General features: G+C 44.4%; 3 protein-coding genes across 8 annotated transcripts; all 3 read left to right on the top strand.

Annotated features, from left to right (window-relative positions):
* The first annotated feature begins 490 nt into the window (after positions 1-490).
* On the top strand, positions 491-52,948 carry hivep1 (HIVEP zinc finger 1). 6 transcript variants are annotated; one of them, XM_034599278.1, is made up of 9 exons: positions 491-568; positions 2,832-2,966; positions 39,461-39,514; positions 42,171-47,974; positions 48,080-48,207; positions 48,326-48,501; positions 49,370-49,471; positions 50,074-50,600; positions 51,222-52,948. In XM_034599278.1, exons 2-9 carry the CDS (start codon positions 2,927-2,929, stop codon positions 52,338-52,340), a joined length of 7,950 nt encoding a protein of 2,649 aa, XP_034455169.1. In that variant the 5' UTR covers positions 491-568; positions 2,832-2,926; the 3' UTR covers positions 52,341-52,948. The 6 variants fall into 6 exon arrangements, with proteins under 6 accessions (XP_034455169.1, XP_034455168.1, XP_034455167.1 ...); XM_034599277.1 differs by having other exon boundaries at positions 534-602; positions 51,222-52,351; XM_034599276.1 differs by lacking the exon at positions 491-568 and adding an exon at positions 696-983.
* A 2,998-nt stretch (positions 52,949-55,946) lies between these two features.
* On the top strand, positions 55,947-58,624 carry edn1 (endothelin 1). The gene is made up of 5 exons (XM_034599281.1): positions 55,947-56,119; positions 56,412-56,565; positions 56,846-56,998; positions 57,116-57,187; positions 57,783-58,624. The coding sequence occupies exons 1-5, from the start codon at positions 56,059-56,061 to the stop codon at positions 57,919-57,921; spliced, it is 579 nt and encodes a 192-aa protein (XP_034455172.1). The 5' UTR covers positions 55,947-56,058; the 3' UTR covers positions 57,922-58,624.
* A 41,681-nt stretch (positions 58,625-100,305) lies between these two features.
* Positions 100,306-102,101, top strand: si:dkeyp-92c9.2 (uncharacterized protein LOC571482 homolog). Its single transcript, XM_034599905.1, has one exon. The coding sequence runs from the start codon at positions 100,346-100,348 to the stop codon at positions 101,336-101,338; it is 993 nt and encodes a 330-aa protein (XP_034455796.1). The 5' UTR covers positions 100,306-100,345; the 3' UTR covers positions 101,339-102,101.
* The last annotated feature ends 11,189 nt before the right edge of the window (positions 102,102-113,290 follow it).

Raw genomic sequence — 113,290 nt, 5'->3', positions numbered from 1 at the left:
AGGTCTCTGCGTGGGATACACGGTTACGCGTAGGCGACGGCGTAGCTTCGACGCAGAAGCACGACTTGGCCTTTAGAAGCGCCCTCACCCCCCCCCCACTCGCTCATGGTCCCACATCGATTAATCCTGGATTTCTACAGACTTTATACTAGGAGGCCAGGAGGATAAAGTTCGTAGAAACTTCTGAATCGGACTTTCACGTGAACACATGCACATCCTCCGGAGAAAATCCGGAGAAACTGCGGAGTTCGGTTTCATGTGTGACAGCAGCTCCTGGAACATGTGTTTCTTTTTTTTTGCAAAGGAGGACGAGGAGGTGTGGCCCGATGGAGAGGAGCGCGATGATTGGCTCGGGGTGAGGGGGCGGGGACTGCAGCGGGCTCTGTCGGCCGTCGGGAGCCCCCTGCAGCCGGGAGAGGACGCCCCGTGGCAGGGAGGCGGAGACGGGACCCCCGCTGACGTCAGTGGGCCTGTCTATTTCCTGCAATAGAAAGTGAGCGACAAGGTGAAGGGAGGAAATAACGCAGCACTCCCCCCCCCCACACCCCCCCTCCTCCTCCACGAAAAGGTGCGTTACGTTCACCGACACTAAACCTGCACCTGTGAGTATCCCAACATCCACTTTGTGTGCGTCTGTTCCTCGTCCTCCCCCCGCGGTGTGTGTCTGCGTGAGTGTGAGTGTGTGTGTGGAGCCGGGCGGGTCGGTGTCAGTGTGGCGGTGCGGGGGTCGCGGCGGCTGCAGCCCCCCCCTCCCCTCCCTCCTCCCCCGTGAGTCGCACACGCGGGCGCGAGGCTCGTCCCGGGTGTCGGGTGAACTTTGCGGGGTTGCTTCCCGCGGTGCGTCGGCCGCAGGTGAGGGCGCGCGGAGTTTGGCGCAGTGTTGTTGTTTTTTTTTTTGCGCGGACGAGCCGAGCAGCGAACTTGGAGCCGCAACGTCTCTTTATCCCCCCCCCCACCCCCACCGCTTCATCCCAGCTCCCTGGGTGAGTCTCCGCTCTTTACATGGCTGTTTCATGGACGTGCATGTGACATGTGTGTGTGTGCGTGCTGCGGCCGCTTGGAGCTGGGATTTGTTGGACGAGTCGGTGGGGGGGGGGGGGAGCAGAGTCCCGGTCGGGCGCTGTTGCAGAAACGGTGAGGGGTTTTCCCTGGCCCCTCCCTCACTTGCAGGGCGTTCACGTGTTGCAACAGCCATACAAAAAACACACACACACACACACGCTATTCCCATGCATTGTTTTTCGCTGACTTCACTGCATGCGCCCAAATCCCATATGATCCAATTTAATCACAGTTGCATGTTGGGAAAATTTGGCGTTAATCTCATGCACCATTAAGAAAAAAGCCCTGCACGGTGTTTTCTCTACATAACGCCTGTGGCCGGTCTTCAGGTGTAAACGGAAATCATTAGTCACCTGCCATGTGCAGAGCAGCACATGCTACTGCGCAGAATCACCGCGCTCCTCCTGTCAGTATCGGGGTGTTCCCTCAAGTAGCTCTGCAAACACACGCGCACACACACGCACACGCACGGACAAGCAGACAGGCTGGGAGACGCACTGACTGCCTGAGCAGACTGATGTGCGCCTCCTCCGCGCCAGTCCTCCCTGCACTGACATACAAAAAACACAAACCTGTGCACCTCTCACAGGAGCAGCCAGGTGAGCATCATCTCTGCATGTATCTGTCGGCGTGCGTGTGCGCGTGCGTGTGTGTTTTTCCTCATGCGACCGTGCACAGCAGCGCCCCTGTGTGCAGAATATCCACCGTGAGATGATGTCATGGCTCCAGCGCCACATGCACCAACTGTATATGGAGAAAAACCGTCATCCACTTGTAGTAAGTGTTATGTAATATTGGTGGAGGGGAAACAAAGGCTGGTTTCCTGAAGATCTGCTGCTCGCTGCAACGTGCACACGCTCCAGTGCGGGGTCAGGAGTGTTCGTGGGGACGTGGAGGAGATGATGCCAGAAAACAGCTTAGAGAATATGATTAAAATGAGATATTTATTCCTGATGGCAGTGCAGAGGTGAGCTGTTCCCCCTGTGGATTGCCCTCTGAAGCCGCTGCAGCTCTGTGGGCTTGACATCTCGCTGGCGTTTGACCTCAACAGCCACGATTTAGCCTCATGTTGCTCCCAACAAACCGGCGTTTGCACGAAACTGCATGAAAATCCTTTATTCTCCAACAACAGGGGCGCCAAGAGAGATCCACAGAAACAATCCCCCGCATGTAGAGGTGTGTTCAGACATGGCCGCCTTTTGTGATGTCTCGACTTTGTGCAGTGATCCAACTTCATCGGGGGAGATTCCTCTGATAGTGACAAGTGTGGTCGCCCAGCAGCCCCCCCCCTCCCCGCAACGTTCATCACAGGACCTCATTGTTTGCATCATTCGTCATCGCCGCTGACATTCGTCACTGAGAAAAAGAGCGGGCTCTCTGTATCCGACACGTCAATCAGACGTTTCCCCATAAACAACAGCGGATCCCCCTCCGTGTGTGTGTTTGACATCAGAGTGGCAGATATCAGCTGCTGCAGAGGTTATGTAGAAAGAGTGGGGAGAACATGTTTCCACCTCCTCCCACAGACGGGAGCCCCAGTCCGCACTGCACATTATTGCACCGCAGCTCCGAGAGGAGAGGGCCTGAAATGAAAAGTCCGGCCCAGGCACCTGTTTGAGGAATAAACTCAATCAGCGGCTCTGTCCTGGACTCCAGCTGCCGAGCGAGAGCATATAGTGCCTTATTGATCTGTGGAGAGTTCATGCTCAGCTGCTTCTCACCACATATACACGTGTGTGTGTGTGTGTGTGTGTGTTTTCTTTCTGTAGATGTTCCCAGACTGTGGCTCAGGAGTCGGCTCATCTCCAGGTCCAGCGTTCGACGCCACTTTCTCCAGGATGCACCTGTGAACCGAGGCGGAAAGATGCCGCGCACCAAGCAGAACAACCCGAAGAATTTAAAAGGTGAGTTTTGGAGTTACACTTCCTGTCAGCTGGCGGGCTAACCTCTCTTGGCCTGAGATTTGTTATGTGGTTTAAAATGGTTTCATTTCCTTCGTACATGCCCAGAAATATCATCACAGAAAGATCCTGTTTATTGTTGCTTATGTTTCTGTCATGTTCAGATGTGCTGGTGAAGTTTCTCTGTGATTCCTGGTTCGTACTGATTCAGGTGCTTCAGTTTTTTGAGGTTGTGAGATAAGTTTGTTGTGTTGTCGTCATCATAACGTCCCGTAGCAGCCTGTTTTATCGGCTCTGCGTGAGTTCAAACGTAGCTTTGGTTTGAGCTTTCTGACTTTGGGGCCTTTCTGCGCGGCGTTGGCATTTTCTCCTCGTTTCTGGCTTCTTCCCAACGCTGAGGGAATTGGAGGTTAAATTGTGAGCGTTGATGGACGTCTGTCTCCCTGTGACGGACCGCTGACCTGTTCAGGTTCAACCACGCCTCTCGCCCCAAGGTCAGCTGTGATTGGCTCCAGCTCCCCCCACGACCCTCACGACCCACCGTTGTCTTGAGAGTTCAAGAGGAGCGATGTAACAGCTTCATATTTCAGCTGGTTGACATATTGGCCTAAATTTAAAGGCCAACATGATTTATGTAGAAGTGTTTCGCCACCACACAGGAAATAAATTCACCACAACTGAATATGACTTCATAGCATCTCCTGACGTCTGTTCAGCTGCTGCTACCGCTGTCTCAGATGATGACCTTTGTCTGTTTGGTTGTGTGTAGCTGTGAGTTTGTCTGTTGTTTGTGTTGTGTATCTATTTGGTTGTGCGTGTGTTTGTGTTTTGGTTTGTCTATCTGTTTTTGATCTTGTTATTTTGTCTATTTGATGTTGTTGCGTGTGTTTTGTGTGTTTGGCTAATTGTTTGTGCCGTTTAAAGTGTTTTACATACAATATAGTTAAAATAGAAACACTATAAAATGTAATTTATATATAAGAACAGATTTTAAGTGAGAGTAGTAGAAAAATTATGTTAAAATGACATTTAAGAGAAAAGGAAATAAATAAGACAAATATAAAAGTGCTGGAAAGGGTAAGATCTAGTTAGAGGCTGAAGTAAAGAGAAATGGTTTCAGTTTTCTTTTAAAGACATTTACAGAACTAGCTTCTCTGATATCAAGCTGCAGTGTAGTTTACAAAAGCTGCATCTCCGAGTTGTGTGTATTTTTGTGTTGTGTGTATTCGCAGTGTGTTTTCTTAATTTGAGCTCTCGGGGCCACCGTAGTTGGAAGTCTGGAAGATGCAGGAAAGGGTGAAACGTGACCGTCTGTGCTGTCGGTGTATTTGAGTTAAATCATAAGTTGTGTAGCCGTTCAGTTGATTTTATGTTTGAACTTTTGGCTCAAAGTTGCGTTCGGCTGGTGCAACTGACTCCGACTCCATCACAGTGGAGTCTCTGCTTCGTACTAATGTTTGTATTAATGATGTAAATACACAAACAACTTTATTGACTTTAAAACTTAAGCTGCTTTTATCACAGACAACATGTTTCATCTAATCTCAGCATCTTTCTGGCTTGAGATCTGTGAGATTTGTTATTTTTTACTGTGTAAACACATTAACACACTGCAGAGGCTGTGGCCGCCTGGTTTGCCACTGATCTCCCTCGGTTGTGTTTTCATACCGCGGCTGTCGTCTCATATCTGATGAAGCAGAGGTGTCAAATATGTGTATTTGGTTTATAAATCTGTCACAAAAAAAAACGAGCTGATCTGAGATGAACCGAATCTGAAAACGGTCTCCCTGCTGCAGCTGATACGACAGCATCGCACACACGTATTCAACATGGCAGCACTCGCAGCATATTGAAGTTGCAACATCTTGAACGCACACAAAGCACCGATTGGCTTGCAAAAGACCTCGTGTTATGCTGAGAAGCGACAGACTTGCGTGTCAACAGACGTTTGCGGTTCACAGATCTTTGAATATGCAGCGTTGCATGCTTGGTGTGAAAATGTGCATCGCTGCCATTCCCCCAGCAGTCGATCGGCCGGGCAGATTTCCTCGTGTCTGCGAGCAGCCTGTTTGTTTATCTTATTAACACTTCCTGTGCGCGTCTTTTCTTTTTTATTGAGCTTACTTGGCCAAACAACATAAATAATTAAGTTTTAGAACAGTACATTACATCCCCCAGCAGAGAAGCGGCTGCCAAATGAGACTTGATTCTATTTTTAATGGTGACTGTTCCCTTGTTTCTCGCCGAGCAGACAACGGCGCTGCAGCTGCTGCAGTGTTTGGGGGATTTTTTTAAAAGTTGAGAGCAAAAGATGCAGATTTGAAAAGAGCATTATTGGGGATAATCTGACCGGAATGGATCCTGAGTTCAGAGGAGAAACGTTCAAATGGTGGCGTCTCTGTTGTCTGTTTTCTGCATCGTTTATTCTGTAACGTACGTTTTCATATCAGCAAATGTCAACATCCGAGCTGATATTTCTGTCAATGGCTCATATCGGGCGTTCCATCGAGCAGCAGATGAATTGGCCGGGCTCTGCTTGCCAGCGTGTTGTGGGGAGAACCCAGCTCACTTCCTCCTCTGCTGATAACGCGCTGTGACGTTGGTTTAATGACTTGTTGTGCCTTTTGACCCAGTTCATCACCTCTCCTCCCGGGTCTGCACTCAAGGCGTTTCCCTCATCACACAGGAAATTCTAATTGCACGGCAAGATATCACATGCTAGCACTCCGCTGTGGAGAATGCCTTTTTCTAAGGGAACTCAGAGAGCCCGCCTCCCGCCGCCATAAAGCCGTCACATGGTGATGACGAGCTCTAACAACACTCCGCTTCGGGCTAAATGAGTCACAGTATTTTCTTCGCTCAATAACAGAGCAGTAATTAATCTCAGCTCAGATACAAAGGTGCTGATTTAATGCAGAGTTATGAGAAGTTGCTCCTCGGGTCTTTTCTGCCTCCGAGGTTTGGCAGAACTTTGACTCTGTTACAAAAGAAATCGTCACCGCACTAATATTTCCCCTCCGGTCGTCTGAAATGTGACTTGACACACTTTGTCCCGACCGTGGGACACAAAGAGCGACTTGTTGCACAGACACCAGCTCGACTTGGCTGCGCTGCCGACATGTATCAGGTGAATTTAAGGCGGCACGCTGTTGTTGCTGGTCACTTTGTCAGAGGGGAAGTCGAGCGAGTTGGAGGAAACGAGTACAAACGTACAGTCGGTGAAACTGCAGCCGAAGCGTCAGACTAAACTTTATATGAGCCGCGATAAGATATCATCAGTTTTTACAAGGGGCTACTCAACCACAACTATTTCCACTGCCACAGACTATTTATCTGTGTCTATTTGTTGTTTTATTTGTGTGCCCGATTACACAAATGCCACTAAACCGATTTCCACCAAACTTGGGCTGGGGTCTTATCGTTGGAAGAACCTGTTAAGTTTTGGTGCAGATGTGGATTAACTTTGTTTCATGACAAATAAATCATTAAGATTAAGACCACTTGCTTTTCTTTCAATCCTGTGTAAGATTTGTTCGGCCTCGGCGGAGATACGCACGCTACCATTCCCCTTCTCGTTTTTATGATTATCTACAGATTATATTAGAATTATTTCTTTTGTCTAAGAAAGATTTAAAAGATCAAACAACCTTGACATCAAACATAATTCATTACATAACCTCCAATTCTCATTATGTGTGAAACAAACGTAATATTGATTATCCTGCCAAAACTTTGTAAGTCACAATATGGATTATTGTCACTCACCATTTAAGAAGTGGTTCTGGAAACATCAGTTTTAGATTATACAAGTGTACCTAATAAACTGGTCACTGCATGTGTATCCATAGAACTGAATGAAAAGCAACCGGATCAAAACAAGCAGCAGAAAGGAAGGAAGTGTGAGCTTGTGAGTCTGTTCCTGTATTTCAATCTGAATCATAATAAACCAACACACGCAGTAAACACAACTGGGGAACTGTTCCCTGAAAACTTTTTATTTTCGGTTTCTCTCCTGAGACATAAGAAAACTCTGCTCTCCGAATCATCGTCTGCCCTCGAGTAAAACACTTTAACTCTGGTTTTAAGTCCACAAACATTTATGCATTTTTAATTACACTTTCTAACCCGGCTTCGTCGGTCTATAGAGCTGAACTGTGTGTGTGTGTGTGTGTGTGTGTGTGTGTGTGTGTGTGTGTGTGTGTGTGTGTGTGTGTGTGTGTGTGTGTGTGTGTGTGTGTGTGTGTGTGTGTGTGTGTGTGTGTGTGTGTGTGTGTGTGTGTGTGTGTGTGTCTGAGTCTGAGTCTGTGTGTGTGCGCACCGTGAGGAATGATCCTCTGACGCAGTTTGTGGGCAACAATGCAGGAAGTTAGGAACTCCTGGTCCCCTCCTCTGAGACGTTGTTTACTTTTGTCAAACAGCTGGTCTCTAAGCAGCTCTGCAGGCATACACAGAGGTTTCCTACAAAAACACACACACAAACACACACACACACACACACACACAGACACACAGACACACAGACACACGCTGCATTGCACACCGCGTGCCCCTCATTACCTCACCCCCTCCACCTCCCAGAATTCATTTTCAAGTTAAAGTAAAAGTGATTATCAGTTAATGAAAAGTGAGGGAAAGTTCTCAGCTGTGTGTGGCTGGACGTCAGACTCTGGTCTCACAGACGTCACTCACCCGGAGCAGAAGCCACAGTCTGGGGTGGTGATGCCTCTGCAGCCACCTCCCCTCCAGGCTGAGGGGGGGGGGGGGGGGGTGTATCTCTGTTACATCCTCCTGCTCCCTGTGGCCCGTCCTTCTTTTTACATTATTATGAGCAGTGGGTTTTCCTGGTGGTTTCCTGCCGTAAACTGTCTGTACGCTAACGATCTGCTGGATCAGATCCAAACTTTCTCTTTTACAACCAACAGCAGATCTTAAAAAGTGTGACGAGCGACAACTGAGTGTTTCTGTCCTATTGTTGCTCCGATCTAACGTCATGATGCTGCACCGATCTGATTTATTAAGGGTTTTATTGGCTGTAAGTAATATAATACATCATATAAACATAAGGATCACAATGCAACAGGTGCAACAGCCTCTCACAAATTAATAACAGTCATATTAAATGAGTTGCAGCCACAAACCCACGGAGCGTTCCTCTGACTCTGTTTTTATACCAGGGGAAATTTACATTCAAGCAGAAACAAGGTCTGTGGTTCTTTAATCTTAAAAAGGTTTCACCTCTTGTACCATAACAGCTGCTACTTCATCAGCTGTAAGTTTTCAAACTGTGTTTACAGAACGCGGTTAAAATATCGAAAGTAAATTGCAAAAAAAAAAAAAAAATCTGGAAATCGTCTGCAGGACAAAAAGTTGGACGACGATCGTCCTTTTTTAAATAAAGTGATTTACTCAGTTTCCCTCAGAAGTGTAGGAAATGTATTTTTTTTTAAAGTGTGAAGTCGGTCTGTGAGCATTCGTTTCCTTTGACACGGAAAAAGGCAGAAAAAAATAACTTCCTGACAATCCCAGCTTTCCAGGCCACCGACACGGATCTGTTTCCACCCTGAGTTACACAAAGGTAAGAGGTATTTATTTTATTTCATTTCGGCTCTAGACATTTACAGCTAGAAGATCTAAATGGAGGATGAGAATATAAAGATGGCTTCATATCCTCTAGTATTAATACGCAGAACACATGAGGTTAAAGAATAGAACATTTATTTAAACTGTTTTCACTGCTCATGATTTGCATCCTGCACATTATGTGATTTGTTTGGACATTTAAATAAATACTGCAAGTTTGAATAGAGGCATAAAGAGTTACTTCGGTTTACATGAATCATATAAGTCATATTTCCGAACAGCAGGTGACCCAGAGAGCAGTGGAGACCACGAGGACTGACCTCGGTGTGGACGCTGACGTTACGTGGTTGGTCCTGGGTGGTCTGTTTGTGTGACCGGCGAAGACCAGCAGCCACAAGTGTCCTTTTTCATCCGTCGCCATGGAGGCCGGACGAGATTCACCATCGCGGTCTGTTTCTTAGCTGTAAAGACCAGGAGGTGCGTTTTCTTCACGAGGTCTCAAGGCCCCAGGATAATTTCCCCTCATGCACTTTTATTTTAAGAAAGTTTTGTTGAAGGTTTAATGTTAAAAACAGCACAGTTAAAATTAATGTATCCATCTCTGCTCTAAATGTATAATATATAACAATTCTTCAATAAAAACAACTGAACAGACATTTCATTTTAATCGCCTTTTAATTTGGGTCATATCTGCTTTACCCGTCTCCGCTTTAACTTTCAGGGGAAACAATTTATGACGAAGGAAAAACCCACTGCTGGACAGTTTTTCCTTCCACTGTTTGTGTTGGTCACTCATAATAGTCCAGTTATTCATTGACGCTTTGCTGCGTGAAACATGAAACTTTGACACATGACCTCCTCCGTGAATATAATTGGCGCCTCAGGCCGCTTTTCATTGGCAAAGGTGCTGAAGACAACAACTCCCATGATCCCGCGCTGCTTCGTGACATCATCAAACAAGGTCTTTTTATCAATGTTTTGATTGAAACACCCCTAGTGGCCGAAAGCTGGAACATATTATAGGTCTTATGTATTATTATATAAGACTTATTGCTGTGCAGATTCTTCTGTTGTACGATGGGTGGGCCAGTTAGTCGCAATGGAAAAATGTGACCCCCGGAGTTAAAACCCCCCCCGATTTAGAAACAAGTGCAGTTTATTAAACTTTCTGACAAATTGCACTCGGCTGCCCTCACTCCCTCTCTTCATGCATCAGTGTCTATCGTGGGTTTTTCTTTCCCCCCCTCGGCGTCATGCAGTCGATACCTTCGCTGGCTACGTGGTGTTTGTCCTTCGCTTTTTTTTTTTTTATCTCTCCTCGCTCCACAAAGTGCCCCTGAAAATGCCCAGACTTGTTAGCAACACCAGTGTTTATAGAACTGACTCTGCATTCCTCTTGTCTTATAAAAGGCTCCGTGCACCGAAGCACAACAGGTCTGGTGCCCCGGCTGCAGCAGAGAACACGCTGCGTGATAAATGGGGAACAACTGCAGTGAAAGGGGGGGTTCGGTTTAACAAGGTGGAAAATGTTTACCCCATAAAGACGATGCCGGGAGACGGAGTTTCCCGTCCCGCCAACGTTCCTCACTGTGCTGACACTGGTATTTAATAAGTTTGTGGATCTTATTACATCAACCTGACGGCTGATTAACGTTCAGCAGTTTAATTTGGACGGACGTTTCATTTATTATGATTTAAACCGGTGCAAAATTGAACGGTTTGAAAAGGATTCGGATTTCACGTTGTGTTTCTTCGCCTCAGTAATTTGCAACAACCACACTGACGGCAGTTTCCTGTTAATGATCAACCGTGCGTTGGGCCACAGTTCCGACTGGGGTTAAATATGCAGGGTCAGAATCAACAGCGGCAGCACGGACCTGGAAATGTCCGCACGCTGGACACACGGGTTGTTTGTTTGTTTGCACAAGTCAGACTGGTTCGGCCTCGGTTTGAACTTTTCATCGAGAACGTTGTTGATGCCTCCTCTCGCTGCTCTCTGACCTTGTGGTCACATGCACAACGTCTGGGGTCTCCCGTACCAAACCACTGCTGCAGCAACAGTTTCGGTTGCAGGGAAATAAATGTAAACGATGAGGCCTGTGCACCAGCTTGTTTTCTTAAAGTCAAACTAAAATTACAATTTATTCTTGTCAAGAAACTCTTAGAAATTCTTTTGAATGTACTTAGTTACTTTCTACCACTACTCTTAACTGTAGGTAACTTCCACTTTACAAATTAAACACTCGTACTAAGCTTGTTAGGTTAGTTGAGATAACATCATCAGCCACCACAGCAGCTGCGATTAGAATTTGAATCTTTTTTGTTCTGTGAACATCCACAAAACTTACCAAGAATTTCTTCTGAAGTAATTTTCAGAATCTGTGGGTGTAATTTATTCCGTCTAAAAATGTCTCTGACATATTTGAGCTGAACTTTGACCTCTCGACTGAGTTTGTTAGAAACATGTTCAACTCCTTTTCTGAACATGTGAAGCGAGTTAATGACATACTGCTGAAAACAGATCAGCTCCTACACTTAGTTTAAAAAGTCGTTGGGAATTTGAATGAAATGTTAAGTTGCGGTTTCACTTTTGGATGTTTTTGCCATTTTAACAACGCAGCAGAGATTTCCAGAATGCTGGATGTCATAAACAAACAGGTGTCATAAAAATACAGTAAGAAATCCTGTGAGAGCTTTTAAGTGTTAAATGTCTCATATAAACACAATGACGCACTAAAACCCGGCTGTTTACACTATTGTCAAAAATCATTTTATCCTCTTTTTAAATACGGAATAAATAATGAATAATGTACAAAAAGTGAGAATAATTAAAAGTCATTTGATTTTAATCGTTCTGTGTGATGATGATGAGCAGAAAAACATCTTGCTTATGTAAATGTGTGCGAGCTGCAGAGAAAGAGTTAAACGTCCTGGCCTCGCTGAATGGATTTTTACATGTTGTGTCATGCTCAGGCAGCCAAACCAGTGTTTCCGTACAGTCCCTTCAAATTACAGTGTGTACGAATGCAGCTAGATTCACACAAAGGGAACTTCTCTCCCAGAGGCAGGAATAAACCGGGGTTTTAGCAACGGTAACTACAACAGACAGGCTGAAACTGGTTGAGGGATGTCTGTTTAGCTCGCTGCTAACCTCAGAGAAGCTTTCACTTTGACACACAGGCCGAGCTGGGACAGGGAGGGACCCGCCTGCCAGGAATTTTTATGGCCATATTTTGTGTGAATGAAATTGAATACGGTGAGAATCACTTTGCCATCCTGAAAATGTGGGTTAATGTCTATTCCTTCTGTTTTAATGGAGGAATAAAAAACACACACACTCGCTGTGGGCTTGTTTTAATGGATCGGCTCGTAGTTCAGAAGCTGCAAAATACATTTCTGATGATGGAAAATGAGATTATCAGAGAGCAGGGGAACTCGCAGCCTCTTTCCATTCTGCCTGAACTCTTGATTGTGAGGTGCATCCCATAAATGGCAGCGTTTAAATCTCTGTGGGCTGGAAAGTGCGAGGGCGGGCGCTCCGTGACAGATCGGCCCTGAGGCGGACAACGCCATGGTAACGGAGGGGAAACCTCCGCAACACCTGGGAACACCTGGTTCTGAGGAAACCTATTTGTCAGCTGGACGTTTTGAGAGGATTTCAGATGGATGTGATTGAAGGCCGAGGAAGTTGTCGAGGTTTTGAATTTAACCTTCAGTCAAAAAATGTTGTACGAATCTTTTTTTACGTGTGGAAACCTCCACAGATAATTGGTTCGCAGCTATTTTAATAATCCATAAATAGTTGTAAAGCCATTTTCAAGCCAAATACTTGATGGTTTCTTGTCAATCATAGACTGTAAATAAAGATGGACGACGTGTATATCCTGTAAACCTGTGCTGCCCTGGTGGTGTTATTATTTGGAGTCTGGGCCCAAACACGCGCTCAACCAATCGCGAGTCTGTCTCAGCTGTTAATCATAAAGTTCCCCCCCGTTTTTGATGCGTCTAATAACTAATTAAAACAAAACTCACCAGAAAAATGAAGATCGCGTGACAAGAAGTACCTGAAATAACAGAAACCATCTTTGAGAAAAATTTGCTCAACATTTACTTAGATCTTTTTTTAGTTTGGGCCATGTCCCATCCGTTAACATGGAGGAGGCAGGGTTTATGACATGTACTGCAGTCAGCCACCAGGAGGCGATCAAAGGGGAGTAGGTCGGACAAACCATAACATCTGTGCTGTAGCGATTGACTTGATTAAAATAGTTTCACATTCGTATTCCTGCTCTGAACCAAACCTCCCAGCTTGTTGTGCAACTTCCCACAAAAAGCTTTAATATCAGGTCTTTGTTTTTCCGGATGAAACTCGCTGCTCGGACTTTAATTCACTTTTCTGTTGAAGTCCCACTTTAACGTTTCTCTCTCCCCCCTCACCCACAATCATTTGCATTGAGCAGACTCTCAGTTTGAATGTCTGTCAAGCTCCTGTCTGTTCATGAGACGTTGGTGACTAATACCACGGCTCACACCGCCCGCTCGCTTCTGCAGAAAAGGTCTCACGAGTTTGTGTGTGTGTGTGTGTGTGTGTGTTTCCAGTGTGTGCATCTGCGTTTGTGTGTTTCTGAGTCGTGCACCTATCGCCTGCGAAGGAATTGATGACCAAGTGTTCTACGAATGATCAAGAAATCACTCATCAGGAGTCGGCCGAGTCTTTTCTTCCCTGTCGCAGCTCAGACGTCCTCGTCTGAAGCAGATGTGTGTCACCGTCAGCCCTGAGCCATTTACGCACAACCTCCTGGAGACAGATGACCTCCCTGTTTACAGCATAGTGTGTGAGTGTGTGAGTGTGTGAGTGTGTGAGTGTGTGTGTGTGTGTGTGTGTGTGTGTGTGTGTGTGTCCTGTGTTTCATCTGGGGTCAGTAACAAGCACTGCTGCCCAATCAGTCAAATTATTAGGCTTAAACTTTTCAAACTGAAGCGTTAATGAAGGGCTCAGGCAGGCAGAGGTAAATTGGAGCTAACGAACGTGGACCTTCACACACACACACACACACACACACACACACACACACACACACACACACACACACACCTTTTCCCCCCACAGGTGCGCGTCTGCGGCCTACAGAGCCACTTCCTGGAAACTTTGTTGAGCAGCATTGATGTTGGCAACTCACAAAGGTGAGCTATGGCGTCGGAGTGGGAATGATGAAGGGGGGAGAAAGAACAGGGCGGGGAGGGGGCCTGCTAGCGTCAGCACAGGGTCCCAGAATAGTGGAAGAAACTCTCCCTGCGGTGGAGGAACGTTGTTCGATGCCGGGGCTGGATGTCACATTGTTTCGGCGATGTGCTCATGACACATCGAGGGGGCGGCGAGCGCCTATGTACACTGAGCACATACAGTAGAGTGTCATCGGCAGAGAAATGCCCCAACAAAACCTGCCTCTGTCAGACGGGGGGGGGGCTGCTCGGTCCCAGGGGGTCGTTCCTTTTTTAATGATCGAATGGAAAATGTGACAGGACTTAGTTCTGCAGGAGTTAGAGGTTAAAAAAAAAAAAAAAAATTAATAATATCACTTTGGAAAAACTGCTCAAATTAAATAAAAAATTTAAAAAGCTGACGTCGGGCGGCCGGAAACACTTAAAAGGTGCTTTTCTGTGTGTGTGTGTGTGGGCGCTTTTCTGTGTGTGTGAAAGTGTGTGTGTGTGTGTGTGTGTCTGTGTGTGTGTGTGTGTGTCTATGCAGAGCTGGCATTGCTTAATGGTTTGCACAAGCAAAGCCCAATGTCGAGGTTGCCAGGGAAACAGAGCAGCATGAGTCTCGGTCTGCAGGTGCTGCGCCTTGTGTCCTACTGCTGGAACCTCCTACGAATGTGGAGAGCGGGGTAACAAGACGACGGAGGGCAGAGAGGCATTCTGGGAAATAAAATGAGCTGTTTAACGCAGAGTAACGAGGAGGGAAAGTGAGGATTGTTATTGTGGTGGAGTCGGACTGAAGTGAGACGGAGTCAAGCGGGGCTCAGGTCAGACGTTCTCCTTGTTAAATTCATCTAATGACAATTTAAAGGACACGCTTCCGACCGTTGAAGTCTCTCAGAATAATAGTCAGGTTTTTGCAAGTGGACGCTGGAGCAGCTGTAACGATTCACACAGGCCCTGGAATGATTTCCTCTAAATGTGATTTCACTGTGAAGTGATGGGAGAGAAAAATTCCAAAAGTTTTTCTCTGCGGCTTCGACAGTGTGTGTTGTTTTTTTCCTCTGTGTGTGTGTGTGTGTGTGTTTATGTTGAGCTGCAGTGCAAGAAGAAGATTAACAAAGAAATACTTAAACTTTTTTTACTTTCATTTTAAACTAATCTGGAAACCCGTTATCAGCTTAATATGTTTATGAACAAATTTGCTCGGCTATTAGTGTTAATGGGAGCAGTTTGCTGCAGCGGTGTAACATTTCAGTGAATTACTTCAGCTGATGTGCAAACATCTGGAACCTTAATGGATTTTCGTCAGCGATTACACACGATCGGTTTTCAGACATGAACGTGGGAGAAATGTCCAGTGAACTGGGTTCGGACCATTCAGGTGAGGGGGGGGGGTGCCTGGGCAGAGCGGCAGGATGTGATGTCATAATTCTGCTGTGGAAATGTCACGTTTCTTTTCGATCTTCTACGAGTATGGCTCTTATTCATCCTGAGATATTTGTAAATTATTTTTGTTATTTCGAGTTCTGCGTCCGTTGAGTCCTAGAAACGTCATCAACACCTCAACTCGCTCACAATTTCAGGAGAAAACCTGAGAGCAGCTTTAAAGAAAACTCAAGATCACAAGTTGTCAAACTTCAGGAGGTCGACGGGTCGTCTGCTGCTGAGCTCACCAGATGTTGAGGTGGCAGGTGGGCAGATGGGTGATGGGTGCGTTCCTTAAGGTCAGGCTGTGGGCTGCATTTATCAACACTGACACTCGCTGTTTCTCTGCTGCGTGGGACTTCTGTCATCGTCGCCGCCTGCACGCCGGCCAATGAGAGCACAGATGTGGAGTCACATGCATCAGGCGGGCGAATGACTGACGATCAGGCCTCGTGGGAACAGGGAGCTTCTGCACATTTAAAGAAACCCCCGTCAGAACAGACGAGGCGTCACTTTGCTTTTCTTAAAAATCCCTCTGCTCCATTAGATTTTATCTCCAAGCTCCACCCCCTGGACGCTGAGCGATCTGTGCAAAGTGAAGAAGCTCGGGGGGGGGCATTTTAATGGGGGTCGTGCATTTAGCAGCACAACAAGCAATTTGAGATGAGTAGACAAACCTGCAGCAAGTTGTAGATAAGTCGTCTGTTTGTTGCATGTTGATTGAAAACAAGACGTGTTAGTGAGACTTTTTCCACCTCTTTATTTCTTTAAACTTTGGTCAGAGTTAAGTGTTTTACGTGTTTATGCTACGCTAACCACATCCTGACTCCAGCTCCATACGTAAAGGTGGGATGAGCGGTTTTAATCCGATACAGCTAATATCTCCTCACGGTCCACTGGCTGTGTGTGCTGGAAACAAAAAGCCTGGTTTAAAAACACATCAGAACATAAAGCTAATGGACTGTGAGGAGATATTTAAATAAGCTTGTGTTGCTGATACCAGAATTTTTGTTGTGTTTTCTCAGATACTTCAATTAAGAAAAGTGTCTCCAGATGCTGAAAACCCAATATTTGTTAATCTTTCTCAAGAATTATCACATTTTACTTTAGAAAAACTGTCGTAACTGCACCCAAAATAAAACAAGTTAATGTTGTTTTGCTGTTTTGAAACATTAGAAACTGAAAATGAGTTTACAAGATCCTGAACCGCAGTTACCACAGTTGTGTTTTTCGATCTTTTGTTTTGACTCATTTTGGCAGAAAAGGGGAAATATAACACCCTCAGTACTTTCCCATCCTTGGTGTGGAAAACCAATTCTTGTGTCAGCAGCTGTTGTAGTGATGTGTGGATCTTGAAATCATTTGCACAGATAGAATCAAGACACTTGGAGGTTTCAAACAAGGCGTGCTCTGTTAAAAATGATCAAATTAAGATGTAACAAGTTAATGAATCGGAGCAGATGTTCTGTGGCCAGTTTTTCTCTCGGCTGTGAATCAGCCTCATGTCTGGACTTCTGCTTGGTTTTCCTGGTCTGTGACTTATACATAAATTCATCTGAAGGTTCCCTCAGCGTCTGGGAACATGCAAGCTTCCCGTCAGCAGAAAGCCGGATGCTGAATAATGGAGCTGAGAGCAATATAACTCCAGACTGTGGGTGTTTTACAGGAATCACTGGACCTTTCGCATGTCAGCAAACAAGTTCCCGCTGTAGGGCCTCTTTAAAAAGAAAACAAAAAAACAGGGGCCCCACCTCATACTGCGGAGCCCTGCCTGTTCATTCATAAACTCCGCTCTTTGTTTTGATTATTTCCTCAGTGCTTGTGCAGGCCGGTTGCCATCAGCGGGAAATATGTTGTTTCATCTGTGCGGTTTGTGTTGGTAAGATATTGACTGAGCGAGGAGGAGGAGGAGGAAGAAGAGGAGGAGGAGGAGGAGGAGGAGGAGGAGTGTGAGGGTGAGGTGGGGGAGACGGGTGGTGGTGGGTGGTTCGGTCCTCGGCCGCCTGGACCCGGTGGATTCCGGCGGGTCGATGGTTGAAGATTGAAAGCCCCCAAACAGTGAGTGAGTCATGAGGAGGGGTTGAGCAGGGTCAGCGAGGTCAGGTCAATATTTCCAAGACGTACACACGGGCTGGTGCACGACGCCGGATGTACACACGTGTTCAGAGCGGGGTCAGCAGGTCGCCGGGCGTCCTCGGCTGCGTGCCGGAGTGGAGGCGGCAGTGACAGGTGGCAGTCAGGTGTGAGGAGGTCATCTAGTGCATCTGCAGGACGGACAAAGGCTTGAAATGCACTGAAAAACCTAATTTAAAAAGTGTTGAAGTCGATCTACAAGATCTTCCCTCTAACCTGCATCCGACTGTGCTCAGTGTTTGGGCTGATTTGTGAATATTGTGATGAATCTAAACCCGGTTGTGTGAAGGAGGATGGAGCTGCAGCAGGATTGAGTTGCGAGTGTGAATGTGTTCACACAGGTTCCCACAGCTCAGACTCTTTTTCCCCTTTTCCACTGGTGACCTGCTAACATCTGGCTTTCCTCTGCAGTGGGAATAGATTCAATGACTCTGTATAGACACAGGTTTTCATCAGCTCCGATCGGCAATGACGGGAACTTTTTTCCTTATTAGCAAATCATCAGTTTACAGTCAGGCAGCAGCTTCTCATTGTTAAAACCATCACTTTCACCGGTTTGAATGAAAATCAGTGGCCGGTGTTGAAAACGTATTTATTCTGTGGTTGATTTTGTGCAAAACTGCATCAAATGATTATTTTCATTATCCTCTAATCAGCTGATTAAAGAAATTAAGAATGCGACGTCTTCGAATGTCTTGTTCCGTTTGACCAAAATCTAAATAGCCCCAAAATTTACTTTAGAATGATAAACGACGACAGAAAAGTTCATATTTCTCTCACTAGTGTGGCTGTCATCAGAGAATATTTGGCAATTTCTCATTATTTGTGCTTGGAAAAACAATTTAAAACAATTTATCAACATCAATCTTCTTGACTCGTTGTTTCTTTTCTGCTGACAAGTGATGAAAATAATGTGATATAATGGGAAATAATAATTACAAGCCATATTTTCCCTGCTGGTTAAACATCATACTTTAACAAACTCTCGTATTGAGCTCGGTGAACCCTGCAGAAACTCTGAAGCTGGGAAACTCGTGCTCCGCCCCCCCCCCCCCGCCCCCCTCGGCCGGGTCAAGCGGTCACACCGAGCCTCCATCAAGCGATTGCGTCAAGCTGACCATCAGGTCAATAGAAATAGCTTCTTTTTCCTTTTTGTTTCCGAATGGAAAGCTGGTCGGCCGTGCAGCAGCAGTCGCTCAGTGTTTCTACAGGAAAATAAAAAAAGGGGGCAACGCCACAGCCGAGGACGGGGATGGCACGGAGCCAGAGAGAAAGGTGTGGAGGAGTGAAGGAAGGATTTCGGGTTAAGGGAGCGATGGGGACAAATGTAAAAGGGTTAATGGGGAGGCTGTGGAAATATGTGGAGGAGGGAGGAGATGGAGGGGGGGTGCCTGCCTGTTGGCAAAGCTTCATCCTCTTGTGTAACGCGGGCCATCTCTTCCTTTAGCCGCTGTTGCCATGGGGAGGGATGTGGGGGGGGTTGGGGTGGGGGGGGGGTTCGGAGCTTATGATGTCTCACGGGTGGAAGAGACTCTTGGGAATTCTTGAGCAGCGACAATCCCCAACTTCCTTCCTCTGACAGATCACCGCTCGCTGGAGGAAGAAGGAATGAAATAAATAAAACAAGAGATATTTTTAAATCTGGCGTTCTGGATGGTTTCATGGTTTCTGGCTGATTTTATATCAAAATAAAGACGCTGTTGTGATGTGTGTGTGTGTGTTTGTGAGAGACAGTCGGTAGATGTTTGTGGGAACCTGCAGGGTTTGTGTGTGTGTGTGTGACTCAGGCGCTGGTTCAGGTGTGTGTCTTGTAAAATGAGAATCCAGGCGCTGTTCTGCAGAACCGTGATTTCATTTTCCATGTGAATGTCATGACTAACGCTGAGTCTCAGCCGAGCGCAGGTGTTACAGTCACTGTGTGTGTGTGTGTGTGTGTGTGTGTGTGTGTGTGTGTGTGTGTGTGTGTGTGTGTGTGTGTGTGTGTGTGTGTGTGTGTGTGTGTGTTATGATCATTGTAAAGACAGTACACACTGTGTTGTAGATTGTAAATTTAACTTGGTAAAAGTGTCATTATTGCTCATTAGATTAAACCCAGTGACCGAAGAGTCTGAGGAAAAACCTGTTTAGAGTTTCTGAATAAATACAAAATCAAACATTAAAATCTCTTGTTGCGTGAATCCAAACAAAGAGGCAGAGACAGGTTTCTTTTTTGCCGTGAGACAGGATGTTTTTTGACATTTTCACCAATTTCACTGGGAATTATTTATGGATCTTGATGAAAAAAATCAGTTCTCTGGGTTTTCCGGCTTCCTCCCAAAGTTTTGCAGATTGGGGTTAAGGCCCTGCGATGCACTGGTGACCTTTCGTGTCAATTGATAGTGGATGATTGGACTTTGGTTTGAACGTGGGAAACCGTTAAATCTAAAAAGTTGAATTGGGCAAAGAAAGAATTGCGCGGATCCAATAACCTTTTTTAAATTTCCTTTAATATTTGCGAGTTTTGACCAATTTCCTGGAGAGTAATTCATGGATGTTGACAAAAATAATCAGGTATATTTATAGGACTGATATCTGTGTGCATTTTAAAGCCACTTGATTGAATTACCCCGACACTGTAGTTCGTCAATGGACTAATAAATTGTTAACATTAACAACTTCACATCTGAGAAGCTGGAATCACAGAATATTTCACTTTCCTGCTTATCTAATTGATTTAAATGATTAAAGGTTCAGGGTGTAGAATGAAGTGACACCTAGTGGTGAAGTTGCAAGTTGCAGCTGAACACCGCTCACCTCACCCTCACCTTCCAAACATGAAGGAGAAGCTGTGGTAGACTTCAGTTGTCATAAAAACTCAAAAGATATTTAGTTTGTCCAGTTTGGGCTACTGTAAAAAACATGGCTGCCTCCGTAGAGAGGAGCCGCTTCCGATGTAAATATAAAGTATTAGGATAAAGAAAACAACAATTCATACAATTTAAATGAAACACACTAGTGAAAACATAACTAGGATTATTTTATATTCAATTTCTGCCAATAGATCCCTTTCACCTACATCTTACACTGAACCTTTAAATCAAATAACAAAACTGTTGCTCAAGTTTACTCTGAAATGAATCAACTTCTTCTTACTCGATTACTTGAAACCAGACTTTAGCAACTTTACGACTCATCCGTGGATCCTTTTAACGACGTGAATATCTCATCATATATATTTTTATCCGTATCTTGCCTATGAGAAAGCAGCAGAGGTGGAGCTGCGTTCAGGTGCAGGTTAACCCTGCCTACGTCACACATTCCTCTCTTCCTCCGCCTGACTCCGCAGATTGCTCGTCTCTCGGTGGCTCCTCCTATTAGCACCTTCATTAGTCTCACAGTGTGCGTCGCCTGCACAGATAGGATCAATGCACAGAACAGAGTATTTATAGCCTCTGCGGGGGCGTGGGAGGTTCAACGCCACAAGTAGGTTAGCGGCTAATCTGATGTTGACAGTGTGTATCTGAGGGAGTTATTCGTACAGAGGAATTAGGAGCCCGAGCCTCCATCCTGCTTTGTTTTGCTTTTTTTTTTACACAGAGCGAGAGAACACTGCTACTCAGCTGTGGGAAGTCAGAGCTCAGGCAAGGGGAGCGGGGAGGGTTTTCCCTGATTGAGGAAGGGAGGAGAAAAGAAGAGAGGAGGGGAAAGAAGGCACACGAAGGCAGGGTGGAGAAAGAAGCGTGGTCGCCGCACTGACAGTGGAGGAAACCAGAGAGAAGTGAAAGCACAGACGGCAGCCAGACGCTCGGCTTTCCGCTCTGCAGGGGCATTTCACTTTCCTCCTTCTTTGTGTGTGTGTGTGTGAGAGAGAGTGAGGGAGACGGAGAGAGGCGGAGGAATGTCAGCGGTTATTGGTTGGGAAAGTGTCTGTCTGGGTCGGGAATCTCAGGTGTTCCCCCACGAGCGCGTCTGAATCCAGGAGGGAAAACCAGCAGCAGCAGCAGCAGCAGCAGGCGGCTGCTCTCGGCCAAAGTGTCGACTTTGTTTGCCTCACTCCTCCTCTGCTAACAGGTATTGTTCAGCGCTGCCAGAGCCTCGTCCCTCTGCCGATCACTTTGTGTTTGATTCCCTCGCTGCAGGCTTTCTGTGTCTCATTGTCTGTTTTGCCTTGTTTTCTCTTTTATCTTACGTTACGTTACATCGTGGTCACTAATCTGTATTTAGCTGAAGTTTGTAATCGTTCCCCCGGCCGCCTCCCTCCTCGTCTCTATTGTTGCTGCTTGGATCCAGCTGTGGAGGCAGAAATTCTTTAAAATGTTTTGGGTTGCAGCTAAAGATTCATTTCTTTATTAGCTGGTGTTTAGGTCAGATCACAATCAGAATAGGTTCATATTTATTTGGCACTTTTTTATTCAAATCTGTATATCAATAAGGAATAAAAGAATTAGGATACAAAAGACACATGACTTAAGAAAACAAAAGCTGACAATCTTCACATTTGACATCTTCGTATTTTTTTTTTAAATCACTTTTTTAACATTAACACTTTAGGATAAAGATGACACTCAAGATAAATATTTAAAAAGACGGAACAAAAGCAGATCTGTTTGTTTGAGAAACGCTCAACCATGAAATGTTTGGCATTTTTTCTACAAGAGTGACCTTATTGATTCATCGATTATGAAAGTAGCTTCACATTTGATTTGTCGGTTATTTATAATTTTCCTAATATTTGTATCCGATTTTTGGGACATTTTCAAATCACGAAAAAAAAAGAGGTCAAATGTCATAACATTGCTAAAGATTTTTGCGTCGTATAAATATACAAATACTTTTTACTCCACAACAGTTGATACATTTCCCTCTGCCTCTCCTTCCTGTTTCTCCTCTGAGTATCAACAATGTTGGTCGAGGGGTTAACGTGCATTAACAGCGCTCATGCATGCGCTCCCTCCTCTTCCTCCTCGTCCAGGTCGCTGCAGCAGCAGCAGCAGCAGCTGACGCACGACATGAGCGGGAGGACAGGATAAGCCTGTGCACTGCAGCCGGAGATGAGCTGGAGGTGTTATGCAACAGTTCGGTTCAGAGATAGAGCAGAGCTGAACTTAGACACTTCTGACTTCTTCCACACATCATGAGCTCACCAGGCTCACTTAGCTGCGCTCCCTCTCCCCCGCTGGGCTGCAGCTTCATGTAAGAATAGATTAACCTGTTACAGCGACGGCGTCACAGGCGAGTGCTGGTGCACGCTCTCCTGACCGTCTATTTATTCACATCATCCTTTTTGCTTTGTGTCTTTTCTGCTCTAATTTCATTACGCGTCATCTTCTTTAGCTCTCCTGGAAACATTGGCTAATCCTCCAGCGTGACACGACTTCCTGTTTGCCACATTTAAACACTGAGGAGGTTTTCACTCACCTGTTTGAAGGAGCATTCTCAGCTTTCACTCTAAAAAAAAAAAAAGAAAGCTGTCCACAAGAATGTTTCTGCTTGGCTGAGGTGGAACAGTTTATGCACCAATAAAATCAAAATGATACGGAGAGAGTCAGCAAATAAATCATGATGCTCATGAAGCATGTGACATGAACACTGATGCTTCAGCGCCATTGAAGAGATGATAGTTAGAAGATAGAATCCATCCGTCCACAAACAGCACAGCCTCCTTGGTGGAGGTAACACTGGCGACAAATTTAAAACAACAACGATCGCTGTGGTGCGATGAGGAAACTGTAAATTTACACATACAACATAATAAACAGGATAGAGACATAAATGCCATTTTTTCCATCACATCATCCAGATCCTCTTCTTTTGTCTGACGCTCTTTCATTCGCATAATTTCTTCTGCGATGGTTTAATGGCGACTCACTGGAGAATTAGCGCCACAAACTTCAAATTTGTCGTGAACTGGTACGAGAGCTGCTACAATGAGGAAATCTATCGGTTTTTAAATCAACAGAATCTTAAATCTGCAACGACCTTTAAAGAAAACGTTTTGTAGGTTCCAGCTTCTCAATTGTGGTTTTACTTTTGTTTGTTTTACATGAAAATAAATTGAACCTTTTTGGGTTTTGGACGCTTTAACAGGCAAAACAATCGGTTTTGAAGATGTTATCTTTGGCTCTGGAACGTCGCGTTGGATGTTTTCTGTTGTTTTCTTGGCCAAACAATGAAGCGATGGAGAAGATAACTGTTAGCTGCAGCCCTAATTGGCACTGACACAAGAGTTGTGGTTTCATAAGACTCAGACGTGATGCTGGTTACCATGTCCTCGCTCTGTTTTTAAACTCTGATGTGATAGAAACGGAGGAGAGAGGAGTGGGCAGCCGAGGGCTGGAGGCAGGGAGGGAAGGAAGGAGAAAACAGGGGGAGGAAAAAGAGGGTGATGGTGATGGGAAGAGGCAGAAAATAGGGAGGAGAACAGGACGACAAGGTGGGGAAATTGAGGATTGAGAAAACATCAGGGGGAGGGGGAGGAAGGAGGAGGAGGAGGAGGAGGAAGATAAAAAGACAGCGAGGGAACGCCATGTCTCTCGTGCTCGCTGTCGTTATGTAACGTTACCTCCTGCCTACTGCTGATGGCAGAGGAAAGCACAGAGTTCAGAGCAGCGAATGTGCTCGGAGGTGGGTGGCGGCAGCAACAACAACACCACAGAGGAAGAAGCGGCGGCAGTGACCGTCGCATCACAGGCCAAAAAAAAAGAAGACGCTTTTAGATCCATGTTATTCCCAGAATTCATCCTGGTGCAGTGTGGAACATGCAGTGTCACCAAGAATCAGCTGCCTGGAGTCAATGTACATACAATATGATGTCATAGATACATTTGTTAATCAGGAATTTAATCAAATAATCAGATACTGAAAATAATCATTAGTTGCAGCACTAATATGTCTTTAATTTATAACCTTTAAATGCCTCGCGCACAGTTTGCTGACCACCATACTGTCGATAACAAACAGCTGATATGAAAATTTCACGGACTTATTGGTGTCTGCGTTTATGTTTGACGTTATGCACCGATATGAAATACTTGATTGTTTGGAGTAAGAGCAGAAAAGATGAGCATTTATGTTTATTTTCTCAATTCCTGTTCCATGTATTCGTGTTTTCTTTGTATTTATAGTGATTTATAATTAAGCTCATGGTGAAACTGAAAAAATTCGAAGCCTCAATTTCATTTTTTTGTCACGAGGGTTTGATAACATCTCCTATGAATCTTATTTTTACACCGGCCGATGTTTCTGTATCGTCATGGGCATGACCACCAAAAAAAATCCATATCCGTCAGGCTTTGCTTTATAAAACTTTCACTGAAACTGACAATAATTGACTGTTTGTGCTGGTTTCTCATGTCAAATCCCTCAGGTTACTTTCTGCCAACGCTTCACTGGTTGACGCACGCGGGGGTTGTCTGTCGTGGCCACCGTTGAGACATGTCCCTCTGTGTTTACATGCAGGACCAGCCATGTATGTGCGAGAGTGTGTACATGTGCTAAATGAGCTATAAAAGCAGATGGTTGTCTGGCGGCATCCACACTCACACACACAGAGAGAGAGAGCGAGAGAGAGAGAAAGCAGAGAGCGGCTGAGAGCAGCTGCAGGAAAGCCCTGTGGGAGTCCACAGAGCCGGCCACCGGTCTCTCCGGGCGAGCCGGCGGCACACAGTACCGACACGCCGCATGACAGACTCACACTGCTATGTGTGTGAAACGCTCCCTTTGAAAACACTCTGATCCACGTCGGATTACATCAGCGAGCAGCAAAACTCAACCTGTGGAGGCTTCACTTGTGCTGAGTTTATTGGGGCTCCGTGTTTTACGGTTGCAGTGACGTGTTTGAACAAAATGGCTGAAAACGCTGGTGATGTTTATGTATTTTATTTTCCCTGAGGTCTGCTGTCAGTCGCACGGAGCTGCAAAGTGCTGTGACGCCTTTTTCTCCGGATTCTTCTGTTGACAAGCTTTCAGTGTCTCTGAGTCTTCATCCAGTTCTTTTTCTTTTTCATTTCAACAAACAAACCACTGGTAGTACGACAAATCCCATCACTTTCACTGTGGTAGAAACTTGTTGCTCTGTTGAAAACAGTAGTTCTGCTTTTGAGGGTCAGTTTTACTTCTCCACCTTTGTAATGTCCACGTGCAGGTTTAGTGAAAAAGGGAAAATGCTGAAGTGGTTAGAATTTGGAGGTCAAAGGTCACAGGTCTCTATAACTAAGGGCTGGACGATAAGGCCCAAAATGTTATTGACATAAAAATGTTAATATCAGTCGATGCTGATAATTATTATAAATGTCACATTATTGTTTTGAATGTTCGAAAACGGATTTTTGCTCCTGAGTGAAGGTTGTGGTTTTTAAATCTCATTTCTTGACAGAGTTTCTTGTTTTATCACCCAGCCCTTGTATAACCTCACAAAACATAGTTTTTCCTCAAGAATACAAACGGTAATTAGGACAAAATACACCTATTATTATTATTATTATTAGTAGTAGTAGTAGTCTTTACTATATATATATGACTGTCAAGCTACATAAACAACTTGATTGGTTGACGGAGGCAAATGATCACAGTGCGTTTTATTTCCCGATTAGTGACGATCATTAAAAGCCACAAATGTCAGTGAACTACTTCACTAACAAAGTTTATTATAATTATTATAAATCTACTGGTTGATTCCTTGATGAACTGAGAAGTTGTTTTGTCCAAAAATATGAGAAGAAACAAAAAAACGAAGCCAGTCTGACTTAAAATGTTCAGAGTCACAGATATTTAGTTTATAGAGAAAATCCAAACATTTAAAAAGTGGAACAAGCCAATTTCTGCAATTTTATTTCACTAAATCAGCGTCATGATTTAAAGATCGACGGTGCTGTGACTTCATTGTAGAAATAAGAGTTTGTTTAACTTTAATCCCAACGTGTTTCATGTCTCCATATACAAACCTTCACTTCCACTCAGCGATCACAAAAGGCCCCATTAACATCTCAGCTCCTCCCCTCAGGGTGAGAGGTGGGAGGCAGCTGATGACTGAGAGACGAACCTTGTTTTGCAATCAACATGGCAGGAGGGAGGGAGGGGGGGAGAGCGAAAAGGAGGGAGGGAGGGAGAGAAAAGGAGGGAGGGAGGGAGGGAGGGAGAGAATAGGTGCGAGCCAGCCAAGAATCAGAAGCTGAGCCTGAGTAGGATCTGACTGCTGTTTTGTAACATGATCAATGACCTGGCGTTCCTTCAGATCCCTGTTTCCTGTATAGGCTCACAGCCTTTTGTTACACTCGCTGTTCTCCACCTCATAAGCTCCAGATCTAATTAAGGCTCCTCTCTTTTCCTAGAAGGCTGTAATAGTCTCTCCTGCTGCAGCGAGGACGGTGCAGTGATTAGATTCAGAGATTCCAAAGCAAAGCATCTGTCGACCGGATGAAACTTATTGGTCGCTGTTGTGTGAGGTTGGCTCTGATTGGACTGGGGGATGCGTCACACCTGTGTCTCTGATGGCAGGAGGTCGAGTTCTGGGGAAGTTTGGTAGATTTTGCCCAGAATTCCCCTGAACTGTTTTGTAGGGATGGAAGAAAAGACAGCTGCTGGATATGGAGTTTTAAAGCCCAACGACGATACAGATATTAGGTAGTAAAAAAATTCTGATGCGATATATTGGCAGATATGTACATTTAAATAATTAAGCAATGATTACTACGGTGTCGTTATAAAACCCTAAAATGTAATTGAGGCTCAATATTTCTGAATTTAACCATAAACTTGTTTTTATGAATAGAATAAAAACACAAATACAAACAAATATAAAAAACATGAATTAAGAAAATAAACAAATCTACATCTTGTCTGCATTGTTTATTCTGTAAAATACAAGTTTTCTCATTGGTCAACTGGCTGTAGAACTTAAACCCAAGTAAAAGTTCAAATACTAATGTAAACAAACGTCATTACAAGTAAACATCCTGCAGTCAAAATCCTACCGAAGTAAAAGTACAGAAGTATGAGATTCATGTAGTTTAAGTATTGAAATAAAAGTACTTGTTCCTGAATCTGATAAATCTATTAGGATACTATGAGGGTCACAGGATGAATCTGATTAGCTGTGAAATGATAATGAGAGGACAGAAAGCAGTTGTTGTTCTTTTTTGTGAAATATTAGACTAAATGAACTAATTCAAATTAAACCATGTGAGAGGTTTAGAGGGGAAACGTCTACTAACATCTGAAAATGTGACAAAACATCACAGAGATCACAAACCAAAGTGTGTTGTGTTTTATTAGCTTGTGTTTTACTTCGTAGAAGTCTCTGAAATTGAAAAGTTATTACTTACAGCTAAATGTGGTGGAGTAAAAAGTACAATATTGGAGAAGGAGGTATTAAATATCACGAAGTCAAAACCCTAAAGGACTGAAGAGCCTCAGACTTGTATTTGAGTGAATGTACTTTCCATCAGTCTCTGGTTTAAATCTTCACTTTGACAGTTTGCGTCTGATACAAGTTGAGAAGAATCTGCTCACTCCAGCCTGGACGTCCGTCTGACTCTGAATGTGGACTTTGTCTGGGTCTGAATGGATTTTTTTTTTCTGATCACGACTGTCTGCGTTAACGAGATGAAGCCGAGAGGAGGAGAAGGTCACGACGGGGGGAGATTTCTGACGAGAGAGAAGAAGAAAGACGAGCGTAACTCTGCATCTGAGTTTTGTTATTCATCAGGCCTCGCTGTGTGGTTTTGGATCACTTTCAGTTTGGTATTCAGAGTATGGCGGGGTCAGTGTGGGCGGTGGGTTGTCTGCACACTTTAAAGCTGCAGAAACAGTTAAACGCACGACTGTACTGTCTGAGGATGTGTGTGTGATTCTGATTATGTGTTGTTTGCTGACATCTTTAACCTCATGGACACCCCGGTGCACAGGAGGCCGAGTATTAGAGGTTACTAGCTGGATTACTTCATTCAGCCCCCGCTGCATTATCACCAGCTCAGCTGTCATTAACTCAGATGTTCCCACAGGGATGACGCTGCGTGTCCTCCGCTGCACTCCTCACTCTCCTCAAACAGACACACCGACGTGGGACGGTGTTTGCGGAGTGATCCCTGTTCGGGCCCTAGTGAAGATCGGAGTCGCAGCGCTGCGCCCTCCGAGTGACTCAGTGCTTATTTTTTTGTTTTCAACTCGCCAACACCAACTTTAGCGCCGTAGCTCTGGTCGGTGTAATTACAGAGCACCATGTTGGTGTTGGAGGTTTTCTGCCTGTGAAGTATTTATCTTGTGCGCCGCGGCCATGACGCTGCAGAAAGTGCCTGGTCACGGTGTTTGTTGCCCCAGGCCTGTGTAAATATTGATGCTGATTTTCAGAACCTCTTTTTTGTGGTTAAACTGTCAGAATTTCCCATAATGACTGAAATAAGAATAAGAGAGGGGAGCTTCCTCTTTTCTTCAGGGCAGAGCGCGGCGAGGTTAAACCAACAGGTGAACGTCACTCAGGAAGACTTAGTCGCACCCAGTTGTTGTTGTGATTGTGACACAGCAGAGTGTTTGTCAGAGTGTCGGCCCTGAGCGAAGGTGAATCCCGTCCTTTTTAAATATCGACCTCTTTTAGAAATCTCTCTCTCTGAGCCCTTCCTCTGACCCTGCAGCTTTATCTCGGCCTGTCAGTGTCAACACCGGCCTGTCACTCTGTTTACCAGGCTCCTGTTTAAGAGCTTCAACTCTCAGCCTCGACTTAATATTGACTCAAAAAATAAAAAACACTCTCTCACAAGAATCCTGCGTTTTTCCCAGCCACTTCCAGACTCTTGGTTTTACGCCCACACGCAGACTTGAGTGTCTCTTTTTTTTTTTTTGGAGTTAAAATGAAAAACAATATCGCTGCCGGGTGTCTCCGTTTTCCATGGATTCCCTCAGTTAAGACAAAGAACAGAAGTGGTTTGCTTTTTTTTTTTAAACAAAGCATGGGAAACGACTTCTATCCAGTAGTGGAAAAATCTGAAGCAAAATAAAATTTTGATGTATGTAGATTGTGAGTTTTTCAATGAGGGAGAAGGAGTAGAATAAAGTAGATTTGTTGATAGCAGACACAAAGTAGAAGGGAACAAACCTCCACCGAGGCCCAGCAGTCTCCTTAAATCCACTCATACTCATAAATATCAGTCCCCTAAACATGCCTGAGTTTAAGATAATCAAGATTGATCAATTATTCTCTGAGAAATTAGTAAAAAATATCCAAAAACGACTTCCTTGGCACATGTACCTCTCTACCTCTAAGTTGCAATAAAATCTGTCGTGTAGGTTTTGCGTAATCCTGCCGACAAACAGGAATGAAAACACAACCTCAGAGGGGGCGGAGGTGATTATTCACATCTCAAAATATGTCTGGAGGGGATCTTTAAATGTTGAACGTTGCCTAAGATTTAAATCAGGGGACTATTGATCAGGGAATAACTGAACAAGATTATGAAAATGATCAGAGATTCTGTTGTTCGTCTTTAAAACAGGTCTGAAGGGGGGGGGGGGGGGTGGGGGAGGCAGGGAGACGACGTCGTATCAAGTAACAAAAAAACCAAACTGAAACCACCCACAACAAGGAACTGAAAAACAAAAAAAAAAATGAAGTCATCCTCTGAGCCTTCGTCACCCGGTGAGCGAGCTGTTGGGCAACCAGTAGCTGGCAGGGCACGTTAAATCCCTCCCCCCCCAAACACAAACACAGGGAGGGAGGGAGGGAGGGAGGCCGGGAGAAGGATCCCCTCGAGGGCGCCAAAACCGGTTTACGTGACGTCACCCGGCCCTGCTCTGCTCAGTTTGCCCCCCCCCCCCCCCTCTCTCTCCTCCCTCCTCCCTCCCCTCTCTCTCTCTTCCTGGGCCTTACAGGAATTCCCCTCCTCGTCACATTATTCTGAGGAAACCGCTGGCTACGCCCCGCGCCGCACCGCTGCACGGCCACAGCTGATAGGGTGGAAACACAGACTTGTGACTGCTTGTGTGTTGATGCAGTGTGTACATGTTGTTCTTTCCTTGTCAAGTGGCTTCTTTTGGTTCCTGGTCACACACAAACAAGGAGTCGCTGAGTGTTTGAGACCCGGGTAAGAAGTCAGCATTTTGTCCTTTAGGTGCACGGCAGCAAGCACACAGAGATCCGCTGTGTTATTCTGTTTAAAGTGACTGTTTGTCCTGTGCTGAACCGACTTTAAGGTCAGAGACGTGTGTGTGTGTGTGTGTGTGTGTGTGTGTGTGTGTGTGTGTGTGTGTGTGTGTGTGTGTGTGTGTGTGTGTGTGTGTGTGTGTGTGTGTGTGTGTGTGTGTGTGTGTGTGTGTGTGTGTGTGTGTGTGTGTGTGTGTTCAGCTGCAGTTGTGTGTGTTCCTGTGTCTTGACTGTTGAAGTTTTGAGCGACACTAAAAAGTCCACAGCGACATCTCCCTCGCCCGTCAGACTGATTGAGACGTGAGCGGCACAGACAGGAAGCAGTCTGTGCGCTGTCACTCAACCGTGGCGCCACGGTAACCAACAAGTGGGCAGTGGGAGCGTGGAGCCCCGAGGACCTACGCTGTGATTGGACAGTTGTTTTTCTGTTTTTCGGGCTGTTGGGACAGTTCAACAGGAGCTGCAATGGTTTTTAGTTTGGATTTTTCTATCTCCTATAATTTACTAAAATTAGAGGAAGATGTACGTGAAAGAGCAGAATTTATTCCTCGGGCTGAAACTGTGACTCTCAGGTTGTGAACCACTGACATCTCTCGATCACATGTTTTCTCTTTACATCCGTCTGCGTGTTGATCTGTGGTGTGACTCTGACTTTCCCTATTTGAGCATATAACTAGACAGTTAATAATAATAATAATAATTTGTTTTAATGACAGTATTTAGTAGGAATACCAGCTATCGATGGGACATGAATATACTTATATTTTGTATTTTCTTAACTATTTTCTTATGTTTATTAATAATGATATCTGCTATGATACGTATATATTCTCTATTGCTGATGCAATCCTGTGATTTGTTCACAGTGGGTATTTAAGATGGCGACTGTTTCTCTATAGCTGCTTTCAGACATGCACTGTTTTTCTAACACACGACAAATGCAAAAAGCTAAAACAATACAAATATCTCAGATATGGAGGTTTCTGTTCTGTTGTGAACGTGTCTGAGCCGAGACTTTGCTGCTGCGTTGTGTGAAAGGAAAAACTCCAGAGAAAGTGTGGACCCAGTGGTGTGGCCATCCTCCGGCGTTCGAAACATCACTGGCAAGATAAATCCTTTTAACGGGAGCTTTAGATGTTTGTATTTTGTATTTTTCAAACCTTTTGTTTTACGGGAAGTAACAAATCTATTCTTGTTGTTCTGGGTTTGAACCCTCATGGTTGAATGCACTTATTGTAAGTCGCTTTGGATAAAAGCGTCAGCTAAATGAAATGTAATGTAATGTAATGTAACCACTGAGGGAAACCACGAGTAGATTAACTGAAATCAGTCAACACGTCCTAAAAATAGGCTTCACAGGGTTTGAAACCTTCCACGATTGGCGACTGCGTGGGAAGTAGATCGATATCTGTCGTGTCTTCTGCGTCTCTCATGTTGTGTTTGCACGTCTCATTCGTCCTCGTTTGGCTGCAGGCAGATTTTTTTTACCTCCGGGTTAAACCTGGTCTGAAAAAGATGGAAGACGTAAAATCACAGTCACGTCCATCTCTGCATGCATCAAGCCCCCTAACACACACACACACACACACACACACACACACACACACACACACACACACACACACACACACACACACACACACACAAACACCTTTCTACCCACCCAGTAGATTTCTCGCTATATCAATTTTTCACAAGGGTGCCCACGCAGTCCCAATAATCAGTGGCCTCCAGTCTGCAGCTTCTTCCACCTACAGTTTCCTGCGGGGGCAGCGGTACTGTACAGATACAGCGCCAAACCACTGTCTTTGTCTGTGTGTGTGTGTGTGTGTGTGTGTGTGTGTGTGTGTGTTTGTTTGTGTGTGTGTGTGTGTGTGTGTGTGCAGCAGGGAGAGTGTGAGATCAATATTTCATTTGTTGACTGGGTGTTTGCAGCTTCGTCACGAGTTATTGTGAGGATGGAGGAATATCTTCTCCTCTAAGTATTGTTGAGATCCAGAAAGGTAAATCCTCATTTCCACATTGTTCATTGTGTATGTGTGTGTGTGTGTGTCTCTTTCCCTTTATAGCCATACATTATTAAAAGGTGGCTGCCCGGGGCTCTAGTTAAAGCTCCATATATTCCTTTAATTCGTACCTGGCCTGACGCTGTAGTTTCCATTCAGCTGTTTCATGCCGCATATAAACAACCTGTGTCTGTCTGTGTCTGTGTCTCTCTCTCTCTCTCTCTCTCTCTCTCTCTCTCTCTCTCTCTCTCTGAGGCTCGAGCGCTGCCTCCCTCCATCGTGGGATGTTTAACAGTCATCAGCTGATCTCCCGGCTGTGGAGGGAGCAGGACTCACCTCACCGCTTTGTTTTAAAAAATGCCAAAACACTTCCTGCTCCACCCGTCGCTCCTTATACGAGTATGTGACACCTGAGCTTCTGGAAGTTCAGGGGTTTTCTCAGCACACTTTACTTCTTCTATTAGTTTTTCTTCTTCTTGTATAAAGGTGCATTAATTGATTATAATTTTTAATATTTCTGTCTATTGATTAATTAACTAAGCACTGTTATGAACACCTGAGGCCACTATCGAGACGTGATACCTGTCTGTGTCTCCATCTTCCTCTCGATCGCTTTCCTCTCGAGGAGGATTTGACGAGGAGGAGGGAAACTCTCCAGCTCTCAGTGCGGCTAACGTGAGGAAGGATTTACGGCTTTACGCTCCGAGCCTGCTGATGATGATTGACTGCAGGGTAATGGGGGATTCCTCTGCTCTGCATCATCATCCTCGTTCCGATCACTGAGGGAGAAATCCGAGCACTTCCTGCAGCTCTCTCTCTCTCTCTCTCTCTCTCTCTCGCTGAGTCTTTCAGGCTGGCTCATCTCCCTCCAGACTCTCGGTCCGGGCGTGTCCACCAACATACAAAATGTGTCAGATGCTGACAGAAGCCCTTATGGCCACTTACTGCGAGGGTCGGCTGCTGACGGCAGCAGAAACCCTGCGTCTCCTCCGCTCGGCCGAAGGAAGAAAGCGGAGATAAGATCGCCAGACTTCCCGTAAAAGGTGTCAGGGAATTCTGCAGCTCAGGCTTCTCCCAGCTGCTGTTATGACTGTGAGAGGAGGACGCGTCCGTGTTTAATAACAGCTTCGTTCTCACATGAAGGCTGAGCGACGTGGCTTCTCTGTCAACGCAGAGACATGCGAGTGACTCTGCATCTGTTTTATAACACTGTTATTTCATGAAAGAACAAAGTGGGTGTTTATCAGAGTTCACACAGCTCAGGCTCGGGCTCCAAACCTCCGTCTTAACCACATCTGGTGCAGCTGGCAACTTCTCAGCCTGTGTTTATCTGAGTAAACTCATTCAAAACACGGCTAAGAAAAGACGCAGAGACCAAAACTGCCACTACTGGTTATTTTGTATTAATCTGACAAATATATAATCGAGTTATTGGTCCATAAAATATTTGTTATCACATTTTCTGGTACGATTGTTGTTTTTGTAATTTTTGCTCTAGAACTGATCAAATTAGCCAAGATTTTCTCTCTTCTTGCATCTTTATGAATTATGTATCTGTTGTTTAATGTTTATTAATTGATTTATTGGTTTAGAGATTATGAAAAGTTCCCAAAGCCTGATATCATTTCTAAAGTCTTAGAAATCACCTAAACAATCAACAAATGATCAAATGACTGTAGTCATTGATTCATTTTCTGTTAATCGACTGACGGATTAATCCTCAAATCATTTCATCTGTGTTTAGTTGTTTGCTTTTGTCTTGTTAGTGACATCAGCTAATGTGATGGTGCGTTTGATGTGTGTGTGCCTGCACACAGCCGGGTGGGTACAGCGGGCTGGTGGAGGTGCTCGAGTTACATAATCCCCATCACCCCCCCGCTCAGTGGAGGAGAAGAAGGAGGCAGCTGCCGACTCCCATCTCGTCATCTTCAGCCTGCTGAGGCATCTCTCGCCTTCTTCTCCATCTTCTCCTCTCTCCCTTTTTCATTTCCTCCTACTCTCCTCCATCTCCTCACCCGCAAGTTCTCCTTCTCCTCTCTTTTCCTATATTTCCCCTTTTCCTTTCTCCTCTTCTTTTCTTCCTCCTCCTTCTTTTGTTAACATCTCTTCTCTTCTCTTTTCTTCCTTTCCTTCAACATTGCTTCCCTCCTCTTGTCCTCTTGTGCCTCCCCTCTCCTTACACTCTTCCTCTCCTCCTCCTTTTCTATCGTTCTCTTCCTCTTCTCCTATTTTCCCCTCTCCTTCCACCCATTGTCCTCTCCTCTCTCTCTTTGCTTTAACATTCCTTACTTCCTCTTCCTCCCCTTCTCGTCCTCCTTTCTCCTTTTCTTCTTTTTTCTTTGCCTCCTTTCCTCCCCTCCTCCTCTGTTTTCTTCCTCCCTTCTCCTTCGACTTGTTCTCTCCTATTTTCTTCCCACACCTCTCCCCTTCCTCTCCTCTCTTCCTCTTCTTTATCACTCATCTCTTGTGTTAACTCTGACACACAAACGATGTGTTGTGATGGAGTGACTGTATCTGTTCGCTGATCTGCTGCAGCTCTCGTCTCAGCTGCTGCAGCTGGTGGACGCCCATCTGCCCACACAGTGTGGTCCGCTGGCATTGTTCAGGCGTGTTGCTGGCACGCCGGCGTGGTGCGGCGCATACTGATGACACCTCGTCGCTCGCAGCTTTTCCCCGTGAAATGCACATCTTTCATGGAAAAAGCTGAAGCCGCCGGGGCCGTCTGAAAACATGTGAACGCTGTGCATATGGCTGCCACGAGGAGCTGCCACACTGGCCACCATTTGGCGTGGTGAGGCCCAGCAGGGCAGCCTGTCGAGCAAAACATGAACGTGTCACAAGCTGGTGGCGCGGGGAGGCGGGGGTGCGGAGCCGCGTAGCCTGGTGGTTATTTGTTGGCCAACAGGCAGAGGGGGCGTTCAGGGGAAGGGGGGGGAATCCAGTAGCAGGGGGGGTGCAGTTGTGGGATGAAGCTGCCACTTTGCTGTGATGTAATATTGTTATTTATTGAACAGGCCGAGCTCCACTTCCACACAGCAGTTGAGTTTATTACATCTGTTTTCCAGAGGCGAGTCGGTGCCGCAGCTCATCAGTGTGTGTTTGGATCTGCAGCTATTTCCTGATTATTATCCGTCAAGCACTTTAATGAAGCGCCCCCCCCCCCCCCCCCCCCCCCCCCGGCTGCAGCTGATTGGTTTTAAGCTCACGTCAGGTGGGTGCTGGGATCCAAAAGCACGTTTCCTGCACCCTGACGTCACTTTGGCCCCGAGGGGGGGCACAAGTAATCACATTTCCCACTCAACCAAGATGGAACAGAGAGAGGAGGGGGGGGGGGGGTGCTGGGCGGGCACACTCTGGCCCCCCCCAGCCTGATAGCTCGCGTATCTTTAGGGATCACGAGTCGGGACACCTTGAGACTGAGGACGAGGTCACCCTCTCGTGTTTGAAGGACTGTTATGAAGCGATGGTGTGTTGGGGGGGCGGTCGAGTCAATAATTGTGCTTTGAGTAAGATGTAATAGAAGAAGCACATGTTTAAGTAACATTAGCAAAGTGTATTGATTCACATTTCACTAAATTATTAAAGCCAGTCGGACGCTGCCCATGCTTTTCACTGAAAGGAGACGTGTTGTGGTCAAACTCAGGTGCCACAGAATTTGTGCTTCTTTTACCTTCACAAAAAAACCTTAACAACACTGAAAAAGCATCAAATGTCTCCTTTTAATCAAGTCGCCCTAATGTGCTTTTCCGAGTCTTGGTCGGTTTGGTATCGGCGGTGAGGATCCCTCCCTCTGTGACTCGTCTGCAGTTTGAACAGTGCAATAATCTTCGTTGGGAGTTCGAACGTCCTACACATGACGAGTTTTCTCTGTAAACACAACCGGAGCCTCATGACTTCATCTGTTTTCTCTTTCCCCCCGCCCTCCATGTTCGTGGTCGTGTTCCACAACGCGCTCTGGTTTTCATCACCGGCAACTTGCAGCGTTTGTGTACATTCCTCTTTATTGTTTTCCCGCGGGTTACAGGACGGTTGCACAGATTGATGAACGTCTCGAGCATGTGGCCGTCCCCTTCGACCACCGCGGCCACCCCAGCATCCATACTGAGGGAAATATGAGCGAGCCTGTAATCACTCCCTGCTGCTTTTTTAACTCCGGCACCGGGGATGGAATATATATATATATATTTTGGTCTTTTTTTTTAGGGTAACGCCGCCTTGTCCCTTTCCCCTCATTGGAGCTGATGTTTCCTGTTCTTTCTCCACGCTCCAGAGCTCAGCTTCATGGGTGTCATTCAGCACGAGGGGGTCCTGTTTGCGGTTTGTTATGCAAGAGGGGCAATCTGAGCTGTAATAGCTTACACTCTCCTCTCCAACCATACGCAACCACTAATACGATTTTTGTTGGGCAGTAATCACTCACGGCTCGGTTTGCCAGCGCGGTCTAATACAAGACATATGTGTCAAGCTGTGCAAACAGTGAAGCACATGTTCAGGGAAAGTCTGCCTCCAAATCGTCTCACCGCGCAAAAATAAGCGTTTATTACCTCAAATTGGTTTTGTTACAGAGACTGGAGGTTGAGCCGCGGTAATCGTGACTCTGAGGGGAAGCTTCGGGATCCTCTCTCCCTTTTGGAGGAACACCGTGCCAGTGCTTTTTGCCAGGAAGACACAGCCGACGTGATTCCCCCTGTCGGATGGCGAGGGAGCTCACGTGGTCGTTTGCATGCACGACAACACACACACACACACACACACATCTCTCTCTGTTCCCTCTCCTGTCAAAGACCTGCACATAAACAAACACCTGCCCGCTCCACATGTGCCCGGGTTGCTGTGTTTCTGCTGGCAGGGTGCCTTTGTTTTGCTCCACGGCAGCGCAGGGGTGTGGACACGTTATGTAATCTGTGGCGTGTGGCTGGGATATATAGAGAGAGAGGGGGGGGGGGGAGGGAGAGGGAGAAGGGTGTGACAATAACACGCACTCAGATGATGATGACATAAACTAGTGACCTCCTCTGCGCCCCCCCTCCCCCCTCGTGTCAGCCCCCTCCCCGAGTATTCCCGGCATCGCTCTCTAATTTTGGGAACCGCAGAGGAACATCCTCTTTCACCCTCGATTAACATTTCTGCAATCTAGGACAGAATTGTTACCGCTGCTCCTTGAGGACTCCGATGTCATGTGCAGGGCACGAAAGCCACAACGTGTTTTTCCATCTTGTTTCCATGGTCATAAGAAGGAGGAAGAAACATGCGGCTGCCAGACGTATTCCTCATTTTTCTCTGTGGGTGAGCGAGCTGCGAGCGCACTCGTACGTTCATGTGAAGAAAAGCTCAGTGTGGTTTTTTTACCCATTTACACAAAAAGTAGTTTCTTTTAAATTATAGATAATCAATTAGCCAATTTAACTTTATTTGTGTTGCACCCTTCATACAGGTTTGTGCAGTGCAAAGAGCGTGAGAAGTGAATGATGAGAATAAGACAAAATAAATAGAAATGCAGACAATGAAATAGATTTTAAAAGCTGTGGTAACAATGAAAGTAATAGAAGAATCAATACAAGAAGAAGAAAGAAACTTAATTTACTGTGAATTATAGGTAAAAGTCATATATTTGTGGTACATTTCTAGTAATTTGTGAATTTATGGTTGTTGCACAAACTTGAGACTTTAATTAAAAGGATTTGAGGTGAACTAATCGTGCATAGGGTGAAATTTAGACTAAATAAATGAGTAATAAATATTCACCAAGGTGTAAATGTTTCTTTTATTGAAATTCACCTGGAAGTCACCGATAAACTCAACACAAATTACTGAACTAACCAAAGTAACAAACTCAGAACTTAGACCTGTTTAAATTTAGAACCAGTACAGTACAATGAGTGCATACCTCCGCCCCGGCTAACGCCCCATCCCGCCATGCTTAAGAAGGTATAAACAATTTCCTGGATCCGCCCGTTTATCTGGATCCGCTCCAAAATTGAACCGGGTCTTTCTTGGGTCATGCCACAAAATTTTATGTAAATCGGTTCAGTAGTTTTTCAGACAAACAAATATAAGCTCCTTGATGGAGGCAATAACCAAAATGTCTCGTGTTGAGCCAGAAAAAGCTTCACATAAATGGGAAGAATTAAAATAAAAACTGCTGCTGGTGCCTCAGTTGGATGAGAGTTTACATTTTAAAATCTTCACCCGCATTTTTGTATTATCACTTTTCATAAACCTGCCGTTTTGCATTTCCTCCGATCGACTCTGATTTATTCCTTTTAAAAACAAGACAGAAGTAATGGAGATGTAATTACACCTCAACGATGCTTCCTCCCACAAAACTGCGCTCGTCTTACCTCCTCTCTCTCTCTCTCTCTCTCTCTCTCTCTCCCTCCATCCCTCTGTGTGTCACCCATTCACAGCACATTGAGCCCGCGTATATAATTAATATTGATTACAGTGACACGCAGTCAGCCCTGTGCCACCTCCCACACGTCCATATGGTTGGTACAGAAACAGGTTCCTCACCTGCTGGATTGTGGGTAATGACTGTGACGTACAGAAGGTCGCAGAGGAGCGACTCTCTCTCCCCTCAGGGGGGTAAACAGCATTTGAATATGTAAATGGGTCTGTGGGTTAGATCTCGCTGTGATACAATGAGAATAAATCCCCTATATCGACTTGTTTGCAAACTTAACCTACACATTATACATACTCGTGCTGGTGACGCTTGTATGGTTGTGTTATGGTGCACACGCACACGCACACGCACACACACACACACACACACACACACAGTCCTCATCCCTCATGATTACACTAGTTTCCACACTGGAACAGTTCACTTCTCTGGGCTGTGGAAGAATATCTGTTTCTCATTTGGAGGAGCTTCATGCTGCTGCAGCTGTGTGGGAAGCATCCCCAGTATCATTAGTTACGTTGTGCACTGCCTTCGCTGCAGAGACGGAGTGTGTCCGTGTGTATGTGTGTGTGTGTGTGTCTGTGTGTGTGTCTGTGCAGCGCCGCTCACAATGTTTTCTGTTCTTGTCTTTCAGATAAAATCGAGGAGGCACAGAAAGAGCTGAAAGAGCCCAAAGGCTCACAGAAAGGTAAGAAATCAGCTTCATCAAGATTTAATGGAAGGAGTTTAGATTCATTTTTCAAGAAGAGATATGGAAGGTTTTATCTTTCACTTTCATTTATCTTTCTTACAAATTTCGAAATTTTGTAAAAACTATTTTGGTCATTGCTCATTTATCACCTGGGTTTTTTTTTTTAAATGAATAACTGATTCAACGTAAAACAGATTTAATTCAGGGGTCTTGAATGTAAAGGGATTTATTTTTTAGTGTCTCAACAAACATTTATTATATAGTGTCTTTCTGTACAGCTGCGATTTTAGGTTTATCATAAATTCACTTCATTTAATTACTATAAAATATAACATTTCCAGATTTGTCAGTTAAAATTATTGTGATATATGCGTATTCTGCGTTTTACACAGTGAAAATAGTTTTAATGCATTTCTGGTATCTGGTAATTTCTCTGGCGCTTTTCTTTCCAATAACAAAGTAAAAAATGGGCTGTGTCAAATTATTCCAAGAAGGTGTCCCTGAAATATTCTTTTATCTTGTAGTTTCTTCAGTTGAGAAAAAATTCTGAAACTCTATTTTAAGTTATGTTGTATTTACATATAAGTGAAGCTTATAGTAATATTTATTTCACCAACAGTTCCTGTGCAGCATTTGGGTTTTTGCAGCAAATATTCCCATAACTTTCTTCAGTAAAATCATTATATAGGATTTATTTTGCATCTACAGTTCTGATTGCACATTTACAACAGCCATGGTTTTAAAATAGTGTTTTTAATATCAATTTGTGACGCATGAAAAATCTGAGACACATTTTAAGTTTAATTTGGTGCTTGTTTACAACCAGTGAAACTGTGTTGTGCAGTATCACTATAGTAATAAACCTTATTACACATAGGACGGGAATTTTCTTTTGTTAAGTTGGTTGTGTAACTTTATTTAAATAGAGAAGCCAGTTTGGTTGAACTGGGATTGCTTCACTGTGTCTGTTCAAACTGTGCCTGAGAATAAATCATCTGAACTCATCTCGTCACTTAGACATTGTCCTTTTAAATACCATCCAGCTCCAACCATTGTAAATGAGACTGGGTGGAGACACTAAATGGAAACACAGTACAATTAAAAATATCTCAAAGTACTTTTAAAGGTCTTCATGTCCCCGCCTGCCAGTCAAGGCTAATCTCCGTGACAACCACCTTTTAAAAAGAAGTTAATTCTGTCAGGAGGAGTTTCACTGGATCACAGAGGAAAGGATCTTTAGTTTTTAATTCATATATTAAGTAATATATAAAGAATCATAAATACAGATGGAAAATATGGAATTTAAAATGTGTGATTATCATCTTATTATATCTGGAAATAGCCGAAGCAGACTTTTCTAAAAATAAAGAAAGAGATTGAGAAATGTTGTTTGTTTATGAAGCAGTTATTAAGATGGAAGACTTGTGAAGTCATGGAATCTTTTTTTGCACATTTGTCCGAGCGGAGGGTTGGAAGAACAAATCCTTTTCCCATGTCTTTCAACGTCTCATTACAGCGGCTTATTTTCGACAAATCAGAGGGTTTGTTTACAGAACACGTTGTGTTGGTTGTGTGCGGCTCTGCAGGATCACCGGCTGCATGTTGGCGTGGTGAAAGGATTAACCTATGTAAAGACGAGATGAGGTCAGAGCTGTGAAGGAACCCTGACCTCATCTTGGGAAATACCTTCACAAGCCAGGAAACTGTGACAGGTCACTGCCAGCATTATGCAACATGTCCTTTTAAAACCACTGGCCTGAGTCATTATGGAACACCATGGTATGGGTGTAGCCCTTTTAAAAGCAGAACTGCATTATTACTGGAATGCAGTGTTGAAGACATGCACATTCAGCTTCTCATAACTGTGAGATGCATTTGTTTCACACATCCGCTGATCAGCAGAGCCTCCATAGATCAACATATCTGAGAAGAAAGAACTCGTTCACTTATGTAAGTAATGAAGCGTGGGCCGCAGCCATATTAGTCACAGGAAATAAACAAACTGTAAAAAAAAAAAAGTGTCTAAATCAGGGGTGAAGAAATGTTTTCCTGTTCAAAGTGTTAAAATTGATTTGAAACAACCTTTGCAATGGGTGTGTCTGATGTCAGATGGTAGTGATGGTGATGCCACTCGCAGCTGATTATAGCTGAAACAACTTGCTCAAACAAATCTCGACCATACATGTCTTGCAAAGACAGTAAATCCTATTATGTTCTAAACTGTTGATGCAAATTAGGAAAGAAAATATACTATAACACTATTAATGTTTGAATGACAGTTATATAACCGACAAGTCCAAAATACTCTCGTATCATGATAAGATAATGGTGGGTTCTCTCTTATCCACCATCTTATAAATTTGGAAATATGCACCAAACTAAAACCGAATGCCTGAAACTGCTGATTCTTAAATCAAATAAAACATAACAGGATTATCTGAACTCTAAACTAAATTTGTATTTAATTAGTGAAGCAAGTATAATACGCCAATGGGGAAAATGCGACTGTACAGCAGAGGAAATAGAGTTTATTTTCTCATCTGGGACGTATGTGGTCATTCAGCAAATATGGTCGAGCGCTGGGAACATTTTGTAAAAATGATGGTGTCATTCTGCAATTCTGCTTTTCTCATAGTTGTGTCTTCGTCCACAGGAATATCTGAGAGCAGTCGCAGAAATGCAGATAACATCAAAGGCCTGAAGAGGAAAAAGGTTGTTGCAGAGAATCAGCTCAAGAAAATCCCGAAATCTCCAGTGAAGAAGCCTCTGCAGTCGAAAACACCTGAAACTGTGCTTCACGGAGCTTCATCGAAGGAAACTACACCTTCTTGCTCCTCCTCCTCAAACAGTCCTTCCCACAATCCTTCGACATCCCCCGGTGGTGTAAGAGAGCCACATGATGCCTCACCAGTTGCAGCACCCCCTGGGGAGGGGTCTTCTTCAGCTGATGCTGAAAGGCTGAAGGAGGAAGAAACATCTCAGAGGCCGCCATCGCTTGAGACCACTGATGTTGAGGAAGACTCTTTGATTGCTGCCGAGGTGTCGCAGGCCAAAGACGTCAAGAGCGAGGATCCCAGCTTCGAGGGAGACCCTTACCACAGCAGTGCTCCACTTGATGTTCTACTTAAGGCCATGGAGCCCGACTTCAGTTCGCTGGCTGAGAGGAAAAATGCCTTGCAGGTCACAGCCATTGGAAAACCAGCTTCCAGCCTTCATGCTCAATGCAGCGGTGAATTAAATACAATGCCAGCTGTCAATGTTGGTCTCCAGACCCAAACCTCTCATATGCAGACTTATTATATTGACAAACAAGGCAACGTTATTGGCATTGCGGCACCGCTGCAGAGGAATGTGCAGACATCCACACAGGGTACACCAATGCAGTCGTCTCCACTGGTTTCACCACAATTTATGCATGTATCTTCGAATCCTGAAAAGCCTGCCTTGCACATGAGCTTCAATTCTGGACCATCCACCATAACTCATGCACCTGTTCCCTCGGGTTCCAACGCTTTGCCACAAAGCCAACCACCTGTTGTGCACACATGCCAGTCCATCTCTGCAAGTGTGCCCAGCACCATTCAGGTCCCAGTTACACCCGGCAGCAACCATGTTCAGATGGCCACTGTAATGAACTATGGTGCTGAGCAGGTTTCCAAGGACCAAAAGCCTAAAAAGCCAGGGAAATACGTGTGTGAATACTGCAGCCGAGCATGTGCAAAACCCAGTGTGCTGCTCAAACACATCAGGTCCCACACAGGAGAAAGACCATATCCCTGTGTTACTTGTGGTTTCTCATTCAAAACCAAGAGCAACCTGTACAAGCACAAGAAATCACATGCTCATGCTATTAAACTGGGTCTCATTGCTCGCTCTGAATCTGGAGGTGGATCATTATCTCAAGAATCTGACAAAGCCCTTGGGACGCATTCAGATGCGGAGGAGAGCGGTGACAGTGATGAGGAAGGTAGCACTGCGGACTTGGACCCTGACTCATCACAGGGCTTTGTGGCAGCTTTGTCTGAAAATAGTTTACAGAATGCAGGTACAATCCAAGCAAGCCAAGGGGAAGTGGATTCACCAGCTATGTTCGACTCTGTCAAACCAGCACATTGCCAGAGGGCTCATGAGCCCAAAGTTACTGCTGCACTTCCAAAAGTTGTCGTATATCCAGTAAATGTCTCCCCTCTGAGGGCAGACAGCCCAAGAGTTACAGGTGCAGCACCTGAGCAAGCTGCTGCACAACGGCAACGAGACTTCCAGACTGCCAATCTGAGATCCAGCATCACCGTCCTGTCGTCTCTGAAAGAGGTGGACGGTGCGAATCCCTCACTAGATACTGTGAGTGAAGATGAAGACCAGCATTGCAAGTCTCCACTGTTAGGTGGACACGCTCAGCTTCAGAGGCAGCAAGCAACAGACTTTTCTCAACAGCAACAAGCCAAGTGTCTACTAAGCCCCCGCAGTCTGGGAAGTACAGATTCTGGGTACTTCTCACGCTCGGAAAGTGCTGACCAGGCCATGAGTCCACCGAGTCCTTTTGTAAAGATAACTCCACCAGTAGATATTGACATTGCCAAGAACACTCTTCCAAATATCCCCCCTGTGGTTGCCACAGTGATGCATGTAGCAGCTGAGCAAAAGCCACGGGCCACAGTTGGACAGATGCGTCCACCCTTAGAAGCCAAAGCACTTTCTCTGGAGGAACGAATTTCAAAGTTAATATCTGACAATGAGGCAGTTGTCGACAACAAACAGCTGGACAGTGTAAAGCCAAGGAGGACGTCCCTCTCAAGGAGAGGTAGTATAGACTCCCCCAAATCATACATATTTAAAGACTCTTTTCAGTTTGATCTTAAACCGATGGGAAGAAGGTCAAGTTCCAGTTCAGACATCCCCAAGTCCCCATTCACCCCCACAGATAAATCTAAGCCAGTATTTCTTCTCTCTGTACCTTCTCAATACCCACCAATGGATTGTTTGCCAATTACGAGGAGCAACTCTATGCCCACGACACCTGGACACTCAGCTCTTCCTCTTAATGTTGCTCCCCTTCCTCACCCTTTACGAATTTGTCAGTCATTTGATGAAAAACATAGTTCGTTCAATGATGACGTATTTTCCTCAGCCCCGTCAACCCCAAATCCAGCAATACATTCTCGTACATTAGTCAGACAAGCCGCTGTGGAAGACTTTTCCACAAGTGAAGGACATGGCATCCCTACTGTTCGCTCCATGGATGAGGGCTATCACGGTCCAAGCAGTTCCACTGAAGTGATGCAAAGGAGCAGATCTTTCGAGCATAATCAGGACAGAAACAGAAAGCCTCTACAGAACAAAGGCACAATGTACGAGTGTGAAACCTGTCGTAACCGCTACCGAAAGTTAGAGAATTTTGAAACTCACAAGAAATTCTATTGTTCTGAGCTTCATGGCCCAAAAAACAAGCCACATGCTGTCAAAGAAACGGATCAAGATGTATTTCACGTTAACGTACAGCAGCCCTTAGTCCCCAGATCAACTGGTGTTCCAGGAATACTCGATCAACAGACATCTATTAGAAAAAGAAGGAAAATGAAAAGTGTTGGAGATGAGGATGATCAATCTCCAACCGAGACCATTCCCCCTTGTTCTGTTACCTTTGAGCCACCAACAGCTCCGGCTAGTCGGACGTTTCCTCAGCATGCTGTAATAGACGTACAGCCCAAAATGAATCAGCCAAAGCTACCTCAGATTCAGCTCGTAGCAAGAGGTATAAATACTCCAGATTCCAGACTGTCACCAATACGAGAGACCCAGATCAGCACTTCCACTAAAGGAGATCTGCAAAGGCAAGGCAGCGGTACGTCAGTCATCAGACACACCAACTCTCTCAGCAGACCCAATTCGTTTGAGACAGAATCTATTGACAGGGCCTCTCCTGTTGATATTATGGAGAAGGATCCCCCGAACAAACCCAAACCAGACGCAATAGCAAATGTCTCAGCTGATGGCTACCATGAAGAAACATCCAAACCCAAGAGTATTGACTATGGAAAACAAATGAAGGAGCAATGCACTGATTGCACAGGAGCACCAGTTGGTGAAAACTCGACTCCTGTTCATCAGTCGCGTTTGGTTCGTCAAAATAACATTCAAGTTCCTGAGATTTTCGTCACAGAGGAGCCTGACAGAGAGCATGAGACACAAATATCTGAACCAGCAGATAAACCTGCAGAACAGTTCAACTGGCCTCAGAGAAGCGAGAGTTTATCAAAGTTACCAGCAGAGAAACTGCCGCCGAAAAAGAAAAGAATTCGTCTTGCTCAAATGGAACAATCCTCAGGTGAATCCAGTTTTGAGTCCAGCCTCTCGCGAAGCCTCAGCAGGGACAGTAGTCTCTCTCGTTGTTCCAGCATCTCAGCGTCTTTCGACAGAGATGAGACATCTAGGTCAGAGAGTCCATCTAGAGGGGAGTGTGTTGGCAAAGTTCCTGAGCCTAAAGGTTTGCCAACAGCCTTCAATACTCTCGGTGTGCCTGGAATGATGAGGCGTGCTGCATCTGAACAGATCACTTGTACTCAACCCTCTGTAGAGATTTCATGTGACTATCGCAGCAAGTCTTTTGACTGTGGCAATGTATCTCCAAGCCGATCTCTGTCACCCGTTGGCCACCCAAGGGGTGGAAATATCTCCCACGTTGCCCAGGTGCCACTTATTGAAAGGAGGCGGGGGCCATTAGTTCGCCAGATGTCTTTAAAGATAAGCCCAGAGAGTCAGCAACCTGTTCGCAAAGCAGTTATACCTCTAGATAAACCTCCAATGACAAATGTTAGCTCCTTAACTCAGAATAGATCCCAGCAGATTCACATTGCCAATAGGCGCCCTATGGCTCAGCCTTTTATCCTTCATAGTGGTGAACAACCATTGCAAAAGAATGAACATATGGTGCAAAGCATTAATTTGGGAAGCCCAACTCAACAGGCTCAAGTCCATGGCCTTCCACACCCTTGGCATCAAACATCAAGGGTTCCAATATGCCAAAAGATACAACCGCCTCTGAGCCAGATCATAATTTCTCACGAGAATGTCAAAAACAAACCATCAGATTCTGAAGAAAGGAAATCTTTTGTGCCCAAATACCAACTGCAGTGTGCCGCTCTGAGAGCAAGCCAAACATTTTCATTCCCCAGCACACAGGGCACTCAGATAGCCATGCCACTTTTAACGATACCAATTGCCAATCCGATTTTGAGTATTTCAAAATCACCTGATGTGATCCAAAATGTATATGTTGCTCAACCCAGTCAACAGGCCTCTGAGATTAAGGCGCAAACTGTAGTTTTGTCAGGTAAACAGCACAGAAACCCGTTTGATCAGACCCAAGCAGGTGCGATACCACTGCCGCAGATCCTGATCACCCATGAGCAGATGCACCCTGCTCCCTCTCTGTCCAGTAAAAATAGCCTCTCATCCACTCACAGTGTCGACAGTGATACTCATGCTGTACCAACTGCGAAGAAGGACAGGATTCAAACGGAAACCGTGAACACTCACAACCACATCGGAGAGCGAGCTCCTTCTCTTGGGTCTTTACATTGCACACAGAAATTAGCGTCAGTAACTCTGTGCCCTCAGCAGGAACCCACTGCTTCAAGTAAACGAATGCTGTCGCCCGCCAACAGCTTGGACATCTACATGGAAAAGCACCAGAAACGGGCTAAGGATGAGCACGGCGTGGCCTGTCTCACTGATGGCAGGTCCGTCAATTATCTTAATTCCAAGATGTCTGAGGTAACGCGGCAGCGGAAGTTTACACTTGTGAGGCAGGTTTGCACGACGGAACCAGTGGACAGTCCCATTGAAACTGAGGCTCCACCGCTGCCCCAGATTAAAACAGACGGGGTGAAGGACTCGGAGGCGACTGATGACGTCAAGCCTATGTCACCTGACAGTACCGGGCTGGACAAAGACACAAGCACAGTTATTCATGAGGCAGTCGCTGCCGTGAATGCTACACCTGGTAGCCAGGTCATCTGCACTCCAGCTAATGAAACTCTGAGGCCCCAAGAGAAAGCTGAGGATCAGAGGTGGACGCCTGCTAAGTCACCTATTAAACCTTCCAGTTTCCATGGGAGTCAGGTGAAACTGACCACATCTGTGTCTGTGGTCAACACGAAAGACAGTCACCGCCTGTCTTTCCCAAGCCTGAAGACTGCCACCACATTCACATGGTGTTTCCTGATGAAGAGGAAACCTCTCCATGTTCAGCAGACTGACCTGAAGACTTCAGCATATGCAGCCTGGACTGTCAGCCCCAACAACCCTAACCCACTCGGGCTGCCCACCAAGGTGGTCATGTCTCTGTTTGACTCCAAGCAGACTTCCAAGAAAATACACTACACCTCGGCCATAAGAACCAATGGAAAATCTGATTCCCTGTCTTACTCTGCCAAGCTGAAAGAAGTCATGCCCAGGGTAAGAACCACATTTCTCAACGTTTAAAAAGTCTAATTTATATAGCTTTATTTATATTCGAGTTTGGATCAGATCAATGAATGCATCACGTTCTTCTTGCTGCAGCTGCCACTCACCCAGAGGTCCGTGTCACCCAGAGGTAAAGTGCTACCAGAAAGTCAAACCAGCAACGACTCGGACAAAGACTTGGTGCCTAAAACGGAGCCAAGACGGGTCAAAATATTTGACGGCGGGTATGTTTCACAGCAATGGAGACATTTTCTATTACACTACCATTAGAAAGCTTTATGTGGTTTATATATTCTCTGTTCTATCTTAAATGTCCCTCTTGGCTCAATTGCAACCCCGCAGATTCAAGTCTAATGAAGAGTATGTTTACGTACGTGGGCGCGGACGTGGTAAATACATCTGTGAGGAATGTGGGATCCGCTGTAAAAAGCCCAGCATGCTGCGCAAACACATCCGCACCCACTCTGATGTCCGGCCGTACCACTGTGTCCACTGCAACTTCTCCTTCAAGACAAAAGGTTAGAACACAGAACATGATCCGTGTTCACACACAACACAAAGTGCTTCACATAAAGGCCGTTAAAACATTTATCATATGACCATACAAGAAGAAAATTTAATTGAAAGTGAATATAAAATGCAGGTAAAGACAAAAGCAAAACAAAAAAAACTGTATATTAAATAAATAAAACAAAATAAAGACAGCAGGATAAGACACAAATGAAACCGCTTAAACACATCAGGAGAAGTGTGATAATAAAAAATGTGTCTTAAAGGTTTATTTTGAAAATGACAATATATTTAGAGCCAGTACGACTTTCGGGGAAATTGTTTCAGCGCTTTGGGACGTAATTAATAAAGATGTATTTTAGTTCTGACATCAGGAAAAGAAGGAACTTATTATTTTAACATTCTGCATTTCATGTGGTTTTAAATTTCTAGATGTATTAATACACACATACTTTACACCATGATGCAAATAGCACCAGAAGTTTTTAGAAAACTATATTTGCAAACACCAATCAGACAAAACAATTTGCGTTCACTTTAATGCACATTTTGAGACTGTATCATTTAGATGAACTTGATCTGCTGCAGTTCACTTAGTCCTTTTAGAAGTTATGAAATGAAATACGTTGTTTAACCATCTCTTCAACCAAGACAGGATGATTCACCGTTCTTTATCGAACTTGCCTGCCCACGCGACACTGCAGAACAGCACTTGGTGTCAGAGCAGCCCACGTTCATTTAAAAATGTCTTCATCAGTTACTCACCCCTTTTACGTACAGTTTGCCCAGCGACCGCATTCTCTTACATAATAAACCTCCCGTGCTATTGTTCGAGCTCTACCCCCCCGCAAGACCTCACTGCCTCTGTTTCTGCAGGAAATCTGACCAAGCACATGAAATCCAAGGCCCACAGCAAGAAGTGCATGGAGATGGGGGTGCCTGCGGGTCTCATTGACGATCTGGATGCAGAGGATTCAGGTACGTTTGCCCACAGGGAAATATAGAAGGATCGCTCATCATGGTTTTAATTACAGTGAATCACTCCATGTTTAAAAGTGACTTAACACATCTTATTTACGGCTTATGTGCTTTGGTTTCAAACAACAAGAGTTTCCCTTGTTTCAAAAAGTTTTCCTGTTAACGACACGATATACGTACAAAACACAGGATTGTTCCCACTTGTGCTCTGTTGCTATGTCGATCAATAGCTTTGCCACGGTCTAATTAAAAAATTCTAAATGCAGCTTCTTCCTCTGTTAACTCAAAGCACATGTGGGCAGCATTCAGAGCATTTAGAAAGAGGAAATTGCTGCGTCTAATTTTAGAAGAAAAAAAAAAAGATCGAGAGAGAGGGAGAAGCTGCCTGAAAGCGTTCTCTGGTCCCAGTCTCTAAGAGCATATTTGTTTTTCCTCCTCTGTCTGTGATGGAGCTCCGGGGTGTGTGTGTCGGTCCAGGGTGTGAAACGCTGTTACTGCAGCAGCACAAAACACTGAGCTGTGTTCTTAGTGCTGGATTTCCTCACTGTATGAAACCAAAATAGATGATAACGAAGGAATCTGACTTGTTTTCTCATGTGCAGGAGACCGCAGTCAGGTGAGCAGTGCCGACCGCCAAGACTCAGACGGCGATGACTCCGACGGCCCCGACGATGAGGAGAACGACGAGGAGGAAGAGGAGGACAGCCAGGCGGAGTCGGGCCTGTCCACCAACCCGTCTGTCTCCGCCAGTCCGCAGCACATCCCTTCCAAGGAGGCGGAAGTCCCCCCTAGCGCCCTCCTCGCCCAGATGTCCATCAGCTCAGTGTCCTTCCCTCTGTCCCTGCCTCCAGCTCCTGAATCCCACACATCAGACTCAGAGTCCGTCCCCATGATGAGCCCTGTGTCCCTCAGCAAGCAGATCTCCATCACTGGGTCCTGCTGCAGCTCGCTGCCCCTCCCCAACTCCCCTCCGCCTGTTGCCACTACGTCAGAGTCCTACACCTCAGACACAGAGTCAGTGCATATGATGAGCCCAGTGTCACCATGCAGACAGATGTCCATCGACTACCCTGACTTTGACGTGCCCCCTAGTCCCCCAGTGCCAGGAAAGTGCTCCATGCTAGGCCAGGTGAGAGCCATGTATTCTCATTGTGTGTCGCTCCCCCCCCCCTCTCTGCCTGCCTCCCTTCCTTCCTACACATTCCCTTTGAATCCTGCATGCGAGGCACTTGCACAAAGCTCCTGTCAATGCTCCGCAACAAGGTGATTAGTCTCATTAGGTTCTGATTAGTGGATCGATACAAATATCATTATATCTTAGGGCTGCCACTTTTTATTCAAAAATTAAACATTCACTTCGACGGTGGGGGGGGAAACGTTTGTATTGGAAATGTAATCAGCTTACGATCAGCTTGATGTATCGGTGAAGTGCGCCAGTAATGTTACGTTGTTTTGAAATGGAGGACGCTGGCAAGCAAAGCCGTCCTGAGCAGAACAATCACAACACAGAAGCATCTGAGGAGCAGCGAGTGGACGTGTTTTGTGTTCTGCAGCGTAGACGGTAGATTAACGGACAAAGTTAAGGCTGTTTGAGGCACAAAAGACGAGCAGCGACATCAACCTCCTCTGACTGCGCGTGTGAATACTAAGTGTCGGCCCTATTATACTTTAATCTCTTTACATCTTGTAGGATCGTGCCACAGTTGAGTCTAGAAATAAGATTGAATTGTCTGTTTTTCTCTTTTTAAAGGACGCCCCCGCTCCCCCTCCTGCTGTGGTGACCAGTTACCCGGGCATACCAGTGGACCGGGGAACCCAGACTTCCTCCTACGCGTCTCACGGCCCCGCGCTCTTTCCGCCGCAGGGTCTTTGCCAAACACTAGGAAGAGAGACCCAGACCCACCTGTTCAGTCACCTGCCCCTGCACTCCCAGCAGCCGTCTCGCTCCACGTACAGCATGGTCCCGGTCGGGGGGATCCAGCTGGTGCCCGCAAGCCTGGCAGCTTACTCCGCCTTTGTACCGCTCCAGGCGGGCCCCGTCCAGCTCACCTTCCCAGCAGTGAGCGTCATTCACAGGAACACGAGTCCGTTACCAGCTCTCCACACTCCACCCCATCCGGAGGGCTTGCAGACCCAGCCGCTCGTGGTCCAGGAGCCAATCAGCAGCGTCGTCCCCTGCTTCCCCCTCAGGCAGGTCACTGGCCTGCAGGCTCAAACGATACAACCGTTGGGTCTGGAGACACTTAACCTCATGGGGCTGACCAACACAGGCCTGACATCCACCCAGCTGCTGCCCCAGCAAGGGCTCACCCTCAACGCCACCCTCGGGCTGCAGGTTTTAGCTGCCAACCCCACCTCCCAAAGCAGCACCGGCCCCCAGACACATGTCCCAGGTCTGCAGATAGTGAACATCTCCCTGCCTGCCATCATTCCTTCTCTCAGCCCGCTCTCTTCTCTCAGTCCTCTCCCCGGTCCCTCCGAGAGGCAGGGCAGCCCCGAAGCTCCGGGAGCACAGCCATCTCAAAGTGAACATGGGCTTGGTTCTTCGCGGTGCTGCATGACCGCTTCACCACCCGCCCCCGTGAAGGTCAGCAGCTCCCCGGGACTGACCGCAGGCAGCAGGGCGAGCCCCGGAGGCATCAGCAGAGCAGAGCTGGTACAGACAGTCGAGAGGAAGGACAGGGAGAAATCTCCACAGCAGCCTCTGCCGCCTGCTCCTGTGAGCCGGGCAGACGCTGCTAAGGAGTCACCGGTTGAGGGCGCTAGCAATCCTGCACCTCCTCGACCGCCACCGCCAGTGTCCAGCTGGCAGAAGGTAATCGATGAGGTGTCCAGTGATGACGAAGACAGACTGGTCATCGCCACCTGAAAAAAAAACCCAAGTGGAAAAAGCTCTTCTTGTTCTCTTTTTGTAATTCTCGTCACTTTGTAAGACTGAAAACACTTTTCAGGGGTTTGTCTCTTGACAAATCACCTTTCAAAGCACAGATGCTGACATTCATATTGTATGTGCAATCACATGATAATTATTATGATGACCAATCGTTTTATTTTTACTGTTTTTTTGTCAGCTCCACACATTTTCTTTTTTTTGTACATGTTGTATAGACAATTGTGCCTTTATGGAGTTTCTTGTTTAGGAACCTGTACATAATTCCTCATAAATTCAGTAGTTGCTTGTGTTTATTTCAAAAATATAGAAGTAAAAAAAGGCATAACGATGGAGAATATCAATTTTATTTTGGAGGATGTCACTCGTAAATATATGGAATTATAAATGTTGTACTGGTATATGTACATTTCTATGGATTATGGGGCAATGTTTCTGTGTACAGATGTTGTGTTCAACTATTTATTATAATCCATCTAGTGCCCATTATGATTCATAAGTCCATAGGTATGTGCATTATAGTAGCTTTACATTTCTGTATCAATATTCTTAACTGTATCAGTAAAAATTTGTTTACAAACAATAAAGTGGTGTCACTGTATTTTGAAAGTTTCACATTAGAAACATCACTTATGATTTAAGGTGGATTTTGATTTTAAGGTACAACAGTCGCCTTAAACTCATGTTTTGTTTGGAAGTCGTTCTAAAACCTTTGAAGATACATATGAACTGTTGATTCTCTCCTGAATCCACAGGATCTCAGCAACTTATAAGTATATTTACAGGTTTCCAGCTCAATTTGTTATGATACAGAGGCTGAATAAAATCCCAACGTTCTATGAAACCTTACCCCCGACAAGGCCCCTGATGAAACCACATTGAAATTCACTAGATCTGGATTTTTTTTCATCAAGATCCATGAATTATTCTTTGAGAAACCATCCAGAGTGTTGAAACAGACTCTTGTCTTGATAAAGAAAGTGAAACAAAATCCCTGGATCTGCCCCCTGATTGGGATCTGCTCCATGAGTTCATGGTTTCTGTCTTGGCCCGTGTCCCATCTTTCCACCAAGTTCTGCAGAAATCTGTTCAGTCATTTTTTGCGTAATCCTTCTGAGGAACTAACCAACCATGAAACGGAAACTTAAAGTAAATTTGAGCTGTAAACTGTGTTTGGAGATTTCAGCTGTGGATGGAGCCATTGACTCAACTGGTAGGAATTCACCCCCTTTACATAACTTTACATTTCTGCTTCCATTTTCTTTGGACCTCAGCAGGAGGAAGAATTGTGATATCACAGGTTTCTTTGACACGATGAGAAAAATAATGCCGTGTGTTCATTCAGGGTTCCGGTCGAACGCTTCAGTCCCTGTCAACAGCTCACTTAGTGCTTCACCGCAAAAAATAATTTCCCTTCAATCCTCAGGAGACGACCTTGCGACGCTCTCATCGTCACAACGACGCCACTTCATTACAAAAACAAAATCCCCACTTGCCACCAAACGAGTGGAACTTGATTAAAAAAGGATTTGATTTGTTTTTATTTTGCACCCACAAGAAGAGAGTGAGTAAAGAGCTCTCAGAGGACCACCCCATTCAGAAGGTGACTCATCCATCTCTTCTTCCTCCTCCTCCTCCTCCTCCTCCTCCACCTCCCTCAGGGCTGCCAGAAGGAGAGTCTATAGCAAAGCAAACAGAGACACCTAGAGGCCAACCCTTGCAAGTGCAGAGAAGACAAACACAAATGCAGCAACAAATCTTGCACGACTTCCCAGCACCAGCTCCACACAGATTTTAAACAAAACACAAAAGCTAGAGAGTCTGTTGCTCCTCCACTAGTTTTCTATCCTGTCCTGAGTTAAAACATAAAATCCTCCTGCTCACTGTGGCACAATCTGTTCTCCTGCCCAGTGGAAACTCTGCAAACCACTGCCTCTGATTGGGGGCCTCAGAGCTGCAGCACGTCAGGATGCTTTCCCCTAAGACTTTTCCACTTTGCACACACACGCGCACACCAACACGCACGCGCACACCAACACGCACGTGCACACCAACGCGCACACACCAGGTCCATTTTCCACTGCGGCCCACTGCGGCACACTGACTCCGGGTATGTGATTTAGGGAAATGAAGCAGGGCTCTGTTTCCACAGTTTATTACAAGTGATGCTGGAGGGAAACTATTAGATTAACATCCACTTTGGAGGCTGCTTGTGTTTCCAGGAATCGTCCATCGATGAAGAAGAGGCAGCAGCTGTGCAGCACCACCTTCTATTCATCAGGGGGGCGATGTGAGAAGAAGCACAGTCAGGTTTGTACTCATTGAGGTGAAAACTGGTCTAATTAAGAATTTAAAGTTGTAAAGGTTGTAGTAGTTCTACATATTTGATGTGTCAGTCAACTTTGTTCTCATAAAGAGGATTGAAAAGCTGCTTCTCTCACATCCCAAACACGCAAGTACACAAGTACAAACTCATAGATATCAGTTCCCTAAATTTGAATGATCTGAATGTAGAAATGTTCATGTACACATTGAATTATGATTCTCAGCTCTTAATCTTAAAAATACTAAATGAATGGCCGACACTAACTTGTGATGTTATGGTTCAATAGCAGTTCCAGTTTGATTTGAACATTTATTATGGAAAAAAGGAAAACTGTCTTTACTTTAAGTATTTAACATTTATAAACAGTATACAGACATTTAATAAAGTAAATAGTCTATAGGTGAATGTAAAAGCACATATTAGGATAAATTAACTTAAGAAGATATATTTTAGAAGGAAGGATGAGTTATAGTCGTTGACAAATAAATTAACAAAAAATTTTGTTAAGTATCTTTAGTCTCATTACATTCTGGTTGGTGGTTTATAAATATGATTTTTGCTGTATTTGAATAAAGAAATCTAACCACAAGACCACAACTTTTCTAATAAAATACTTTAAGGTTATGTGTCTCTTTTCTTAAGTTTATTTTTTGCCTTGTCGTGAATATTTATTTATCTAGTATTTTATCCTTTGTCTGGTGTATCTGCAGGTTTTCATGTTGTACTTTGCAGAAGAAGTTGCCAACCTACATGGAAGTTATCATTATTAACGTATCATTATCATATATATCTTTTATATTAAAATAAACTAAATTATACAAATACATACTTCACAGTTGTAACACTACAATTTCTTTGTTTTACTTTTTAAACTTTGACTCTTGTCTACTTTAGTATTTTAAGTGAAGTAAAAACATATATTTTTCATATTTGCTGAATTTTCATATCTGACAACCGCAAAGTGAGAAATCGTGAGACTCTGCTGCCACCTGCTGTTCACTGAGTGAATCAGCACCTCCTGCAGACAGTCCGGCACAAATGTGGCACAGGACGCGTTTAATCCTGCTCATCCTTCAACCTCCAGCCACTCAGGCATCTCACAGGTCCTCGACGTGGCTGCTTATCAGCGGCCAAACAAACGGCGGAGTCTGGGTCCGAGCCAGAGGACAGGAGTGATTGTGCAGGAGGAGAAGGAGGAGGAGGAGGAGGAGGGGGAGGAGGAGGAGGAGGGGAGCGCTTGGTATAAAGTCAAAGTTGGCTCCACATGTGGGGCCACACTGACGGAGACACCGCAGCTCTGAGGACGGTCCCTGGATGATTATTTTTCCACCTCTGCAGGATTATTTTGTTTATCATCACTAACTGAAGAAGATGGATACATACGTTTTGATTTCCGTGTTATCAGTGATGTGCTCGTGGAGTCTGTGCACAGGTACGTGTTTGCGCATTCTTTTATCAAACAGCAATAAAAAACAATTCCAAGAATTCCATCCGAGCATCAAAGAAACAAACTTGATTAAAGTTTAAAAACCTTAAAGCAACGATTGAACTACTTGTCAAATCTTTACGCGTCTTAAACGTGAATCCAAAGTCTCTGTGCGTAATTTCCAAGCCGAATCCTGCTGCACTTTAGATCTGCACCTTCCTCACACATTGGACCAGCAGCCGATAGTTCTGCAGTGTTTCGATAACAGTGATTGACCAGTGACTGATTTCGTCCACAGTTCTGTCGTCTCCCGTCGGAGAGAAACCCGCAGACTCCCGCAGCGTCTCCCGGGGGAGACATGTGCGCACGAAGCGCTGCTCCTGCGACACTTTCCTGGACAAGGAGTGCGTGTACTTCTGCCACCTGGACATCATCTGGGTCAACACACCTGAGTAAGTCCTTCTGCACTGAGTCAGTTAGTGTGCGGCTCAATAGAAGCTTTTCTTTTTAACGTTGAAACGCGTTTAAAGTGGGAAAAAGATACGAAAAAGATCATATACATGTGTTTTTTAGTAAATGGAGGTTAAAAGTAAACGTGTGCGGGTGTAGTTGAAAGTTTGATTCATTTTACTAGAAGTCCAAAGAGTAAAACAAAACTTATCGCGTTCATTCGTAAGCGCATTTTTTTATGATTGTTTATTTCTGATATTAATCGTGACCTTTTCTCTCCAGGCGCGTGGTCTCTTACGGACTGGGCAACGCTCCGAGGACGAGGCGCGCGCTGCCGGACTCCAGGGCAGCCAGGAGCGCGCCTCGCTGCCGGTGCGTGCGTGAGAACGACAGCACGTGCAGCAGCTTCTGTCGCCAGGACAACGAGCATCTCAGGTAATAGAAACTTTTCTTCATCACAACGACAGAGTGAAAGTTTTGTCTCCACCTTGGTGTGAGACTTTCTTCTCCTCCATCGTGTCTCTGACCTCTGACCTCATCCTGTGTTTTCAGATCTCAGACGTCGCAGGACACCTTGATCCCCACGGAACACAAGCCGGCAGCTGACAGGAGCAGGATTAAGAGGTAAAACAACTTCTCAGGAGGAGGAGGAGGAGGAGGAGGAGGAGACATAAACCTCAAAGTCTATTTGCTAAATAAATGGACATGATAATTACAAGCTTCGGCAACACAGAGGTGTCTCCAGCAGCAGCCTGTGACACCGCTCATCATTTCATCTGAGTGTAAAACAACCGGCACGTGTTTCAGAGGCAGAGGCATTTTGAGATTAAGCCTCAAGCGAAGGAATCCCCTGTAAATTGCGATGACTGAGCACCACAGTGAAATCCACAAAACCTACAAGATCCCCCCCCCCCCCCCACCCCCCACCCCCCCCCCCCCCACACACTTATCTGTGAGTTATGTGGGGCAATGGAGCTGGTCTCTGCCACAGCTGCTCTCGTGTACCATCATGTTTCTAACTCCAACCTCTGAGCGTGTGCGGCGCCACAAGTCTGCACTTCCTGACACATCATTAATTGGAAACATGGAGTCCAATCTGCTCCAGCCACTCACAGAGACACACGGCGTCTTTAGGAGCGTGGAGGTCACAGAGTGACAGCAGGTCTTTCACATGATGGATTGTTTCAGATGTCTGATTGTCTTCTGTCTTCGTCCGCAGGTGGAGAAAGAGCAACAAGAAACAGGTGTCGGCCGGCGTGCTCAGGGTCGCCTTGAGAACCCGCCTGCTGCTGGAGGAGTGGAGGGTGAGGCGGCGCCACAGGGCGAGGGCGTGGGAGGGCGAGAGCACGGCCCCCTAAAGACGACACATCACCTCCACACCTTGTAACTCAGAGGGGGGGAAAGGCTTTCGTAACCACGGGCCCTATCTCCTCAGCCGTCTGCAAGCAGGGGCCCCTCGGCAGGGCACCGGAGAGCCGACGCGAGGCCGGGCGAACTATCTCCAGGTCGACCTCAGGGCTCCGGGGTCAGAGGGCGTCTGCGGCAGAGCAGAGGGCGTCCTACACACTCGGCCTCATCCGACAGAGGGGCGAGGTCAGAGACAACACGGGGAGAGGACGGACGCGAGCTGGACACAGTCTGTGGAGTCCAGGACACTCGGTCAAATATCATTTCAAAAACACTTGACTTCACTGGAGGGATTCAACACAAATCCCCCCCCCCCACCCGGTCCCAGCCAGTTCTACTTCTTCTATTTCAAAATGACAAACATTCAAGACGTTTTCTCACCGACTGAAGATATTTAACCGCGTTTTTTATGTAACAGTGTCGAGGACACGTCACCGCGGCCACAGCGGCTGCCGGGAGTTTCTCTAACCGATGTGATCACCGACGTCTTTGTCGTAACTTATGATGTGAAATGATGTTTACGTGTGTTGCTATTTATTTATTCTTTGTGCACGTTGTCGTTTGATGGCCACGTCGGTGCATCGCGTTTGGTTTATTTCTATGAAATGTGTCATCGTCAAGTTGCCATATTGTGGCTGAATGTTAATAAAATATTTTTACACAATATTTTAAAGCAACTTCCTTCATTATTATCCATCATCCATCCATGTTTTTTTTTGTTTAAGCAAGTTTATGCATCACTACTAACGACTCCCGCTATTTCCATAAAACTCCATAAAGGGAGATGAAACATGACCCGGAGAAGAAGCCATGAACTTTTGTGGCAGATTTTTATTTAATTTCTCAAAAGAATAAATAATGGATCTTGATTTTATAAAATCTGGCTTGTTTAGAGGACTGATATCTGATTCTGTGCAATTTGGTGCAGATCCAGATAAGAATCCAGATCTAGTGAATTTAAATATGGTTTCTTAAGGGGATTGTTGGGCCTTGACAGAGGTTCGTGTTCAATTTATTGCAGCACTTATCCTGCACCGGAAACAAACCATTCATACTCACATTCACAGCCACAGACTATTCAGTGTCTCCAGTTAATCAGAATGTCTTTGAACAAGCACAGACACAGAGAAATAATGCAAACTCGTACCAGGATTCTGGATTCTTCCTCCTGTGAGTCGAAAAATGCAGAAGCACCTCAACCTGATTATGTGCGATGTATTCGACCTGTGAAGCTGAAATAAGTTTAATAACTTCTTCGATTTGACGACACAAGTTATTGAAGTGATGGAACTTCACAAAGCGTTGAACTGCAGCGGGTTCATCACTTTTTTTCGGTCCCCTGGAAACATTTCCGTTCGCAATTTGCAGCGCGTCGAGCTCTCTCGGTACAAAACACTAAAAAAGAGCTCGAGCTTGTTGAAAAAACAGACAAAAAGTAAAAGTGAAAGAACAACAACATGAGACGCAGATGGGGATAAAGACAGAGACAGACTCCGATGTGATAACCACAAAGTGTTGATGTGTAAGACACCGAGGCCCAGAGCCGTAAAACCCTGCTCGCGCTGCACTTTCATCTCGGTGCCAGTGTGTACACTGCAATTTCTACATCAGCTGAGGGGAGATTTAGAGTTTTCCCTCAGCAGCTTGGATTTCAAAGACGCGATCCAGCGAGCGCGTCGTCTGTTTTCCAGCCCTGTAATGATCTGCTTTGTTTCCAAACACTTCACAATTATCCTGCCAGGCCGAGATGTTCGAGTGACTCAGCAAAATCCAAGAGATCATGAGTCACGGGTGTGTTATTGTGTTATCTACCTGACCCGGCCGCCGCGCTCACCTCCAACAGTTAAGAGCAGATAAAGGCTGTTGCACCGAACCGCTGCTGTTCCCCCGCTGGAGCCGATGTTTGTATCCACACATGAACACAAACCTCCCGGCACATCAGTGGTTTATCGAATTTCTATCTAATAAATCAACCGCATTTCATTTCAGTGAATCACTCGTCAGGCTAATACCTCAGCTTTCAGAAGGAGAAACCCCGTAACGTGAAAATCACAACATAGCACGAACGGAGAGACCTGCACATTCGAGATCATCACATCGGTTTTAAAATGGAAAATGGATTTCACTAGACTGCAAAAAGCAAACACCCAGATTCTTTAATGCATCCCCTTTGTTTTTTCACTTTATATAAGCACATATAAGTTGTGTGTGTGTGTGCTCAGTTCAAACACTGGTGTGTGGAACACTTGCTCCCATCACTCATCACTGAGCTGCTGGAACTGCCTTTGCAGAACAAGCCAATGCAAATTGGTTTTAAAGTCTTATCTCTCCTGCCCATTTAGCAAACAAATCTGTGCCCGGGGCTCATTGTGAGAAACGCTGCTGCGTCCTCCTCCTGCGTGCCGAGGCCGAACACAATAATACTGATGTCATACATTTCACAGACGGACCCTGGTTCTGTTTGCAAAACAATTTAGGGACTCGTCCGCCGAGGGAGACGCTCAGGACGGCAGATACAGGAGGAAGACAATGGAGAGAGTGTTTTTCTTGGGGATTTAATATTTCATAAGGCTCCACACAGCGTGGTATTTGTAAATAAATGTGTTACGTAACAAGTGTAACTGAACAATAACAGTGAGTCTTTCCCACGTAAAAGAGATTTTTCCTTTTTCCTTTTACGTATATGTTGTTTTAGGTTAATGAGAGGAGGTGGAACACGTATTCAGATTCTTTACACAAGTTAAAGCGGTAATGCCACAGGGTAAAACTACATAACAAGGAAAAGTGCTGCGTTCTTTGAGTTAATTGGACTGAATCAAATCATTTAAATAGACTTTTGCTTGTTTTAATGCTTTATTTTATTGTTTTTAACCTGGTGTAAAGTTTTGGAGTGGATCTGGATAAATGGTTGGTCGCAGGATTTCTTTTCTTTCTTTAACATTTAACAGATGCGACTCTTTCCTGTGGTGGATGTCGGTTCAAGTATTATATGTTGAAATACTGTTACTCCTCATGTACTTCTAAGCAGCATTTTTAATGTCGTAGTTAATTGAAATTGAGCTAATTGGAACATGTTTAAATATTGTTGGGGAATCTATTTGGAACTGAAAATGTCTAGAAATGTAGTTGAGTGAAAAGCAGAATATCTCTAGAATAAAGTGGGATTACATGTAAATGCTTCAGTAAAGTAACAGTACAGTAAACATATTTAGTTACTTTCCAAACTATTTCTTCCACATTTCTTCTGAGAACCATCGCTGCAGCTCTTTGTCTGTTACGTCTCCAGACTCCTGAGCCTCTTATCTGATTCTCTTTCTCCAAACGCCCGCCGCATGTTTGCTTCTCTGACTTGGCACTTTGACCCTTATCTCTAAATCAGTAAATGGCCGAGTCAGCCGTGGCTTCATTAAACTTTCACTTGTGCCGAGGCATCAATGCCAGAAACGAGATGCCTCCACGGACCCACACACTGAAAAGGTTAACACAATGCAGACGGGCCCGCGACCCAAAACAATGGCATTTACCGTTTGAGCAGTGGAACTCCCCGCAGACATTAACTTTTGGCATAGTCATTAGTCTATTGAATAGAGCAAAGTCTAACATAATGGCCCATTACACAGCAAGGAATCTCCTCGACTCGACAGGAATTCTCGAGCTCAGGAGCCGAACAATAGGACTCTGTACATGGAACGTCTGGGAGGGGCGGACTGGCCTCGGCTTCTGACGTCTGACCAACGCCCTGCTCTACCTCCACACGCCTTGTTTTCCAGCGTACGCTCCCAGCTCTGCCAGAGCAACTCACGAAACCTAGCTGCAGCCCAACCAGAGGGGATTAATTACCCTCCTGGATGAGTCAAAGTTGGGATTTGCCTGGAAAAGGTCACCGGGAGTCGGCTGGCGAGACCCAGAACCGCAGGAGACCTGTCGGGGAGGATAACTCGAGGAGTGGGGGAGGAAGCTGTCGCCCTTTTAGCGTCAGCTTCGCGAGACCTCCGGCAACCTCGAATGATTCTCCTCTGCGGTTGAATTTGATTTGTCATCACATGTGCGTGAGCCGGGATGACACACTTCTCAGAGGGCTGATTATGGGAATCTGCGCAGGTATCTCTCAGCACTCTGTCCGCCTGTAATCCTGCGCTCAGCCCGACACAACCCAACCCTCCCCGCCTGCAGCACAGTAAACACCGGAGAGCATTACAGGAAGATCCCTGAGATGTTCACAGAAATGCTCTTCTGACAGACTGGGAGGATGACGAGCGTCTGCAGCTTCTCCTCTGCTCTTCTCCCACCGGCTTTATTTAACTTGAAATCAAAGAGAGTCGGGGGCCCTGCACTCACATGCACATTTAGAGGGAATGTTCAGAATGCGAAGAATTATAGATCAAGTTTCATAAACCAGTCCCGCTTTGGACTTTGCTGTCCAAAATTAACTCCCTCTGTGGATTCTAAACAGTTAGGTAACGTTTATATACAAACGCTTCCACTCAGATAATAAATCCATTATAAAATATGCAGCTATTTGGGACTTGAGGTCATTGTTTGCATATTTGTTGGAGTGGATAACAGGTGTGAGTCTTCCACTTTTCCACATGTATTAGAGAAAAAGCAAAAGAATTTCTGTGCCTCTTGGGACAGAAATGTTTGGTTTATGAGTTTATCATTAAAACTGAAATGTCTCAGCAACTATTTAATTCATTGGCACGACATGTTCTTGGTCCCCAGAGGATGACTCCTACTAACTTTGGTGATCCCTGATTTTCCCTCTAGCTCCAGCATAAAGTTCCCGTTCGTAATTCATAAGGAAAATATCTCAACAACTATTGGATGATCAGTACATTTGCTGCAGATATTCGTGGTCCCCAGAGGATGAATCCTACTGATTCATCACTTTCCCTCTGTCGCTATAATCAGGTCAAACAGCTCAACTGTATGAATCTAAATTTGGTGCAGATATTCATGGTCCCCACTTTCCCTCCAGCTCTACCAGTTGGTTGTATTGGTTGTTGACAACGTCTGGATTTCTGTGACATCCTGGAACAGCCGTTCGTGATCTCCTGAAGATGAATCGTCAAGTGTCAACATCAGGTCGAATCATGGGTTTAAACTTATTATCAAGTTAATTTATAACCGACAATAACTTCAATGTTCCTCAAATTTAAGAAACAACAACTCGACTCGACTAATCGTGTTTCCCTGAGGATGAACTTCACACAGAAACTGGTCCTGGTCATAAGAACAAGCCCCTGATAAGAGCGTTTCCCCTTTGGCTTGATATTCTGACCCAGATTTGGCTCAGCACCATACTTGTAATCCAACGCTGAGATATTTGACCGAGAACAAACATTACACTATCTGAGAAAACACTTGGCTGAGCCGACACTGCAAACACACAGATAACGATCGGATTTTTACTCTGTGTCCAAAGATAATTTCAGAAAAATACAGAAACTCTTACAGTAGCATAACACGGTATCAGGAGTGTGTGTGTGTGTGTGTGTGTGTGTGTGTGTGTGTGTGTGTGTGTGTGTGTGTGTGTGTTTTGTTTTGCTCTCCTTTGTTCACATGGCTGAGCAGAAGGAGATGAAGCTCTTCTTCTGTCGTTGTTCTTGCCCAGTCGCTCTCAACACATGATTCAAATCCCTTGTGAAGGATGCATGAGTGTCTCTCATCATTTTCCTTGCACGTCCCTCAGCGCTGCGCACACACACCGTGAACACACACCGTGAACACACACCGTGAACATGTGCATCCTCGCGAAGGACGTATAAGGTAAATGTTGAGAGACGCTCACGTTGTGTGTGGAGCCTTTCTCTTTGTGCGTGCGTCACTTCAAACAAAACATTTCATCAGAGATCAACCCCATGATCTCACTTCTCATTTCTTAATGTGTTTGAAAATGTCCAAGTCTTTAGAAAATGTCCAAGTCTTTAGAAGAAGAGGTTTTAAAACAACAAAAAACACTTTGTGTGAGGGGTTAAATGGTGAAGAGGGGAATCCAGGCTCTACCTCCCGAAATGTTTAACTAGTGCTTTAACTCCAGACTCACAGGAATCCGAACCCAGCCTAACCCAGCGTGTTACAGGAGGTGAACGACCTGAGCGAGCCGCTGCCATCCAGCTGCCAGCGACAGTCAACCTGGGCTGGGACAACATCTCCAGGAGTCTGGCTGGTTGTTTTGACAGGACGGCTGCCAAGTGATAAACTTCTGGGTTCGACCGATTGTGTCAGGTCTTTTTATACACTCCGTACTCGACTCGGCGGTTCACTGCCAAGATGATTGTTCGTGTCGGGGCTTGGAATTCTGCATTCCCGTCTATTGTCAACAACAACAACAAAAAGAAAAGTGGTTGGATGCGACGATGCTTTCAGACAAAACAACACATTCCATTGTCCATTATGAATCAACTCTGCAGAAGTATTTCTATTAGTTTAGTGTTTTGTTCCTTGTAGCTCACACTTTCACAATCTGATGAAAATCAGCTGAGAAAATCATTTCAAATCAATTAATCATTTGTCAAACTGACGGATAATCTCGGGCCAATAAAACTTACATAACCTGCTGACATTGTTGCTCGTAATTAATGTGTTTTGATAAAGTCTCCAGGTCTTTGTTGGAACAAGTAATATCCTCGCGTCACTTCGGTTATTCCATCGCATGCTGGCTGCAACATTTGAAGCTGAATTAATCGGACGTATTATCAGGTTGCTGGAGTCTTAAAAATGGATCTAATTTCTTTCTTGTGCTAAATCAGATTTATGTAGTTCAGTGGAAGTTCAGAGATTTAATCCCATCCTGAGGCGGGAAATAAGGGAGTAACAACAATACGGGACGAGCTGCAGAATGTGGTTTTATAAATACGGGATCTGGGAGGAATGAGAAGACTGTCGGCGTGTGTGCACTGGTGCATTATGGATACAAGCCGGGATGTAAACATCCAAATTCTTGTGAAGGGACGAGCGGTGCAGGCCAACAGGTCTGTGCAAAACGCGTGTGAGGGGAACGAGTCAGGGCACCTACTGGGGAGCCTTCATCAGCGTCCTGACCACAGCTCCCATTTCACCACACAAAATCCAAATGTTTACAGTTGGATCTGCAGTAAATTGTTCAGTTCTGAGCCTGAGAAATGTCAATATGGGGCGAGACAAAGGGAGAAGGAGAGAGTTCCCATAGGTTATTATATGGTTAAGTTATTGTGATGACAGTTTTTCTTATTTCTAGTTTTTTCCACTATAAGCTTAAATAACCAGCCGTTGGATTTAGCTTTATATTCAGCCTGGTATCAATCTTATAATCTAAAGTGTTTCCCAAAGGTCAAAACTTTCATTTAAATAACTATCAAATCAATTAAGATAAAATGTAGAAAAGAAAATAATTTGAGGAAAACTCAAAATAAAACAAAAACCTATATCTTGTCTCTGATCTATTTTATGAGCCCTAGATTCATTTTGTTATTTTTAACTAATAACATCAGACATGTACTATAAAAGTGCTTATTAGCCTCTTTAACTTTTGTTCTGAAACTATTTATGATAATTACTTTAAAATATCAGATTCAGAATTGTTTATTGATCCACGTATATATAGTATAGTATATATAGAAAGAACCTGAATAGGAATATGTACAGAATGTATGATACACTATGTACACGGGGGATGTAGAGTAGCACAAAGCAGAGAATGAACTACTTCACAGAGGAGACATGACCTCTAACCTTGACCCCAGAGAGGTTAAGAAAATGACTGAGCTAAATTACAGCCCACACTGTAGATGTGAACTAAATCCACGACCCGACTAATATCCTTGAACGTTATCTTCAAGGCCACAGGGTCAAAACACTTCCCATCCCTGATAGACCTTAACCTTCGCTTGGTGCAGTTATGAAAGTTTCTATCTCTCTCTCTTGGTGTTACACATTCCAGACATTCTGTGCTTTTGCTCTGTCCCATTTCCTAAAGCGTCTGTCAGTCTTCGCCGGGGGCCCCCACATGTCCCCCACTCAACACTGAACACCACACCCACAGCACCAGCAGGCGCACTGGGACGCTGGAGCAGCCGCTCCGTGGTCCCATCACCTGCAGGATAACACAGATATGGTGCGATGTGGAAGGACAGAAATTAAAACCAAGGTCTATTTCTATAAATAAATAAAAGAAGAGACCACTGAAGACATTTCAGAACTCACACTATCGGGAGAAGGAAATGTCTGATTGTTCAAAGTAAGTTCCTCTGGGGTTTGAAATTCACTACAAGACAAGTTTATCTGTTCAAGGTCTAAAGGGAACAATGGGAAATAAACAACTGTCGCAGCTGCAGTGAAGCTTTTCTGAAGTTAAATTACAATACTTAAGATTTCCATGAAATCAAAAAGACTTTATGACGACTTTGCAAATGTCTGTAGATCTGCAGAATTCATCTACATCTGTAAAAAATGTTAGTTGGGTAGTAAATGCTAAACTGTTTTGTTGCAGTGGTTCTGTGCAACAATATTAATAAATAAATCTAATCTAATATAAAAGACACTGTTAATACGTATATATACATCACAGGATGTTTTAATGGCTTTTAAAAGGCATATTTTTCAATCGACCGAGCAGAATCTTCACAGAATCCACGTCACAAAACAAAGCTCTGAGTGTTCAGCTTGTGCTGTCGAGTGAAAGTTTGCAGAAAACTACTTCCTTCTGCAGTTTTGTGGTCTGAGGTGCTGAGCTGTTCTTCCATTACTCAACCACGAGTCGCATAAATATAACCACTACAGCTAATTTGATTATGTCTGTATGCACCAGTCCAGGTTTCCAAGCATATCCTTGAATGCATAATGCAGTGTAGAGTACAGGATGGTTTATATTCCTGTGCATGTGTCTTTAGGTGAACGGGGCTCGCTAACATCTGACTGTGTCCTTACGAGCAGCAGCCACCGATTCCCAGTACAAACACACGCAGATTGTGCAACAGACACAGAAGGACTCACACACCATCCCTTCACTCCTGCGTCTCAGCTACAACTGAGCCGCCTCAGTCTTTATGTGCAGCTCTGAAAATGTCGCTCTGCCCCTCAGTGAGTAAAACACCCTCTCCCTCACTGCTTCGTCGCTATCGCCCAGAAACTAAACAAGATAGTGTGCACCTGCAGCATGTTGAGAGGAGCCGTTCCCAAACAAAGCTCCGAACTCTGTCAACAGCGGGGGGGGGGGGGGGGGGGGGGGGGGGAACAACCAACACATCTTCAGACCTTTAACCCAAACAGCAGGACGATAGGAACCCGGAGCGAACAGAGAGATGTGCCATTTACAACATGAGCTCAGACAGACACACTCTCAGCATTAAATTTAAAGTTCTTCACCACCGGGATATAATCAAATCAAAAGAACTACACTCTCCTGCTAAATATTAATCACAACTAACAAAAAATGACAAAAAGAAGATGAAAACATGACGAAGAATTGCAGGAAAAGAGGTTTAGATTCTTCTATATCAGGGATATTCAATAAAATTCCAGAGAGGTCCAGATAAAGAAAATGTCCTCAAACAAAGTGTTATGAGTCATCAGTGCAATATATGATATAATAAATGCTCTTGTCTCATAGTACAAAAAACTGAAATGCATAATTTAAAGTTGATTTAATTGTGCATCTTGAATTAAATGCTTCATTTCAACTGTAAAAGAGTGTAAATAGAGTTTTGCTTCCTTCCTCATTCCTGCAGCAGTTTGTAACCAGGAACACAACTTTCCATGATCCCACTCTCATTTGTTCACACTCTCACACACACACACACACACACACACACACACACACACACACACACACACACACACACACACACACACACACACACACACACACACACACACGCTGAAGACAATACCAGCTTCCTAATAAACAGCCATATGCTGGTATTCATCGTAGACTCTGACTGTGCCGGCTCCGCAAGCTGCTCCACATGAGCTCCAGACAGTTTTCTCATTTGTCTCCAGGGTGAATTCCTACAGCAGCAAACTAATTATTAACATTATATTTACTTAACCATGAACACTGGTTCAACCAGAAACTATAAATGTACTTTAATACTGTTACTATGGATTTTTGAATAGTTTTATTTCTGACAGTATAACAGACATGTGTTTACATAGGTGATTGTGATGCTGTAATTGTTTTAATTACAACATCACAACTTGGGGCTCATTTTATATCGATACTACAGATATACTGCATGAAGTTTATTTAATATTTGAGGGATTGAGATGTTAATTGTTTGGATAAATTGCGAAAACTGGGAAATAATCTGGACAAAACTATCGATTAATTGATTTGATTGATCTGTCAATCAATTCATGGATGAATCACGTTAGCTCCAAAATCATTATTCAAATTGAAAGTCAATAGATCGATAGTTACACATTGACCTAAGCGTGACTTCAAAATCTTCTCCCTACAAAAACTCTGGCTGTGACCACTGGAGGGTCAGACCTCACCCTCTTCTCCCTCCAGCCTTTCATGTCCATGGGACCCCGACTCCCTATCTGATCCCCCCCCAGGGGGTCCTGCAACAGCCCTGCATTTATGAGGGCTATTTGGGACGCCATTCAGCACGCCATGACCTTCCCTGCAGGAACATGACCTGGGGGGGGCAGGGAGGGAGGGGCATGAAGAATCTCCAAATTTCTATTCTTCAAGATATAAAACCTAATGTCCGACCGCTGGAAACAGACACATGAGGGCAGCAGTCACGCCTCCGCTCCTTTTAAACCCCACTGACGGTTAAAGGCCACACATCCTGCACCGTGGGTTGCATTTATTAAACAAAGATATTCCCTATCAGAAATAAGGTCTTATTTAATCCTGAATATAAACTTGTGCCTGCAGATGGTCAAACATCTGACAGCTGCAGCACCTGAATTTGCAGGTGGTGCAGCAGTTGGTAGCAGGTGTGACCCCGAAGCTCATATTATCTGTCACAATTTGACATTCAAAGTGAACACAGATAGTAAGTGGAGCTGGTTATCACTCCGGAGCTGGATGTTTGGGTCTGGATTCAAACGAATGTGTTCATCTCTTGTTGTTTGGGTGCTGGAATAAAGTTAAATAATAATCGTCTGGCATCACGTAATGTACCAAAACAAAAAGAAAAACAAATACCAAAACTCTTTTTGAAGGAAATTCAAAATAAGAGTGGCTTCTTGTCAGCTTGTAAACACTGAGCAGCCTGTACCATAATAATGAACTTGACTGCTGTACGGGGAAACATTGTGGTTGAAGAGTTATCAGCTCAAAAACAAAACAAGCACAACATAGATTTGTAAAATTATGCAGTTTAAATAAGAGAAAATGAAGTTTAACTCTCCAATAGCGCCCCCGTGAGGCTGCAGTCTTAATTATGACCCATAATATAAAGCTGTGTCATAGTTTAATAATATATAATTTACAGGTTTACTCTTGAAGCAGGTTGTGGAAGTCGCAAAATACAAGAAATCAAAGATGTGATAGAAAATGTGCAACTGCAAATCTGTCAATCAAACTCCACAAAGACAAAACTAACTTCTTCCTCGAACACTTTCCCACAACCTTCTGCAAATTGTTTTTCATTTTTGCATTTGTATTTGGGTTCTGGATTCTGTCTGAGGGACAATATCGTTATTAGGCGACAGGAAGGAGTTTCTGAGACGGACAACTTGACCTCCAGGAAAATAATGAAAGAAAACGCTCCGAATAAATCTAAAATGAAAAATTCGATCATCTGAGAGGATCTTTGATGTTTCTTGTGTTATAACAGTCACATTAAATCCAATCAAGCTGCACTCATAGATATCAGATGTCAAATATCAGATATCATAGATATATCCTCAAATTATTCTTGATTATTTGCATCAAGATCCGTGAATTGTTCCCTGGAAAATCAATGAAAATGTCAAAAAACAACAGAGTTCTTTCTTGTTCTTTCGCGGAAATCTGCTCAAACAAACAAACTAACAAACAAACAAACTAAAAGACGTGTTTGAAAACTTCGCCTCCTTAGTGGATGTTTTTATCTACTGGTAAAGTTGAGTGACACCAGCCTTTGTCTTCCTTCCAGTCACTTTACTATGAGACACCAACAAAGATCTGTTGAGGCTCAGCGGACGATCAACAGTAATATTTTCCATCAGTGGGACTGTGACAAACCTCTGCTGCATTACTTCTCTGCTAATTTTAGGCTTAAGGTGTCTTATTATAGCACGGAGCTTCCTTTTGTCTGCACGGATTAAAAATGATTAGCAGGAAGATGCTTTTTGTGTCACGTAACATGAAAGAGGCACAAAGCCCACACACTTCTCATGGAGAGGAGTCGCCCAGCTCGTTCGGCGGGTTGTTAATAATCCCTCGGCTGACGCGCTCGGCTCTGAAATCATTTTTATTTTTATCAGGAGCTCTGATGTAATATCACTGACACTGTTGACAAATTACCTGCATATGTCACCGCGCTGCTTTGCTTCAAGGCGACGGACTCACACACAAACTGAGCAGATCTGCTGGTTTTCTCCTGAATCGTTTTTTTTATCTCTTTGGCTTTTCTCTGCTCGTCTGCTCGGCTCTATAGGCTCCTAACAGCGCCGTATAAATCCTAAAAAGACTTTATGGTTTCCACTTTGACCTCCTGGTTTCAAACCACACAGGGCGTCGCCGGCAGCGTCGGACCACCAGCGACGGCGGAGGCAAGAAGCTGAGCAGAAGAATTGTTGAATCACAACAATGAGAAGACAAGACAAACGTTTTCTAAATCGATTACAGCAACGAACCACTGGAGTTTTTCCATAATTATCTCAATTCAAACAATTGGAGAAAGATAAAGGACTAATTGCGGTTGATCGCAGTCTGCTGCTGCCACGCCTGGAAGCTGAATGCAGACATGCACAGGTGAAGGTACAAACTGTACAGGAGACGATTGTTATTCTGACTCAACACTTGTGTCCAAGGGAAAACACCCACTTCATTATCTGAGCTCCCAGTCGCACAAAACCTTTAAAACTGAGAGCATCTCCCCCCAAAATTCAATTCACATCATAGAAATGATCACTTTAAAGATAATATATGCATTTAAATATGTCTCAGAGTTTTTAAAGGTACGGATATGAAGCTGTCAGAAACATTGCAACAGACATGGTACGTGCTGCTCGGCATCTGAACGTTTGGCCTCCTGTGAGGCATGTGACCACTAATGACAGCTGGTTACATCCCGTAGACACGGCATGATTATTACTACTGAGTTACTTCATTATGTTTCACGACTCTGACAAAGACGAGTGAATGAATGCCATTTCATTTTGTTTACACTAATCAAAGGTTGAACAATCACTCAACAGTTGGAAACGCGATACGTTCAAATTAATAAAGTGTACGAATAAACATCCAACCAGAGGTCTGTAGCAGCGGCGGCTGGGAAACATCAACTAAAACCTCTAAAATCCAGAGGCATAATTAATGAATTGCATATATTATTATTATTATTATTATAAAATGCATATATTATTAGTGCGGTGCATGTTCTAAACAAGTCTGTTTGCAAATGTCGTTGTCGTGGACGCCCTGTTGTCGTGATCAATGTCACTTTAGATCACTGACGCCCTCAGAAACATTGCAACAGACATCGTACGTGCTGCTCAACCATGCATCTGAACGTTTGGCCTCCTGTGAGGTATGAAACCACTAATGACTGCTGGTTTATTATGCTTCATGACACGTTCAATATTAATAAACTTGGAGTGAATAAGTGAACAGCGCTCCGTAGCAACGTCGATCACAACAACAGACATGTTCACAACAACAGACATGTTCACAACAACAGACATGTTCACAACAACGGCAACAACATCTCATCTCCAGCTCAGGGCTCCACGTACTTTGAATAAATAAGAAGAAGAAGAAGAAGAACTTTATTTGTATAGCACTTATCTAAACGAGGTTACAAAGTACTTAACAAAAAAATAAATCCATGGCAAAAAGACGAATGAATAATAATGAACTTATAATTAATAATAAATAAACAGGTTGCAGCTTCAGGGTTCTGTGGACCGAGTCCAGCTGTTTGTCTTTACTTGCTCAATCACTGCAGGTCCTGTTTAGAGTTTAAGAAAGAAAACTGCAACCAGCATCACTAAAGGCCAAACAGACAAGAGCACTATCGATAGAAATGATCCGACTTTCAAAGTAATATGTGCATTTAAATATGTCTCTGTTTAAGTTCCAAGAGCATTGACACGACACCTTCAGGACTAATATTTCAGGAAATATTGCAACAGACACTGTACGTGCTGCTGAACCACGAATCTGAACCATGTAACCACTAATGACTGCTGGTTACGTCTTGTAGAAACTACATGATTATTATGTTTAACGACTCCGATAAACACAAAATGCCACTTTCCTTTGTTTTGTGCCAATTCAGGGCTGAAGTGTAAATCAGCTCAACACTGAGCTCATGTCTTTGAGTCTGACAGCAGATCTCTGGAGTGAGATCACTTCACAAAGAGCAAAGACAGAATGAAACGTGACAGAACATGAGCTGCAGCAAATACAGAGATAATTTATTCATGTGTGTTAAACTGATACGATTTGAGCATCAAAGTAGCTCATTAAAATTCCAAACATAGATGACATGATGTTTGGCTTTTACCCAAAGGGAAACCAAGACAACTTGTTGGCCCCCTGGTGGCTGGCTGCAGCACACGTCATGAAACCTGCCTCCTCCAGGTTAGCAGATGGGACGTGGACTCATCTAAAAAGTCAAAGAATACTACATTACCCACAATCCTCAGGTGCTCTTGCCATGGAGAAGAGAAACAAATCAAAACTGTTTGAAAATCTAAAAGTGAACTGATTTAAGCTGCAATAGTTTCTCCAGTTTTCGAAACACATATTTTTAAGCTCTTTGATTGGAGCAAAAATTCACTCAACTGCAAAGAACATTGTGAAAACAACCAGATATAGAGTCAAACAGTTATTGAAGCTGTAAAAAATGATACGTGAAAATTTATGTGCCGTTTCCTTTTTAAACCAGGGACCCAAAATAGTTCCTTACACTCCAACACACCATTGTTATCAATGCAATAAAACATAATATATATATAATATATATATATATATATATATATATATATATATATATATATATATATATATATATATATATATATATATATATATATATATATATATATATAACACCAGTATGGGTCTTTAAGGGAGTGAAAACATCTGAGTTTGCTTTGAGTCTATAGAAAAGGAGCCATGTTGTGCTGTCTGTCAGCGTGGGTGGAAGTGATAATGGTATTGTTGCACATTTATCAACGCTCCAGTCATATTTGTTTAGCCGGGTGTTTCCTGTCTGCTGCTCCCGTTCAGTGTTGAGTTCTTAAAGCTGCCGTGTGGCTTTTATCTCCCCAAGTAAAAAACACTTCATATCAACATTCTGGCCGCCGCGATGCAGACATCCGGACGTATCAATGCAGATTTCCCTTTCATGCTCACTTGCCAAAAGTCACAGGCGGGAGGATGCGAACCCCCCGCTTTGTGTTTGCGTTGCAAAGTGAGGCTGAAGGAGGGATTCGACACTCGCTTGGTCTCTTGACTCGTTATCTGCGTCGGGGTCGGAGCTTCGCCGTGAGGCCGACGGCAGCGTGATGGAGCGGCCCGCCTTTTAGAAGTGCCAGTGAAAAACATGGCATGATTTATCTTGGCAGCTTGTTTGTTATTCTTAACAAGGCATTTGGGGACCAGGGAGGAGGAAGACATTCTAATGCTCCTTTGTAGGCTGCGGAATCGAAACAGCCGCTTGTCAGATGCGAGTGGAAGGAATGCTGCGGCAGCGTCTCGCCTCACCTGAGTGACAGCTGTTGTTTTCGGAGGCGGGAGGTGAAGGGAGGCTGACGGAGGGACGGAGGCTGCAGAGGAGGACTGATGGTTAAGTGGAAGAACTTGAGACCCTTAATGTCACTGTACCTTCTCATATCTGTCGCCTCCGGGCTGATTCCACCGGAGCAACTGTCTCACTTATTACACTCTTGTTGTTTTAACCTAAATAACTGGAACCCAGTGATGAATAAGGAAGTTTTTCAACACTATAAGAAATATGTCAGTTGAAAAGATGGATGATATCTGTTCTTAATATTGATTACAAAGCTCTGATTGATCGACTATTGTTCAAACCAAGGAAACACCAGACCAATCTAAATCTCTTCACAATTCAGAGGTTTTTTTAGGTTTTCATGAATCCTGCGTTAATTGATTTGTTTGTTACTTAGTGGCGACACAATAAGCTGTAAAACATCATCATTAAAATGTCACAGATCTGGCGAAACATTAGCATTCAGCTTAAATCCAAAATTCACTATCCGTTAGCTCTGTTTTTGGGCTCCACCATCTCCTGAAGGAAAATGGCTGGTAAACGATTCATCACTTTCACCAGCAGTTGTCTGTCCGAGCAAGAAGCATGTAGAGAGTTTAGCAGAGCTCAGATCTGCTGCTGTTTCTGGAATCAGCTGCAGTATGTGAACCAAACAAGGCCTTTTTGTGCCGTAACAACCAAAACAATGAGCTGAAAAACAATAAAATGCTCTGTAGAACCTGCAGGGGCCCTTTCATGTAACGGTCACACAGTTGCTAGATCAGTTGTTAGTAAAGAAAGTATTGATTAAGCCACTTTAACAGTAGATGCAACATCTACTGATACGCTCAAGGAGGAAATGCTTGCTGTCTTAATGTGGCACTTAAATGATCTGTAATCTTATTCTAACCTTATTTATCAACTTCTTATTAAAGTACATTCATCAGAGTCACCTGCTGCAACAGCTGATGAGTTTTAAAACTTTAAAATCAATGGATCTCTATAGAGCACAGAAAAATAAAGTATATCAAAGTTTGTATATCAACAAGTGTTGTTTTTGGTCTAAATCTGCAATTTGTTGACAAAACACAAAGATAAGTAGATTTAATACTCTTCTTCTCTTACTTGTTATTAACTGCACTGTCGCCAAAGTTGCATTATACTGTAAAGCACCGTTAAGAAAACATCGTCTGCACTTGCTCCCTTTTTACAAACTGGAGAGAACTGGATTCCTCTGCACAGGAACCAAGTTGAACCCAATTTCTCAGCCTGAAAAAAAAACTATTGTGCTGGACGCTTGTTGGTCACTGAACCTGAAATGAGCACGCTCTCCTGAAAGGCCAGAGGAAGACAAGAGTCGGGGACAAAGGGCTGAAAGGAAGAGAGGAATGAGGCGAACAACAGGAGAAGAAGAAGAAGAAGTAAAAAAAAGATGTGTCCAGGAAGGTTAGAGTGCAAAGTGTCAGCATGGGGTGAAGCAGGAGGGAGTGACTTCTTCCAAACACCTTCACACGGCTGATAACGAGTGAATTTACAGTAAGAGGAAACTCGCTGTGGTGTGATTTTAACACCGCAGCTAATTGCCTCTCTCCCCGGCTGTGGCAACATCCCACCAGTATCTTGTTATTATTTGAACACATTATGTCATGGAGATGTTAATCGCCCGCTTACGGCAAAAAACCGGGGTGAAGCCACACCCGATCGTGAGATAAATGCCTTAAAAATACCTGGAGTCCTCAGAACTCGTCATAAATGTACGAATAGACAAAGAAGAGATCCAGATTGTTATCGGGCGAAAGCTGTTATTCTCTATAACGTCTGTTCTTCATCCAGAAACGCCGACGGGAAACACGTCTAAAATAAACACAACGCTTCATGACACACGTCCGACGACCTCACTTTATTACTGTAAAACCACGACACACACGTGTTTGTGGAGCTTCTCTTCTTCCAGCTCACTGGATTTGGTGAATAGGCACTGATGCAATGTTTGTTCAATGTGAGAACAGCGCTGTTGCTAACATCATGTTTTGTTCATTAGACACCAGGTAGTTTAATACTGAGCACATCGAGTATTAAGAATAAAACAGAAACTCGGCTTTAAAGGAATAATCTGACAATTTGGGAGTTGTTCTTCTTTGCTTTCGCTCATTTTTTCTGAGAACGGCCGATAACATTAGTCCACAGCAACCACCCCCCCCCCCCCCCCCCCCCAGTATCGTAATTCTGTAAAAACAACGGTTACTGAACACTCACAATATGTCATCATCTGGAATGGTCTTGTTATTGTTAATCTAATTCTCCGTCTCCTTTTAACTGTCGGACTTTTACTAACTGTTGTATATTGTTGTTTTTCCCTGAGCGTGTACGTTTAAAAAAAAATATATATGTATATGTTTGTCTGTTGTTTGTTCTCTGTGAAAATTACTCTCAGAGACTTAACTCCAACAAGAACCATTGTGCTCATATTAATTAACGTACCCTGTCCCTTTTAAATAAATACAAGTTAAAAGCAAACATTTAAGAACTAGGACTCAACAACAAAGATGAACAGGAATAAATGCAGGTCTTCAAAAAATATTCATGCTCACAGATACGATATTTTTCACCTGACAGCGTCATTATGTCTGCTTGTTATTAAGTCAGCAGATCCCTGTTGACACCTGCAGACTTAATAACTCCAGAAGACTCTGTTTAGACAGTTGTTAGTTTTAATTTCTATGCAGGCCGATCCTTGCAAACAGCGTTATCCACATTCTTCATCTCGGCCTGATGCTGGTGTCACTGCTCCTCCTCACCCTCCTCACCCTCCTCACCCTCCTCCCTCGTCTCACTTAGGGAATAAACTCCAGGGAGACCTGGTTAATCAGGAGATATTCTTGGCCAAACACCGGTGTCACCAGAAGCTACGTAAGACTGTCTCATTTTGACGAATGAGGCTGTGAACAATTTTGAAGAAATTTACATTTTACTTTCACATTTGAAGATTAAAGCAGGAGATTGTCCAAATTAGATGTTTTCAAAACAACAAGAAAATGTCCCGAACATCAAGGTGTGAGGTGGCGTGTGGGTAGAACGTGGAGGTGGAAGGACATGACCATTAAATTACACCTGAATTTCGTTGTCTTTCCAAGTCGACACCTTCATCCTGAGACATTTGTAATCTTTCAGGTTTGCGTCACAATATCGCTTAATATTCAGAATAGCTTTACAGATGGTGCATCTATGAGGGGATGGAGAAATGAGCAGAGACCCCAACAAACGAAGCAGATTTATTTTTCCACAGTGATCCGTGTGGCTAAAGGCCTGCAGCGGGTCTCTGGTGACACGGAGGTCACTTCAAATATGAGGAAACGCCCCCTTTTCCCCGAACTATTACGCTAATCCCAGAGCCACGAGCCTGCAGCGTCCAGCGCCGCCTGACAGATACACACCTCAAACACTCCATTACCTCGCCGCCACATGCCCCGGGCGTCGACAGGCAGCTTCTTACTGGGACGACCCTGTAGCTCGTGGTGGGTTCAGTGGGGTGGGGTGGGGGGGTGGGGTGGGGAGGCAGAAGCTGGCACCAGCGATGCCCAGAGGGAGGAGAGATGACTGACACCTTTAAGCTTCTGACCTGTTTAACCCTGGTGCGTTACTTCTCTGACAAGAACAACAAATGTTTCAATTTCACAAAGCAGATTTACAAGAATAACACGATTCAGAAAATAATAAATAAAGTCCTCAACAAATGCCCGATGACTTCAGTTCAGTTGTGTTGGATGAAAACAACGGGAACAGGGGGAGGAAGAGGAGAGAGAGAGAGAGAGAGAGCGGGAGATAGAGAGAGGGAGAGTGAGAGAGAGAGAGGGAGAGAGAGAGAGGGAGAGGGACAGAGAGAGAGAGAGAGAGGGGGAGAAAGAGAGAGGGAGAGAGAGAGAGAGAGAGAGAGAGAGAGAGGGAGAGAGAGAGAGAGAGAGAGGAGAGAGAGAGAGAGAGAGAGAGAGAGAGAGAGAGAGAGGACACTGAACAACAGGAACTTGGCAGAAATGCCCGACCCACGGACCGGAGCTGCAGGTGGCACCTGGCTCATCTACCACCTCACAGTTGTTTGTCCACTCGCCTGCTCCAGACCTCCCTGCAGCTCTGTGGAGCTTCCATGCACTGGCGTGTTCAGGTTGAGTGAAATCAGCTGACGATCTCGGATAGAATCAGATAGAATTGCTTGCTTGAACATTTCATGCTTCAGCTTCGGTGCCAGAAAATCTCCTCTGGAACGTTTTCCCCACAGCAGGTGGATGTAATGACTGAGCTGTTTTCTATATTTGAGATATCCACTTCGCAGGTGGCGTCTGGGAGAGCTGAACACAGACACACGGGGGAGGAAGGTAGCGCACGTGAAGAATGATATGACTGAGAAGTCGCACTTCTTAGACTTGCGTGACACCAGGGGCGCCACAGTCCCCTCAGGGAAGATTACATGTACATTAACTGTGCTTGCAGGCACCTGCTAAGGATTTTGGAAAAATAAATTCCTCATATTCATGTTCTGCGTGCTCCGCCGTGACCCCACAGTTCACACACGAGCATTCCTGAGGTACTGGAGGGAGGTAAGATCATTTCTTTCCAGCTACACTAATGAAACAAGCAGCAGCTTTTGTCCTGCACACATTCCTCCGACACATGGAGCAGATTTGGGTACAGATCTCCTGACAGCTGATATTTCACTGAGGATGTTTGCAGCCGCAGGCAAGTGTTGCACATGAGGCAGGTAGATACACAGTCAACACCTGCAGAGCGGTCTGTGGTAGGGCGAGATTAGATCGAAGGAATCATCATGCGAACCTGACACAGATCGGCCCTTTTGTAACGTAAGAGACAAATGAGCTGCCAGGAGGTGCAGTTACTCACTTTGTGCTGATACCGCACGACATAATGGCCCAGAATCTGAACCTGAGCCACTTTCCTGCAGGTAGTGAAGACACACAACGTGCAACAGAGACGCACAAACAGAATCACACGGGGATTGTTGCCTTTGATAAACTGGCATCCTTGCACAATGCATGCTGGGATATTCTACATCCCCTGTGACCCTGCAGATGATAAGCAGAGAGAGAATGAAAGCAACTTTTATTAAAAACAAAAAACATCAAGATGTTTAAAATTAATTAACGCCATTTGGAAAAAAACTTTTCCCTTTCCGTCCTACAGAAAAGGGTTAGGGTAGGTAACGTCCCTATCTCAGAGTAAGTACATGTCAAATATTTAAGAGAAGGTTTAACTGTCTTTGACAATAGAATTTACCGTTTAAGACACTAAAACTTTATTACGGTCAAAACTAATTGTACTGTTTAGAATTTTACTGTCAGACAATAATTATTGTCTTGCAGCTTTTAAAAGGTAATTTTACTGTCTTACACAGTTAAAGTTTATTTTATGAGTCCAGTCAATCATCTACACTTTGAAAAGTCAGCCTGAATGTTTGACCTGACGACTGCTGTCCTGAGGCAGCGAAGAACGATCGACCAACGATCCATGTCCCATCCATTAACATGGAGGAGGCAGGTTTATGACCAACACAGCCACCAGGGGGCGATGAAGACACTCTGGCTTCACAATGAGCTTAGATTTTTGAAAATACAGCCCAAAATAATCAAGTTACACCGGCTGCATTCTGTAGGGAAGCATGTTTGAAATTTGAAGCTCACACACACACACACACACACACACACACACACACACACAGTCCCATCATGTCAGATATGATCACAACCGATTAAAAGTTGAATTAAAACAGTTAAATTGTTACAATATAAATTACAACAAAATAAAGTCTGATTTGCAAACGCTCAGTCTCTCTCTCTCTCTCTCTCTCTCTCTCTCTCTCTCTCTCTCTCTCACGACGGTCACTTTGATTTTTCAGTGGTGCCGGTTGCTGACATGTTCACGGGGATCACGTAACATTGCTGAGCGGTCCGATCACTGTTTGTTTAGGGTTGGTGTATCTGTGTGTAGCTGCAGGAGGCGTCTGCTCACTGCCGGGGCCAAACCGGAGAGGCCCCACCTGGAAGTACTTGTCAGAGGTCAGAGGTCAACGCTATTGAACCTGAGTGACAACGTCTATGTGTAAACAAAACACACGGCGTGTAATGAGAGAAATGTTGGGTTCACGGGAACAAAGGGAAACTTCTCTTGTCACATTATTCTGGGACTTCTCTAAAATACCTTCAGTATTTTTTAGAAACTTGAATTGATCGTATACTTTGCACAGATTTATCTTTTTATTATTATAATAGCCTTAACATATCGGATGTTTTATAAACCTTATACCTTAACGTGTATGTTCATGAAATAATATTTGGTAATAAAACATGATCCAGATGTGATTAGACTATATTCAAGAATTGATGCTTCATTGAACACAGCATCAACAACAAAACAAATAGAAATAGAAAATAGAGGCCAAAGCATCTCAATCCCCCCCCCCCCCCCCCCCCCCCCTGGTGGCTGGCTGCAGTATAGGTCATCAACCCCACCTCCTCCATGTTAGCAGATGAGACATGGAACCAACTAAAATGTTTCCATAGTGCTCCAAAGGGGAAATTGGATGATATACGAGGCCCGGTAGCATTCGTGAAACTTTGATGAAGCCAAGTCTGCTTTGAACTTGGGAAGCTGACGGATTATTTATTAATAAAAACTGGAAGATCGATGGTTTTTACTCGACCTGAACCAACAAATGTATCAGTTCCACACCAAACGTCTTCTTTTCTCTTTGAACCTTCGACCTTGATGAAACCAAATAGTTTCTCACAATAACAGGAAGCATCAAAAAGCTTTAATATCAGGAGAGGAAATCTCTGCTCCCGTTGTTTGTCACGAGGGTACGAGCAGAGGAGTGACAGGTACAGGAAGGTGTCCACCGGGGAGGCTCCCTCACATCGGCAGAGAAGAATAGGTGTCACTCTGTTTAGTCGCTCTGTTTTCAGGATGCCAGCTAACGTCGGCGTTAAAAAGTCCAAACTGCAGAACGATGCCAGCTACGGCAGAACAATGTGAAGCCGGAGGAGGTGCAGGAAAACCACATGTACCTAGAAAAATAATCAACAACAGCCCAGATTTCTTTCAACGCAAAACAACAAACTCATTCCCACAGAACCGGTCTCTGGCCTTGTGTCGCACACGTCGAAGGTGACGGGACATTTCCCAAGAAACCACTCTCCAACCACGGAGAGAATAAAACAGATACAAACTGTGTAAAGTTTACAGAGCGAGAAAAGAGGCTGCGGTGCTTTTGGAGGTCGTCAGTTAAAATGTCGAAGACACTTGCATCAACAGCACTTTGACCCACAAAGAACATGAGTCCAGATTCGATCAAGGTCACGCATCCATCACGCGGAGTATTTAGTCTATTCAGCGATTGCTCCTCATAACATCCACGGGGGGGTTCACAGTCTTCATGTCTCTGCTTATCGAGGCATGCCACACATTCCAACCACCGTGTGGGAAAGTGTGTGTGTGTGTGTGTGTGTGTGTGTGTGTGTGTGTGTGTGTGTGTGTGTGTGTGTGTGTGTGTGTGTGTGTGTGTGTTTGTGTTTGCGTGTGCATGCTCTGACCTGAGCACAGACATGAACCTAACATGTGAATTCACCTCCTCAAAATTCCAAACACTTGTAACGGCCATGAGCCAAAACAAGGGGATGGTTTCCTGTTTTGTTCTTTGCCCCCTTTGAAAAAAGCTTAGACACCCACCTTTCCACTAACTCACCATTCAGCCACAGCCTCACACACACACACATACACATGCACACACACACAGACACACACACACACTGCTTCAGTCTCATAAGAAAGGGATGGAAAGTCTGGAGAGGAAAAGCTGAAAATTACTTTTTCCATTTTAGCTGGATTCTCTGCGCAGCGGTTCACTTCACAGCTTTTGTGTTTCATCCTCCTCACAAAAAGCTACGTCAACATCGCCGAGCTACCTGTTCCATAAACACGCAGCTCGGCTTCCTGTTGTTCACGCTGAACTTTCCTAAGATCAAGCGACACAAACCTCAACGACACGGCTCGTTTTAAAAGAGCAGGAACATCGGGAGGTGATGGAATTGATGCTTTTTCTTACTGAGCACCTCAGCGTTTGTGCAGTTGACGACCTGTCATTTCATTCTTTGCTGTTTTTTAATTCATGATTATTTTCCACCAGTCGTATCTTCAAGTCTGGAGCCAAAGGGGCCCCCGGAGAGCCGGGTTCCAACGCAGAGAAGCTGGGACGACCAGACGAGGACAGACGGGACAACCGGCTGAGAACAGGAGAGAACTGAGATGCTCTGACTCCAGCACACCTGTCTCCACACACAGATAAAAAGAGAGGGAGTGGAAACAGGTTCAGGAGACACTGACCTGGAGGTAAAGGGCGAGGCAGATGAAGTCAGATCTAACAGCCTCAGCCACTAATGCGTTGTCTTTGCTGAACCTTTGGCCCAGTCGACCGTCAACCTCCTGACTTGGTTCACGCTCTGATGTGATATTTGTTTTTTACTTTTTATCAACTTACAAAACTGAGTGAAATTTGAGGGGGGGAAAATAAGGAATTTAAACCAAAGACTGTAAATAAAGATGGACGACGAGTCTCCACTTCCGCTCCACTAACCAGAAATTAAACCAAAATATCTCGGATATGACGGCTGCCATCTTTTGCCGATGACATAATTTGGAACCAGAGTCTGCACATGAAATGATTTTAGCAAAAGGCTGCAACATAAAAAAAATGGCGTCTGAATACCTGAACTGTCGTCAACCTCTGTGTTGACATGATAGTTTTTCTGCTGACTGATTTATGACACTTGCATGTCAATCGCATGCAATACACCCTGAAATTATTATCAAATGAATTCACACCTGCGGCTGAATCCGATCTTAACACAACAGGAAATTCTCTCAGAATCTTTTCTATTGGTCGATGGACATGAGTATTTTTTTTTTGACGCTGTTCAGATTGTTCCAGCCCCTTAAGGCAGATTTGTGATTTACGATATTTGATTGTATGAATAACATTTAATTTGACTTGATTACATGATTGACTCTCAGCAGTTTGCTCTGTAGTGAGCAGCACATTGAAAAAGTGACGCTCTGCATGGAAGAGTTGTGAGTAGAAAACAGTGAACATGCTATGGAACCTCTATTCTTCATTCCACACGTCACATCGATGTGAATGTGGTTTTTACGATGCTCTCATTTCATTCCAGCTTCACATCTCGTACCTTTTAAATCGTTAACACACAACCTGAGATCACCTGGTGACAACTGTCGACACACTATAAATTCCTCCTGTGGTTTGTCACAGAAATAGAAAAGGTTGAGGTGTGTCCACTGTTTCAAGTGAAGAAAGAAGATGAAGGTGACATTTGATGGTGATGTGGAATTTGTGCTGTAAATAAACAGGGGGAGGGAAGGGGGGGGTGAGAGGGGAGGAGGCTCTTTTATTGCAACAGTTGATTGTTCTCAGAGTCAAAACAACGCACGCTCCAGCCACTGTGGACTGGCATTGTAATAACAAACAATCCCTATTTGCTGCCATTGAGGTTTACACAATCTGAATTGTCAGTGGAAAGAGGCGAGAGGCCGGGCTGCAGCCCTGAGTGGGTGCAAGTATCTGCCTGCACGCCGCGGGATCGCAATAACAGGAACCGCAGAGTGGCTCCTGCAGCGCTCCAGATAAGAGCCACCCCTCAGTGACGACCCGAGGCTGTTCCCGCCCGCCGCATAAAAGGGTTCCAGTAATGAATAACGCCAATGATATTCAGTTATTCAAGACAATATGCCGCCTGGAATCTGCAGAGACAAAGCCGAGGTGTTTAGTACATGACACATCAAACCACCGACCTTCACCGGCGTCCTGCGTGCATCATGGAATCCCTCATTGTTCTTCAGCAGACACTGTCAGAGCTGACGATGACATGTTTGTGAGACACATTTTCCCCCCCGTATATATATGTCTTTCACACGGCTCTTATGTAATGGAACAGAACAGAACAACAGTTTCTGGAATGCTGTTTGCTTTAAATGCTTTTTCACGTGTGTACGCCCTTTACGTCCTTAAACCCAACAGCAATTCGTTTTCAACGTAAAGGCGAAACTGACTGGCTGGTTTCTGACGGACCGTTTTGGACGAGTATCCCAGGACAATTTCTAAATTATGTCAAACGTCTCGGCTGTTGGCCTCCGAGTGAAAACATATTATGAAAATACAAAACCAGTATTTGAAAAACAAAAAGGCGCTTATCGACTTTTCTCATCGGAGAGCGGAGGAGGCCTGAGGAAATATGGTTATGCAACTCTAATAAAGAGACGTTTTTTTTCATCGCATTTATTGAATGTGTTGTTTACCATATAATACAAGTTGCTAAACTCGGGGGCGTGCACACGCTGACAAACTGCAGCGCTGCGTGTAGACACCACACTCTGTGATTACCAGAAGCATAATGAATCTGTTCCTTCACAGGATATACTTGTTATAAACAAACCTGTGGTTTGCAGCGACGTGTGTTTCAAGGCCTAGTAATCATCACAAACTCAGATTAATCATTTTAAATATAGATACCGGCTCATGCATAAAAGCCTCGTCATGCTGAGTGCTCACAACAATAACAGCCCAGACGAGGAGCACACGGAATCTGGCAACTGCCGAGATTAGACCGTAAACATCAATTTAAAATGTGATTTCAGTCGAATTGGAGATTTGTGGCCTAAACGCTCAAATTGAAGGGACGTGTATCAAACAACAATCTGTCTCTAAGAGAGGACGTTTAGAAACGGTTACACGGCTTTGCAAAAAGTACATTTTGAAGAAAATGTAATTGCTGCACGGATTATGTTCAGTGGAAAGGTTGTTTCAGGACCAGGTCCAGTCACGTTCATGTGCAACTCGACGTCAGGGAGAACGGTGGCTGGACAAAGTGCTCAATTATGACATGAATCCTCATTATGAGCATTTTGGTCAATAAAGGGAGATCAACGTTTACTTAACACAATTATTCACCGACTTTGGAAATATTGTGCATGTGTGTCTGTGCGCAGGTGTGTGTGTGTGTGTGTGTGTGTGTGTGTGTGTACTCATTTTGTTAAACTGTCAACAATGAACTGAAGTCAATGCACTGTCATCATAGGGATAGTTGCATAAAAGTGTGTGCGTGTGTGTGTGTGTGTGTGTGTGTGTGTGTGTGTGTGTGTGTGTGTGTGTGTGTGTGTGTGTTTATGTAACAGTGGATTTCCTTTAACTCTGAACTGAATTGTATATATGTGTGTATGTGTGTGTATATACTTTAGAATATAGGACAATATGGTGAATATATACAAATTTATATGAATTTATAATATAAATAAATGATAAAAATAAAAATGAAATACTAAATTAATAATAGATTGAATATGTTGCATTGCTCTACCACAACCTACTAAAAACTCCTAAATATATATTAAACACTTTGGTAAATTATAATCACATTGTTCAGTATTTGTTTCTGTTCTTCGTCCAAAACTCAAACTACATATTTCCACACAGCTGAGTATTTTTTTTTTTTAGCTCTTCTATTCGTCATCTTGGCTGAAGCTGAGCTGAGTGAGTCACAGTCTGGCTGAGTGTAAATATTTAGTAAATGTGTTCGGTATCAGCGTTTACAAGCTGCTCATCAGCAGTAAGCTACAATTAAGAGATAAGTGACAAACCTCAATTAAGCATTAACACGAAAAAAAATGAAACTGCCTGGAGACAGGGTTGGAACTCAAAGGACACAAAGCTGTAATCTCAACTGTCACACACATCTGTTCATCCTTTCCATTAGTAATAATGAGTGAGACTTCAATCCCCAGAGAAAATAGAATTGAATTCCTGTTTTCTATAGAGGCATAGTGTGTCATCTGTCATTTCAACTGTCCTCGCTGGGATTCCAGAGAAGCACCTTCTACATCCTGAACAAAAAACGGTCAACCGCCAAGTTAGTGGGAATCCAACCTCTCTGAACTATGGATGCCCCGAGGACTCTGGCGTTCGTTCTCACCACGCCTCCCGAGAAGTTCCCGACCAATCACGATAACCGATTTGTCCACAGGAGGTGGCAGGAAGGAGGACTTTCGAATCCCGAGCATTCGAAGAATCTTTGTGGAAAAAATAAAAAGAGCTAATGAGAATCCTGATTGTCCCCGAACGCCTTCTTCCTAACAATTAAACCCAATCAGCATTTCCAGGACTTCCCTCGCTCTCGCTCTCGCTCCCGCTCTCACTCCGCTGCTGTTTGGCTGTTTGCTTGTTATTCAGGTTGAACTGGAACGCTCACACATCCTCCTCCTGATCAAGGACTCGGCAATAAAGCAAAGGAAAGCGAGGCAGGTTATTATGACTGGCAGACAGGTTCTGTTGTGTTTGAGGTGTGCGGTTATTCTCAGCTAAATGTCAGCGCTACTGTATTTCTCATGCTGTATCGGAGTTGTGGGAACAAAAATGTTTCCATGGGCGAAATGTTTTCCACAACAAAACACTCCCTGTGAATATTCAAGTTGAGTCCCGGTCCTTTTTTTTTTTCGAACATTGTCCAACTCACAGAGGACAAGTCACGTACATGTATCACACTCAAGTTCAGACAAGATCCAGCACTTAGTTATTTCATTAAAAATCAAGCCTCAAAGGAGGAATGCAGATGTTGTGCAGCATCCAACACAGATATCATTAGTGCTGCAGAATCTAACCAATACCGCGCAGCACTTGTCAGTTTGCTTTACGGTAAACACTCACAAGCACCTCTGGACACGTTGGGAGAAGGAACAAGTGGTTACAAAAAGACAAGGAGACAAACATGAGTAACTGAGGGGCATTTCTGTGGCTTCTCCTTTACCAATAGTTTGGGCTGGGCTCTAATAGCTTGTTGTGTATTTGGTAAAAATATGTGTATTTGTACAAGAGTGCAGCTCAGGCAACAACTTTCTGTCCCAACTTGAGGGGAAAGTAAAAGAGCCCAAGAGGCTTTCGTTTTTTTTTTTTTGTCCGATCCCAAACCAAGCCCAACGTTTTACCCCTAATTCACTAATGAGCGCATGGCCGTATGCAGAGTTTTAGAAATACTGAGGTCCCAAAAGAAATCTCCAACATGAACTAGACCTGGTGGAGGTAAGTAAGTGCACGACTGAAAAGCTCCAGAACAACTAGGAAAAGAGAACTGCTGAAAACCGATGTCTGCAAAATGCAACGATGAACTTTAAATCTTGCAAAACAAACAACTGAAGTGAAGATTCCCTCATGAAGCTCTTGCATACGTTTCATAATCTGCACTGATCTCCAACACATCTGCACTCGTACCTCAGGGAGCTGTGATCAGACAAATCTGCTGCATGCAATGTCTGCTTCCTGCACAGACACACACAGACACACACACAGACACACACACACACACACACACACACACACACACACACACACACACACACACACACACACACACACACACACACACACACACACACACACACACACAGAGACGCTGCTCCATTAATGACATCGCGTGCCGACAGTTTCTCTTTCTCTCAATTCTCACGCCATGACATCACAGGGTTGAACATATCCGCAGTGTTGCAGAGCGGCTCGCGGTAAGTCGGCCTGACAGCCGGTGACATTAAGGAGCATTCCTCACATGCCGCCCTGTTGGGGAAAGCAGTTCATAACATATCTGAGTGAAGTGTGATGAGCGTGCAGAGACGACGGGAAGCGGCTTAAAGAGGATTTTCGCTGATCACGTTAGAGCCAATAAACAGTGTCGCTCGGTTCAGTGCAGAGTGGGGGACATTTAAAAAAGAACAACAACTCACTGTGACATTAAAAACATCCATAAATTTCACCTGTGTCCAATGTGAAATTACACAGAGAAGAACCTGGTGTTCAGAACCGTGTGTAACTCGGACACGAGCTAATCTAACAGATATTTGATTAACATAAATCAACTCTGAGGCTAAAAGGTAACGTGACGGTAATAATACTTCGAACCTTATCAGCAACGTGACGGCAGCGTTCAGAGAAATGTCAAATAGACCAAACATTTTAAACTCATCTGTCTCTCTTCATAATTTTCTGACATTTGATAAGAATCAGTTATTCAAGAAAGATTAATCTAAAAATGTATAAATAAAGGAAATAAATAGTATTCACTTCCCAATTCTAAGAAAAGGAGCAAATCGACATCGTTCTCATTATGTATTTTAATACACATACTCAAAGTCTTTCTGTATTTCAGCACCATCTCAGATAAGAGATCGCCTCCTGTGATAATCTACCTCCATCACTTGTGGAAAGGACCAGAGGAGTTGATAGTGACACATCCTGACAGCGCAGTGAGAGACACCAACGTTTACTCAACGACCACAGATTCTAAATTAAGTCACGGCAAACACATCGGTACGTTCCTGTAACTGCACGTGAAGGTTGTTTGTGTATGTTTGCGATCGGTTGTGAAGGGGCATGTCTGAAAAACAACCCGAGCTCAGGAATAACCGCGTGCATCCCTGGCTGATGCATCCGGTATGTCATCTGATAGGCCTCCTCCGCGAGGCGTGAAACCCTCGCGGCATGACAAGATACGGGCAGAGTTGTGAGTGAAAGTGTAGAGTCACGAATACCCTCATCGCCGCCCTAACGTCACAGCTGTATGGATCTCTAAATGGGTTTTGACTCATCCGTCAGTAACGCTGTGACATAATCTGAGGATTACCTGGATTATTTACCAAAACTTCAAATGCACTGTAGGAAAGACAAGTTCCTTCTCAGATGCTGAACATCGGCGTTAACCGCCCATGTTAACAGACAGCAGGCGGAGACATGGCGTTCATCCTGCTGGCGTACGGGTCCGACCCGGCACCCTGCAGCGGTTTCACCTTCCTGACGCATGATGTCATGAAACACACGCCATCTACGTCTGCCATCTATGCCCATATCGAATGGCCACTCATCCTCATCCCATCGGGGTATGAGGGCTTGTAACATCGCTCCTCTGCTTTCAAAGCCGGCGTCAAGTGACAGGAGATTTGCATGTGGAGAGATGGTTGGAAAAACAAGGCAAAACATTACCGCAATGACAGAGTAGAGCGCATACCTCCACCAGGACCATGGTTGGAGCTGTTTTAAGTTTTCTGAAGTATTTTGTTTACTTTGAAGACTATAACTAGTCAGATTATGCCTTTAGAATCATAATTATTGTTATTTTTGATAGTTTTTGCTTTTGTTTTGAAGGTATTGAACATCTGGTTATTTTATATATACGTAGATATGCATAGGAAGCCAAGCACCATCGAGGGTTGATGCTTTTTTTTTTTTCCAGGTTAAGAGAGACAGCAGATGCCATTGTCTATCGTTTGTTCATTTTCTTGCACAATGAAGAAATAAACAACACAAAACGTGACGCCTGCCTGAACAATGGACGTATAACTCCAGCATATTCACTCCTCTGGTTGATTTTGAGTTTTTTATTCTTTTGCTTGAGGACAAATCACCACTACACATAAATATCAGTGTCAATATCAATGTCTGTGAACATTTTAAATATCTTAATGTTAAAGAAAGTAATTAAAAACAATTCCTGGATCCGCTCCTTTGTCTGGATCCTCACCAAAATTGAACGAGTTATTTTTCTTGGCCTGTTTCCCATCCTCCAACCAGTAGTGTCTGTGTAATCCTGCCCACAACAAACAAACAGAAAACAACCACCTCCTTGGCCGAGGCAACAGAAATTCTTGTATGGAGCAAAATACGTTGTATAAAAAAAGGGAAGTAACTCTGAGACAAATCCTTTTCAACTGCTAAACGTCTCTTTAAACCGGGCCTGGTGCCAGTCTGATTTCCTCTGGCTTGTGGACTCTTGGAAAGCAGCAGTGCAGGAAGCAGAATTGAATGCATCCCTCCAGGGTTAATACAAACCCGGGAGAGTCTGCAAAGCCTTTTCTTTCTTTCTCTCTCTCGGACAGAATGGGATGAGAGTGTGGCCAGGCCTGCCGTGCTGGAAGCTGACAAGTGAACGCCAAGGCTGGCAGCAAGAATGTGGTTATGAAACAAACAAAAACGTTGTGCAGCGAGTTCCAAATTAAACAATATGCGGCTATTAGAGATTTCATAAAGGGAGCAACAGCCCTGTGTTGTTTAAATCTGTGCTATGGACAAACTATTGTGTTTTTCCTCTTCGGTATCTCAAGCTTTAAGCACCAGAACTTCAGCTTGAATAGTTCGCAGGTCTTATCTACAGCCAGCTGCAGCCTTGTGTAACATAAAACACAGAGTCCACAGATACACAAGCTTATAAAGCAGTATTCAATACACACACAGCCACACCACACACACATTTACCACCAAGGAGGTGTTGGTTTGGTGGTTGGTTTGTCGGCAGGATTACGCGGAAACCACTGAACAAATTTCCAGAGATTTGGTGAAATGATGGGACGTGGAAACACAAGCAGAAGTCACTTCTTCTTGTTCGGTCTTTGCTGTATCTGGAGCTGCAGAGAAGAAGAAGCTGTTTCTGGTCTAATCTGATCGGTGCAGATTCACATACATTTCTAATGCTGATCAGCAACATTAAGTTGTTAACAAACAGGGATGTAAAACATTTAAAATCAACCTCAAACGCTCTGATTTACATTTACCAACACCGCAATTATCATGCAGACATGTGCCCTACTCTCACTGTCAATGCTTTTTTTTTTTAAGTTTTGAAATTACACACTACGAAGGAGCCAAAAGCAATTTGACGCCAGCTTTAACTTGTCAGATCTTTTCACTCATCACTCGTTTCATTATCACCCGAGCGTTACCTGTTAGTGCCTATTGAGCACGAGCGCAGAGTTTTCCAGTGGCTATGGCAACGAGGAAGACTGATTGGGCCGCATGAGCAGGAAGTGCTGCGAGGACAACAGGATGTGCCCTGGCTCCGCCGTCGAGGGTCGAAGAATTCAAGGAAGTTATTGTACTTTGTGGAATGGGCTCAGGAATGCAAGATGTCTGCCTCTTTTTCTGTTTTTTCTCCCAGAGGTTTGAGTCATGTCGCATGTTGCAGGCGACGGCCTTTGAAGATAACTCGATCCCGTTTGATGCATGTGTGGCACACGGATGTTTTGCGGTCACCCACCTCCACATTCTCCTGTGACAGCCTGGAGGTTCCAGACAGGGATAAAACCTCCCTCAGCAGTTATCCAGACCTCTGGTCACATCACAAATATGCACCTTGGAGGAAACATATGAGCAGAAAAACAGTGATAAATTATGTGAGCTATCAATATCTGATGCACGCACAGATACAATAACCAGCCGTGTAAAAGCAGGAACTCTGACCGCGTGAACCCCAAAGTTCCCCTGAAGTTTCCCCTTCGAGTAGCTTGAGCTTTGGCCTGAACATTCTTTCCAGACTGTGAGACAATGTCCTGTGTACATGCAAGCGTGCACGTTTAGAAAAAAAAGCACCGAACCTGCAATGTTTCCCCAAAACAAAGTCAGGAGAAGGCAGCAGGGCCGCAGCAATAAAGTTTCTGAGTTCCTGCAGGTTCCAGCAAGTTTGATTTAAAACCATAATGAATGAAATTTAAGAAAAATGTCCAGTACGACAGATATGAAGTAATATCAGAGTCCCTGAATTAGCCTACTTACATTTCCCCCTCATTGAAGATAACGTGAAGTTGTATAGTAGATAATAACCTGATAAATGCAACCTATGTATTGTAAATTAACGTAATTAATGTATTTAAGATTTACTGTGTAATATTTTAATGGATTCAAGACTGTTTAAGGCCTAAAATTGATATCATTGACTTTTTAAGGAAACCATTAACAGGCAAATATCATTTAAATGACATGAACTAAACCTGATTAAAGCTAAACCTTAAACCAACATCACTTCATAGAATGACAAAGTTTAAATGTCTTGTGGATGATTTTATAGTTTGTGAATTTGGGTCTCTCAATAAACCCTTATATTTTTAATTGGATTTATAATTAAACAATCAGCAGAATTTCATAGAATTTGTCGTGATCATTAAATTGAATCAAATCCATACAAACGTCTCACGTGTAAGAACATTAAAGTCTGAATATGATGAATTCTTTTAATAAAACATGTTGTAGTCTCCTTATTAAACCACAGAACCGTTGTGTGCATGATCTGTGTGTTAATTGGTCCTTTAACAAGCTCACTGCAAACATCAGTGGCTCCAAGAAACCTTCAACAAAGCCCGGCTCTTAATCCTCACTCTCCGGAGCCTGTGGCATCTATTCACACTTTTCCTGCAGATAGATTATGTATCCGGTATCCTGACGCTCTCCGGCCGCGCCGGCGTTTTTGATCCTGCGCTCGCCACGCCGACCCCGATTGTCCCTCCCGCCCTCCCCGGCAGCCCTGCCTGTGTTCTGGATGTTTGCGTTGTGACAGCCCCTCTCCCTGACGCGTGGATGGAGCTGTCGTCCCGGGGGGGTCAAAGGGCAGCGGGGTCATGGGTTAACACCACAGGTTGCACTACCACAACAAACAAGTTGTCCCAAACCCTAATGGAAAGGGCTTCACTTTCTGCTCCTTTAACTCCCATCACACCCTGAACACACAGCCAATGTTTGTATTTCCGCCCCGACCCGACCGTCTCTTTTGAACCAGCGACTGCTGACGGGTTTACGGCTGCTCTATTGCGTCCATTCGCTCTGCGCACCGTTAAAAAACACGCATTGGAGTGAAACGCGTGGAGCTAATGGGGGATGGCGGACGCTGTGCTGATCCCCCCAGGTCGGATCAAATGTTTGCCTGGTGCTGACAGCTACGTTCTGCCTGTGGGATCAGGGTGTCTGTTTGTGCGCCTGAAGGTGTGGAGACCCGCACGTTTCCCCCCACGATGATGTGTTCTTCAATGGAGAGGTTAACAGGTTTGACCCCGCAAACCTCCCACCGCCCCACCGCCGGGAAATTAAAGTTTGAGCCCAAAACGAAGGCTGTGGATAATGTCGGCCATCACTCGCACTCAAAGGTCAATTAGAAAAGATCTCTTATTAGCCATTATGAACCCAAGGGATATTTATTCAGACATTTTACTGGTCGTTTTGGAAAATGTTGAACCTATGAGAAGCTACTTCTTTTTCCTAATTGATTAATCGACAAATATGAAACCACTGTAATTCTAATACTTCTATAAGAAAGTTCACTGTGTCATATTTGCTGGGGACCCTCCTGACTTTGTTTAATGGCCCCTCAGGGTCCCGGGACCCTAGTTTAGTTCCACTGAATTAACAAACCAGTCACCCCTGGTTAATCATTGACCAGGATCTGTGGGATTGTGTCGAATGCATGTGTTTCATTTGTGATCTGAACAACCAGCTCATCCGGTGCTGACAGAAGCAGAGCAGCTGGTGGTAATAGGCGTGCACTCACTTACTGTCAGTCGGTTACTGAGTTTTTACAACTGCTGCCAAAACCAGTGTTTCTATAAAAAGCATTAAGCACAGAGCCAAGAGAGTCCAAACTAAACCGGCTCCTAATGATTTAACATCAATCAATGAGCAGAGGATTAAAGGCAGGAAGCCAAGAGAACACGATGCTACCATAAGTATCTACTGCCCTCTACTGGAGAGGACTGTCTAAAACACCAGTGTGTATAAACAGATTTTACAAATAATTCTTAATATGAGCAAGTTATGAGTGACATAATGAAAATTGAGAAGATTTCACCTTTAATTTTCTACAGTAAAATCTCTTTAAACTTGACATACAGACGGTGAGGTGAAATATCTGTGTCACCTCTCTAGGATTTATTTTTGCAATATTTTATATTAGCAAGTTATGATTGATATCATGAAAATGTTGCTGAATTTGTCTAATTTTCTTTACAAACCCATAAATAATATTCCATTTCATATACTTGTTATTGTCTTGTGTGTAAATAAAATAATAATAAGTGACATTAAACTTTAAACGTTAGTTTTAGGACTTTTTCTTTTACCGTAACACCCGGAATAGACGCACATTAATCTAAGTGGATAGAACCATCTTTAACATTTAGCACAAATGAAGTGAAGTGACTTTACCTCTTTCTCTCTGGAACCAGTGAACACTGGTGATAAATGGATTTAATATCACTGGGAAGGTTCCTGAAGCTCTGAAGACATTTTACTTCGAGTTGTTTTTCGTTTTAATTTCACTACGAACGTTTTATTTCCGGTCGCGTCGGTTCGTTCGTTTGTTTGTTAGCATGTTGTTGTAGAATCCACAGGCCACGCCCACTGACCGGAACACCTTGAACCGCCAATTTAAAGTTTTGATAAAACCTTTTTGTTTTTTTCACCCAAACGAGAATAAATCCGTCACAAAAGGGGAAACATGGATCTGATCTGTTTTATAAATAGAAACTAGAATCAACAGGTGTGTTTCCATCAAACTGACAGCATGGGGCCTGTCAATATTCCCTTATACTTTTACAAACTATGTACAAAAAGTATTTTTACTTGCTTATGCAATCCTCCTGTGCCTCTGCACTTTACTCAATAACATTTCCATGCAAAACGCTTCTACAGTGAAAGGTTATATTATGTACAACTGCATTTTTTATTTACATTTTGTATTTTTTATGATATTGCCTTTTGATATTCGTATTCTCTTGTCTCCCTCATTCAGACCCACCTGCTGTGTGCATCGATAAAGTTTTTTCTTATCCAAAAAAAAAATGTGAATGCGCAGAGACGTGTGTGTCTGCACCTACAACGTCACACATTTGCACGTACTTGTGAGATATCAAGACTTTGCACAAATTATCTCATAAAATGTATTTAATATCGTTACGAAACAACACACTACTAATACTACGATTTTTTTTATACTAGTAGTTAATCTAGTAGTTAAATTTATCATTCACATTTACCACAAACCCTGAATCTGAATAAAAACATTCAGAGCAGGACATTTTAAAAGACCCCTGTTCCCTGATTGTCCACTAGAGTGCAGTGTCCCCCAATAATAGACTGAGACCTCTGACTCATTCAAACAGAAACATCTTGGATGTGGAGTTGTGTCATTCATAAATGTCTGATTGGAATAGACTTAAAAATCCTTTACTGTTTGGTCATTTAATCTAAAACAATGCATCACATTTGGACATTTCACACACTCCTCATAGCTTCTTGTGTAGAGTCTTGGTTTGCAGAGTAACTCCAGCTGTCAGATGAATATAAAAACTACAATATTTACATCTGGATTGTTCTGCAAATGCATACATGGCATGAAATAGAAATACCATACAGGTGAAGTACAAGAATCTCAATGCAATCAACGTTTGTGTGGAACCACTCTCACACATAATCACATGTTTGCTGTGATGAATAATTCAGAAAAACACTTTCCGTGTTTAATCAGGGACCTCGTCACATCAGGTCCTGATTGTGACGTTTAATAAAAGCCTGAAACTGGCCTGAAACATCCCATAATCCCTCTGCGACACGTGCTGCCTTCCCTCCGTGGCTCCATGCAGTTCTTTAAGAGGCAGATTAGCGTCTGGGTGAGTCAGACGGACAGATGTGTCATCAGGTGAACCTGTCTGACTCCAGCCGTCACCACAGCCGAGCTTGTTGTTGCTCCCCGCTCGTCCGTGCCCTTGTTCTGCAGCAGCCTCGTTATTGTCTCTTCCCTCTGTGTCCTCTTCTTTTTTTACGCTTCTCATTTTCTGTGAAGTCACTGCCCCTCGTTTCCTCTCATTTCAAAGCATTTATCATGTTGTTTTTCATCCTTGAAATGAGCTGTGGGTGACCCTGTCCAACCTGAGGAGCCCCTGGCTGCTGCTGCAAGAACTGACTCTGCTGGAAGTCAACAGGAGGAGAGGCCGGTTGGGGCTGAAGCACAAAGGGAAACTGTCGTGTTATTAGGGGGGAAATAAAGCAAAATAAGCTCCTTGACAGCAGCAACTGTATTTTCAGATTTTCTAGAGAAAATAGAATCCACTAAAGAAGAAGCAGCAGAGGAAACAGTAGCTCTAAAGTCCTTTCAGGTTTCGTTTCAGTGCCTTCATGCTGCTCTGTTTGAAATAGATGAATGAATGAATGAATGAAAACCTGTGGGTGTGTGAGAGAGAAACGCACATCAGGTCCTCTGTGTGTTTTTTGGATTTGGATGAAAGTGGAAAAAAGCTGCCGGGCCTCATCTGAATCCCTGGTACACAAAAAAAACACACACACACACACAAAACAAAGCAGGAAACAATTTGTTCTATCGCCTGAATCAGTCGTCGTCTTCTTCTCCGGCTGAGAAATGTGGAGCATGTCAGTAAAAATAACAATTACACAACGAAACTGGGTCAAACTACAGAGAATTATAGTAAAAATTGATTTGAAAAACCAAGGAAACATCAGCAACTTTTTAAATGGACGTTAAAAGATTGTCAGACATGTGAGACTCTGACATGAGTTGACTCAGTAAAACTAAACGTTAGACACAGTTTTTATTCACATTTAATCTCAGGATTTAAATAATAAAATGTCAAAAAGGGGATTAGGGTGAGACCATCAGCCATTGCAGGTCTGTGTTAGTGTTTCCTGAGTTCCTGTGTTAGTGGTGATGTGTGTGTGTGTGTCTGTGTGTGTGTGTGTGTGTGTGTGTGTGTGTGTGTGTGTGTGTGTGTGTGTGTGTGTGTGTGTGTGTGTGTGTGTGTTGCATGAGTGGACAACAACAGCTCTTTTCATTGCTGTCAGTATTTCCGGGTCAGCTGTGCAGGAGATGCTGAGGGTCCTGCAGCTGGTGGAGGCAGCGAGAAAGTAAGGATGGAGAGGGAATGTGTGTGTGTGTGTGTGTGTGTCTGTGTGTGTGTGTGTGTGTGTGTGTGTCTGTGTGTGTGTGTGTGTGTGTGTGTGTGTGTGTGTGTGTGTGTGTGTGTGTGTGTGTGTGTGTGTGTGTGTGTGTGTGTGTGCACCCTGCTGAATGAGGAGATCTCCCCTATACATGCTTAACCAGTAAAAACAAAGATGGGTTTGTGCCAGCAGATGAGCGCCTCCGGTTGTTTTTGTCTTGTTGACTCAGAGCAAAACGTCTCCTCCTGTGTTTGTGTTTGTATTTGAACATGTGATTTAAAGTCACTTGGAGTCTTTCACACTTAACAACAACAAACATGTAAAACCATTTATCAAGTTACAACACAATCTGCTTCTCTCATGAACTCTGGATTAAAGTTTGAATCTTATTTGATGAATTTAAACTTTGCAGGGATCTTCATTGGCACTTTTCTCTTTAGTTACGAGCAATTAACGACATCTTGTGTTTTTTAATGCTCTGTTTTAAACAAATATAACATTTTAACTCTATATTCACACTCTTTTATTCATTTTGAATTATTTTATTCATGCTATTGCCGCGCTCACAGTTCAGCTGTTGGTTTGACAGTTTGTACGAGAAGCTGCTAAACAAGCTGAAGGTTATAGATCAATCCGGTGAGTGGCTCTAACAAAGAAGCTTCTAGTAAAGAAGCAGTTTTAAAGGTGTTAAATAAACCACAGATCTCAGAGTCGTACAAACAGAGGCTCTGCAGTGAAGCAGCCTCGCCGGTTTGTTTACACCTTAACAGGCTTAATTACTAAAAGTCTGGAGCTAAATTGATCCGAGTTCTTCTTGGAAAAGAAGAAGGAGCCGGTTCACAGGTTAAGTATCAGTTAACCTGTGTCCGTCTGACCGTTTGTTCATCGCTGCTTCACACGGGAATTTAATCGTTTTGAATTGACAGAGAGCAGGAGACTGTGGTGGAGACGTGGAGCACTCATCATAGACTGAGCTCTTTTCATAGCAACGTGTTAGTGTTTCTTTTTTTTTATGTAGTTGTTTTTGAGTTTCTGATTTGCTGTTGTTTAATATTATGTGATGGAAAGCATTTAAATAAATGTACTTAAGTATCGTTCGAAAGTATAAATTATATTTTCTTCATTTCAGAGGAAAATACTCCACTGTATCTATTTAAAGGCTGCAGATCATTTTCACTGTCGCCCACAGATTCAGATAGATTAAGATTTTGGAAGATTTTAAATTTAAAAAGCACTCAAAAGATTTTCTTAACTAACTTGTCACAAGAATATCAAGAAAACCCCAAAAAACTAACAACCAAACACAAAAAAGTCAGATTTGAGAAGTTTGTAGCAGAGCTTTTGTTTCCTTCTTCTTCCGCTGATCATGTCTCTGATGCTCATTTTGAACATGTGATCCTTTGGAGGAGCCTGAGCCTCAGATTGGGAACCACTGGATTAAAATGCCTCCATGAAAGTATTTTAAATTAGATCCACCAGATCTAACTCTTCCTCTTTTCATATAACTTTTGTTTACATCCTCCTCTCCTATAAACTCTACAATCTTTCTTATCCACATCTTATCATTTGTATATTTTATTCATTCTCTGGTGTCCAACAATTTCCCATCTGTAGGGAATCCCCGAGAAGCCACGTTATCTCCTGTTTACCCAGAAAAAGTCTTTAGCAGTGCATTGATGATATGTATGATGATAATATTTTAAAGAGGAAAACAAAGCTGCAGCAGAAGAAGTGATGGTTTCATTGATATTTTCTATCGGCCACACTTTCAAATGATGCATCTGATCCTCTTATCGCAGGGCAGCTCCCTGACCTACAACGCAGGACGGAGCCATGAAGACAGTTACATAAGAAGACCTGTGACCACGTGAGGGAGGCTTTACTCACTGCAACACACAGTGAACCGCACTGTCGTCACTTCTCCATCCGATGAGGGTTTCAATTCAAAAAGCAACGTTTTGGAGGGTGGAGGCATCAACATGAGGGTGAAGAGGAGATGACACACGAGGAACTTCTCAGTCCTGTAGGTGCAGGGAGGACGGTTTCAATTGAATGTGTGTTAATGTTCCTGTAAATCAATATATATTATATCTTCAGTCTTTTGAGGGGTTGAGCAAAAAAGTCAGTTTAGTTGCTGCTCTGCTGCTTTCTATTATATCACATGATCATCATCTTCCCTGTTATCACCATCACATGGTCGCTTCTTAAAGTCCTCAGAATTTTTTTTTTCATTTGATCCGATTATTTTTTAATATTATTTATTTATTTAGTACTCAGAGAGGAGAGAGAGACCAGGAGCAGTTGTGTAACTGTCACGTTCCAGCTCTGACAGACTAGTTGTCATAATGAAAAACAATAAGAGTTATAATAATGGATGTAAACATGTTACTAATGATAACAGTTCATGTTGGGTTAATGATTTTTAAATACAAATTACTTGTATTGTAACTTTATTTACTATTATTAAGCTTTATTTGGGACTTCCTGTTACATTTATTTACATAATGGTACATTATTTGATTTAATGTTATATATTTATTTATTTTAATGAATTATTGTTAGTTCAAAATTGATATAATAAGTATATATTCAAGTTTTTGGTATTTATTTATTTATTGTGTGTGTGTGTGTGTGTGTGTGTGTGTGTGTGTGTGTGTGTGTGTGTGTGTGTGTGTGTGTCTGTAAGGAGGAGTCTGTGTCGGTGGGGGGCGTTATGTGTGTGTGTGTGTGTGTGTGTGTGTGTGTGTGTGTGTGTTTGTGTGTGTGTGTGTGTGTGTGTGTGTGTGTGTGTGTGAGGAGGCGCTCTGTCCTCTCATTGGCTGTTGAGCATTGAACGCGTGTGCTCTCTCAGAGGTCCGCCTGTCGGCACCGATCCCCGGTCAGTGGGAGACCGGAGCTCTCGGTGCACGGAGCCCCAGTGTAACGGTCCCGGAGCGGAGAGAGGAGCCTTTACGCACGGAATCCGCGAGGACATGGAGTGCGTCGAAAGGACTCGGACCGTGTGAGAAGTTGTCCCTCAGCCATGGAGCCGCAGACGAGAAGACGCGTGAAGTCCCTCTTCATCATCTTCATCACCCGCGCCTGAGCTCTGAGGCGCAGCGGAGGATGGCACCTGCACCGCGCCTGGCGAGGACCGACGCGTTCCAGGCTTGTCTTCTCTGAGCAGGAGCGAGTCTCTGTCCCTTCTGATCCGCTGGGGCTGCGGGAACTGCGCATTTGTACCTTTGCACCATCGAGGACTGCGGGGAAACAGTGCGTGGACATCTTGAACTCACAGGTGAGTGAATTAGATATTAAGAATTAATGCAACGTGTGATTCCATTGCTTTTTTTGTCTTTCTTTACTAAAATGAATGTTTGAAATATAAATAATAAAACTTAATCACAATGTTGGCTCGTGAATTTGGCCATTAGGGTTGTTTTTAATAGTTTAAAATCCAGGGTTTAAGAACAGAAGCTCATTCAGACTGAGGATTATCAAATGCATTTAAATGGGATTGAGTTTTGCTCTACATTTGTTAAACTGATGTGTTCCTCTGTGTGTTGCAGGTGATGTCTCTGCCTCAGAGATTTAAACTGTGCACAGGCTTCATCTCTTCATGCTGTTCCACTGCTGAGACGTCACGTCTTCTGGAAATCGAGAAATAAAAGAACCCCCCCCTTCTCCACACCAGGCTGATCTCTGGGGTTCTGACTCACCATGGGCACTGTACTGTCATTGTCACCCGGCTCTCGCAAGTCAGGCTACTATGACAACCGTCCGGGCTCGCTCAGCCACTACCCGAGCATCAGCAGCCGCTCGCTCAACAGCCAGAAGGACCGCGGGCTGAAGAGGGGCCAGTCCATCTTCCTCCCGGCGCTCACGTGGAAGCGACTGGTGGCCTCCACCAAGAAGAAGGGCAACTCCAAGAAGGGCCCCGGCTGCCCGGCGGCCCTCGGGGAGCCGCTCAACAACAACAACAGCATCAACATCTACCAAAATGACCCTTTGCTGCACCTCAACCGCGAGAATGTGAAGAAGTCGCTGTCGTGTGCCAACCTGACCAGCTACGAGGGCCCAGCGGGACTGGGCCTGGGGCTCGGCTACGGGATGGGGCTGGGTCAGGGGCATGGATACGCCTACAGCAAATCCCAGCTGCTCTCTTCTGTGAAAAAGGTCCCGGTGAACACGGTGACATCGTCTCCGAAGCGTGTCATCGTCCAGGCCTCCACCAGCGAGCTCCTGCGCTGCCTGGGGGAGTTCCTGTGCTGTCGCTGCTACCGCCTGAAGCATCTTTCTCCGGCCGACCCGGTGCTGTGGCTGCGGGCTGTGGACCGCTCGCTGCTGCTGCAGGGTTGGCAGGACCAGGCCTTCGTCACACCGGCCAACGTGGTCTTCGTCTACATGCTGTGCCGAGACGTCGTGGACGGCGACCTGGTGGCGTCGGAGCACGAGCTGCAGGCCATCCTGCTCACCTGCCTCTACCTGTCCTACTCCTACATGGGCAACGAGATCTCGTACCCGCTCAAGCCCTTCCTGGTGGAGGCGGGTAAGGAGGCCTTCTGGGACCGCTGCCTCGCCATCATCGACGCCACCAGCGCAAAGATGCTGCGCATCAACGCAGACCCGCACTTTTTCACACAAGTATTTGCCGAACTTAAGAGGGAAGGCGGCTGTGGGCCTCAGGATTATAATCGGGTGCTGGATCGGTGAGAGGAGGACTCAGAGCACATCCTTGCTGACCGCATGCCTTTTTGTATTTCATGCACACAACCACTTGCACACAGACACACACATTTGTCTCGTACAAATATCCCTCCACGTTTTCTGCTGATGTTCTGCAGAAACAAAGAAGGCCTGTCTCGACTTTATTTATTCATTCATCCGTATTTGTTGCCTCCCCAGATTGAAACTGAGAATTGAAATGTTTCCTCTGAAGATTATCTCTGATAATTGGCTCATAAACACAGTTGTCCCCCCCCCCCTGGAATATCCACTCGAGTTTACATAAAAACAACCATTTGCACCATTTGCTCCACCTGTCCCCTCCGACCCCATGTGGCTGGTCCCAGTCGTCCCAGCTGCCCCTGTGGATCTGCGCCGCCTCCTCTGTTACCTGAGTCTGAATGTCATCACTCAGCATGGGGCAGGACGGGAGCTCACGAAACACCACCAAGGATTTCTCTCTGGTTATACTCACGACAACATGGATTCAAATAACATTTTCCTCAGTGACAGAATAATCCACAAGGGGCCAGGTTGTTTCCTGGACGATACAAGGACACGTCTTGACATCCACTGCTGGTTTAAGCCCCGAGTGCCAGCTGTGAAAAGTGACTCAGACTGATGGGAGCAGCTGAGAGGTCCATGTTGTGTCCCACTGGTCCTGCTGTGCGCTGTGTAATCAGGAGAGCAAAAGGAACAGGCTCTGTTTCGTGGAGCCTTCTGAGGGCCGTGTGGCCTGAGGGGGACAGTTGCTGTTTTTTTTATCTCCACCGGCTCGACCCTGCCTGTGGACTCCTCTGTGTTTATGTCTTATCTAATCTGGAGACAGTTTCCTGGTGGATGCAGAATGCCTGACGTGTTTTGTGTGCGCACAGCCCTGTGTGTGTGTGTGTGTTAGGCATTGTGCGGTGGACGGCAGCCGGGATCATCAGCTGTTTACCCCGTCCTTTGTTCCCTGCGTCTTGTTGACAGGGCACCCACGGCCGTGGTTTTAATGAGATTAGCAGATTAGTGCAGCCCCTCCCCGCTCTCAACCTCTGCCCTCCTCTTGTCCACTCGGCCGCCCTGCAGAGCTTCCCCGTGCTGATCCAGGCCGGGCGGCACTGGGGCTGGACCCTAAGCACAACACACATGTGCACAAACACACATTTAAATACCTCTGTCGTGTGCATTTTGTTCTCCTGCACGAAGTCAACGTTGTGTGTGTGTGTGTGTGTGCAGCTCGGGCTCGGAGGTGGAGGCAGGGAAAGCGCTGCACGAGCGATCCAGGCAGGAGTGACAGATGAGCGCCGCTGTGGTTGAGGGGGTTTGTTGTTGTTGCCTCTGAATTTGTCCCACTTTCCCATCAGTCACCTGCGTGTCCTCATCTGCCGTCAAGAGGCTTTCGGATACAGGGACTTGTTTCCTCCCGTAACTCAGGTCTCTGGCTAAATTATTCCCTCGAATGAACCATTGGCATTTGTGCTTGGGTGGTTTTAATCTGTGTTTTCCCATGTGTTCATATGCGTGTCTGTGCGTGTCAGAGGAGGGTCACAGATGAGCCTGTGGTTCGTCGGTCGTATTGCACTGAAGAATAAGTGAATTTCCTGAATTTCTGTAAAAGCAGATCGTATTAGATATGTTTCCAGCTGGATTTTATGTCCCTAGAAATCTAGAAAATCGTTTCCTGCAGCAAAAGATCACAGATCCACAAAGTTTACAGTTCAACCTTCAATGCCGACTTTATTCCAGTTGCAGGAAGGAGACAAAAACTGCAGAAAAGCACAATTATGCTCATGATGCATCCCAGTGGCTCTTTGTAGATAAAAGGAAAATAAACAAATCTGGATTTTTGCATTTTAGATTATTTGCATCCTGTTCTTGATGTGACCAGATCCTGATCTCTCTCAAAAAGTATCTACTTGCAACAAGTTGCCTATGTCTAACAACTGATTCGTTTATAAAAGATTACACATATAAAAACTTTGTCAGAAATATGTTTTTCTACCTAAATTCAACTTCTGTTAACATGAGACCAAATTTATCTTGGGACCCATTTGGATTTCATAACCCTCGCGTAGGGAACCAGAGTTTTAGGATTCTGTTTGACATCCAGCACCATGTGACGCCCAATAGCCTGAGACAAAGCTTTAATCTTATTGTGTTCAGGCATCTGGAGGTTTCCGAGCTCCGCCTCCCTCCTCGCTCTCGCACACACTCTGCTGCGATGCTGCCGTTTGTACTCAACCTCAAGGTCGGACGTTAAACAAGAATCCCACAAGATGTGACCTTTACACACATGTGCACACAAATACACTCCGGTGCACGTACCCTCCTTGGGTAATCCCGTCCTAATCCTCCCACCCAATCAAATGGAGAGAGGGAGCGCAGGATGAAAACATGAGGAAAATAAAGTAAACGGTTCAGAATCCGATGAGATTTGGTGCCACACTTCCCGTACGGGTTTTTGGCCCCGTGGCTCAGCGTTCAAATCCCGAAGGCCGTCGAGTCAGAGAGCTCAGCCCTGCTGTCTATTCCATGCAGGCTGATTGGAGTCGAGCCTCAGGGTCTCCACCAGTCGACCGGAGAGGAGCGAGCAGTGATTCACCGAATCTGTCTCTCTCCGTCTGGAGCCTCGACTGGCAGCCATCTTGGGCCGGTTGTCGTGGTCACTGCAGCTCTCCCTCTCTGTCCTGGCCCCGGCTTTAACAAGGACACTTGTCTCTTGACTCACCCCCTCCAGCCTCCTCCTCCTCCTCTTTCATTAGATTTGACACCCCACACCCGCCAGCCATTGTCAGGACGAGGAAGGGCAGAATGGGGCTGTTTGTTGGCAAACGGGCTGGTTGTGTTGTGTGTGTGTTTGTGTGTGAATGTGGGTCAAAGTTAAGGGCAACATCTGCTTCCATCCATCCGTCTCCTGTGGACATGCACCATAATTACATCACAAGTTTCAGAACAGCACACTCAAGTGGTGCTGGTATCAACCCGTCGCCCCGTCGTCAGGGACAAATCAGGAATAATCTGCCGCAGATTTCCTCGACAACAACTCTTGCTCACATTTGGCTGGTTCTTCGCGCCCATCAGCAGCACAGACACAGAGGAGCCACGTTTACTTGAGTCCAATTGAGCATTAACGCAATTTGTCATAATTTGGTGTCCAGCAAAAAGAGGCAACTGTCCCCTCCTCCAGTCCCGTCTGTCCACGCTGCCACCGAGCCGGATCGCGTAGCCGCCGCTGCTCCTCCAATCGTGTCACGGAGCACAGCGTCTCAAAAGCCAATTAGCTCGCATCTCAGCTGGAGCTCTAATTCTGTTCATCCAATCAAACCCCTCGGCATCGTTCCTGAGTGCTTATACGTGACTGACGGCAAACAGACACATGATGCCTGTGACATCGCTGTGGATAATTTACATTTAGTGCAAACTGGACCTAACTCTGTGGACAGGGACCTTGATCTTTGCAGAACTTTTCAGACGGGCCTGAGACTGGCTTTGTCTGAGAGACTTTTTCGGGTTTGTGTGAACAATGTGATCAAGATTTTAAAGCGTAAATGTGGTGTTATTCTATATTTTTCTTACTGTCATCAAGTCCCATGCATTCAACTGTTTTACTACGTTCAGACTCCTCTGCCTTATCTGTGTATTCACCCCTTAAGCCCAAGTGTTGCTAAATTAAAATGTATTTAATATACTACACTTAACTATATAGTACTTTACTAAGAACGCTGTACTTTGTAGCAAACATGGAGGAAAAGGTCAATCTGTTTTCAGCTGCGGATTAATACACATAAATCAAAATAGATCTAAAGAAGTGATCCTGTATCCGCTCCCTGATTCGTATGTACATCAAAATTCAATGAGTACTTCCCTCACCCATACTGCATCCTTCCACTAACTGTCATGGTAATACGTCCAGTAGTTTTAGCAAAAATCTTGTTCACAAACCAAACAGACTGTACTTGGTAGTAGACGAGTTAATGCTGTTCTCACGGGATTTTGTTTGACAGTGAGAGAAACGTGAATGAATCCCCAGACATACGCTCGACGTGGCCACAGCTCTGTGAGTTGTGCTCAGGTAGTTCAGTCTGATGCTGCTGCTGCTGCTGTAGGTCGGTGTGAAACGTCCGCTCCACGCCGGAGACGGGCGATGTAAATACGTGGGTGAAAGAAGACGAGTTGTTACGAATGAAAAAACAACAAAAAGAAGAAATACTCTTGCTGGGCAGTAGCATGAATGCCAGCCAGCTAGTTTAGACATGTTTCTTTTTTGTTTGTTTGTTTGTTTTTTGTTTGTTTTTTTACTTCTGCTTATGTTTGATTTTTTTATCTGTGACATTTCAAAAATGAAAGATTATTTCTCCGGTAACTTCAAACCGGATCTGTTCGCTCATTGGAAACATGTATTGGTGTAACTCTCATCATTATGGTGGTGATGTGTCCATGTTTAGAATCAGTAGACACAGAAGAAACTCATGTTCTCCGCCTGCTCCTGAAATAGCAAAGCATGTGAAATCCATGTGAGTGATTAGAGATATTATGACTCCGTTATTTTTAAACTCAGCCGTCGTCTCATGCCAGACTTCATTTGTCACTTTGCTGAGTTGGATGTGGTCGGTCGGGTGTTTTTGAAGCTAAATTGGTAAATAAAATGTGCCCCCCCCCCCTCACCCCCACACAGAGTACAGTATATGTGCAGATATGATCAAGTTAGAGGTCATCAATAGCTTGTTTCATCGATGCCCCAGCTGGCGACACAAAGGCGGCCATTGTACGCGCGGCGTTTGTCGCAGGCAGCTCCGGCTTCGGCCCGTCGCCCTCGCTGATCGGAGCTTCGAACGCTTTCAGCTTCAGAAAGATCCTCATTTACACTAATGATTAATGTTGCTACCAAAAACTCTGTGACTGTCCAGTGTCCGTGTACTTCACCGCTGCCTGGGTCCCCCTGAGTTTCCATGGAAACCCTCCTCAGCCCCCCCCCCCCCATTGCAACCATCACCCCGACGAAGCGGCACATCAACTCGGGCGACTTTTGTAAAGCCACCGAAGTGTGTGTAGCTCCAAACATAAAAATACTGTTGATGGGAAAAACTTGAAAAACAAATGTGACTGTTTCATTATTTCATGTTTCATTTTTCATGATGATGATGTTTTACTATGTTGATTATTTAATAAAGTATTGAGCTGAAATCGAAACCTGCTCCTTCTCTCTGTTCTGCGGTGGGTCTGAGAAAAAACACACAGACCGACAACACATGAGCTGCAAATAGAAAACTGCACTGCACGTACTCACAACACAACATCCCACAACACAACCAAAGACTCACAATACAACCACATCCTACAACATAACCAAGTACTCACAATACAGTAACATTTTCACAACACAACTAAATACTCACAACATGACCACGTACTCACAATACAGTGAAATACTCACAACACAACTAAATACTCACAACACAACCAAGTACTCACAACACAAGTAAATACTCACAATCCAATGAAATACTCACAATACAACCAAATACTGAGAACACAACCAAATACTCACAATACAAGCAAATACTCACAATACAATGAAATACTCACAATACAACCAAATACTGAGAACACAACTAAATACTCACAACACAACCAAATACAACACAACCAAATAGTCACGGTCATGTTGTGAGCATTAAGTTGTGTTGTTAATATTTGGTTGTGTTGTATTTGCAGCGTTTTCTTTATTTGCAGCACATGTGTTATAAATTGATGTTTTCTTCCTTTGCATGTGTTGTGTCTATTTGCACATTTGGTGTTAAGTTGTGTTGAGCTCTCAGGGCCACCGTACTTTTTCACACTGTTGCATCTGCAGCGTTCACACACTTAACCAAAGCTGCCCCCCTTTTGTTCTCCTCACATCACACATGATATACTCTCCTGGCTGTAAATTCATGTCACACACAGAACACACAGCGACACAATAGCCCCGTGCTGCAGATGGCCTCCTGGCTTCGAGGCAGCCGGAGCCGTGCCCTCAGTCAGTCACCAGCTTCTGCAACCACAGGTGGAAACCGTGTGGGGCAGCCGCCGCCCTGTAAGACGTGTGAGAAACACGAGAGATGCTGAGCTGCAGAGTTCACAGAGTTTTGTTCTGCATGAGTGTAAAAGGGGAAATGAAGAGAGCAGGTTTTTAAATGTGTAGATGGTGGAGTTCTCCCTCGTCTACACTTTCATACACACCAACAGCCTCATGCAAACTCACAGTTTTAACATCACAACGTTAAAAACTCAGTTCAGCTTAACATCCAACTTGGTGTTTTTAAAAATACTCGAGTACGACGACCAGAAGATCTACGTCCTCGAAAGATCCAGTGATGCATTAAACTTTAATTGATTATTCACCGCTGCAATTCTGTAGAAGATGCTGAAGAAGACGTCCACTTGGAAAGAACTTTGAATATTAACATGTTTTGTCTTGTTTTGGTTAAAACCAACACAAAATCAAAAGTGAAAGTGATAAGTTGTGGTTGTATGGGCTGATATATTAAGCTAAGCTTCATATAAATGACTTTGTAAAAACATCTAAAGATATTCTTAACACGAGTATATTCACGTGGCTGCACATGAATAATCTGACATAACACAGGTCAGAGTAAAATGCACAGAAGCAAAATACAGGAAAATAACTCAATGACCGAAATGCAGCATTTCTCATTTTGAACTGATCCATTCAGTTTTTTCATCGTGCAGCAGATGTCTGCCATAAAACTAAGACTCAGAAATGGCTTTGCCGTCAAAGCAGCTTACTTGTTGCGGCGCAATGCGTCTGTCTGCTCTCTCTCTCTCTCTCTCTGTCTACTGATGCTATTGGAAAATGATTATTTAAATGCCATTTTATAATCTGCTCACAGCGCTGGAGTGAGAGGGGCAGCGGGGGGGAAACCATATGCCGCCGGTCAGAGGCGAGGTCAGTGGCCGAGGCAGGGGACACCTCCAAGGGCGGAGAGGTGAGGGAGGTGGGGCCCGGATGCTTTGATTGAAAAAAAACAAAAAGAGGAGGACGGATGAATTGAGATTGAAGAGGAGCGGCTGCAGATGGCTGAGTCTTCTCCGGCTTTCTCTTTCCCTCCGAGGGACACAAATCACCCAGCGCTCTGCCTCCCAGTGTCACACTTCTATAGTGGCCCTGTTGGATCCCAGTGGCTTTCTGAAAGCTTTTATCAGCCCTCTGGGATCCACCGGGCTCCAGAAAGCCCTCTGTCAACGCTGCCTATAGAAACCAGGGTTAATGTTATCACTTCAAGCTGCGTCTCAGGAATAACAACTCTTCTCTGGTTCAAGCTCAACACAAGCTGCAGCTGTAATTTATATTTTATTCTTTTAAACTAACAAACATAAACAGTTTTTGACCTTAATCGTTCAAACACATCTGTCGAGCTTTGGATCTTCTTTAAGTGAGGAGCCTGATAATCAACATGGAATGATTTTAAGTGTTGATATTGTGTTTGTTGGATTTAAAGTATGTTGTTTGCAAGTTCAGCAAAACTAGTTTATTATTTACACTAGAGTCAGGGGACAACCTACAAAAGTGACTTGTTTTTATAATAATAATATTCATAAACTTTATAAAGTACTTTTAAAAACAGAGTTAAGTGCTTCACAAACAAGAAAACTGTTAAAATAAAAGGACAGACAATAAAATTTATTAAAAAAAGGCTTTTTGGTAGAAGTATGTTTTAAGGTACTTCTAACAATATAAAGAATTAGTTAGAATGAAATAATTAAGGTATAACTCAGTACAATTGTTTTATATACTACTATGAATTTCAATGGTAAATCTGCTGGCATCATCTTTAAAACCTATAAAGAGATCGGAGCTTAGCAAACAGTCAACTCACAAACTCCCGTAACCACCATTGTGACCTAGATGTCTATATTTGAAATATAAAGAGTCTGGCCCAGATTCAGCCACCAGCGTTTTAATAGAGTATAAAAGATTCCCTCTCGTCATAATGGCAGAAATAAAGATCTCGCTCTGCAGCTGAGCTTCAAAGGGAATGATATCGTTTGAAATCAGGTTCCCTCAGATTTCCGTGCAGATCAGGGTTCAGTCCGAGGCCTCGGAGAGCAGGAGCTCGCTGGCACTGACCGAGGGAACAGATGGTTCAATCAGCCATGCGCCCATAAGCAGAGGGTGAAGGACACAGCGCCAGAGGGGACACAGCGCCAGAGGGGACTCCGCGGATCCCTGCGGGGACGTCAGACCTTCTGAAGAGCAATCAGAGGTCCCATTAAAGATTCATAACGCGGTGAAACCGAGAGGAAAACATACATACAGCTAGTAAACATATATATACACTGAAATACTCGCTTCAGGAACACTCAGAAGTACTTGTTTTATACTTTTAAGATATTTTAGGGGGGAAATATTGTGCTTTTTAAACAGTTAGGATATGATACCAATAAAATATGATGCCATAGATGTAAACATAGGAATACTGTTTATAAATGAATGCATCATGGGTCATTCATTGTATAACTATTCATACAATATTTATGAATGATCAATAATTAAAGGAATCCCTTGACATTCTGATTAATACTGTTGGTTTACTTGCTCTTCGTCTAACTTTATTTACAGTCTATGGTTTTTACTTTAATGGTGTATTTTTATACTCTGGTTATTTCACCTTTTACGAACGAAAATAATCTGAATTCTGTGCCGTGGTTTCTGACGTCTATGAAAACTTAAACTTTTAAGCGCTGTGGTTTCTAAATAGATTTCCTGATTAGTGAGTATTCAGACTGACGGCATGTTGGTTCAGAGCGAGCCAAAGCAAAAACCAATCTCCCCCCCTCATGTTACTGTAATCTCCAGCATGTGACCTCCCCTCCGGGCCTGATGACGAAGGGATGCTGGAAAACCTGCAGGGCACCAAACCAGTGGCCGGGCGGCCCTGAGAGGATTTAGAGGGAGAAACACAGCGGCTCTGGGACACATATTATATTCCCACTGGTAAATCCTCTCCAACTCATTACCAAATCCTCGCTGCAGGGCTGCTAATCTCTAAAGAGAGACGGACCAGGTGCCAGTCTTTTTGTAATGGAATTGCACGGCGCTTTAAGTGATTGCATCAACAGTTGCCAGTCCCGATAAAGTAGATCCGACGTAGAGGGATCTTATTTTAGAGGAAACCCTTAAAAAAAAAACGTCTTCATAATCCGAAACAAGCGTCGGCTGAAAAACAGTGTGAATGGATTTCACATGAATCCACATTCCCAGTGCTTGATTGATGGGATGAGACCGGAGCCGTCAGAGATGAAGATGATCGGGCGAGTTATGAGGAAGACGAGATGAGCGTGGCAGCGATGAGGAAACAAACTGTTGCACTTTCAAATTAAACCTATCACAGTTTGTCTGATAACGATGAATAACGATTATGAATATGTTTTCTGTGTCCGTGAAAAAGATTCTGCTTTGACGGAGCAAAATGTCCTCGTTTGGAGCCGATGATTAACTGTTCATCTGTTTAGGAAGTGTGTGTGCGTGTGTGTGTGTGTGTGTGTGTGTGTGTGTGTGTGTGTGTGTGTGTGTGTGTGTGTGTGTGTGTGTGTGTGTGTGTGTGTGTGTGTGCGCGCACGAAACACACACACACATGAAATACTCAGTGACGGGGAGGATATGCTTCAATTTGCATTTCCAAAGGCTGCTCTCACACTTCACATCGATGATTAAAGGATTTGACGAGAACAAATTTGCTCTAATCGTTGTCTCTGACTGAATTTGATGGCAACGTGTGACAGCGACTGGTCTGATTGGTGGAGCTGTGGTTTCCAGTTCATCATCTCTGCGGCCTTCGTCTGCCACAGTGACACAGATCAGTGCTGAAGCTGAAGCTGAGACGTTGTTTGGGACATTTCAAATAAAATCCACCTCATTTCCTCCAGCACGAGGAGTTTCTTCTGCGTTTTAATTTTGTTAAAACTAAGTTGAGTGAGTTGTGCCAGAGAGACGTGACCTGATCAGACTTTAAACTAGATGCACACTCAACCTCGTTGTGTCTCTGAACATAATCTGTGGTCAAAACAAGGCAAAGGGCTGAAATGGTTGTTCCTGTCGGACGTTACTCGGACTAATGAGATCTCTGAGTAAATAAACCAAACAAAACGCTGGAATATGGATGTGTTGCTGCACAGCTGCAGACTGGGGTCGACTTGATGTGTCATGAGCTGCTTTCACACGTGCACAGAACTCCAGATGTTCTCCTGAAGTCCAGATTGATCTGTTCTATCCCTGGAGCCGTTTCCCCCCCCCCCAGCAGACGTTCTCCTCTGGGTCGTTCACACGTCGGCGTCACCTGTGGATCCTTTAGGTCCCGTTGGAGTCATGTGAGAGATACAAGGTGTGAATTGGTGTCAAACTGCCTCGGAGGGGATGTGAGGACGACTTTCTAATGAGCTGATAAGTGCTGCGTCAGGCTCCAATCCGGACGACACTCACACGCCGGCTCCAGGGGATCAATGCGCCCGCGACCACTTCAAAGAGGGAAAAAACGTGTTTACGATGGCGTCACGTCAAACTGCAGCTCTGGACGGGTTTTAGAAGTCACTTCAGGGTTAACCTGTCCCTGACTCTGTGCTCAATGTGAAGCATGACGTATTCTTGCTGTGGTAGCTGCAGGTTAACATCACATTATCCATGTTATTGCAGCGAGTGCACGACCATGAATCGGTCGCAGCCGGATGTGGCTTCTACTGCACTTCTGTCCGTTCGGGGAGACGATCCCTCACATGTGGATCTCTGAGGTTTCCCCCTGTCGACACGGTTTCTCCTAGCTCTTCATGAGGGTTAAGATCAGAGGACGTCGCATCTTGTTAAGCCCTTTGAGACAAACTGTGCTTCATGAACAGTCTGTTTCCATATAAATGCAAATTCAACTCCCTCAACACACACACACACACACACACGCAGATGTACAGAGTATTACCGAGCAGGGAGGTTTTTGGGGCCTCGCAGCAGGGACTGTGTCAGGACGGTGAAAGCCCAGTCACAGCGAGGGCAGGTTGTCACTAAGTCGCAGTAACAGGTCAGCGTGGAGGGAGACGGGATGAACACTGGCAGCACTCCACAGATTTAAGCTCACAGACTAAGCTTTTAAGTGAGATATGATGAGTTTCAGTCCAAACTGAAACATCCACCATTTGGGAAAGTGAATGTTTTCGCTGGCGACTGGCGGCTCGGTAACTAGATTTAATTCTGCATTAATACACAGTCGTGGATGTTATCATCTGTATTTAAAGTTTTACTCTTACTCCCATTAGTGGGAAAGTTGGATCTCCTTATACCCCAGTGTGGCTGTGAACTTTAAACACATAATTTGTCATTCTTCTCGACGCCACCATGCACAGACCATCATGACCACGGCTCCTGCACCCAAACTCTGCAGAGGCCCTGACACCCGAAGACGCTCATACTACATTCATTATCTGCAGCGAATGTCAGCGAGAGGCTTTGAACCTCAGTCCTCGGAAATCCTGTAAAATTATGTCTGAAGCGTCCGTGTGTTTATCCGCCCGGCTGATCCCAGGGGACCACAGAGGAAATGGCCCTTGCGTGAGCGAGTCCAGTTTGAATTGAACATCTTTAAGTGTTTTCAAATCCCGCAGGAGACGTCGTAGTGTAAATGATCTGCACCAATCACTCGCCGACACAAATCAGGGGAAAGCTCCCAACCTCTTTTATTCACATGTTCACAGCACCGACCACGAAGGGAAACAATGTGAGTCTACGGCTACAGCGAAGCCTTCTGGAGAAATCAACACTCTTCTTCAATAGATTATTTACTTGTGTTTATTTCTCCTTTCTCCTACGTCTGACATGGAATAACTCTGCAGAGAAAAAGCGCAAAAAAGAGTTTACTTTGGCAACAATTCTACTTCATATAAAAAATACTTTATATGCTTTCTCTCGTT

Source organism: Hippoglossus hippoglossus, chromosome 11, assembly GCF_009819705.1.
Source record: "Hippoglossus hippoglossus isolate fHipHip1 chromosome 11, fHipHip1.pri, whole genome shotgun sequence".
NCBI classification, from domain to species: Eukaryota; Metazoa; Chordata; class Actinopteri; order Pleuronectiformes; family Pleuronectidae; genus Hippoglossus; species Hippoglossus hippoglossus.
Note: the sequence above shows the minus strand (reverse complement) of the source record. Positions and strands in the feature narration are given on the sequence as shown.

Coding starts and splice junctions, on each gene's coding strand:
- hivep1 (XM_034599275.1), top strand. CDS start 1,421: ATGTGCAGAGCAGCACATGCTACTGCGCAGAATCACCGCGCTCCTCCT. Junction 1,662..2,831: donor CCTCTCACAGGAGCAGCCAG/GTGAGCATCATC, acceptor TTCTTTCTGTAG/ATGTTCCCAGACTGTGGCTC. Junction 39,515..42,170: donor GCCCAAAGGCTCACAGAAAG/GTAAGAAATCAG, acceptor CTTCGTCCACAG/GAATATCTGAGAGCAGTCGC.
- si:dkeyp-92c9.2 (XM_034599905.1), top strand. CDS start 100,346: ATGGGCACTGTACTGTCATTGTCACCCGGCTCTCGCAAGTCAGGCTAC.
- edn1 (XM_034599281.1), top strand. CDS start 56,059: ATGGATACATACGTTTTGATTTCCGTGTTATCAGTGATGTGCTCGTGG. Junction 56,120..56,411: donor CTCGTGGAGTCTGTGCACAG/GTACGTGTTTGC, acceptor TTTCGTCCACAG/TTCTGTCGTCTCCCGTCGGA. Junction 56,999..57,115: donor CAGGACAACGAGCATCTCAG/GTAATAGAAACT, acceptor CTGTGTTTTCAG/ATCTCAGACGTCGCAGGACA.